Source organism: Schistocerca gregaria, chromosome 11 (assembly GCF_023897955.1).
Source record: "Schistocerca gregaria isolate iqSchGreg1 chromosome 11, iqSchGreg1.2, whole genome shotgun sequence".
In the NCBI taxonomy this organism is placed as follows: domain Eukaryota; kingdom Metazoa; phylum Arthropoda; class Insecta; order Orthoptera; family Acrididae; genus Schistocerca; species Schistocerca gregaria.
The window spans coordinates 61,868,801-62,012,979 of NC_064930.1; the positions used below are offsets into that span (position 1 = coordinate 61,868,801).

Below are 144,179 nucleotides of genomic sequence, written 5' to 3' on the forward strand. Positions count from 1 at the left end.
CATAAACAAAGAGAGTGAGCAAGGAATGGTGCCATTCCCCATCACCAAAACCAAAGAAGTTTCGAAAAGAACCATCAGCAGGGAAGGTTATGCTGACTCTCCTTTGGGACAAAAAAAGGCATCGTTTTGGAGCATTACATGCCTAGAGGGACAACAGATCTCCTAAAATATCATCTGCGGCGTGCAATCAAATCAAAGCGACGTGGATTGCTGTCAGCAGGTGTCCTTTTGCAACAGGACTACGCAAGGCCCCACACTGCAGGTACAACAGTTGCAACAATCACAGACCTGCATTTTGAGTGTCTTCCTCATCTACCATACTCACCAGACCTTGCCCCAAGTGATTTCCTTATGTCTGGACCACTCAAAGGCGCAATAGGAGGAAAGATGTTCCGTTCTAATTAAGAGATATGCCACACGGTGCATGAGTGGTTGCGTGGACTACCAAAAGAATTTTTTTTCTAAAGGAATTTATGCACTTTGTAAGCACTGGAGGACTTGCATTGCGTGTGGGGGAGATTATGTTGAAAAGCGATACAGCTTTGTACCACTTCTGCACAATAAATAATATTTAAAACAATATTTAAGGTTTTCATTTGACTCACCCTCTTATTCACTTGTGCAGTTGTAATACTTTAATCATTTAGTGTAAAGCCTAAAAATGCTGTACCTTGCCTTGAGTAACTGTGTATCTGTCATCTGTGTACCCACCAGAGTCAAATTCTCAATGTTGTTATGAGGAGACACACAGTGGTTATCCATTACGTTACTTTCACCACAACTCTGCCACAGTACAACAGAGCCTAATAGTCTACAGTCACATAAATTGTTTAATTACCTGTCGATTCAGATCCTTCAGCAATTTTGTTTTACTGCCATACTGGATGGGTAAACCTGTACCTGCGCTAAAGGAAAAAATGAAATCTAATGAGTGCATTTAACCAGTCATGATCTCTATATACCACACTGCAGAAAAATATTTAAAAAATGCACTCATTTAGAACTAATTACTGTTTCTCAGTAAGCATTTTTTCTCCAAGAGAAATTCTTGGTGATGCTAAGTCATTGAGATTCATATTACTGAGACTGAACATAAAATTATGTGAACAATTAAATGACAACATATCCCAAGATCTTACAAAGCCTTCTCTTTGAACTGCTATTCTCACTCATAATTTCTGGTTGTCGTTTGTCCGTACAGACCCATTTTATCTGCAACTCCTCCGGCAGTTTTAGGACAGCCATTGCTTTTTTACATCTAATGAAAAACAGATACTGTGGTATGTAATTCTCATTTCTGGGTGTCACTTGAAACAAGAGAGGTAACAGAACACTGATGCATCAACATACATACTCCACTAGCCACCATATGGTGCATGATTGAGGGTACCTTGTACCACTATTAAGTCACTCCTTTTCTTGTTCCACTCGCAAATGGAGCAAAGGAAAAATGACTGTTTATAAGCTTCCATGTAGTAGCAATTGTTGTTGTTATTGTGATGTTCTTCAGCCCAAAGCCTACACTGATGTAGTCCTCCATGCTACTCTATCCCATGCAAGTGTCTTCATCTCTTAAAAACTACTGCAACCTACATTCTTCTGAACCTGCTTACTGTATTCATCTCTTGGTGTCCCTCAACAATTTTAAGCCCCACTTCTCACCCCACACTTCCTTCCAATAATAAATCGGTGATCCCTTGATGTTTCAAAATGTGTCCAATCAACTGATCCTTTCTTTTAGTCAAGCTGTGCCACAAATTTATTTTCTCCCCATTTCTTTTAGTACCTTCTCATTAGTTATATGATCTACCGCCTAATTTTCAGCATTTTTCTGAAGCTCTGCATTTCAAAAGCTTCTATTCTCCTCTTGTCTAAATTGTTTATCAACCACTGTTCACTTCCATACATGGCTACACTCAATACAAATACTCTCAATAAAAGAGCCGTGCAGGCTAGCCTCACGGTCTCAGGCGCCTTGCCACAGTTCTCACGGCTCCCTCTGTCGGAGGTTCGAGTCCTGCCTCGGGCATGGGTGTGTGTCTTGCCCTTAGCATAAGTTAGTTTAAGTAGTGTGTAACCTTAGGGATCAATGACATCAGCAGTTTGGTCCCACAGTATCTTATCACAAATTTTGAGAAAAGACTTCCTAACTCTTAAATCTATATTCAGTGCTGACAAATTTCTCTTCTTCAGAAATGATTTCCTTGCTGTTGCCAGTCTAGATTTTATATCTTTTCTACTTCAGCTGCCATCACTTATTTTGCTGCCCAAAGAATAAAACTCATCTACTGCTTTATATGTCACTTTTTCCAATCTAATTCCCTTAGCATCACTCGATTTAATTCGACTAAATTCCATTGTCCTTGTTTTACTTTTATTGATGTTCATCTTATATTCTCCTTTCAAGACACTGTCCATTCTGTTCAACTGCTCTTCCAAGTCATTTGCTGCCTCTGACTGAATTACAATGGCATTGGTAAACCTCAAACTTTTTATTTATTCTCCTTGACCGTGAATTCCTACTCCAAATTTTTCTTTTGTTTTCTGTACTGCTTCCTCAGCATACAGAGTGAGTAACATTGGGGACAGGCTACAACCCTATCTCATCCCCTTTTCAATCACTACTTCCCTTTCACACCCCTCAACTCTTAAAACTGATGTCTGGTTTCAGTACAAGCTGTAAATAGCCTTTTGATCCCTTCATTTTAACCCCGTTACCTTTACAGTTTCGAAGAGAATATTCCAGTCGACATTTTCAAAAGCTTTCTCTAACTCTACAAATGGTATAATTGTAAGTTTGCCTATTCTTAATCTATCTTCTGAGGTAAGTCATAGGATGAGTACTGCCTCACCTGCGTTCCTACATTTCTCCAGAATCCAAAATGACCTTCTCCAAGGTTGGCTTCTACCAGTTTTTCAATTCTTCTGTAAAAAAAATATGTTAGTATTTTTCAACCATTACATATTAAACCCCACCTTTACACCACCAAAATGCTGTACTTAATTGTCCACAGGAATGTCATCCGCATTGATGTTGCTATTTTGTCCTTCAGTCTAAAGTCTGGTTTGATACAGCAGTCCAAACTAGCCTGTGTAAGCCTCTTTGTATTTGAAGAGCAGATATTTGCAACCTACATCCTTTGGAGTCTACTTACTGTTTTCGTCTCTTGGTCTTCCTTTAGAAATTTTTTTAACCCTGACACTTCTCTCCATTAGCAGATTGACAGTCATTTGAAGTCCCAAAATATGTCCCAACAACAGACCCCCATCTTAGTCTAGTTGTGCCACAAATTTCTTTTTTGACACAATTCGGTTCAGCACCTCCCCAGTTCTGTTCAGTACCTCCTCATTCATTACATGATCTACTCAACTAATGTTCAGCATTCTCCTGTAGCATCACATTTCTGAAGCTTCTATTCTCTTCTGGCCTGAAATATTTATCGTTTCCATTTCTCTGCTGTAAAAGGCTACACTCCAGACAAATACATCCAAAAAAGACTTCCTAACTTTTAAAACATATGACGTTAGCAAATTTGTCTTTTTCAAAAGCGCTGTGCTACTACCCTCTTCATTTTATATCTGCTGTGCATTGGCCTTTGTCAGTTATTTTACACCCAAACAAAAAGACTCATTCACCACTTTCAACATCTCATTTCCTAATTTAATTCCTCAGCATTACCAGATTTTATTCGACTGCATTGCTTCTTCCATTTTTGCTGACATTCGTCTCGTAACATCATTATCCATTCTGTTCAACTGCTCTTGCAAGTCCTTTGCCATCTCCGACAGGATCACAGGCAGACCTTGTTACACAGATGGGTAGGAGGGAGCAATGCACTGGGTGATTAATGTGCAGTGCAGAATCACTTGTTAACATATTACACTACTGGCTATTAAAATTGCTACATCAAGAAGAAATGCAGATGATAAACGGGTATTCATTCGGCAAATACATTATACTAGAACTGACATGTGATTACATTTTCACGCAATTTGGGTGCATAGATCCTGAGAAATCAGTACCCACCTCTGGCCGTAATAACGGCATCGATACCCCTGGGCATTGAGTCAAACAGATGTTGTGTACAGGTACAGCTGCCCGTGCAACTTCAACACGATACCACAGTTCATCAAGAGTAGTGACTGGCGTATTGTGACGAGCCAGTTCCTTGACCACCATTGACCACACTTTTCAATTGGTGAGGGATCAGGAGAATGTGTTGGCCAGGGCAGCAATCGAACATATTCTGTATCCAGAAACGCCCGTACAGAACCTGCAACATGTGGTCGTGCATTATCCTGCTGAAACATAGGATTTTGCAGGGATCGAATGAAGGGTAGAACGATGGGTCGTAACACATCTGAAATGTAATGTCCATTGTTCAAAGTGCCATCAATGCGAACAAGAGATACTGAGATGTGTAACTGATGGCACCCCATACCTCACGCCGGGTAATACGCCAATATGGCGATGACGAATACACACTTCCAAAGTGCGTTCACCGCGATGTCGCCAAACACCAATGCGACAATCACAATGCTGTAAATAGAACCATGATTCATCCAAAAAATGACGTTTTCCCATTCGTGCACTCAGGTTCGTCGTGGAGTACACCATCGCGTGTGCTTCTGTCTGTGATGCAGCGTCAAGGGTAACCGCAGCCACGGTCTCCGAGCTGATAGTCCATGTTGCTGCAAATGTCGTCGAACTGTTCGTGCAGATGGTTGTTGTCTTGCAAACGTCCCCATCTGTTGACTCAGGAATTGAGATGTGGCTGCACGATCCGTTACAGTCATGCGGATAAGATGTCTGTCATCTCAACTGCTAGTGATATGAGGCCGTTGGGAACCCAGCGATTCCATATTCTGCTAACAGTCATTGGATCTCGACCAACGTAAGCAGCAATGTCACGATACAATAAACTGCAATTGCAATAGGCTACAATCCGACCTTTATCAAAGTCGGAAACGTGATGGTACGCATTTCTCCTCCTTACACGAGGCATAACAACGTTTCACCAGACAACGCCGGTCAACTGCTGTTTGTGTATGAGAAATCGGTTGGAAACTTTCCTCACATCAGCACGTTCTAGGTGTCGCCACCGGCGCTAACCTTGTGTGAATGCTCTGAAAAGCTAATCATTTGCATATCACAGCATCTTCTTCCTGTCGGTTAAATTTCGCGTCTGTAGCACGTCATCTTCGTGGTGTAGCAATTTTAATGGCCAGTTCTGTACCTAATATTATGAACACTAAGATCTAAAATACTCATACATAAATTACACATTCTGGATCAACAGCTTCCATTAAAGCAGTTAGCAGCTGCCTTCAGTGTTTGACAACAAATGCTCATCCACAGCTTACAGGCTGTCAGTTAAGGCTGACACTTCTTCAGCACCTGAAGAGCACTGAGCGCAGTCAATTGCTCGATTCCTCGACTTGCGCCACAGGGTGGTTGAGTTTCGGGTTCTACATCTATATATATACTCCGCTAACCACGAAGCGGTGTGTGGAGGAGGGCACAATTCACGCCAAAATCATATCCCCCCACCTCTGTTCAACTCGCGGATCGCACAAGGGAAAAACGACTGTCTGAACGCCTCAGTACGAGCTCTTATTTCCATTATCTCTGAATGGCCAACACGACGCGATTTGAAGGTTGGTGGTAATAATACAGGGTGTTACAAAAAGGTACGGCCAAACTTTCAGTAAACATACCTCACACACAAAGCAAAAAAAAAATGTTATGTGGACATGTGTCCGGAAACGCTTACTTTCCATGTTAGAGCTCATTTTGTTACTTCTCTTCTAATCACATTAATCATGGAATGGAAACACACAGCAACAGAACGTACCAGCGTGACTTCAAACACTTTGTTACAGGAAATGTTCAAAATGTCCTCCGTTAGCGAGGATGCGTGCATCCAACTCCGTCGCATGGAATCCCTGATGCGCTGATGCAGCCCTGGAGAATGGCGTATTGTATCACAGCCATCCACAATACGAGCACGAAGAGTCTCTACATTTGGTACCGGAGTTGCGTAGACGAGAGCTTTCAAATGCCCCCATAAATGAAAGTCAAGAGGGTTGAGGTCAGGAGAGCGTGGAGGCCACGGAATCAGTCCGCCTCTACCAATCCGTCGGTCACCGAATCTGTTGTTGAGAAGCGTACGAACAGTTCGACTGAAATGTGCAGGAGCTGCATCATTCATGAACCACATGTTGTGTCATACTTGTAAAGGCACATGTTCTAGCAGCACAGGTAGAGTATCTCGTATGAAATCATGATAACGAGCTCCATTGAGCGCAGGTGGAAGAACATGGGGCCCAATCGAGACATCACCAACAATGCCTGCCCAAACGTTCACAGAAAATCTGTGTCGATGACGTGATTGCACAATTGCGTGGGGATTCTCGTCAGTCCACACATGTCGATTCTGAAAATTTGCAATTTGATCACGTTGGAATGAAGCCTCATCCGTAAAGAGAACATTTGCACTGAAATGAGGATTGACACATTGTTGGATGAACCATTCACAAAAGTGTAGCCGTGGAGGCCAATCAGCTGCTGATAGTGCCTGCACATGATGTACACGGTACGGAAACAACTGGCTCTCCCGTAGCACTCTCCATACAGTGACGTGGTCAACGTTACCTTGTACAGCAGCAACGTCTTTGACGCTGACATTAGGGTTATCGTTAACTGCACGAAGAATTTCCTCGTTCATTGCAGGTGTCCTCATCGTTCTAGGTCTTCCCCAGTCGCGAGTCATAGGCTGGAATGTTCCGTGCTTCCTAAGACGCCGATCAATTGCTTCGAACGTCTTCCTGTCGGGACACCTTCGCTCTGGAAATCTGTCTCGATACAAACGTACCGCGCCACGGCTATTGCCCCGTGCTAATCCGTACATCAAATGGCATCTGCCAACTCTGCATTTGTAAACATTGCACTGACTGCAAAACCACGTTCGTGATGAACACTAACCTGTTGATGCTACGTACTGATGTGCTCGATGCTAGTACTGTAGAGCAATGAGTCGCATGTCAACACAAGCACCGAAGTCAACATTACCTTCCTTCAATTGGGCCAACTGTCGGTGAATCGAGGAAGTACAGTACATACTGACGAAACTAAAATGAGCTCTAACATGTAAATTAAGCGTTTCCGGACACATGTCCACATAACATCTTTTCTTTATTTGTGTGTGAGGAATGTTACCTGAAAGTTTGGCCGTACCTTTTTGTAACACTCTGTATATGCTCTACATCCTCAGTGAAGATGGGATTTCGGAATTTAGTGAGCAGTCCTTTCTGTTTAGCGCGCCGTCTATCTGCAAGTGCGTCCCACTTCAAACTTTCTATGAGATTTGTAATGCTCTCGCGATGGCTAAATGTACCAGTCACGGATCTTGCCGCTCTTCTTTGGACCTTCTCAATCTCTTGAATCAGACCCAACTGATAAGGGTACCATGCAGACGAACAATACTCCAAGACTGGACGAACTACCTGTTACTTGTGTAATCTGATCATTCCAATTGAGATCATTTCGAATAGTCACACCCAGATACTTGACGGATTTTACTGCTTCTAAAGACTGGGCATTTATTTTGTACTCGTACATTAATGGGGATTTTCGCCTTGTTATACGCAGTTGGTTACACTTACTGTGGGCCGGGGTGACCGAGCGGTTCTAGGCGCTACAATCAGGAGCCGCGCGACCACTACGGTCGCAGGTTCGAATCCTGCCTCGGCATGGATGTGTGTGATGTCCTTAGGTTAGTTAGATTTAAGTATTTCTACGTTCTAGGGGACTGATGACTTCAGAAGTTAAGTCCCATAGTGCTCAGAGCCATTTTGAACCATTTTTGTTACACTTACTAATATTGAGAGATAACTGCCAGTCATTAACACTACGAATTTATTTTCTGCAAATCCTCATTGATTTGTTCACAACTTTCATGTGATACTACTTTCCTGTAGACTACAGCATCATTGGCAAACAGTCTCAGGCCGCTGTCAATACCATAAACCATATCGTTTATGTAAATCGTAAAAAGCAGAGAACCTATTACGCTGCCCTGGGGCACACCTGAAGTTACGCTTGTTTCTGATGAAATCACCTCATTCAGGACGAAATACTGCTCCCTGTCGGTTAGAAAACTTTGTATGCAACCGCGTATGTCATCGGACAGACCGTAAGCGCGCACTTTTTGTAGCAAGCGACAGCGCGGAACTGAGTCGAATGCCTTTCGAAAGCCGAGAAATATGGCACCAACCTGGGAGCCGGTATCTTGAGCCTGTTGTATATCTTCGACAAAGTGGGCCAGCTGTGTCTCGCATGACCGCTGTTTTCTAAAACCGTGCTGGTTTCTGCAGATGAGCTTCTCAGAGTCTAGAAAGGTCATGATGTCTGAACACAAAATATGTTCCATCATTCTACAACAAATCGACGACAGTGAAATTGTCCGGTAATTATGTGCATACGATTTTCTACTCTTATTATTGATTGCTACGACCTGGGCCTTCTTCCAGTCCCGTGGGACTTTCCACTGTTCCAATGATCTCTGTTACCTGATGGATAAGAACGGTGCTATATTTCTAGCGTAGTCAACATAAAATCTTACGGGGATTCTGCCTGGGCCAGATGCCTTCCTGGCATCTAAGGATCTTAACTGTTTTACAATCCCAGATATACTAAACACTATGTTAGCCATACTTTCGTTTGTTCGATAATTGAAAGGGGGAATGGTGCTGCAGTCCTCCACCGTAAACGAGTACACAACGTTCAAAGTCGTCGCCATGCAATTTCTGGTGCATAGAAATATGGTACTTCCAACATGATGGATGTCCGGCACATAGCTCACGTGCGGTTGAAGCAGTATTGAATAGCATATTTCATGACAGGTGGATTGGTTGTTGAAGCACCGCACGGTCACCGGATCTGACGTCCCAGGATTTACTTCTGTGGGGAAAGTTAAGGATATTTGCTATCGTGATACACCGACAATGCCTGACAACATGCTTCTGCGCATTGTCAATGCGTGTGCGAACATTACGGAAGGCGAACTACTCGCTGTTGAGAGGAATATCGTTACACGTTCTGCCAAATGCATTGAGGTTGACGGACATCATTTTGAGCATTTATTGCATTAATGTGGTATTTACAGGTAATTACGCTGTAACAGCATGCGTTCTCAGAAATAATAAGTTCACAAAAGTAGAGGTATCACATTGGAACAACCGAAATAAAATCTGTGTTATACATATGCTCCTAGAGGAATAATTGATATCCTTCCCTCGAGTTATTAAAGAAAATTTTTGTGTGTATAAATGGAAACAGTGATTACAGAATACATCGATGACCCTGCTCGTTGGTACGGGCTCATACTCGATGACAATATAGAAATAATTGAACGACGTTTATCAATGAGCAAATAATAAAGGTGACATAAGCATTACGAAGGATAATTTTATAGGCGTGGCCCCAAAATTTCAAACTTGTGACTGCCAAAAAGTCGTTGTAGAAAAAGCGACCGCAAAACGTGAGTACCAAAAAGTCGCCAGAATTTTGCGAAGAAGTAGCCAGTGACCGCCAAAAAGTGTCCGCTATCTTTCGGCCGGAAAGATGCGGGTTTGTCCCACAGCACCGACCTTTCTTAAAGTCGTCGAAATTTCGCAAAAAGTGCTCACAAAGAAGCGGTCGGATTGTTTTGACCAAAAGATGCGGGTTCAGGATGCACCAATTTTGCCGTAAAGTCACTGAGATTTCGCAAAAACGTTACCGTAAAAAAGTGTCCGGCATCTTTTGGCCAAAAAGATGAAGGTTGAAAGAGGCGACCACTTTTGGGAAAAATGTTTTAAAATTTTAATGTGAATAATTTTGCACTTGGTTTTCACTTATTTTGTCCCATTCCGTCAGTTTCTCAAGGGAAAAGATGAGGGATTTTTTTTTACTTGATTTTTACTTGGGAAGTGTCCTATACCGACGCCAATACTACTACTTTTGGTACTAATAAACTCTCGGTTTTTTTTCCACCACCAATCGAATGCTCTAGTGGCCGACACTGGCGCACAGTTAGATAAATCGTAATAAAATTATTTTTCCCTAACCATATGCGGAGAAAGTCAGATACAAACAACGTCTGCCATTCTCTCACACTCTCCGTCTAACAAAGTTCGTGGAAACACTCGAATGCGATATTTGTTCGACGAAAACGGCAGTTAGCTCTATACACCGTCAAATTTTTGGTTAACGTCGTACAGTTTCACAAATTGTTTTTTCGTAATTGGTTCTTAAAAATTAACACACTACACACAATCAATGTGACTGAAAATACTATGTGACTGGATTACAGGTAGTCACGAATTGCAGACGGCGACAAGAGACGGGGATAAAATGATCGCCATATTTTGCCGACGGCGTTTCGAGCTGCCATCTGTCGGCGACGTCGAGCAACAGAGCAGGACGTAACGGCTGTGTACTGGATCTCGCAATAAGCTGTTCAGCAGGAAAATGCTGAAAATAAGAAAGATGTCCTTACCGATATTAATTACTTATTACCAGTTGCTTCAGAAAATTGGAATAAACGTCCATATCCATGGTCAACTTGTAAGGAATGTACTTCACACCCAGCAACGTTCTTGCGAATGTGTTTATTATATATGGCAAATTGATGTATTGGGTCTGGCGACAACAATGCAAACTCAATTTTTGTAAGGTTCAGACTATGTGTTCTGAACCTGTTGATATAATGCAACAAGCCGAAATTACCACAACGTGATCCATGGCACACTCGTGTGTTTTCCTTTTTCCTCATTTAACGAGTACCGCGAAATCTCGTTGCTAAGTCAACCTCCTAGTTGTACTCTTCACATACCTTCCGTTTCGTACAGGTCGGAAGCTTAGTTTTGGAAGCCCCCTGACTTTACAGGTCAGTAGCCCCAAATCATTTTCAATTTCTTGTTTATTTTCTTATCCTCTTCAGTTGTTATAAATAAAACTCATTTGTAGCTAGTTATGAGCTTCATCAATTCGTTGTTGTACGTTACTTTAGTCATGTTCTAACTGAATTTCGGGTATACTTGGGAACTTACTATAGTACACTCTTAGTGTACTCTAGTTTTTTAAACTAGATGCCGACAGCAAAGTGTAGCCAACTGTTACAGACCTGCGTCTGCTCAATATTTATTGATAATAATAGTTTGTCAAACCTGCAATATACTGAAGTGACCTCACACAATCAATAATGCTGGCAAAAATCCTCAGTTGACAGCCTGGTTTTACAAGCTAAGATGTCGAACACGGGAAAGGAAGAGTGTGTGTTGCAGTTATATTACCTACAGCGTGCAAGCAATGGATGACAGATTAAAAAGACGAAATGGGTGTGTGAATGGTTGAAAAAAGGACTGACTGTCCCCGTGTTAACTTACAGATAATCAGAACCGTGGACCCAGAAGTTTTGTCTCTGGTGAGTCCTGCACCATACCGGTACAACAAGTTACTAATGTTGAGACGAGATAAATCAGAAAAGCAACCGTGTTAACGACAGAGTCAGTCTCAGTTGACGAGAAATTACGAGTAACAAAGAGATTTCCGGCGACATGTAGGTCATTAGAATGCTAGATCTGCAGTACCAGCAAACATAATTACAAAAATTTTAGGGAAGCTTGTGAAGCAATTATATCTGCCCAGCAATGATACGTCCAGAGAACAGACATAAGACATTTTTTTTACGTTTATTAATAATTTGGCGAAACTGATATTCTTTTCGCGGAATTCCTAGGAGTCATTTCAGATATATGACGTATTTTTGTAAGAGAAAGGTCTTTTTCGAACTGCTATGTAATTCATCAACCGATACTATACTAAGGTAAGCATTGACATAGAGAATGAATCATTTGTTGACCATCCTAAAGTGGTATATACAGTGATTACAATTGCATCGGTCTATTCAAAATGTTCTATGTTAATAGATCACTTCAAAAATTGAATGTTATGTGTGATATGAACAAAGGCGAATTGAAAGCAAACAAAGAAAACTAATGTCGAGTGGGCAATACGTGAAGCTCTGTCAACATCTGAATAGAGAATATTGTCAAACCGTCAATACTTAACTTCAGACGTTTATTGTGAATTAACAATACCGAGAATGTTTTGAAGGCCATCATTACAGCTCATAAGTGTACGGGCTCTCAGACGGTCAGTGTATTGCCGGTTTGACAGTATTACTGGACGTGTGACTACCCATGAAGGCGCCTGCTTCACATAAAATTTTGTCAGGTATTTCTTCGTTTCACTCAATGAAATTCGCTGTACCAATGAGTACTTTACATCATAAAGTGCTACATAAATTACTGTTTTCGGATCAGCTGGTCCAGGGTCAGCCATCTCCCGCTAAAGAATTGTTACGATGAAAAACGAAATAAACAAAATATATCTTTTACTTAATGGCGTCAGTCCGATCCCCACATGTAGCTGTGGCGTGTCTGACGCTCAGATAACAGGGGCAGGAATTCTATACCTCGCTGGCTGTACGTAGTGTCGAGCGGCGTCGCTAGAGAGCAGCAGCTGGTGGTGGTGGCGAGCCACCGCGGCCGAGTAGTACGGACTGCCGTCGACAGAGGGCAGGCAGGAACTGCAGAGCGGACTCATTGCGTTCTCACTCGAGTTTCTCCTCGCTTGCCCCTCCGAAAGTCGTGTGAAGTTAGCACACTGTTTTTGAGAAATATACATTTCTTCATAGTTCTTGATAGATGTGCCATAGTTCTAGAGTTGCTTGTACAAAATTTGAATAGTTCCTCATTGTTCAACGAAGAAAACAACAATACCCGAAAAAAATTACGTATCGAAACCATTCTTGTCAATTTGCGCAAAATGTAAATTCATACAACAGTTCTGAGGACAGTTCTAAACTCCAAGAGTTCTATCGCAAATCCAAATAACATTTTTTGGTGCAGGTAATAGTTTACGAGATAACTACAATTTAAGGAGAAAATCTTTTCACTTACTTCGAAGTTGGCACCCTTTTTTCAGAAATGTATTTTTTTTTTCAGAGTTCTTGATAGGGATGCCATAGTTCTAGAGTTCTCTGTACAAAATTTCAGTAGTTCTGCAGAAAACAGCGAAGAAAACAACAATGTATAAGATAGTTGCTTCAGGAATCCTCTTCTAGTGATCCAATTCTTACTGTTGCCACAATAAATCCCGTGTGCATAGATTCCAGCCGTATTGATCATTACAAAAATATGACCATGGACCAATGGCGCACATTTCTAGCAGTGTTGTACAAAGCATTCAGCTTATCCATTGTGAAAATACCACACTTGACACAATTGTAAAATTTACAATGGATGGGTTCCGTTTATCCTCCAGTGTCATCATCTATCGAATAATCTTCATGCAAACGTGATGCCAGGGTCACACACTTTGCCTTTTTAGGTATGGGAGAACTAGAGTTCAGTCTTGTGCAAGCCAAAAAACGGACTGTGGGCAGCTCTCCCTTTACTGATAGCAAACTCTAGAGAAATCACATGCTTCTTTTTCTTCATCGTGCCAACAAAAGAAAAATTCTCCCTTCATAGCTCTATTATCAGTCCATTACTAGTAAACAAGTTGTCCGCTTTCACATTTCGACCCGACTGATATGTAGGTCTACACGGTCACAGAACAACATCGAAATGTTTATTGCTTGGTTGGTACAATCCCTCTGACAGTAACACAGCGTATATTTCCAAATTGTAGAGGTAAAATACTTAAGAATCCACAAAGCTTATATTTTAAATCTATATTTGTTTGTTTTGATAGCTACATATTGGCGAAAACTGCACTTTCCACAGCTATCAGATTTCTGGTAGTTGCATACAAACACAGTAAATATTTCCCGAATTGCTGTTAGCTTCTCTTCTTTCATTGCGAATAGCGCGATTGTAATAACTAAGGCACCCCACAATAAATGTGAAAAGTTTTATGTTCATTACGAGGCGAAGCATTTCAATGCCATCTCCATCAGTTCCACACAGATATTCCAGGCTTTATCTGTTACTTTTGTTAACAACATTTAAAAACAAGAGATTGCTGAAGGCTTTCAACTTAATAACCTCTATTGATTTTACCCTTCTCTCACGCTGAAATGAAGTTTTGACGCTCTCAAAACGCTGAATTTAATACAAAACTACAATAGACAAAGTACCGCAATCTATGAGGCAATTACAGCATCACAGAGGCTGCTTCGGCTGCGCCTATTGGTCCAGGTTCATTTCGAATAATATTATCCTCTTCGAACAATATGCTTTGTATTTCTTCTACACGATCTAGTACATTCCACTTAAAATAATATAATTCCTATAAAATAACGCAATCAGGCGCAGTGTATTAATTTGATATTTGACGTTCAGACAGCGGACACTGACGATTAAACAGTTCAAAAAGAAGGTATGTGCATTTTACATTCTGGATTAGTTTTGTACTACTTACTACGTTGATAAACTAATAAATTAATTGTTGAAATAAAATACGAAAGGGCGCAGTGGGTAAAAGTGAGCAGTCGGTTCATATCTCATCAACAGAGCACCAGCATCGATTCTAGACTTGGCCACTGTTTCTACGTTTCGATACGGTTTATCGATACGTGGAAATGTTTCAGTGTTTCGGAACGGCTGTGATTCTCAGATTCGAAACAGTGGTGTTTCATTCCGCCCCTGTCTCGGATAACCGGACCAGATTCGATCTCGAACCAGACACAGAAACTGTATCGTTGTTTCAAAATAAGGCTGTTTCAGTCCACTGGTGCTTGGAACTGACTAATTGTATCGAAACAGTGATGTTTCATTCCGCTCTGTGTCGCACTAGATTCGGGCTCGAAACAGGTACTGAAACACAACGTACCACTTCGTGAAACACTTTCAAGAGTGTCGAAATCTTTTTGACAAGCAATAGCATGAATCTTAATACATCCGGAAATAAAGCTTCGTTTCTAGCTGACTGTCCTGTTCCGAAGTGGCGTAACATCTGCTTTATAAACACTAACCAAGCAATAAAACAACGTATACTATTCACATTCAAAATAATAAATATGTGAAAATCATTCACTTAAATAACACTTTTTTATAACATACGCTTCTCTGTTAAGGTACAGTAATCATATTAAGAAACGCAAGTAAGCCTACAACATTTTGAATAAAGAAGGCATAGAGTGACAGTTATTGGACATACACATAAATTTGATGTAGGTAGAATTGCAAGGAATCTGTTTGACATATCACTGATAGTGTAATGATGTACAAGAAGTGCTGGGAAGCAGGGTGAATTTATAGTAACGGTTCGAAACACCTTAAAAGACCAAAATTTTTTCTGTTGTATTTTGTTATTTATTCGAATTATTTGGCATTATTTGTGAGTCTATAGTCACTGTGTCTATTATCCACAATGATTCCCTTTGTGTGAATGGAAATTAGCAGGATGGGTCTATTAGCCACACTAACGGAATGTAGGAATCCCAGTAGCATATCCGTTGTTTCTGCAGTTTGCTCCCACCTCCAGGTCCGTACGTGGTGGCTCATCTGTCTTCAGCTATGGCTGTCCTCAGCCAATTGAAAAGTATGAAAGTCACACGACACGAAAGCAGCGCATTTGCTGCAGGAAACACGAAACTGCCAAGAGGCCTAAGTGTTAGTTTCATACTTTCTGCGATATGATCAGCGTACTCGCACCTCATTTGTGTTTATATGGACATACTTATACAGTAGTCATTCAATGCGATAAAATGTGTAGGTTTATTAGATTAAAAAGCACAAAGTGTTTCACTGTTTCGAAACAGCGTATCGAACCATTACAGTGTACTGTTTCATTTGCTTCGAAACAGTTAAGTGTTTCAGTCTGCCCATCTCTAATACAGAGAAAGGAAGCTATTAACAAGAAGGCGGCAATACTGCCAACTGTTGAAAAGTAGTTCACAGAAAATTTCGACATGTATCAATCCGAAAAGCCGTGCCCGGTGGAACGATAATTAAAACTATGATACATCCCTGAGACCTCTCAAGACCAAAAACTAATAAACAAAGCAGAGCAACATTGCAAAAGGTGTGGCACTACAAATAGAAACAATAAACACATGAACTGCCGCTTTTAATCAATCGGCAGGTGATGTCTGCGTAGCAGTTCCAATAGTGGTTGCATCAAAGCTTCTCGCGGTAGCATCAAAGCTAATGACAACAACTGCACTTTTTGGGAGACGCTGCGCTTCGCTCCTTGCTCTGCCCCTAATCAGTATACGCAGCGATACTACTCACACTCACGCCAATAATCATTATGCTCGTTCAGTCAGAGCACTTGTGCTGTCGGTACCTGTTGCGCAGTCCGTGCTGTTGCGTACGTGATATTTATGAACTGTATTACCCAAAAAATTGTACTTTCTACCAGAATTGAAACGTCCTCTCAGCATGGACGAATTTAAAGTGATCGATGATAGAGGCATTCCATTCACTACATGTCATCTGGTCTTCCAAAAACTGTCCGATACCATGGCCGACATTGGCTTGAAAATGTCTTCAAAGCATATTTACACAACAATTAAAGAAGATCGTCATGTTGTTACTTTCGTTAGAAACACCTTCAGGCTGGAATGTTTCGTTGAAGAAAAGATGAGTCGTGGAATGTTTTTGGTTCTTCGTGCAACAAGGACGTGACAAAGCAATGTGGCCTACTACTGTCAGTAGAAAAATGGTCTACCATAAAACCAACAAACAAGAAACTTGGAAAGCCTTCAAGACAAATAGGGAAATGGATCGATTTGATGGGTGATAAAATTTATGAAAATCACAAAATTCCAAGCGCCTTTTCTTTCAAATACACGGAAGTGTGTGAAAGTTCAAGTTCAAACTACTTCTTGAAGATCAAAGGAAGATATACAGAATGCGGAGCCACTTTCGAAGGGATTGCTCTGAAGGAGCCAAAAAAGGACAACGATATTATTCTAAACTGCAGACTTTCAAACTTTTCAGATGATAGTAATCACCTGAAAAGAAGACAACTTTCTGGCTCGAGAAGACAACAGGTAGCTGCTAAATTGGTTGATAACAGGATGCCTGCAGCTCTTTGGCGAAACAATAAAGCGATAAATATGTCTTTTGGAGACATGATTCCTCCAAATTTACCAAATGATGATGTCTTCAGAAAGGCTAAAGAAGAGGAAAGAACCAAAGGATTTGTTATTACAACTAGTAAGCCTGTTGAAAACCTGCCAATCGCGATACATACAACCCACTGGGACGAAATCCACGCAAACGGATTGGATCCATTCTTCTATAAATATCAAAGTCAGTTGCACAAATATTATCATCAAGTCAATAGCAGTGTATACGATTTAGTAGATGCTACAGGTGGCGTTTAATTTCGAGTTATTTCACGATTTGGGAATCTGTCAAACAGGGGAGACTGTATGTAAATTAAGTCAATGTACATATACCTGTATCACTACATGTGCATCGGCGAAGTAAACATCACTAGTAAAGATCCAAATATCCTCAATCGAGCATAAATCAGTTGCCCAACTTATCCGATGATATCCTGTTGGCATGATGCATCATTCTTGTCATTTTTCTTTATGGAAATCATCAGATCTGGACCTCCCAGACCAAAAATCATGGTAACTTATATTGGTAAAGCTTTGTTGGTTGCTTTTTCTAGAGCAATAACCAATTGCTCGGACTTAACAGATTATTTGAATAGGTGTTGTAGTCATATTGTTTTGCATACAAGAGTAATTCTACCCTCACATTATCTGAAGATAGAATTAAACCATTTTATGGTCAAGATAACGAGGTGCAAACGCTTCTCTAGAGGTAAATCACAAACAAAACAACTTTATCTTTGCGTTTTGGCCCATATTTACATGATGACCGATTTTCATGATATCAAAACTACTTTACGCTCACTATTGGTTGTTGCATTGAGGAAACATCTTGGTATTGATGAGTGGAGTCAAGAACATTCATCAAAGGAACATCGGCGCCACCTTGATATCATTATCAGAGGTAGTCCGTGTCATTCATATATTGACTAATAGAAAGATGGTGACAGGAAAACTGATGATGTTGAAAACATTTATGACTGTCTGTTGGAATCAGTTTTGAACTCTGAGGAATCTACTGCAAACGCGTGGACTGAGAGGGCAAAACGTATCTACAATGAAGCTGAAGTCATCGCGAATCAGATTGAGGGTGACAATCTCTTTTATGTGAATCTGTACAACATCCCTAATGCTGCAGAGACGCTGAAAGAATTGATGTACTACACACCACAGTGGACAGCGGTGATGTATTGTTCTTTCCGTATTCCTTTATCTATTCGTTCGTCAACAGCTATTGAAGGACAGTTTTCAAAATTGAAGACAATGGACTTGGATAAGCTACCTTTACGAGTAGATAAATTCATTTTTCAACATTTGAACTGGCTGCGTGAGGAAGCAAAACTGGTAGCGCCAATTATGATGGAAAAATAAGATTCAAAGCAAACTGTGAAGCACAAACCAACTGAATCATCACTCTCTTACCATGAAGAAGAGATCTGGAGAGGAAATCATAAGAAGCTGAAGATAATAAAGCACAAAAGCAATCTTATACTCGATAATTCTGAGACCACACTGAACAATACCTTACGAAGTGAGACCCAATAGGAAGATGGCAATGAGACGAACACAGATTCTAATAGTTTTGAATACAGAATTTCTCCTACTTCGAGCTCACTTGTTATGAATGCAGAAAACAACAGCCTCCCATTCAAGAGTGATAGTGTGTGTTTTCAGCGCTCCTCAGCTGATACTGTACTGCCGAATTTGGACTCTAAAGAGATATTTCATTCCACAAAAGACTATCGCGAACCATACTTCACCAGGGATGTCATTGACATTTCATCCTGTTTTTCGAAAACAGAAGAAAACCGAGAGAACTGTAAGAATAAAATGGGGGAGAGTACAATGCTGAAAAAGCTTCAAAATGAAATCATTGTCACATCGAGTTTGCAAACTAAGAGCTAGAAAAACTACTTAGATGATTGCCGAAACTGGAATTCGACTAAGAAATTCGTATACATTAATTTGGCTCTTTTTCCCAAATGGGTGCTCAGGCAAATTAAAATCTGCTACCTACAACTTAAAGTGAACGTGCGCTTTCGATTCTTTGATGACCTTATTCATGCAAGCAATATCACTCAGCGATTGTTTCAAAAGTACCATTCAAATGGTATGAAATCCATTTTTTTGTCTCTGGCTTTGTATGTTTTGGACAAAATAATCATAAAATCCCAGTATTTTAAGCAGAGATTTGATATTTTATATCTGATACCCTTCCTTAAAAAAAAAAAAAGGAGTAATCTGTCGAAAAATTTGTCTCTGAATGCACAGTCGAATGTTGGGGAATGATACAAGACAATATTAAAAGATATCCCGTTCTGCAACAAAAAGATGTTATGTCTGACGTGCCTAAATTCACGCTATGTGAATCTACATTATATTTCCGTTGATACGTATGTGCTTCTCAGACTGGTTTATAACTTGATGCAAGACGCTGTAGATGCAAGAAATGGAGGTCTAAAGATCACCATAAAATTCAAGAAATGTAAAGGAGAAGTAGTGGAAGAAAAGGAATTCAGATGCTACTTCATGATGGATTTTAGTATAACACCTTGTCCACTAACTGAAGAGGAGTTTCCTCCAAATCGAACGAAGATATTTGTGTTGCAAACGATCTCGAGAGAAATCGTAGTCAACAATCAAGAGCACACTCTCATTGGCGCCATTCATTATAATAGTTCCATCAAACACTATACGGCATGTGTCTTCGATAGAGCGTAATGGAAGCAATATGATGACCTATATAAAGATGTACAGAAAGTTTCAAAAGAAACGATAATTTTTCCACACCTGTTCATGTATGTCAAGAAGGAAAATTTTCAAATAGCAGCTACAAGACTGCCGAGACCAAACAAGTAGTTCCTACATATGAACTTTGCTGTAAAACGTAAGCAGCTGCAAAACCTTTATACCTAAGTATTACAAATACAGCTCTTATGTTAATTCTTAGTATCTTTGATTCTAGAACCACGGCCTTCCTCTTTCAGTCACTAGAATATGAGCATTTTATGCTATAAATTTCACGTATATACACTCCTGGAAATGGAAAAAAGAACACATTGACACCGGTGTGTCAGACCCACCATACTTGCTCCGGACACTGCGAGAGGGCTGTACAAGCAATGATCACACGCACGGCACAGCGGACACACCAGGAACCGCGGTGTTGGCCGTCGAATGGCGCTAGCTGCGCAGCATTTGTGCACCGCCGCCGTCAGTATCAGCCAGTTTGCCGTGGCATACGGAGCTCCATCGCAGTCTTTAACACTGGTAGCATGCCGCGACAGCGTGGACGTGAACCGTATGTGCAGTTGACGGACTTTGAGTGAGGGCGTATAGTGGGCATGCGGGAGGCCGGGTGGACGTACCGCCGAATTGCTCAACACGTGGGGCGTGAGGTCTCCACAGTACATCGATGTTGTCGCCAGTGGTCGGCGGAAGGTGCACGTGCCCGTCGACCTGGGACCGGACCGCAGCGACGCACGGATGCACGCCAAGACCGTAGGATCCTACGCAGTGCCGTAGAGGACCGCACCGCCACTTCCCAGCAAATTAGGGACACTGTTGCTCCTGGGGTATCGGCGACGACCATTCGCAACCGTCTCCATGAAGCTGGGCTACGGTCCCGCACACCGTTAGGCCGTCTTCCGCTCACGCCCCAACATCGTGCAGCCCGCCTCCAGTGGTGTCGCGACAGGCGTGAATGGAGGGACGAATGGAGACGTGTCGTCTTCAGCGTTGAGAGTCGCTTCTGCCTGGGTGCCAATGATGATCGTATGCGTGTTTGGCGCCGTGCAGGTGAGCGCCACAATCAGGACTGCATACGACCGAGGCACACAGGGCCAACACCCGGCATCATGGTGTGGGGAGCGATCTCCTACACTGGCCGTACACCTCTGGTGATCGTCGAGGGGACACTGAATAGTACACGGTACATCCAAACCGTCATCGAACCCATCGTTCCACCATTCCTAGACCGGCAAGGGAACTTGCTGTTCCAACAGGACAATGCACGTCCGCATGAATCCCGTGCTACCCAACGTGCTCTAGAAGGTGTAAGTCAACTACCCTGGCCAGCAAGATCTCCGGATCTGTCCCCCATTGAGCATGTTTGGGTCTGGATGAAGCGTCGTCTCACGCGGTCTGCACGTCCAGCACGAACGCTGGTCCAACTGAGGCGCCAGGTGGAAATGGCATGGCAAGCCGTTCCACAGGACTACATCCAGCATCTCTACGATCGTCTCCATGGGAAAATAGCAGCCTGCATTGCTGCGAAAGGTGGATATACACTGTATTGGTGCCGACATTGTGCATGCTCTGTTGCCTGTGTCTATGTGCCTGTGGTTCTGTATCTGACCCCAGGAATGTGTCAATAAAGTTTCCCCTTCCTGGGACAATGAATTCACGGTGTTCTTATTTCAATTTCCAGGAGTGTAGATATTACGGCTGGTACAAAAGCTTACAAACAATCGCTTCCTCTCGTAAATTTGCTAGTGGAACAGGAAAGGGAATGGTTAGTTGTTTCAGCAAATACTTTTCTCCATGCATTTATCAGTGACTTGTCGATTATGTATATAGATTTGAAAGACAGGAGACATAAATCCAATAGAGTGGGAGTCTGTAATTGTCTTCGTATAATATGTGTGTCCAAAACTTTTTTTTACTATTAAGTTACAGTAGGAGACTATGTTGAGTGCGTCACTTTCCACTTCCCTTAATGGTGTGATATGGGTTGACTGTTATATGACTAACTGTATTTGCGTTACAGTACATTTCTTCTCAGATCGCCTCCCCCCCCCCCCCCCCCCCCCCCCACCGTCTTACTCAGTCTATTATTTATTTAATAAACCGGGAGCAAGTACGTAATATGCGTTAAAAAACACTTCGAAGTGTCGCCAGTAAGAAAAATTGTGCCGTAGGTAGCAAAAATGAGAAAATAAATACACAGAAATAGCAGAAAAAAGGACGAATTAGCAGGGATATAATAGCTAATGTTTGAATAATTCTTTGTTTTTCGGACACTTGCAAAAGTACTAGCGTGCTGTCAAGTCGTTTTGAAACTCTATTATACTATAAAGTGTCGTATCATACCGAAAACTTCCAAAAATCGAGTGCATCTTAACTGTGACACCAATCGCAAAGAAGCAGAATGCTATTTCACTTGCCATTAAAAGATTCGTAGCTGGTTTATTCCCGGTATCAAATGGATCCTGTTAAAATGTCCGCGCAACATATATAAATAATCCACGACACGTACGAAAAGAATCCGCCTGTACTAGGGATGTAGTGACATTCTAAATATACATAGGGCAATACGTACAAACACACGACGTCCCGAGAACACGTGACCAGGTCGGCAATGTATGGTGACAACACAAAATTTGTTCCGCGCATGTGAATGCTCACTCCAGAGATATTCGCTCTATGGAGCAACTTCGGCTGCCGTTGTACGTCAGTCACCTTCATTAAACTGCCTCACAGTGAGAATATGCTCCTCTATTAGACAGGACCTCAGGCAACGTCGATGAAGTCTCAACACCGTAAAAATTGTTTGTGCCAGCATACAGTCGAGTGTTTTTCAGGATGTTTGCCCCAGACTGCGCCACAAATCTTTTCAAAATTTCAGACGGCTTTATTCCTCTGTTGTGAGAAACTTCATTATAATGTGGTGCACGACAGATAATGGTAGCTCCCGCTCTGACATCGAGACTGGCTAAAGGAATGGTACGACAATGTTCTGGCTGTGAGACACAATCACTGGAAATGATTGACTCTTTTAGAAGGGTAGACGTTGAGTTGGACGGAATGTCTATTTGGTGTGATGTATGGCAGCTTGCTCTAAATGTGGGAAAATGCAAATTAATGTAGATCTGCAGGAAAAACAGACTTGGTTTCAAGCACAGTGTTTGTGGTGTGTTGCGTTTCGGTTGAGTATCTAGGCATCACGAGGCAAGAAGTCTTGAAATGGAATGAGTACATAAGGTCGGTTGTGGGAAAGGCCAATGGTTGATTTCAGTTTATTGGGGGAGAATTCTGGAAAGTGCAGTTCATCTATAAAGCAGATTATGCTGCTCGAGTGCTTGGGATCGCAGGAGGTGAGGTTACAGGATTTGTTACCAGTAGCTTTACTCAGATAATCTTCGTGAGCTCAAATAGGAATCCCTGGATGGAAGATGTCCTTTCACAAAACACTACTGACAACTTTTTGAGAATCGACATTTGTAACAGGCAGCAGAGTATTCTATGGCCACCAACTAACATTTCACATAAGGATTGCTGTCTACAGATAATAGAAATCAAGACTTGCATGGAAGCATATAGGGTGCCTCTACCCCTAGGTCCATTTGTGATTTGAACAGGAGAGGAAATGGGGAAAAGGTAAGCTGCAATACAAGGCACCCTGCGCCATGCACCACACGGTGCCTGCTAATTAGGAATGTAGATGCAGAAATTACACCGTGTATCAAAGTCACATCACATATTGATAGGTTCAACTGATTCAACTTTATAAGAAAGGTGACTGCACTGATTTCAAACAACACTCTTTTCTGACGTTAATATACTCAAGGGTTGTTACTCGCCTGTTTAGTAAAGGACTCTTAGCCAGAGTTTGGATTTCAAAAATCTAGCCTCCTGAGGTAATTATTGATATCTCAGCAGAAGAAAAAAATTAAAATTATTAACTATTAAACATTGGCAACATCCTGCGATTTGTTTTGACTTTCGATTGTGCAATCGTAATACCATATTAAGGCTACTTCACATGACAGCATTAGGTTGAGAAACTCATTTCATGACACATTTTGCCAGACTGGTTTCTTACCAGATGTGTAAGTATGAAACCACAATTTGGTTACAATAAGTACATGTCTGTTGTTTGAAACTGATGAACAATATTTTATTCAAAATAATCTCCATTGCTATTTGTACATTTCTCCCACCTCTCTGGCAGGCTGCGAATGCCAAACAAAAAAAGAAACAGTTCTTTTGAAGTGAACCTGTCAGCAAACCATTTTCATCCGAGTTGAAGTATTGTTCCACGAGAGCGAGTCCCCGTGATGCAAATAGGTGATAATCGGATGGGTCATGTCTGGAGGATAAGCCACATGCCCCAATATTTTGCAACTGAATGCCTTGATCGTTTCCTGAACCATTTTGCTGTGTGTGATGGGATGGTACCATGGAGCAATATGACTGTGGTGCCGTTCTCCACATTCCAGTCGTTTTTCACATGATACTCAGGTTAAATCTATAATTTTTTGCTGGTAGTGGTCAGCATTAAGGTTTTCACCAGGTTTTAGCAGCTCATAATGGATGACATCTTTCTGATCTCACCAAACACGCATGATCCCACCAGACCCAGACCACTGTTCAAAGCAATTTAGTCTTGCAGTGGATGTAGATGGTTTGCCTGGATTCAACCATGGCTTACGAGTGTCGTCACCCAACATTGATTGAAATCAAGCTTAAAGAGAAGCTCAGGCAGGCAGGTACTTAAAATAACACAAAATTCTCATGAAAGTACAGTGAAAAATATGTTAGTATGTCACAAGATTCGCATAAAAGCACAGTGAAAAATAATGTTAGTATATTGCATCAGGATATCAGGGGATTAAAAAACAAAGCAGCCTTCCATTTATTTAATTACCTTCAAACTGTCAAAAACGTGCACATCACTGACTTACTTTCAGCAGCAAAATATGAACCCTTATATATAAGAGATGGGATGCAGGGGCATATATTGACACAGTTATATTTCTATCTTTTTCAAGTCATGACAGCACATGGGAACAGACTATAGTGCTCCTTTGCAGCACTGGCAAGAACCAACCAGCGCACTGTCCTAACACTGGATTTCAAGCGCATAACACACAAGGCAACAGCCGTGATATTTAAAGATCATACTGAGTGGTGCACATAAAACCTGCCCCTGCACAGACAGGAATACGAATGAAGAAAATCAACATACATCAATGCTTTCTTACATTTTCATTTTGCAGTTTCGTTACTAACTGTGTAATTAACAGTTTAAGTAACAGATTTACTTTTATTATTTTAATAAGCAAATTTTAGAAAGTAATTTAATGTCAGTGTTCAATACGTTCTTCGCCAACATCAAAGCAAATTTGTGCACGTTGAAGCAGCATGTTACGGAGAACACTTTCCAGTACTCTTTGAGAAATGTTTGAATATGGAACTCTGCTACTGCTGACGTATTTTCTTTTTAGAACGTGGTAATTTTACCAGATTTTATTGCTGAGGTAAGTAACGACCCCTCTTTTATCTTTACATATATTACAGGATATGAAGTTACTTTGAAATTTACAGCATATTATATAAGTATATTTATGAATATGTTACCTATTAGTAAATAATACAGTGCAGGATGGACAGATATCAGATTCCCTTTTCTATAGTTTGTGCTAATTTATTATTCCTTTCACTTTTTTTTATTACATTTTATTTCATTTTATATAGATTATAATGGCCTTCAGACGAGATTGATACCTCACTAACTAAGAAATAGAAAAAATAAAAAACAGTGACGCATCTTATAATGCGACTGGTCTGAAGATGAAGACGTTGGCATACCAATTATAAAGACAGCTGTATCAAGGAATTATATCAGAAGATGAAAACATTGCTTCATTTTCAAGATAATGACATAGCCGATGAAAACAAATGAGATCGCGGATTCAAAATTAGATCTCTTGAAATGATAAATGAATCTTTTGAAAAATTTGGAATATTTGAGGAACATTTGTCAATTGACTAAACTATAGTCAAATACTATGGACGAAGTGGGCTGAAACAGTTTATCCAAGGCAAGCCTATTAGATTTGGCCTCTTTGTGGAGCAAGTGGCTACTATTTCAAATTTGATTTATACTGTGGAAAGGATCCAGAATATACTGCAAGGGATGACCTACTGTTGGGCTGAAGAGTAGTCCCAAACATGCTGGACTGCAATGAAAAACCCGAGAATCATTATGCGTACTTTGACAATTTCTTCACTAGTAGAGATCTTCCGATTCATCTGAGAAATTTGGGTTTTTGAGCAACTGGGACAGTCAGAGAATTGCGTTGGTGACTGTCCCCTACCGAGCAGCAATGACCTTAAAAAGATAGTTCAAGGAAACTATGACTATCAGTTCAACAGGAATGGTGTAGTCTTATTTGTACGATTGCATGAAAACAGATGTGTTACAATTGGTACCAGCTTTGACAAAGTTGAACCTTTGGGAGCAGCTACGTGGTACAGCAGACAAGCAAGTAAAAAGACAAGTGTAACAACCTGCCGATTTGGGAGGTGTTGACCACCGTGACTGGTTAGTTGGAAAATATGAGACGGTAATTAGAGGGGAAAAATGGTAATGCGTCCTACTGACACATATGCTGGAAATTGCCCTTTTAAATGCCTGGCTCTTCTACAGACTAGTACATGGGAAAAATGCACTGGATTTACTGGATTTCAGACGTGCTGTTACAGTTACATACCTGAAATTTGACACTGGGAGACCGAATATTGGACGTCCAATGGAATACCCAAGTCACTTCAGGTTGATACCAGGTATCAGGTTTGATGGAATTGGTCATATGATTGACAAAAGAAGCATGCAAAGAAGATGTGTTAGAGCTAAATACAATGGGAAACCAAAACCATATTGCGTTAAAGGCCGTGTAACACTGTGTGTGAAATGTTTTGTACCGTTTCGCAAGAAATAAATAGTTGAGACTTTAATACAGTTTAGTATGCTATATGATACTGTTAGATACCAGCGTCCTATTTTGAGGACGTGCCATTGTATCAGCATTTGTAAATATTCTTTGGCTATTTTTGTAATTATTGTGGTTCATACACTATGTACATTATAATTAAGGAATAAAAAATGCAATCATAACAAAAATTTGGGACTTAATGTGTTAAAACAAACCAAGTCACTCAATGCTTACAACTTTTGAAAAGGCCCAAAAACGTACGACATAATGGTAAAAACAGGTGATACCACAGAAGCAGGCGTGTGCAGCAGTCAAGACACTTAAAAACAAAGAAGCTTACCTGCATGAAATCTCAGAAGAATTCAAAAATATGGAGATCTGAACTAAATTCAGTACCTTACTAAACTGTGCAACATACACTACGATTATTATTACAAACTTTTAAAAACCTCTGAAGCAGTGTAGATAAAGTTGAAACAAGTAATTTAATATAAGACACATGGGTCGGATACGTCAGGAAATACCCCAATAATGGGTGACAAGTATCGGACACGAGACGCCACCACGTGACGTACCACACTGCACGTGGTCATCGTGACCCAAGTCAAAGTAGTCATGTTGGTATGGCTCAGGGCCTACGTGTACAAACTGGTGCGGGGAGCTCAGGGTTCGAGTCTTGTGTCTGAAAACAGCAATTCTTTTATTGCATGGCATAGTTGTGTGTTCACACTGAGATTTATTTGTCGGACTTGCAGTCTCTGCTGGTTTATTGCAAAATACAGGACAACAACCCTACTATATTGGGTCACAAGGAAACTAGTACAAGTTGCTGAATCACATTGTTAATAGTAAATGACCAGTTTTTCAGTGTCTGTAAACAAAACTAGAATGGACAGAAGGAAAAGAAAACCAAATAAAAACAGCTTTTACTCAGTTACAGCGAGGACAATAATTTTTTTAACTTCTATGTTGACAACAGATTACATTTGCAAAAGATGTTTGAAATTTGCACTGTTTGCTTGACTGTAAGCATTGCATTACTCAACCATCCCATCGCACACAAGTCAACCGTTGCAACTGTGATATACATCAAATGTTCAACATTACTCATCTACTTTTAGATTATTTCCCACCATTTGCGACCCCATGTGTATTAAACTAAATCACTGGCCTCAGTGTCAAAGATGCTTTGGGAGTTTTTTTAAAAACATTAATAAGAACCAAGTTCTATTCCAGCAAACAAAGCAAGTTCTTGAAGTCTGCAGATGTGGTATCATTCTTCAACTACCAAACAAAGGAAATCTAAACACACATACAAATTGGAGGGGTGTCACACTGATCTCAGTGTTAGCAAAATAGAATACTTTGTGAATTCGACTCGTCTCTGCACATAAACATCAGTTTTAAATAAGCGTATCACAGTGCACACCAAGAATAATTGTGGATTACCATAATACTACATGAAGTTCCTGAACATCTTATTAATGGTTTCAGAAACCAGTACCAGTTCTCGCAAGTGTCTGTATTCCACAGGCCTTTAGCGGGTAAATGCTGCTTTATTTGCGGTTTAGTCTTGACCGATGGCACTTGCAGGCTCGACCAAATGTGAGGATAAAGACAGAAAGAGCACGTGTTTCGACAGGAATTTCTCACACGATTTTGTTCAGAGATTAGCGGGATATCCGGTCTGTCAGTCATAGGGCACGAGCAGACACCTGCGCGTGGCACGGCTGCTTCTCAGGCTCTCGCTGGTACATCCCGATTCTGGGCAGCCTGCACAGGTGGTGCACGCTTCGTGACCGAACTGTTTTGACAGTGTAATTACATGTAATGGGTGTTTCATGACTGTATTCCTTGTGCAATCAGAATTTAATTACTTCTTTACAAGACCTGCATTTTCCCAAGCGGTAGAGAATGGTAAGACATCCAAACCCAGTAAACTGAATTTTTTTTTCTATTTTTATAAACAAAAAAAAATATCCTCTACTATGTAAACTAATTTCCTGTCACGAGATCCTGCATCTCCAGCACAGAACCACCAATTTCCAGGCAAGGAAGAGTTGAGGATTTAGCAGAGGGGGTGGGGTTAGTAAGTGATCAATTTAATTTACAGTCAATCCAATTTATAAGAGTAGGAGAGGACTATTCGACTAATTCAGGCCTGAAGGTGTACCTTTATCACTGAGGGGAGGGGTTATTAAGGTTTGGGGGGGGGGGGGGGAGACAATAGGCTAAGGACCTGTCAATCAATCAAAGGGAAGGTTCATCCCCAGGGGGTCATTACCTGTCAATGTAAAGAGAACAACAGGTTTGCCCGAGAGCATACTTGCCCCTGATGTAAGCAACCTGCACTAACGAACTGTCTTCGTGCTTTCTTTGCCCTAGGGGGACGAATTATGTTTCAGTGCTATTTGTTAGTGCAGGTCGCCTATATCAGGGTCAAGTATGGATTCAGGGATAAAGCTTTCCTCTCTTTTGATTGACAGGTTATGACACTCTGAGGATAATCCTCCCTTTTGATTGACAGGTCCTTAACCTATTGTTCCAACCCCCTCAGAAATCCTCCAACACTCCCTCACTGATACAGGTACACTTTCAGGCTTGAGTTATTTGAATGGTCCCCTCTCATTCATCAGTTTGAGTGACTACTTAATTGAATTCTCAACTCTTCAACCCCCCTGCCCCCCTGGTAAATCCCTCCCCTCTCCTACCTGGAAAATGGCGGCTCTGTGGTGGAGGGGAAGGAACAGAAGATAGGAACACCAATTTCTTTCATATTCTGACAGGCACCAAACAAGCATGCATTCTATGCAATTGCAGGCTTTCTCGGCATATTCCGCTGATGAATTCTTCTCGGGTCATCAGTCAAGTGGTCGCGTCATCTTGTCACAATGTTTCAATGAGTTTTGTACCAAATGTATTTTGGCAAAGGTGACGGGTACAGAACTCATTGAAACATTGTGACTAGACGACACCACCACTTGGCTGATAACCCGAGAAGAATTCATCACAAGCATGCATTTTATCACCAGTCCTTTCCATTTAAGTGATAGATTTCTTGATGAACAAAACTATGAAAACATCCGACATGGGCATACGTCTGAATGGGCAAACTAGTCTTAAGCCAGTATTACACGACACACCTAACATATACAAATCTGCACCAGCACCCCAAGCGACAAGTGTGGCACAGCTGACTGGTTCACTTCGATTGATTGCTTGATACACCTACCGTGTTTATGTTGTCGAGTATGAAAATTTATCATTTCGTAGAACTGGTACTACTTATATTAAATCTTCTGAGAGGTCTAGTTTCATATTTATTAAGCAGCACTAGAATGAAATTACGTCATGGTTATACAGAATTTTACACTAAACCATTCTGTTGGTGGTGCAAGAAAATTATTATTATTAACTACATTTACTTTCGATTTTGTTTCACAGTGTTTTCGACATGGACGATCGTATTATTTAAGCTGCATTTGCAGTGACAGTGTCTTCTTTAGTAGTTAAGACAGAATGGTGACGTAACGCCAGGGGCAGGGTTTGGGTTCGGCCTTGGATGCAAAGAAGGGCTGAAGACAGGGAGGTACAGACTCCCTGTTCATGAAAGAGGCGAGGCCCGAAGATCCTCTGTAATTCAGGAATTTAGCCAAGATGGATGTGTCCTGTTTTGACAAACTATTGTCCGTGCTACACGATGGGATTTGTGTGTATGACACTGTGATGAGGGAAGCTATTTCACCTAGTTGGAGGTAAGAATCAGACCATTTAACTTGTGTTTTATGATTTGACCATCACATATCACTGACAACCTCCATTATGCCCTACTGTGTTTCGGGTTGATTGTCACTTCGATTCCTGGCAACTAGGGTATCATTTAAGAGCCTAGCTTTCAGTCACTGAATTTCACAGCCAAGCATTTCAAAAAATTATTGTGCAGGTGTGTGCTGAAATTTGCATCAGACAAAGATAAATACTTGAAGGTAAACTACTGTTATTTTACGAGTGTGGAATACCTTTACATGGCGCTCAGAAGCTAATTTTGTTTAAATTGTTAACAGGCCACAACAACACAAGCATAGGGGAACCAAATTTGGAAAAAAAATTTATAACTTGTGGCAGTTTCCAAGCTGTATTGGTAAGCCACAAAACTGAGCTATGTACCATTGAAAACCTGGCATTCCCGAAGTGAATATAAGTGTATAAAAAAGAAATTGTATCTTAAATATTCTTCACCAGTAGGACTTTTCAGTAGTTTACTGCAATTGGCAATATAACTGTGTCCATTATTAAATATTTGTACAAATTCTCTCTTCAGGTGCAATGGACAGGAAGCATGTTGAGTCCGTCCCTCTACGATCTGCTGGCTTGACACATCACAACTCAAAAAAAAAAAAACAAAAGTTTCACAGCCATGTTTTGCTGGCTGTTGTAGATGCTAGGTATAAATATGTTCATCCTTCTTGGCAATGGTTGCAATGGCAGGGTAAGTGATTTGGGGGGTGGTGAATGCCAACAGCCAGATCAGTTCTGCAATGCGTGAAAACTGACTAAAGATACCCTAGGAAAAAATACTTCCAGACAGCAACATAAAAAGTGCCACATGTTATACTGACAGAGGACGCTCTCTCTCTCTCTCTCTCTCTCTCTCTCTCTCTCTCTGTCTGTCTGTCTGTGTGAACGCACACGCAACATACTATATGGTGAGTGGCAAGTTTCCTTTAATAATATTGTTACATTCCATCCTGGATTTTCCACTGTCTTTTCTGCACAATTATTCAATTGATCATGCAGATAGCACTTACCTGGCAAGTACTGATGATGTTAAAGACACAGATCTGTTAACCATAGGGAATGGGTCTTGGCGGTGTGGCAAATCTCTCGCAAGCTTACCACAACAGGACGGAAAAAGGACATCATCACATGCCACAGAAGTGAGTGAGAATCCTGTGAATATTTCAAACCTGTAGGGTATGTACCCTGGCAGTGGGAAGCTATAAAGAAGCACCATTTTTAATTTTCAATCTTTTATTTAAAAATCAACAACCAGTAACTTTCTGAATGGCACCCATGATGGCATTCATGATAAGGCACTTTGCCTCTGCCTTAAATTTTCTATTTTTAGTTGTAATCAGCTCAGCTACAACATATTGGCCCAACTTGTCGTCTGCACTGCTCCCATTCATTGCTGTCTGTATGTCTCGCAGCACTGACAATGTGCTGCTTACCAGGACATCCTTGGCCTGCTTCTTGGAATTGGCTTAGTGCCCCACTTTGAATAATTCTGGTGAGCACTGAGGGGTAGATGGAGAACTGTTCTCAACTGCACACCCCACTGTAAATGTCTTGTGAGTACTAGAAAAAAAAGGGAAATTTATTAAATATTGCACTGTAAACATGTTATAACATTACAATTAAAATTAATTGTGCCAAATACACTAGACTGTATAAAATTATTGGTGTAAATAACATGTATGAAACCTGAATGTTGGCACCACTTGCTTGCTGCATTACAATAATATGGAAAGGTCAATGTTGAATCTCTTATTTTCTATAAAGAAAAACCACTAAAGAAGTCCGTGATATTATAAATGAACATTATGGTGAGGCAGTGGGCAAACTAACACATTCATTCTAAGTACTCCTCGTGAGAAAATTCTCTTTCTCTCAACAAATAAATCTGAACTAGTAAAAATACAACGATTAAAAAAACGAAAATACTGACAGATGAGGAATTATATCTACTAGACAGCAGTAGGTGGTAAAGCCTACAACTTTTTAAATAAATTTAGCCACGGATGGAAGATTCCTCACACGTTTAAGAAAGATTAAGGTGATCCCCATTTCCGAAGTGCAGCAAGAAAGATCCAGGAAATTACCGAACGACAACTATTACACCTGTCTCATCTAAAATAATAGAACATGCAATTAAAAACAATAGTAAATTGTAAAGAAAAAATGCCGTACTCTGATGCCTAGCACGGATATAGCAAAGGTAGATCCAGCAGTACAGCAACACAGCTGAATTTATACTGTATTCAACTATGGCACTTGATGGACAAAAGAAAGTTTGTAGTACGTTTCTAGACTTTTCAAAAGCTTTTGAATGTGTATGTATTAACATAAAAAATTACCATGCTGCATTGTTAAACAGAAATATCCATAACTATAGCAAAATTTAAAAAACATACTGAAAGAAATCTGGTCAACGTAACTGACGAAGAGCCTGTAAAAGCAAAATGCCTTCTATGCAGCTGTTTGCCAAACTACATAAAAATAACAGAAAACATGTCCACTTTCACATTAAAAAATAAACTAAATAGTCACTTATTTAAAATTTTACGTACAAAGTGCCTTGAAGCAAAAAATTAATGTAATGTTTCATATGTAACTTTTCAAACATGTAAAAAATTTTCAGAAAGCATAAAGTGATTTAAATCTTTGCTAATAATGTACGTATTTCAGAGGCCATTTTCGAAGATGTAAGCACATATTTAAGTATTTTTTTAAATTTCTAATGTCAAATATCACCATGACAGGACTTGAAAAAAAATGGGAATTTTGAGAGAAAATCTAAGCAGAAGATATGATGTGTTGCCATAGCAATCTGGAATAACAAGACAAGAGAGCTGTTTCATGTAACTGGATAAAGTCCAATAATTAAATAAAAATTTGTGTGAATGCAACAAAGCGAAAGACGTACAAAAGTAATAATGTTAAAAGAATGAAAAGAAGACCTCGATATATTTTACTAAGAAGAGATGCAGCGATCCAGCTCCCACACGCATCGCAGGGACGCAGAGACAACATCTGACATCACCGGCACCAGTTGGTGCTAACCGATGCTGATTCTACATCCGCACACCGATGCAGACACGAAAACCAGCAACCGATGCCACCGGCACCAGTTATTGTTTACCAGTGTGCCGATTCCACACCTGCTCATCAATGCAGCGTAAACTCACACCGGGTGAGCGAAAAATAATAATTGTTTGAGTATAAAGACGAAGAAACTGGTCACTAGACTGTATTAGTGTAGTTACAATGCTTAGAGTTAATTCGTTAAATGATCACCTCATCAAAAACTAAGACAAATATGGATAATACACAGAATTGGGGAAACTTCAGAACCAGCCATGGCAATGAAAGCGAGGTGGTGCCAGACTGGTCTGAATTAGTGAATTTGATTAAAATTTTAAACGATAAAATAGATGGCCAAAGTGCAGATTCAGCAGCTTCAAGAAACAAACTGACTGCTCAAAATACTTCTTTAAGAAGGGAACTGAATAAAACTTTAAATGCTCAAACTCTTAATTTAGGTTCAGTAAATACTCAAATGATAAAATAGATGACCAGGGTGCTTCTTTGAGAAATGAAGTAAGTGCAACTTCAAGTGAAAAACTCGGTGCACAGAGTGCTAATTTAAGTAGAGAAATAAACACGGTTATGAACTCATTAAGTTCTAAATTGGATGCATGAGGTGATATTCTGAATAAAAACCTAGACACTCAAAGCAAAGAATGTAGAAATCGATGTGAAGACATGGTTGCTTTGCAAACTGAATATGACGCCAAATGTAATAATGAATACAGTAATGTAACACAAGGTTTAAGTACTTTGAAAGAGAGTGTAGATCAATTTAAGGAATTAATGTCGATTATTGAATTGAAAATTACAGGTGTCAGTGCACGAGTAAACAATGTAGGATGGAATTTCAAAGAGAATATATCCAGCTTTGTTATTACAAGTAGATGTAGCTTGGAGGAACCATTTGAAGAAATGATAGTTCGAGGAGTTGCCACGAGAGTAACCTCCGGAAACATTTCAACTATTGCTTCTTCCGAAATTAATAATACCAGCAAGGTTATAGGAGACTTGTGGAAAGGATTCCAATTTATCCAGGATGGAGTAGAAAATGGAATAACTTTACCTGATGTGTTACCTAGTGAAGTGATGATTTTTTGCCATGGGGAGACTTCCACACAAAATTCAGCGAGAATTACTGGTTTGCACTTGCTCAAGTGAAGTTAATATCAGATCCATTGGATCCGGGCTGTGTCACATTTATCCCGCAGGGACGTGAAGATTCTGTGTTAACAGGCGGAGTGACAACCTTTGGATCCCGAGTTGTTTTCAGTGTTTCTTACAAAATAGTTTTCCTGCACTGAACTCCCTTCAAATCTTACATGATTCTGTAGTTTATTACCGAATTCATAAACTATCCTACAATTTCAGTATTTAGCAAATTTGACATAGCCATAACGTAAAGACTGGCGTAAGAAAACCACAGACAAACAGTGATCTCTAGACATGAAATGAAACGAGTAGAGTATTATATTTATGGGTAATGTAATATAACGTGACGGACAGAACAACTACTTTATCGTAGTGTATAATTTTCTATTTTGTATAGAATATTTTATACCTTTTATGACATATGATATAGACGGGAGGGTTTGTATCAATTTTGAAAGGGGCTGGGTAGTGTAGGTAAAAGCACGATTTACACTAACAGACAGATCATGAATGACACACATCACACTTCACAAACAAGTGTGTGTGATGCTTTGACACGGCTACTTCCACAGCGTTGCTAATATTTTCTTCTGGGACCTTAAATGCTACGGTGGGAATGTCTGTTCCGTAGGAACCTCCTCCAGCATGTCACTCAAGCACTGGGGAGGTAGGGGTCCTGGGGAAGAGGCAGTGGGAAGGGTTTCCCGTCTTTGGGGCGGTCTTCTTTCTCTTATTCGATCTTAGCAACCACTCAAACACACGAAGCTACACAAACAATGAAACTACTGACTAGAAACCTGTCAAAAGGTGAGAACCATCAAGTGATGGAGAGGGAAGGTTTGTGTACAGTAGGAAATATGCACACATTGTTGTTTATTGTGACGGTTCTGCATTGCACGTATATATAGGAAAATATACAGGGTGGTCCATCTGAAGTTTCGGATGAGATTATCTCGAAAACTACCTATCAGGTGAAAATAGTGGGCAAGACAAGTTCATAAGCTCAAAGGGGGACACCAAATGATGCTATACGTGACCTCCAGCTCCCATCCCTTTGGGTGGGGCGGAGGACAACTTTCAAATCTTAAATGGGAACACCCATTTTTTATTGCAGATTCAGTTTCTCCATAAAGAAGTAATCAAGTTTTGTCTGAAACATTTTTTAAACCATAGACAGATGGTGCTGAAATCGAGAAAAAAGTAAAATTGTGGAAGAACTCTGATTTATTTAGAATTATGCGAGAAAGATGCATCAAATTGATAAAAAATGTGCACCAGTTCTTTCATTATGGCAAATTAAGGTATTGTGGTACAAAATGTACTGTATCCTACTTTTAGTATTACCCAGGAACAATGACATGAACATAGTAGAATGATGTTCCCATGGGGTGCTTCATTAGAGCGTCTCACATGTTGGGGTGCTTCATTAATGTGAGTCCCCTTGCCTCTCACAATTTGGGGTGCTTAATTAATGAAATTATCCACGAAGAAATTGTTCAAAATCATCCCCATTTGCTTCAGTGCATAAAGTCAATCGTCTGCATAAGTTGTCTGCAGTTTTGAGCAGCACATCCCGTGGTATGGCCGCACACGCTCTTCAAGTGCATTGCTCCATATTGTTTTTGCGTTGGTGGCTGTCTTTCATTAACAATAGTTTTTAAATAACCCCACAATAAATAAATCGGGGGATGTTAGGTCTGGTGAATGTGGAGATCACTGATTGGTCTGCTGTATCCTATCGACTGACCAGGGTACCTTAACTTTAAAACGTTCCGCAAATTTTTAGCATAATGGTGAGCTGCTCCATCCTGTTGGAACCACATTTGTTGCCTAGTTTCTAAATCAACATCTTCCATTAGCTCCAACAAATTATCACAGAGAAGTCAAACATTGATTCCCAGTAACATTTTGGTCAAAAAAATTCGATCCTATCACGTTACTGTTTAAAATTCCACACCAGACCATTAATGACCATTTGTGTTTATTGTCAATGGGTCTGTGTGGCTTGACAGGGGACCAATAATGACAATCATGATTTAATTCACCATTGTTTTTGAATGTGGCTTCGTCGATGAACATACCGTATCTAAAAAGTCATTGCCACCTCTTATTTCCAAGGCCCATTGGCAGAAATGCACACATATTTGAATATCTTTTTGCAATAAGGCCTGTGTCAGTGTAATACCATACTCATGATATTATGTGCCTTCAAAACCTCAAAGCAGTCGATTTCGATATTTCAGTTTGTCTCTGAATCGCACGACTACTCGTTTCAGGATCCAGTTGAACACAGGCCAGAATGGTAGGGTACGAGTGTAATTTTCATTGTAATCGCGGTGACTAGGTGGACGGTGCATGTATCCATTTCGAGCACGTTGAGTGCAATTTCGAGTAATAATTTCGCTTGGATGTCATCTGTTTGGGAAACTATCTGCATACAATTATGCAGCTGCAGCGTAATTGTTATGGCATCCACCTAAAATTAACAATCTCTGTAAGAGGATAGTGAGCCCTGTTTCGCTAAAGAATAAGTTACTTTCGTCAGTTGACGTTTACGGTTCACAACCTGAAAGTGAAGTGACGTCTGATCGCATTACACTGACCTTTATATTGAGCCATAGTTACACTTTTTCCACGGTAGCACTGCAGTCAGGTGAGTAATGAAATTGTAAAGAGTTCCGTAACGAGGTTTTAATACCATTCCGCCTCCCTCCATCAAATACTTTGGCAGGCAGGATACATTTCGTATTAAAAAATTAAAAAAGCTTAATTTGGCGTAATGAAAGAACGGGTGCACATTTTGTATCGATTTCATGCGTCCTCCTCGGATCATTCTAAATAAATCAGAGTTCTCCTCAATTTCAATTTTTCTCGATTTCAGTGCCATCTGTCATTGGTTTAAAAATGTTTCAGTCAAAACTTGATTACTTTTTTATGGAGAATCCAAATCTGCAACAAAAAATGGGTGTTTCCATTTAAGATTTAAAAGTTGCCCCACTGAAGGGGGAGGGGGCTGGGGATCAGGTGTAGTATCATTTGATGTCCTCCTCTGAGCTTACAAACTTGTCTTATCGACTAGTTTTACCCGATAATTCTGGAGATAATCTCATCCGAAACTTCCGATGGACCACCCTGTATATATTCATATACTTAGAAAGATTCCATGTCAAGTAGGTAGGGAGGCATGAGTAAGTAAAGAGCATACACCTGAGAGGAATCGATTGCGATGATTGTTAAGGAACGTCTAGTCTGAATATAGGGAGAGACAGTACCTGTTAAGAGTAAATAAGTCTAAAGTAAAGGAGGACCCCAGGGACTAAATGAAGTATCAGGAAGTGAGAGTGAAGTGTAAAATAGATTTTTATTTTTTCCAGATTTTTAAGTACTTCATTTGTTGGACTCTTGAGAGGCAAGACAGGTTCATAAATTATGTGGTTAAGTCAACTTTACTGCAGATGTATTTTATCGAGTCTAATGCGAGAGAAATCGGTTGACTTGTATACATTCGAATATTGACGTGGGAAATGGTGAATGTGTTATTTGTGGAAGCTGAAATGTACCAAGACTGAACTGAAAGTATTCTTCGAGGACTGTTATTTCAAAAGGGGAGAGGGAGAGGGAGAGAGAGAGAGAGAGAGAGAGAGAGAGAGAGAGAGAGAGAGAGAGTCAGTCTTACAAATTCCTGTTAGCCAGCAGGTTTCGGAGATCGATGGAGCCGGCAATCCAGTGAGGAAGATCGGCTGTACATATCAAGCAAGTCACGCTATGACAGATAGGTGTGGATTTTTGCAATCCAGCTTCACACTGCTTTTGATCGTCCAAGGCATTAGAGTACATTACAAACAAATAAATTGCTCAGCAGTTCCTATTAAAGGACATTGACATTACCTCTTCTGAAACTGATACAGGAGCACGTCTGCAAACTAGTGCACAAAGTGATGTATCAGATTTTTCAGAAAGTCTAGTGGATACTTCTGCGCAATAGACCACAAAAAATGCTCTCACTCCACCGTTCTGCCTTACATGTATTTGGGGTGTTTTAAGTTAATTTCATTTATTACTACCAGTGTGTTTGCATCGAAGCATCCACTACTGTGCATTTGACATGTGAATGTTTTCACACACAGGAATGACATGAAGAGCGCACACAAAGTGGAAGCATAGTATTTGAAAGCACTAGCAGATCATCACACAAATCAACAATTTCTGCAGTAAGTGGACATGTCTGAACCCTGTGAAATGTATTTTTAGTATCAGGCATTAACTGTTGATATCAATGTAGATTCCTACAACAGGATAAGGCATCTTACAGAATGCAGAAAATGTGTAATGACAGAGTGACAAAAACTAATACTCACGACAGATAGTGGGCTGTCAGCAGTTTTCTGTGCGCTATGTGGTCTTGCGAATAAGCCAACAGGTCAAACCACCACACGCTTGGCTTACGGGTGATCCCGCCTGCGCTACTCTGCATTGTTCCCCACATCTTTTCGATTTCAGCTGAATAATGCAAACATAAGGAGACTAAGTGTGCTTTACATTCCTCGTTCGTCACACCAGACAACTGTTCTCACTTTTCCTCCTATTCTCGCCAAGCTTTCCTTCCTGGCGTGCTGAAATAATACAGCTACGGAATCAAACGTGCGTACTACTTTCATCAATTTATGCGACACACACACACACACACACACACACACACACACCAAGTGTAAAATTATAGGCACATTAACTTGTATAAACTCAGAATGAAAACATCTGTAGATTGCCTTATTGTGGTACAAAATATCTGTTAGGTAACAGATACACCTTTTCTTGCTGTATTCTTGAATTATCACTTGAAAGCTCTTTTTATTCCTTTCCATAGCTACAATAAGAAGCTTTATAGAGCTTTCTTTCAACAGGGATACAAAAATAAGCAATTTCATTTGTTTCATTAATGTATTTATAAGCTACTGCTTACTGAAAAAATACCCACGGAACTTTGCGGAATTGTCGAATCAATCCGTGTGTTTTGATTGCTAAGGAAAGCAGTAACTAGTAGAAAGCCCAGTCGCAAGGCTGCGTTGTGTGCACGCGCGGAGCCACTGCCTCTACTGCACACACACTGATACACGACAATAGAACACATGCCACCTGCATTAACAGAACCTCTCCTACATCAACATGGCAGATGAACAGTTTACTAAAAACATAGCTTCTCCCGTTTTGCTGCTAGATAGCATGTCGGCCACACCTCACTTTTACACCTTCGGTGTGTCGTGTAGTACAGATTTAAGGACCTGAATTTTGCTGCTGATATTGTTCTGTTGACAGAAACACAACCCAGTTTACAACTAATAGTTACCGAGCTGGGTGGAGTGGCAATTTCTTTAGGACTGAAAAGAAATAGTGATGAAACAAAAACAATATGCGCAACAAGTGGAAATGTATCTACTCAACTTATAGTGCAACAGAAGGTACTGGAATATGTTGACAAATTTCCACTTCTCAGCAGTTGTATCTGTAAGTAATGGGAAAGCCATATGCACATAAACAGATGGCTTTATCATTTCATACACCAAGTACAGTACGGCAGTACAACAGGGAGCTGTCATGTGCACACAGGTGATTGATGTAAAAAGATTTCCAACACGACTATGCTCACCCGGCGGGATTTAACGGACTGTGCATGCGGAATGCTAGTTGGAGATGGACACGTGTAACATTCCATTTCACAAATTATCAGACAATTCAATATTCCAAGATGCACAGTGTCAAGAATACCAAATTTCATGCATTACCTCTCGCTGCAGACAACACAGTGGCTGACGGCTTCCATTTAACGACCGAGTGCAGTGGTGCTGCGTGGAGTTGCCAGTGCGACGAGACAAGCAACATTGTGTGAAATAACCGCAGAAATCAGTGGGACTTACAACAAACACACCTGGAAAGTGCAGTGAAATCTGGTATTAACTGCTACAGCAACAGACAAACAATGCGAGTGCCTTTGCTAACAGCACGACATCGCCTGCAGAACCTCTCCTGAGCTTGTGACTAACGGTTGGATCCTAGGTGACTGGAAAATCTGGTACTGGTGAGATGAACCCCAACTTCAGATGATACGAACTGACGACAGGGTTCAAGTGCGGTGCAGATCCCATGAAGCCTCGGTTGTGGCTCCATAATGTTGTGGGTTGTGTCCACATGGAATGGACTGTAGTCCTCTGGTCCAACTCAACCAGTCATTGACTGTAAATAGTTTTACTTCAATACTTGGAGAAGACCTGCAGCCATTCGTAGACTTCATTTTCCCAAACAATGATAGAATGACAATTTAACATGTCAATTGGTCACAATTGTTTGTAATTGGTTTGAAGAACATTCTGAACAATTCGAGTGAATGATTTGGTTACCAAGATTACCCAACACGAATCTCATTGAACATTCATGTGACAGTTCTAAACAAAATCCTGCAATGGCAATAGTTTCGTGAACACAGACAGCTATAGAGGCAGCTTGGCTCATTACTAATGTGGGATGCTTCTAGCGATTTGTCAAGTCCGTGCCATGTGAAATTGCTGCACTATGCCAGGCAAAATGAGGCTCCAGAAGACATTTTGAAGGAGTCCGTGACTTGTCACTTCAGTGTAGTGGAGGTGTAGATGCAGACATCACTAACTGAATTGGGAAGGGCTTCTGCAGTCTTCCACCCAATCTGATCTACACAGGAATTAAGACTCAAGAAGTACTCATACTGAGCTCCAGGTGCACTCCTGTCTATCATCCTAGTGACAGCCAGGCACAGGTGCGGAACCTAGGAAATGTCAACAAAATTGACACACGAATTAAGTGTTTCTCACTGATGACACTCGGGGTAAATTTTTGATATTAGCCATCGTGACCATGTTGCAAATCATCAGTGGTGTGGAAACTAACAGATGGATGCAGAAATAGGGGAAAACCTTTTATCACCTGGAAACTAATTTTTGCAAAGGATCTTCAATGTGTGGGAAGAAGCTGAAAAGCTGGCAGTTGATCTAGTTTGCTGCAGGGAACCTGTTGCCCCAAAATGCTACCGAGCACCTGAAAAGTAAACAAATGTTTTGAAGTTGTTTTATACATGGCAGTCTCATTCATTAAAGCAGGGGTAGTGAACCTTTTTTATCTACCATCCACTTTCGTATCACAGCAACATTTTCCACAACGTGCTGCATACAATGTGTGCGAGACAGCACTACCCACTTCCACAAGTACATAGCAGACCATTTGGCTAGTGTCCTGCAAAACCGTGCCACTGTGGGACACGCTTGCACTCCTCAGGAAGGGTATATCGCACACTGCAGCAATTTGTTTGAGGGTGCTTGTAGTGGGGAAGTCAACTGAGCAGCAGGAAAACACCAGATGAACACTGCAGTATTTTTTTCACATGCACGGGCAGTAAGAGTATGTAATTCTTCTGATCTATTTATCCACCAGAAATGTCAGCTGACTGTTCTCTGTTTTAGGCAGTGAGCAACACATCAAATTCGTGTCCAAACGGCGTATTTTGTGTAACGCAGCTGACACCGGGACGAGAAACTAGATGCAAAATGAGTTAATTTGGGGAGAAATCTGAAGAAAACTGAATGAAACATGTAAGAAGAAATGTCTTTGATTATGTCCAATATAAAACATCAGTAAATTCACGTGAACTGAGCTTTAACCACAATTATAATGAGTTGGATCTTGGTACTGCGATTAAGACTGAATGACTTGAAATTCGGCCCACCAAAGTAATAAGTGAATCTATTCCTCACCGTGAATCCCTTAGCTTTGACATAACCGTCAACACCAATCCAGGGCATCATATCATCCATGAGCAGTGCATTAATTTCCGATACGTTTGAGTGATAAGGTAGTGGCAACCGGTTCTCTCCTCCATCGCCTCGCCACTGTTTTGTTACTAAAATGTTATTCGATCCTTCACAACACAAGGAGATTTGTGTGACTGCTTTGCACTTTATGAATACTCTTCCCAATAATACACCGTCTCCTTCCCTTCAGACTGCACACTCCACTGCACGTTTTGCCTTTGCTGCACCACTACTAATGTTGCGCTGCAGTCCTCTGTGTCCGTAATACCAAAATGTTCCTTGCAGCACGCTCTAACTCATGTGGCATCAATAAGCCACAAAATACTACTCTCATCTAAAGAAAACTAGAGCACCAACAAACTGTTAAAATGTAAAGTGAAAAAGTTTGTCAAATAATACATTTCAAATGCTGGTTTGCTACAAATTCCAAGTCGCACATTTTAATTTATTACTTCACTGTTACCCATTCTATTGGCCAGAAAGTTTCCACCCACTATCAACATATGATACTGAAGCCAGTTATAAAATTGAGTTGTACAACACCTAGTTTGGGAGATATGGCATGATCAATATTAATTACTCAAAAAGAGTCGTAATCGCATTTATTATTATTATACTGCCAACCGGTTTCAATCCGACATAGGTGTCATCTTCTGGGCATTTACACTGTAAAATTATTGATAGTCACGAGAAAAACTATTATACAACAGCTAAAATTACGTATATTTAAAATATGTTACCCATTGCTTGATTGCTGGTGGTGCCACTCCTGTCTACATAACGGCAGGAAACTATGCGAGACTAACCCTTCATACGGGCTTAAATAGCTTGCTGGTATCATGTGACTAGATGGCGATCAATGGTATTTAATACAGTTTATTATATGAAAGCATTCTACAGGTGATAAATTTTCCCACATCTAGGAAAATGTAGCTTTATTATTAAAATTTTCTAACCATCCACCATTCGACAGTAATGATGATTTCTGAAGTGGGGAAGTAACTTCGCGTCATAAAATTTATAATGCAGAGTTGCATCAAGTTAAAGTTTAAATTAATAATTACTAACCTAATTATTTTTTCAAAGTTTTGTGAAACCCTAAACTAAATATTTTGACCTCCAACTGTCTACTGCCTGCTATGAAGGCTCAGATGCCCACTAGTGGGTGCTACGGACAAAGTTGACCATCAGTGCTGATTAATAATGTTTTCTCACAGGCAGTGTCAAGTGCCATATATGCAACAGAAACTCTTCAACGCAGAAAAAACATGTGCTAGCTGAATGAAGGCATACCTAGTTAAAAGCTGTTCATTGATTACCATTTACTGTCCTCCCACTGGCTGCATTTAACTCAACACAGAGAAAGGATGTAAACATATTAGTTTCACAAAACAAGTGAAGTGCATGGATAATACTTCGCAAGTTTCAGCTGAGGATATGAGCACTATGCAAACAGGCTGGTCCACAAGTAGCCTGAAAATGGCTCAGCAGTGTGTATTTAATCAGCAATATCTAAATTCTTTGATATTACCTGCATGACATAATGAAAACCCTACTGTCACTCAAATAAAAATTAATGGTTTTCTTTTTTTACAATTTATGGATGAGAAAATTAACTATGCTACAAAGTGTCACACTAGTTGTGGGGGATGTGGGAAAGACCACAAATTCTGGCACAGGAGGCAAGTAATTATACATCAAAATCACAAGCTTTCTATGATCAATGGAGGCCACTACAAATACAAGCTCGATCAGCAGAAGCTCATAAAACAACACAGTTCCTTTTCCTTCACAATAACTTCTTGGACATAGCACACACTGATGCTTTTTACATTGCTACTGAGAAAGACAGCCCACTGTTGATAAACTGACAACTGAAAGGAGAGCTGAAGTTCACCCATGGAACTGAGCAACAGTTATTTGAGAATAGCAGGATCTAGAGTGAACTGAATAATGAAATTCAACATTTAAGTAAGTTACGTATTTTCATACAAAATAAAATTTACGCAGTCAGATATGTAAATTTTGTTTCCTCATTCATACAAATCAACATGTGCACCCTTAATAGTACGGCTAATGCCTAGTCTGAATTCCATTTCTCTACACGTACGATTCAAGATCTCCATGGCGACATGTTCAAGTGGATTGCAAAAGTGTGCCTTCAATTCCTGTAGGTCTCTAGCCCTGGTTCAATATACCACATCCTTCACAACACCCCACAAAAGAATTTGTGGTTTAAGGTCAGGGTATCGTGGCGAACATCAAGTTGGACGATCTCGTCCAATCCACCTATCCGGAAACTTTTTATATGGAAATTGAAGTACATTTAGGGGCCAGTGGAGTGGTGCCCTGTCTTACTGGAATATGACACCAGGCTGCAGGTGTTCCAATTGTGGCACAGTAAACTCTTGTAACATGTCCACGTTAACACCACTGTTGATGGCAGTGATGAAAAGAATGAATCAGTGATGCAACTGGGGATCAGTCTGCATCAAACATTGACGTAACGACTGTCTCTTTCCATTTCATGTGTAACACGAAGATGCTGCAAATCCTACATACAAACATTATGATGATTCAGTTTGCTGGATACATGAAGTGTTGCCATATCGGAGAAACAAATCTTTTCCAGAAGTTCACTGCTTGCATCAATCTTGCATAGAATACCCACTGCAAATTGTTCGCACCTAGGTTTGCCCATAGGCTTTAATGCCTGAAGCAGCTGCATGTAGGAATAGAGCCATTAACTCTTATGCAAGACACTGTGCAATGTCGATCATCTTATTTCCAACTCTCTGGCTCCCATACACATCGATTTTATAGAATTCCTTGCAAACACCTGCTGTACCCTGTCCACATTGGCATCTGAAACTGATGGGTGACCAGTCACTTTTTTTGGAGAACACTACCTGTTTCCATAATTGATGTATTCCAAGTCCGAAAGAATCACTGCACTTCGGTATTTGTTATCTGTATCTAGCAGGTCACACACATTGTTCTTTATCCAGTGGCGTCCACATTTCGTCAGGTTTTCAGGTTCCATTTCGCATCAAAATTGCATGACCTGGAAGGTGAAAGAAATTTTATGAGTGATCTTATTTGCTCGAAACCATTTGATAATACCTCGTATAGTTTCAAAGTTACTAAAGTCTTAAGTTGTGAAGATATACATGTATAGTACAAAATATATACTTAAAAAAAAATTGCTGGTGATGTAAAGCTATTACTTTTAGGCATTAGGATACAACACACTATTTGATGAAAGTAATAATCACACTTAACAACTTTCATTATGATACTGTAATTCAACAAAGGTACAGAAGTAAGTAAACAGCTCACAGCCCACTATCTACCCTCGGTTCCATCTGCAAAATTCTGGAGGTTAAAGATCAAAAGTTACTCAGCTGAGTATTTTTTACAATGTAAACGGAGCACACACTTAATTCCAGAAAAATTGGAATCTTAGTAGGTCTTCAATTGACAATATCGATAATTAAAGAAAGAAAAGACAAGGATGAATCGGAACCTTTGCCAGTTTGTACAATATCAAAAGCTACAGCAACACTGGAAAAAGTTAAGCACCGAGTGTTGAGATATGAACATGTTAAAGTAGTGATAAATTTATTAAATAAAATTGACAGTACAATATAAAAATTAGTACAAAATAAGCACTAACCACTGGTATGTTTCTCAAACTTTTGAAAACGTTACTACACACTGGATCTTATTGTCCTTTGTGTGTCAAAATGAATATCGAGCTTTTTCGGTTTTGTAGTATTTATTAGACTCGACTTAGAATTACGAAAGAGCAAATCAAACAATTTTGTTTTGTAAACATGTGCTCATGCGTATAATGTGAAGAAATCAGTGTGGAAGGCAAGTAGCAAATTAATTATTATAGTGACATCTATGTATCTATGTGGAGACTAAAGGAAACAACTATGTCCTTATTGTTTGTGGTTTACAAGTTCTGAAGCATACAGCTATGGTTTACATAGCAACTTTGCAAACAAAATGTTGGAGCATGTCAAAGATTTTCTGGACCGTGTGATCTTCAGCGATGAGTTGACATTTCATCTAATTGGAAATCTGAACACACACAATGTTCACATCTGGGGGTCAACAAATCGTGGCATCTGCTGTGCGAGTGGACAAATGCTGTTGCTCGCGCAGCTGTATGAAGTCTGACGCCTTCTTCCCAGATTCATAGATTCATAACTTATATAGGCAAAGCTGTTGCCTCCTTTAGCCCCCAGTTCTCGATTTATGCTTAGCTGTTCTCGGCTGAAACTGTGAATCAGAAATTTTCTATGTCTGGAAAGTGGATATCCAGGACATGTGCTGTAGTAACACTAGCAGCACGCGTTCGTTGGTGCGACTCATTTGGCTTCTCACGTTTGTTAACAAAGAGCGATAAGCGATTGCGTAACGACCGAGGTCATCGGTCACAGGGAGTGTCGATTGCGTAACGACCGAGGTCATCGGTAACAGGGAGTGTCTCGCATGTGGCTGATGCAGTATTGTAATTATAATTTTTTTTTGGTAAGGTATAGGGAAGGTGACGATTTTATTTCATTTCTGTAATAATGGGTGAGATCACCAACAACTTTAATTTTTTTTACAATGGATTCCGATTCATTTATTTTACCACAATTCCAGGTCCTCGGAATGAACGCCACTGACGGCAGGTAATATGATTTATCCATGTCTTTACTGTAGACCTCTGCGATGTGAAGTGTCCGATGTGCATTGAGTCGCGACTGTTAAAATTTTCTAGCCCTGGAATCTTGTCGACTTTTGGTCCATGGACGAGGGCCACTGTTAATCACCTGTTACCTTGCTTAATTGGTCTGCAAGGTGATTAATGCTTGACTGTCAGAAGTGTGGGAATAAAATAAAATCTGCAACTATGAGGGTAATCCCAAGAAAAAAGGTCTCCTATTTTTTAAGTACATGGAGTTGTTATTTCCCTCAGTTTACAGTTTTAACATTTAGCTATTTTTCAACATAATTACCATTTCTGACGATGCATTTTTTTAGACAATGCGCTAGTTTTTGTGTGCCCATGTTATACCAGCTTGCCACCATGCTGTTCAGGAGGTGAATCGCTTTCTGGCCAACTGTTCTTTTAACCCAGGGAACAGGTGATAGTCACTGGGCGCCAAGTCAGGATCACAGGGTGGGTGGGTGATTATGTTCCACTGACACTGTTGCAGGAGAGCAACATTTTGTCGAGTGATGTGTGGGAGAGCATTGTCATCGAGAACGTGTACACCCTTGGTTCAACATTTCTCTTCTCCGGTTCTGAATTAACCACTTGAGTTTTTTCAGTTCCACAGTACCTGTCAGCGTTAACTGTTGTCCCAGTGGGTGTAAAGTTGACCCACAATACCCCTTACGGATCCCAAAAAACGGTTGTCATGACTTTACCGCCAGACTGTGTGTGTGAATTTCCGCAGCTTTGGTGAAGAAGGATGCCGCCACTGGCATGATTGTTGCTTGGTCTCATGTGTAAAGTTATATGCTCAGATTTCTTCACCCATGACAATTGAGTCCTGAAAGTTGTCCTGTTCGGCTGCAAGGCGGTGAAGAAATGAGCGGGAATCATCAACTCTTGCCACATGTGGTCCTCTGTCAGCTTGTGTGGCACCCATCTTGCACACACCTTCCGGTAGTTCAATGTTTCTGTTAAAATTCTGTGAGCGGCGCTTCGAGAAACCTGAGGAACCAACGTGCAGTGATTATCCAGGGCGATCTGCCGATCTTAACGCAAGCTTTGCTTAACCTTCAACACTGTCTCCTCAGAAATTAACTGTCTCCCGCTCCTTTGTTCGTCGTGAATTTCGGTCAGACCAGCTGCGAACACTACACCACTTGCGAACATTTTTGACATCCGTGCACGACTCACCATACACTTCCGTCAATTGGCGATGGATATCAATTTGCGCATTTGCCTTTGCATTCAAAAAACCGAATAACTGCACGCAATTCGCACTTGGCGGTAACATCCGACAGGAGCTACATTCTCAACGGCTGCCAAGCCAAGGCTGAGCGCTTCAGTGCGACGTGCGCATGTTTACTCGCATCGCGTGAAGCACTCTCAGTAACAGTGTGACCAACTGCCACACAAACAGACTTCTGTACTTGTAAAAAAAAAGTAAGATCTTACTTTTGGGATTACCCTCATAACAACATATTTTAGGCTTACGTAATTATGTGAATGTATTTTAATTCACTTGATAACTCCCGGCCACAGAAATCCATTTTGTTTTCAAACATAAACACGGCTCACAGGAGACTACCCACCTCCCCAATACAACTCGTTCATCAGTGTCAGATCTACAATATTTCTGAACGGGGCAATAATAGATTGTGGCACTCCCCCTCCCTCAAGTGTTTGAGGTAGCACGCCAAAAATTTTAAAAATCGACTTATCAAAAATATGAAATTTGTTCATTTGTATCGCACATCTTTCTGAAGAGTCCAATACATAAAACATATTTGTTCAAGGAAATCTGAGGTTATTTGGTCTTAAGTGTGCGGAAGTGCAGCGTCACGCCTCTTCACATGGTATTCTTCAACCGCATGTCACTGTATTTCACTCTGTGGAATTCAAACGTGTAATACTTTGTGATGGGTGCAATCACACTATTAAAATGTCGTATCGTCGGCCAGTTTGACATCCTGCCACCCCCCTCCTCCCTCAAAAATAACTCACAGTTAATACAGGATGGAATTATTTGTAACCTGGAGAAAAATAACTCCTCAGAAAATTTGCACTCTTTATTGCCTATTAATAAAATTAAATATAGGATCCATAAAACCAGTAAAGACAAGAAACAAGCAAGACAGTACACATTTCTTAAATCCTGAAGTCCTAGCATTTTTTCCTCTAATCTTGCTACGGCTTTACATGGTATGCTTTCCTTTCTGCAAAAGGATCTTATACCTCATCAAAGTCTGACAAATATTTTGTACAGAAAAACTCAGTGTTGTCCTTTAATACTGGAAAAGCTGTTAATACAAGCAGTACCTAAGACTGGTGTGGTTTCTCAGTCTGTTTACATGTATTTTGTCACTGTCTGCTAGATAAAACTACATAGGCCTGCCTAATATTCCAGCAATTTTAACACACACCAAATAAATGAGACTGTTACGGTACAAATGGTCATTTTTATAACTTGACAAAATATAATTCATGAAGTACCAATATTAAATGACAAGCAAAAAGTTGTACGTTACGAAATAATTTCGCATTTCCTTCATACTCTCTAGCTTCTGAAGTACGATATCGAAAAGTAGTAGCCAAGGTGGCATGTGGTTCTCGCCCACTCTAAAGGTTGCAGGGAGTGAAAAATCAAGGTGTTGAAGGAGGCGACAAAAGCGAACTCCATGGGGTAGCAGGGCAGAGACATACAACCCGTATTGACGGTCGAGAGAGTCGTCAAAAAAGGAACGATACGATGGGTGGCCGGGCATTGACAGTAGGCGACAGGCGTAACGATAAAGCAGTATATCGCGCCCGTAGGTGAGTGGCAATTCACCGGCTTTAGCATGAAGCCTCTCGACGGGACTAGTATAAAACGCTCCGATCGCAAGCCGTAAACTCCGATGTTGTATGGAGTTGAGGCAGCGTAAGATGGACGGCCGTGCAGAGGAGTATACAAAGCACCCATAACCCAGCTTGGAGCGGACGATCAACCGATATAGGCGAAGTAGAACGGTTCGATCTGCTCCCCACGACGTGCCACTAAGAACACGGAGGACATTTAGGGAACGGGTACAACGGGCAGCCAAATATGACATGTGGAGACCAGCTAAGTTTCCTGTCAAATGTAAGACCTAAAAATTTTGTTGTCTCCACGAATGGGAGAGCAACGGGACCGAGTCGTAAGGACGGTGGGAGAAACTCTTTGTAGCGCCAGAAGTTATACAGACCGTCTTCTCGGCAGAAAAACGGAAGCCATTGGCGACACTCCAGGAGCAAAGACGGTCAAGATAACACTGAAGACAGCGCTCCAGGAAACATGTACACTGCGCGCTGCAATAGATGGTAAAATCGTCCACGAAAAGGGAGCCTGATATATCAGCTGGGAGGCAATCCATTATTGGATTGATCGCTATGGCAAAGAGAGCGACACTCAAAACGGAGCCCTGTGGCACCCCATTCTCCTGGCGAAAGGTGTTGGACAGGACAGAACCCACATGTACCCTGAACTGTCGATCCTTTAAAAAGGAACGAGTAAAAAAAGGGAGGCGACCGCGAAAGCCCCATGTATGCATGGTGCAGAGAATGCCCGCCCTCCAACAGGTGTCGTAAGCTTTCTCCAAATCAAAGAACACAGCCGCGGTCGGGGGCTTCCACAAGAAGTTATCCATAATGAAGGTCGACAAGGTAACGAGATGGTCAACAGCAGAGCAGCGCCTACGAAATCCACATTGTACATTGGTAAGTAGGTGTCGAGATTCGAGCAGCCAAACCAAACAAGAGTTAACCATTCGCTCCATCACCTTACAGACACAGCTGTTAAGCAAGATGGGTCGATAACTGGATAGCAAGTGCTTGTCCTTCCCCAGCTTAGTAATCTGTACGACAATAGACTCGCACCAGCATGCGGGAACATGTACCTCAATCCAGATGCGATTGAAAGTACGAAGAAGGAAACCTTTACCCGCAGGAGAAAGGTTCTTCAGCATCTGAATATGAATAGAATCAGGCCCTGGAGCGGGAGACCGTGATCGGGCAAGTGCATTTTCGAGTTCCCGCATGGTGAATGGGGCATTATAACTTTAACGATTCGAGGAGTGTAAGTTAGGTGGTCGAGCCTCCTCTGCCTGTTTTCTGGGGAGGAAGGCATGGGGGTAATGAGTGGAGCTCGAAACCTCTGTGAGAAAGCGGCCGAAGGCATTGGAGACATCCTCAGGCGCCACAAGGACGTTATTCGTGACCGTCAAGCCAGAAACTGGTGGGTGGACCTTAGTGCCAGATAGCCGGCGCAGGCTACCCCAGACAACAGAAGGAGGAGTAAAACTGTTGAAGGTGCTTGTGAAAGCAGCCCAGCTGGTTTTCTTGCTTTCTATAAAAATACGACGACACTGTGCATGTAATCGTTTATAATCGATACAATTCGCCACTGTAGGGTGGCGTTTAAAGGTGCGTAAAGCACGTCGACGAGCACGTAAAGCGTCTCTACATGCTGTGGTCCACCAGGGGACCGGTACGCGGCGTGGAGAAGAAGTAGTGTGAGGGATGGAATATTCAGCAGCAGTGAGAATGACTTCCGTGAGGTGTGTGGCCTGACTATTGCAGCTTGTGAAGGTTTGATCCTGAGAGGTCGCCCTGGAAGAGAAGAGTCCCCAGTCTGCTTTGGAGATGTTCCAACTAGTTGAGCACGGAGAGGGGGTATGATGCAGGAGATGGATAACACACGGGAAGTGGTCGCTCGAATATGTATCAGAAAGCACATACTACTAAAACCGGCGTGCAAGTTGGGTAGTACATAAAGAGAGGTCTAAATGGGAATAAGTGTGAGAGGTGTCTGAAAGGAAAGTAGGGGCGCCAGTATTGAGTCAGACAAGATTGAGCTGGTTGAAAACGTCTGCTAACAGGGAGCCCCTTGGAGAGGATGCTGGAGAGCCCCAAAGAGGATGGTGAGCATTGAAGTCTCCAGTTAACAAAAATGGTGCAGGTAGCTGAGCAATAATTTGCAACATGTCTGCCCTGGTAACGGCAGACGACGATGCAGTGTAAACAGTACAAATGGAAAATGTAAAAGTGGGGAGAGTAATGCGGACAGAAACTGCCTGCAGGCCGGTGTGCAATGTGATGGGATCATAGTAGATATCATCCCGGACCAGCAACATAACCCCTCCATGAGCCGGAATACCTGCCACTGGGGGTAGGGCAAAACACACAGAGGTGTAGTGTGCCAAGGCAATTTGATCACATGGGCATAGCTTCGTTTCCTGGAGGGCTATGACGAGCAGACGGTGCAAGTGGAGCAGCAATTTCAAGTCCTCTCGGTTGGAGCAAATGCTGCGAATATTCCAGTGAATAAGCGCCATCGTGAGAAGAAGATGCAAGAAGGGGTCATCTCGAACGCCACTGAGGGCCCGGCTTCGAGCGAGCACCGCCGCCGCTAGCAGTAGGCCGACAGTCATCGTCCATTTGTTCTATAGGTTCATCGGCCATCGTGTTAAGATGGCCGCTGGTGAACGGCCAGATGTTCGGCTACCAGCGGTGCGGCCAGGCGAAATAGATGACGGCCTGGGGCGGCAACCGCTGGGTGGTGCAGGAGAAGAAATACGCAGTAGCGGGGAAGGAGAACTGTGCTTCCTATGAGCCTTCTTGGAAGGTCGTTTTGTGGAAGTATTGGTCGATGGCTGGGAGTTCAAGGTACGTAGGAGGTCTGCAATATTTTTTTCAAAATTCTGTGAAACCCTAATGTAAATATTTTAACCTCCAACTGTCTACTGCCTCCTATGAAAGTGAGGACACCCACTAGTGGATGCTAGGGACCAAGTTGACCATCAATGCTGATTAATAATGATGTTTTCTCACAAGCAGTGTAAAGTGCTTTATATGTAACAGTAACTCCCGCATGCAGAAAAACATGCATGAAGGCATACCCAATTAAAAGCTGTTCATTGGTTACCATTTACTGTCCACCCATTGGCCACCTATAAGTCAACAAAGAGAAAGGATGTCAACATATTAGTTTCACAAAACAAGTGAAGTGCATGGATGTTACTTTGCAAGTTTAAGCTGAGGATATAAGCACTATCGAAACAGGCTGGCCCACAAGTAGCCTGAAAACGGCTCATCAGTGTGTATTTAATCAGCAGTATCTAAATTCTTTGATATTACCTGCATGACATAATGAAAACCCTACTGTCACTCAAATAATTAATGGTTTTCTTTTTTTACAACTTACAGATGAGAAAATTAACTATGCTACAAAGTGTCACACTAGATGTGGGGAATGTGACTATTTACTACGGGAAAGACCACACATTCTGGCACAGGAGCCGAGAAATTATATATCAAAATTACAAGCTTTCTATGAACTATGGAGGCCACTACAAATACAATCTCGATCAGCAGAAGTTCATAAGAAAACAATTCCTTTTCCTTCACAATAACTTCTTGGACATAGCACACACTGATGCTTTTTACATTGCTACTGAGAAAGATAGCCCACTGTTGATTTACCAACAACTGAAAGGAGAGCTGAAGTTCACCCATAGAACTGAGCAACAGTTATTTGAGAATAGCAGGATCTAGAGTGAGCTGAATGATGAAATTCAACAATTAAGTAAGTTATCTATTTTCATACAAATAAAATTTACACGATCAAATAACTTCATTTTGTTTCCTCATTCACACAAATCAACGTGTGAACCCTCAATAGCACCTATAATACCTAGTCTGAATTTCATTTCTCTCCACATACGATTCAAGATCTCCATGGCGACATGTTCAAGTGGATTGCAAAAGTGTGCCTTCAATTCCTGTAGGTCTCTAGCCCTGGTTCAATATACAGCATCCTTCACAACACCCCACGAAAAAATTTGTGGTGTAAGATCAGGGTATCGTGGCGGACATCAAGTTGGACGATCTCGTCCAATCCACCTATCCGGAAACTTTTTATATGGAAATTGAAGTACATTTAGGGGGCAGTGGAGTGGTGCCCTGTCTTACTGGAATATGACACCAGGCTGCAGGTGTTCCAATTGTGGCACAGTAAACTCTTGTAACATGTCCACGTTAACACCACTGTTGATGGCAGTGATGAAAAAAAAAAATGAATCAGTGATGCAACTGGGGATCAGTCTGCACCAAACATTGACGTAACGACTGTCTCTTTCCATTTCATGTGTGACACGAAGATGCTGCAAATCCTACATATGAACGTTATGACAATTCAGTTTGCTGGATACATGACATGTTGCCATATCGGAGAAAGGAATCTTTTCCAAAAAGTCAATTCTTGCATCAACCTTGCATAGAATATCCACTGCAAATTGTCTGCACCTAGGATTGTCCATAGGGTTAAATGCCTGAAGCAGCTGCATGTAGGGATAGAGCCATTACCTCTTATGCAAGACATTGTGCAATGTCGATCTTCTCATTTCCAACTCCCTGGCTGCCGTACATACAGATTTTATAGAACTACTTGCAAACGCCTGCCGTACCCTGTCCACAATGGCATCTGAAACTCATGGTGACCAGCCCTTTTTTTATGGAGAACACTACCTGTTTCCACAAATGAAGTACTCCAAGTCTGAATTGTTCATTGCATTTGGGTTTCAGGTATCGTCTGTATCTACCGGGCCACACACACGGAGCTTTCTTCAGAGGCGTCCACATTTTATCATGTTTTCAGGTTCACTTTTGCATCAAAATTGTATGACCTGGAAGGTAAAAGAAATTTTATGAGTTATTTTATCATACACTAGAAACCATCTGTTAATATCTCATATAGGTTCACAGTTACTAAAGTCATAAGTTGTGAAGATGTACATGTATAGTGCAAAATAAAAATAGAAAAACTAAAAATTGCTATTCATCCAGAGCTGTTAGTTTTAAGCATTAGGATAAAACACACTATTTCATGAAAGTAATAATCACACTTAACAACTTTCACTATGATACTGTAATTCAACAAAGGTACAGAAGTAAGTAGAGAAACAACTCACAGGCCACTATCTACCCTTGGTTCCATCTGCAAAATTCTGGAGGTTAAAGATCAAAAGTTATTCAGCTGAGTATTTTTTACAATGTAAACAGAGCACAGACAGACTTTGAGAAAAATTGGAATCGTAGGAGGTCTTCAATTGACGATATCAATAAATGAAGAAAGTAAAGACAAGGATGAATCTGAATCTTTGCCAGTTTGTACAATATCAAAAGCTACAGCAATACTGGAACTGGATGATGTTAAGCATTAAGTGTTGAGATATGATCATCTTGAAGTTATGATGAATGTATTAAATAGACAGTACAACATAAAAATTAGTACAAAATAAGCACTAACCACTGGTATGTTTCTCAAACCTTTGGTAACATTACTACACACTGTAGTACTTATTGTGGTGGGTGTGTCAAAATGAATATCGGGCTTTTTGGTTTTGCAGTATTTATTACATTTGACTTAGAATTATAAAAGATCAATTCAAACAATTTTGTTTGTATACATGTGCACATCCGTATGCAACTGAAGAATGTGTTAAATGAGTGAGACAGCCTTTTACACATAATGTGAGGAAATCAGTCTGTAATGCAAGCTGCAAATTAATAATTATATTGACATCTATGTATCTATGTGGAGACTGAAGGAGACAACTATGTCCTTATTGCTTGCAGTTTACAGGCTCTAAAGCATACAGCTACGGTTTACATAGCAACTTCGTAAACAAAATGTTGCAGCATGCCAAAGATTTTCTGGACCGCATCTTCTTCAGCAATGAGTTGACATTTCATCTAAGTGGAAATGTGAACATTCACAATGTGCACATTTGGGGTCAACAAATCCCCACAAAACGGAACAGCTGCTTTGAGACTTCCCTAAATTGAATGTTTATTTTTTTTATTTTGCTACATATCCCAGCAGAAAGTTGATGGGCCTTACTTTTTTGGTGAAGCAACTGTAACTACTATTTCATATTTCTATGTATTAGTACTATGGCCCCTTCAGTTGGAAGAATCTGAACCTCAGAACTTTATTTAGCAGCAAGAGGGTGTACCATCTCACTGGCCAATCTCAGAATGCAACTGGTTAAATGACGTTCGTCTCAAGGGACTAGATGACAGAGCTCGCTTCACACGGCCTCCACATTTACCCCATCTGATGGCACGCAATTTTTTCATCCTAGTGTTCATCAAGGATCATGACTGTGCTACCAGCTGATCTACCAACATAAGAAACAGGATTGAAGCAGTTGTTGCAACGATTTCTCTTGCGATGATTACTCCAGACACAGTGATCGAGGTTTGGGATAAACTCACCTATTGACTATATTTTTCACACGTAAAATTGTTACCAGATTAGGTATTTTTTGGTAGTACACTTTCCCACTTATGAAGTTAAAAATCTGCTAATGATATTCCACTGTAATTAGAATTTTGTGTGGATGAAACATCATCTCTGCCTCTCTCTAGGCAATTAGGCATGTCCACTACTGCCTCATATTACATTTATTTGCTGATGAAATCTAGAGGGCTACTGAACAATGCCAGCTATCAGTGTACTCTCTGAAGTGCTATGTCAAATGTTATGTAGATGCCATCTGTGGTGTTTTTGTTTCAAAATTATGGTTCATGTTCTTCAGCAATATTTTATTTATTTACTGTGGGCTGTAGCTTATACCATGTCATACAATAGACCAGTACAGTACTAAGCACGATAATACGTGTACTGAAGGTCACATAGCTGCTGTTCTGCTTTGCTCTTATTTTTCAGTGGTAGTAGTTGTCCTGGAGACTTCCAGCACGTCCGTTAAGGACTATATTAAAATGGAATCGAGTTGGTGAAGTCAACAAATGTGTCATTACTTTTTTTCATACATTCCACAGTTACTATTATGTCCTGGAGGGGGGGGGGGGGGGGGGGCAGGAAAGCTTTTTTACTGTGGTCCAACCAGTACAAATTTTTAATATGTTTCAAGGCATTAATAATAATAAAAATGCCTATCCAGAAGCCTCTATTCCCATGACAGGCACATTAGTTTGTCAGTTTTTGTTTCATTTAAGTGATCATGTTATCAGTAATCTCATCCACCGGTTGTTTCTCAAAACTTATTTCCACCACATCAATGATGTTATGGGTCTCTTAGCATGATACACATTTTTTTCTAGTTTTTGTCTGTAGTTCACTGCAGTAGAAAAGAAATATTTGCAAATACAATGCTATGAGGAAAATGGTTTGCCTTTTGCTCTAGTGAATCGCAGAAAGGATTGAAATGTACAGCTATAAAACTCTTCTTAATCTGCTTCTACAGATATACTCTGCAAATCACCATGAGATCACGGTGCAGGGTGCAACCTATTGTACCAGTTATTTGGGCTTCTTTACACTCCATTCACATATGTAGTGAGGGAAGAATGAATGAATGATTCTGTGAGTGCTATAATTCTTCTAATCTCGCACTCATGATCCCTACACGAGCAATACATGGGGGATTGTAGTATATGCCTACAGTAATCATTTGGAGCCAGTTCATGAAACTTTGTTAATAGACTTTCTCAGGATAGTTTACACCTGTCTTCAAGCGTCTTGGCATTTTAGTTCCTTCAGTATCTCTCCGCCACTATCCTCTGGATTAAACAAACCTGTGACCATTCGTGCTCCCCTTCTCTGTAATGTTCAATATCCCCCAATTAGTCCTATTTGGTACGGGTCCCACAAGCGTGAGCAATAATCTAGAACAGATACAACGAGTGATTTCTAAGCAGTCTCCTTTGTGGACTGATTACGCTTCCCCAGTATTCTGTCAAGAAACAAAAGTCTACCACCTGCTTTACCCAAAACAGAGTATGTGATCATTCCATTTCATAACCCTGCAAAGTGTTACATCCAAGTATTTGTACAAGTTGCCCAATTATAACAGTGACTCACAGATATTAAATATATTTTTGTTTTGTGAAAAGCACAATTTTACATTTATGAACATTTAGAGCAAGCTGCCAATCTTTCCTACACTTTGAAATCTTATCAAGAGCTGACTGAATATTTATGCAGCTTCTTCCAGACAGTACTTCATCACAGATAACTGCACCACCTGCGAAAGTCCGAGGCAAGTATTAATAGTGTCTGCAAGCTCATTAATATACAATATGAACAGTAAGAGACTCAACATCCTTCCCTGGCACAACCCTGAAGTTACTTCTACATCTGACTATGACTCTCCATAAAAGGTACCATGCTTAGTCCTCAATCCAGTGGCAAATTTCTCATAAATATATAGTGTTACAACCATGAGCATTAGTTACCTGTGAGATTCGATGCTGTGAGTTCATGTTAGTCAAGAATGCCTCAGGTGACAAAGATGCGATAACTGACACCTCACCGATTTTGAACGAGGTCAAATTATGTGTCTACTAGAAGCTGGATGTTCCTTCTGCAATGCTGCAGAAAAGACTCGGCAGTAATGCAGCTACTGTACACGACTGCTGTCAGTGGTGGTCACCAGAATGTACATTCACAAGACGACTGGGCTGTGGGCGGCCACGTGGCACTACTGAGAGGGAAGACAACTGAGTTTGGCGCACCGCTGTGGCACGTCGTATTACATCTGCAGCAGCAAGGGGCAGCAGTTGGCATCCCAGTTACACAACGAACCGTTACAAACCAGTTACTTCAAGGAAAGATCCAAGACTGGTGCCCTGTAAAATTCATTTCACTGACTCCAAACCACAGCCATTTGTGAATTCAGTGAAGTCCAGCAAGAGCTCACTGGAGGTCAGGTGGGGGTCTGTCGGTTAGGAGGGGGCCAAATGAGGGCCTGCAACCAACCTGTCTGCATGCTGGAACCACACCTGGAGTTATCATCTAGGGTGCGATTATGTACGACAACAGGAGCACTTTCGTGCTTATCCCACACACCGTGACTGCAAATTCTGTTTTATAGTCTTGTTGTGCCTATCTGTGACAGCATCTCTGCTATATGGTGAGTAGCAGTCTACCCTTTCCATAATATTAATATCATTCCGCCCTGGATTTTCCATTGTTGTACTATTGTTCAACTATTACAGCAACTGACAATGTTGAACACATAGTACATTAACCATTGGAAAAGAGTAGTGGGTTAACAACGAAAATTCAGAAAATTACATAACTATCTTTCACTTCCTTCATGTCACAGAATTGGTGGGCAACTGACAAACTCCGCATTGAGGAGCCCATTACTGAATCGCAAAACAATGCAAAAACAGGGCAGCTGATCATAAAAAGAGAAAACGAAGTCAAAACATAAAAACAAGAACGCCAAATAAATCAGATGGAACAGTTTTCTAGAAAACAGCCTAGAATCAGTAGGAAATGCATCTACAAACTACTTCAATAAATTTTGTAAAAATCTAACAAGTATCATTACCACTTCAGGAAATAATGTCATACATCGTTTCCGTTTACCTGTTTCTAAGTATCAAGTAACAAGAGTCAAACAGGTTGAAAAACAGTCAACAAACCCCCATAAATGTATTGTGTTTCAAATACTTAATGAAAGTCTCGTCTGCCTTTACTGCTAAGCCACTAATGAACATGATTAACACATCCACAGCAGGCAGTTTTTGCTGGGAGTTTAAAAACTGCAAGGATATTTTGAAACTCCACAAGGGTCTTTCCATGCTCTAACCTCCAAGTGTACTTTGGTAACGCCTCTCACAAGTAGTATGAGAAAGTAGGGACGGCAGATCATATGATTAATATGGCCCAAAACAATGATGTTTTCATTTAACTGAAAGAAATATTAAGTGAACTGAAGTCACCAAAACTGTATGTCAGCCTAATCTGAGGACTTAACTATGTTGTAAACCTATCAGACTCCTTAGAGAGAATTTAAAAAAACGCACGCACACACACGTATGCAAAACTTAAGAACAAATGTAACTTTCAAGTGATGTGTCACTGGCAAGTAATATAGCACAATGAAACTTTGAATGTACATAGAAGGAACTGCTCCGTGCCAGTACAAAAGGTAACTCAAAGCAACATGCTATGAGATATAAAGAAATGACACTTTTATTCAAAGACAAAAATTACATTCAAGCCACAACAATTTACGACAGTCGCCTGGCCATGGATCTTAACCATTCAGCCTCTTGAATATATGCATGCAATTATTTTAAGAAAATTTTGTGGGACCTGCTGTTTTATCACATCAGATATAATTTCTGTATTTTTGCATGTCAGAAGTCGCAACTGTCCCCTCTGCTGCTCTGGGACAATGTTGAAGTTAACACATTCCTCGAGTGCTCTGTCGCAGCTGGTGCTGCCACTGGAAACCAGAGTCGAAAACATTTAAAATGGAATGGTGTCATCCACTGTCCCCTCATCCCAATAAATTCAAGAGCCAGCCACTGCTGAAGAAGAGATACTCATCCTGTCCTGACGTCTCCCCGTGCAATCATCACACCTTCTGCCCTTAGCAAACAACTGTCAAGCATTGACAATTCCTGTCAGATGAGGATGTCCAGCAGGCAGTTACAGACTTCTTCATGCAGCCGGAAATGGTGTTTTACTGAATAGGTTTCTCCAGCCCGGTACGTCGGTGGGATGATTGCCTCAGTACTCACGGCAATTTCACCCAACCGGCACACAATTCTGGACTGTACAGCTTTCAAACAGAAACTTTTCGATCCTCTCTCTACACCGCACGTATAATAACTGCAGTACTGTAGGTAATCAATACGGCCTGAGCTGGCGGCTCTAAGATTCCTGCGAGCGCCACACGCAGTGCTTTCATCACCCTGCCAATGAAGAACCTCCACATCGCCAACCAATGGAGACCACCCAGACAGTGTTACATGCGGCCGCCATCCGAGCACCATACTTCTACCTTTCGAAAAGTTCTGTGTTGCTAGTTGGTGACAAACATTACTTCAAGTTGTTGACAGTTAACTTCAGTGGCAAATATTCAGTGTACTTGGGTGCCGCCTGTGTCACACCTCAGCTTATAGCTAACCACGATCACTCAAGTTGCCAACAGTGCAGCAGTTGTTCTGCACTAAGTTGACTACAACATATTTATTTAAAATGCATTTATGTCCACTAATCTTTTGCTCGCCCGTCCAGATTCCTATGGCAACATATCTTCAGGCCACCTTCCACCCATTTGTCACAGGCCTAACGGCTACCGACGCTCGACACGGCAGGCGGTGAACTTTGTCAAACCTACGACGCCTTGTCGTTTTCCTCCCTTTGTCGCCTAATTTTTACCACTTTCTGCACATTTTTGTTTGTGTTTGTACCATTTGTGCTTCTGGAAATTTCTGTCTCAGATCTACACTTGTCACTTTTGTTCAGTTTGCTTGTTTGCGCTGCCACATATTTGGCTTTAGTATTTTTTCCTTTGCTACGGCTAACCTACCACCCCAAGCCTCATGCTCGCCCGTCTCTCAATTAGCAGCACCACAATTACGGGTGCCTTTGCTTCCAACACTCCATCTAAGGTGTCTTCTTCAGTTACAGACACAACAAATGACACAGCTTATCAAGATGATGAGGGCTTCGTTCAAATGCAGATGGCAGCCAATGAGACTCTCAGTAAGACACCACAAACTACATCAGCACCACAATTTATGGAGCCATGAATGGTGCCCCCATTTCACCCATTTGAAGGGGAAAAAAAAGAAAGAGGACTGGAATGAGTACTTCGCTCAGGCTGAAGCTCACCTATCTGAAAAAGTACCAGTTACTGATAAACAACCTTTTTTCTTGATACTTCCTGGCAGATTAAATCAGTGTGCCGGACCGAGACTCGAACCCGGGACCTTTGCCTTTCGCGGGCAAGTGCTCTACCAGCTGAGCTACCAAGCACGACTTGTGCCCCATCCTCACAGCTTTACTTCTGCCAGTACCTCGTCTCCTACCTCCCAGACGTTACAGAAGCTCTGGAGAAGAGACAGAAGCAAAGCTGTGAGGATGGGGTGTCAGTCGTGCTTGGATAGCTCAGATGGTAGAGCACTTGCCCGCGAAAGGCAAAGGTCCCGAGTTCGAGTCTCGGTCCGGCACACAGTTTTCATCTGCCAAGAAACTTCATATCAGCGCGCACACTCCGCTGCAGAGTGAAAATCTCATTCTGGAATCTGTTTTCTTATCAACAGCCAGTGTGTCAGTCGATTGATTGCGCTCCAAAGTATTCCCCACTTCACGGCCAGAACTTTTTAACTATGAAGGTTTAATCCAGTTTCTGAATGGCAATTGTGATGATGAAGTTCAGGAGGTGGTTGCCAGGTCCAGGTTTTCAGACTAAATAAGCAGTCTGGACAAACAGATAGTGGGCGAGAGACCTACAAGGACTCAGATATCTAGTCACATAATCAGCCACACCAGCATGGTACCGGCATGAAGGCTTGCCCACACTGCTTCTTAGCTCATAAGCATAGCTTCTTTTTCAGGTGTCAAGAATGGTCATGTTCAAGGGGTGTGCTTACAGAAAGAGAAGCCTCCCTCTCCTAACATACACCCACACAAATCAAATTTTGCTGTACATGATGTGCATTCCGAACCGAACAGAGCTTCTAGTGTACAAGAGAAGAATGGTAGTTCAATTTCATGAAGTCAGTAGCATTTTCTTTAGCACAACGCAGCTCTTTGTGGACCTTGTAATAGGTGGCTACACTATTCAGTCGCAATTAGCTACGACTGTCTCAGTTTCTTTCCTCAGTCGCAATACTTATGATCATCTTGGCAAGTCCAAGCTGCACAAATCGTACATTACACTTACACCATATAACGGACAAGACATTCCAGTGCTAGGTTCTTGCCGCCTTCTTTCCACGTAAAAGAATATGTAAAAGACTGAAATTTCAGGTTTTGCGTTCATGGAATAGTGCAAATATGTCTGACCACGATTTGTTTGGATTGTGTGTGTTACAAATGTGTTGTCAGTTGCTAATTTTAATTTGAAGGACTGTGTGCTGAATTCAAAGACTTGTTCAGTGATGGCTTAGGCATAGCTTCTAATTCTGCTGTGCATGTGACCACTAAAAACAATGCACAGCCTCACTTCTTCAGGTCTCCCACTATACTACACATGCTCAGGGAACACGTTGACTGGAACTTCCACTGTGGCATCCATCACAGCAAGTCAGTGGGCATCTCCGTTAGTACTTGTCAAAAAGCCTTCAGGCAAATTGTGTATTTGTCCAGACTAAGGCAACATTGTACTCCCAAACAGTTGATGAAGAAACTGAAGAATAACAAGACCCCAGCATTCCTGCAGAACAGCTAAAATGTGGAGAGCAACATTAGAGCAGTCTCTAAGCTTATCAATCACATGTTGGAACAGGAAAGGATACCAGATGAATGGAATGAAGGAATATTACATCCTATACATAAAAAGGGAGACTGAATGGAGTGTAGAAACCACGGTGGAATCACCCTCCTGAACCTGGGGTACAAGGTGTTATCTAATATTTTTGATCGGCTACTGCCACAGGTGGATAAAGAAATTGAAATACACCAAAGCGGGTTTCGACGAGGAAGGTCAACAATAGACCAGATTTTCAATCTGCACCAAATTTTGGAGAAAACCGTCGAATATAGAATTGAAACACATCACCTGTTTATTAACTTTACGGCTGCACATGAAAGTGTCAATAAGAATCAGTTCTTTACAGGAGACGCGGATACATGGAAAGCTCCTAAGGAGGTTAAAATGATGTCCGACATATCAAGCTGCATTTGAGTTTGAGGAAGTTACTCAGACATCCCAGAAATAAAAAATGGAGTATATCAAGAATATGCATTAGCATGATTATTATTTAATGTAGCACTCGAGAAGGTAATTAAGAAAGCAGGCCTACAGGTCAGGGGCTCCACCTTCTACAAGTCAGTGCAGATTTTAGCATATATAGTTGACATAGACATCCTAGCACGGACAGTACCAGCATTGAAAGAAGGTTTTACAGCCGTAGTCAAGCAAGTAAGAAGATGGGTCTTATGATAAATGAAGATAAGACTAAATATATGGCCTGTGGGAAAGCATGTCAACCCAATATTCCATCAACTTTCAGTGTGAATGCATCCACATTTTAAAGAGTTGATAGCTCCAAGTGTCTTGGTTCCACAGTCATTTGATTTAATGAGATCTCAACTGAAACTATGATTAGACTGATATCAGCACGTAAGTCATATTTTGCCTTCAAGTAATTTATTCCAGTCAAGACTCCTAATCTGCCCAACAAAATTCACTATTTTTAAAACCGTTCTCTCTCACACTTCAGAAACATGGGCCTTGATGGAAACCGATGCAAGGCTGCTCGATGGATTTGAGAGGAAAGTTTTGAGGAGAATAACTTGCCCTGTGTGTGATGTAGAACAATGGAGAAAAACGTACAATGCAAAATTGTACACTCTATATGCCGATGCTCCTGTAACAAAAACCATACGATCAAGAAGGATAACATGGTCATGTCGTGTGTCAAGAGTGGATCAGTCTGAGGTGATGATTCTCTTTGGTAACCCAGGAGGACAAAGAGGACGACATCAACCTTGAGCAAGATGGCTGGATGCAGTGAAAGAAGACCTGTGGAAGCCCGAATCCAATAACTGGAAGAGGGTAGCATGTGAACTTGATGGATGGTGGAAGCTCATTGAGAAAACCAAGGTTCATCCTTGAGTAGTGCCATAGACGAAGAAGAAGAAGAAGAAGAAGAAGAAGAAGGCCACATTGTATCCCCGAATAGTGACTGATTAATTTTCTCTAACTCAACCTGATGAACTTGTTGACAGTTTGGGAGCTGGTCGTTACTTGAAGACTGATTTACACTATGCCTACCTCCAGATCGCTTTAGATGAACAATCACAACAGGTGTCTGTCATTAATACACACAAGGGACTCCTCAAACTTTTCAGTTGCTGTTCAGTAGTGCATCCACGCCTCCAATTTTTCAGTGCTATTTGGAACAAAGTGCTGCACCTGTGCCTTTGTGTATCAGGTCCCAAAGCAGACTGCGCACCATGTGCCAAGTGGTATCAGAAGAGGTCTAAAATGCAATAGACCTGAGTGGGTGTTCTTTCAAACTGAGATCGAGTACTTGGGGCATGTAATTAATTCTCAGGGTGTTCATCTGGTGTATTCACACTCGCAGGTCCTTCGTAGCCTCAAACCTCCAAATAATGTTTCTGAACTGCAGTCCGTGCCATGGAAGCTGATGTAATACATCTTCTTCACTCCAAATCCAGCTCTGACTGCGGCACCACTGCACTGTCTTTGCTGAAGAATGTACTTTCTGTGTGGTCCCAAGAAAATGACACTGCTTTTCGACGACTCAAAGACTCTTTTCTGAGTGATCATTGCCTCGTTCATTTTGATGCCTCAAAACCTATGGTCTTGACCACGGATGCCTCTTAGTAAGGCATTGTTGCTGTACCCTCCTGCAGGATTGGTTCTACTGACAAATCAATAGCTTTCAAGTCCAAATTGCTTAACAAAGCTCAAAGCAACTATCTGCAAATAGAGAAGGAGCCTCCTACCATTAACTATGGAATTACTAAATTTCATCAGTATTTGTACAGAAGAAAGTTGTATTTGGTTGCTGTCCACAACATTTTGCAGTAACTTTTTAACCCAGCCAAGCTCATCCAGAACTGCATTCCACATAAATTGCAATGTTCGGGTCTCATCTTATCACACTACAATGCGAGATAATGCATAGGCCCGCAACAAAGCGTGCCAATGCAGACACATTTTCCCATCTTCCTTTGGCACTGGGTGCAGACTTTGAAGCATAAGGAGCAACTTGTTGCTACACTGAGTCACAGGACTGTCAGCTTCCATTAGACAACCAGAAGATTGCCCAGGCAATGACAGCAGATCCCTACTTGTGGATTCTGCTGCACTACATCCACACCGATTGTCACTCACTATGGAACAAACTGGTAGCCTGGGATTTGTCAAGACTTTGCATATCGGCGTGACTTGCCTGAGCTACAAAGTGTCATACTGCAGTGTACTGAATCTGAACAGTTGTGTGTGACGATTCCAGGAGATATCTGGAGACATTTTCTTATTCTGCTTCACCAGGGTCACTAAGACATAGCCATACCAAGCAATTAGCTCACCGACATGGTACGCGGTTTGCCACGGACTCCCAAATAGAGCAGGTAACGATTCAGTGCCTTACTTGTGCAAAACACAAGGCAGGTTCTCCACAACAGTTCTTCGATTGGCCAAAGCCAGCACTAGGATTTGGATTTTGCCAGACACTACCAGAAAACTCATTGGCCAACTGTCTTTGAAATATACAGCAAGTTTTCATTTGTGGTTCCCACGCACTCTATGATGATGTTTTGCAATCTTCAAGCCTCACATTCTGTATTTTGCCTCAAAGGTCTACCAGCATTGCTTGTTAATGACTTCGGATCACAATTTGTGTCCGCAGAATTCGATTACTTCTGTCATCACACCACAAGGGCAGCAGTCCAACAGAGAAACAGAATGCTTTGTTTGCACATGTGGGACCAACATTTGCTCTTCTTCTTGTCCTACCACTCCCGGCCTCGCAACAGCACACCACCAGCAGACTTGCTTCACAGACTGTGCTACCACTCCTTGCTCTAGTTGCTGCACGCACCGCAGCGGCCTGCACCTGCTCCACTCACTAAGACAATGTAGAAGTGAAACAAATCCTTTTCTCTAATTTTTTTTAAGGTCACACAGTGGTCAGAAGTGCTGGGAACAAGATATTGTCATAATGTTGCTTGCCAATTGCGTATTTTGACAGAAGGTCCAGGCAGATTGCGGAGGGGGCACCTGAATCAACTTCACACCTGTAAATTGGGTTATTCTGTAACTGATACTCTGTTCTCAGGTTTGTGGTCTGCCCAAGTAATGCAGTTTGCATCCACTTCAGCTTTATGGGGCTCTGGGATGAGATGGGAAAGTATTAGATATCTTGGCGACAAACAGACCTGAACTTTTTGAGGAAGTTAATCTACAAGGAGGTATTAGGGACCATAATGTTGTGGCTTCTACGTCAGTTCAAATGGTTCAATTGGCTTTGAGCACTATGGGATTTAACATCTGAGGTCATCAGTCCCCTAGAACTAACCTAAGGACATCACATAAATCCATGCCCGAGGCAGGATTCGAACCTGCGACCACAGTAGTCGCTCGGTTCCAGACTGAAGCACCCAGAACCGCTCAGCCACAACGGTCTGCTTCAATGTCAGTGGAAGTTGCAAACAACCAAAGAAACAGCGTAGAGTTTTCTTGTTTGGAAAATCAAATAAAAGTGTCATTAATGTAGATATTCATAGTCAGCTCCAAGCATTCACCACAGGACACTAAGATATTGAGCACCTTTGGATGGAATTTAGAGGTATTGTCCACCATGTCCTAGAGAAATATGTGCCTAGCTAAAATATAGGCGAGGGAAAGGATCAACCTCAGTTCAACAAACATATTAGCAAGTTGCTGAAAAAGCAGAGAATTTTGCACAGTTGTTTCAAATGTAGTCATTACCCTGCTGACAAACAGAAATTATGTGAAATGAAAGCACCAGTCAAAAGGTCAATAAGAGTTTCTTTTAACAAATTTGAAAGCAATATTTCATCTGCAGGTTCTAAAAATAACCCCTAAAAATTTTGGTCTTGCATAAATTCTATGAACGCTACAATAATTCAATACCTTCTCTTGCTGACAGTACAGGTAATGTAATGGATGATCACCATTCCCACTTTCAATTACTGAACAAATCCAAGGATGGCTGACAGTGTTTAGTGTATCTGGGACTGTGAAACAGTTAAGATCCTTAGTTGCCAGAAAGGCATCTGGCCCAGACAGTATCCCCGTAATATTTTATCTTGACTATGCTACAAATAGAGCACCATTCTTGTTCATCACCTACCAGATATCAATGAAACAGAGCAAAGTTCCTCAGCTGGAAGAAGGCCCAGGTCACAGCAATTTATAAAAAGGGTAGAAAATTGGAAGCACACAATTACCAGCCAATTTCACTGATATCGATTTGTTGTACAATCTTTGAACGTATTTTGCGTTCAGATATAAAGACCTTTCTAGACTGAGAAGCTGATCTGCAGAAACCAGCACTGTTTTAGGAAACAGCAGTCATGTGACACACAGGTGGCCCTCTCTGTGCACGGTATACCTCAACTTTCGAAAGGCGTTCGACTCAGTTTCCCACTGTCACTTACTCCTGAAAGTGCATGCTTATGATCTATCTGATGACATATGCGGTTGTACAGAAAGTTTTCTAATAGACAGAAAGCAGTATGTCGTCCTGAATGTGGAGACTTCAACAGAAACAAGCCCAACATCAGGTGTGGCCCAGGGCAGGATAATAGGTCCGCTCCTTTTTACAATTTACATAAATGATCTGGTTTATGGTACTGACAGTGCCATTAGACTGTTTGCCAATGATGCTGTTGTCTACAGGAAAGTAGTATCACACAAAAACTGCGAACAAATCAATGAGGATTTGCAGAAAATAAACACATGGTGTAATGAATGGCACTTATCTCTCAATATTAGGATGTGTTACCTACTGCGCATAACAAAGCAAAAATCCCCTTTAATGTACGAGAACAAAATGAATGCCCAGTCTTTGGAAGTGGTAACATAAGTCAAGTACCTGGGTGTGACTATAGGAAATGATCTCCAATTGAACGATCAGATTACACAAGTAATGGGTAAGGCAAACTCTAGATTGCAGTTTATTGGTAGAATCCTGAAATGATGGAGTCCTTCAACAAAGGAAATTGCTTAGAATACTTTTGTTCGTACAGTCGTAGAGTATTGTTCATCTGTGTCGGACCCTTACCAGTTGGGTCTGATACAAGAGATTGAGAAAGTCCAAAGAAAAACAACAAAAACACACTGGTGCATTTAGCCATCGCAAGAGTGTTGCAAATCTCATAGAAAGTTTGAAGTGGGACGCACTTGCAGACAGACGATGCGCTAAACAGAAGGGGCTGCTCACTAAATTCCGAAATCCAATGTTCACCGGGATGTAGATCATATATTATTACCAACTACTTTCGTATCAGACAATGATCACCACTCAAAGATAAGGGAAATTAGAGCTCGTACTGAGGCGTTCAGGCAGTCATTTTTCCCTCACGTGATCTGCGAGTGAATACAGTGGTAGAAAGACGACTTTGGCACCATAAGTGCCCTCTGCCACGCACCGCTTGGCAGCTAAGAGTATATATGTAGACATAGTTGTATCGCAAACACACAGTAGTGAACTGATCGGCCTGGAGTCTGCTGCACCTTAACCATTGCCAAGTGGACAGCCGATCTCCACAGGTGTCTGTTTTCTCCATTATGCGGCTAGCCACCGGGGCTGCCACACCACTTCAAGATGTCGCTGTGGTCTCCACCAGAAGACCTTCCACTGTCGCTGAGTGCAGAGTGGTGCCCTCTGCCTCATTTCTTAGCTGACATTCTGGGGTAGTCATGAGACAAACACCAGGAAGTGGACGTGGGCTCTGGCACCAGCCACCGCTTCCTGCTCCCTCCACCACCACCACCACCACCACCACCACCACCCCCACCACCCCCACCACCCCCACCACCATCACCACCACCACCACAACAACAACCACAACAACCACAACAACCACAACAACAGCTGCAATCAGAGTTAAGGGGGGGGGGGGGGGGGGTGGAAATGTAGTATCTTAGGTTCCAAATACTGCCAGAGGCAGCACCTCAAAGATTCCTGCACTCCTACGAGCAGAACTTTCAACACCGCTGCCAATGAAGAACCTCCTCCAGGTTCTTGACTTCTGAAGACCACCAGGGTGGTATTACAAGTGCCAGCAATATGGGCAGCAACCTCTACTTCTGCTTCTACTTGCAGCTTCGTGCTTCTGGCGACAGTTTCACGTTGCTAGTTAATGCTGAACATTACTCCAAGTTGTTGATTGTTAGTGTACTGTCTGCCACGGGTTCCCCTAAATGGCAGACAGCACTGCATAACAGCCACACTATGACGGAAACAAACCAACAGCCAAACACGTGAAGACATCAGGTAAACACGCCGAAGATGCCAGTCGATTAATAGGAATCTTTCCTTGCAGAGGCCGCCGCGACATATCCGGCCACGGATTCCTACGCCAGGTTTCTATTGGCTCCAGCTCACTATATAGGCCCGACAAGTCGAAGGCAGACCAGTCTTCCTCCGCTGATAATGGCAACCGCTATAGCAGAGTCTCCGAGAAGACATCACCGAAGCCACTGTACTGCAACGCCGATCGAAGTACCAGCCTACCCAGAGGAACCACATCTCCGGCTAGATCGACGGATGTCTACATCTATTGTACAGCCAGCTATTGTATTGTATTGCAGAAGAAGTTAGGTTCAATAAACTGTTAGAGAACACAACAGTTAGCTCTACTGGCAAACATTCAATTTATAGAGACGCATACACGTGTCAGGCCTCTGCTTGTACCTACCCACTATCACCCTCAAGATGCCAATAGTGCAGCAGTTCCCCTGCGATAAGATGAGTACAATATATTTATTTCATGTGCACTTGTTCCACTAATCATTTGCTTGCCTGTCCGGATTCCTACGGCAATAAATCCTTCTGACGCCTTCCTCCTATTTGTCATCAGCGATGTGGGCGTAACAGTTGCCAACTTGTGCAACAGTAATAACCAGGAAATATCAGTAAGAATGGAATACCAAGACTGAAGCACTCCTGTTAAAGAAGGGATGTAGTCTTTTGTCCCTACTGTATAGAACAGGGATGGTAATGAAAGTAGGGTTCCGGGATGGGTTGAAATCCAGGGTCAAGAATATCAATCCTCAGAGAAAGTGAAGTTAAGTAATGCACGATCAGTTGAGTGGAATGATTAGCATAATGAGCAAAGGACTGATAAGAAATAAGGTTATCCACAGAATTGCCTACAGACATTCCTCCAGAATCTCAACACCTTCTCCCCATTTACTTCACTGCCCCTTCTCCATCCAATAAGCCACCATTCTTTATCTCTACCACCACCTCAAGGATGGCCACATTGGTACCTCCATCCACATCAAAAGTACCATGAATACATTCCTTTTCCAGGAACAGATCTCCCTGGCCTCATCTCACTAGTCACCTCCCACACCTCACATATCCACAGTCGGGCCACAAAGGGGCTCTCCCCTCATGACTCTGTACCACCCTCAACTGGAGAAACTGAATCACATTCTCCACCAGAGTTTCTATTTCCTCTCGTTGTGTCGTGAAATGAGGAATGTCCTATCCACTATCCTTACAGTGGTATTCCGCCAACCACTGAATCTTCCTGTAATGCCCCTGTAATAGACCCATATGCAAGTCCTGTCCCATACATTCTCCCACTACCACCTGCTCCTGTCTCGTCACTGGAATCTCCTACCCCGTAAAAGGCAGGGACGCCTGTCAAAGCAGCTGAGTGATCTACAAACTAAGCTGCAACCACTGTGCTACATTCTACAAGGGCATGACAAGCTGTCTGTCCACACGAATGGCCACCACCATACTGTGGCCAGGATACAGCTGAACTACACATTTGTTGATTGTGCTATCTAACAAAATGTGCTTCACTTTAAGGAATGCATCATACCAAGAACAGCTTTTCTGAACTGGACGGGTGGAAAATCTTCACGACACACTCTTCGCTCCCACGACCCCCCAGTCCTCAACCTTTGCTAGTCCATGTCCTCCACACATCCATCCCATCCCCCGACCCCACTCCAGCACAGAAACACCTTCTACCCTGCCATCGCAACAATGGGCTTGAGCCGTGGTAAAAAATTGCTGTTTTGAAGAGCGCACCGCAGCGCGTAGTGTGAAGCAGTTTCCGTCCGTTTCTGGCGGTGGCGCCACTGCGGCAGTCACAGCTTTGGTGTCTCCCTCTGGTGGGAAAGGGGAAAGGTCGCCTGTTCACGTGCATTTAAGGGGAGCGATGAGTGGGCTCAGTCTCTCATCCCCAGCTTGCTAGTCTGTCTCTCGTCTGAATTTGTGGCGCAGTGAGAACTCAACGAGTGGTCGCCCGGTTGGGGGCTTAGTTCCTGCATCTGAGTCTGCATGTTAGGACGCCAGTCTGCTCGAGTTGCTCAGGCAACCGTTATTGGCGGTTGGATCGATCAGTTGGTCGGTCACACACTGAGACAAGATGATTTGTCCGCATTGAGCGTCGGCGCACATGAGGTCACCACGTGAGTACAGTGGGTTAGCCTTATAGCGAGGGGTAGTGGCTTCACGGCCGACACGTAAGCAACAGGAGTCAACCCACGATGTCTGTCTGGCCGGTGCGAGCTGCGACACCGTGAGACGGCAGATCGGCGTGCCTTCGTGCGTCCGTCGAAGCAGCAGGCAGCGTACGGTTCGGGAGAACGTTTCCGGGTTGCTGCGCTAGGTCTTCGCCAGAAATCGCAGTTTATTATAAGTTAAGTGATTGGTGATATGTTGTTTAATTTAATTGTTAAATTCTACTTGTTTTCTTGGTGAGGTCCCAGCCGCTTTGTTTTGGGGTCGTCCCACCATTCTTCTCCGTTGGCTCACTCACATGAAGGTGGTTATTTACGAATTGGGTGGTCTGTTTTTCCCTTGTGGAGTAGGGGTGGGTTAGAGCAGCCTGCGGCTCGGGTTGTTCGATAATCTGCCTATCAATCTACCATACGTTAATAGCTGCCTGTGTCATGTTTGTCGGATTCGGTGTGTTAAATTTATTGCTTGAAGTGTAATGGTATAATTCCTGAAATATGTTTTTATCTTGCCTGTCATCTTGAGAGGCGGTATATGTGTACTGTAGACCATGTTTGGCCAACATTGTATAATTTTATGTAAGACTGCATGTCATGGGCTTTTATTTAAATGGTCATTTTAGTATATGAAGTTGCCACCCTTCCACCGTAAGACTTTTCTTAGAAGTTAAAATCAAGTTGCACCTTCGGTGGGAAGTTAATCTTTTAATTTTAGTGTTTTGTACCATTTCCATCCCTCCTACGGGGCGCATAGTTTGTGTACTTGTGTAAATTGTTGAAACTTTCACTTTAAGTTACTTTGGTGCATTGCAGATTTGCCCCTGTGTAGCCTTTCAGAGGTTGTTGTGAGTGGCCACGACTACAGCCGTGTCAAAAGGGAGTGGCAAGGCTCTCAGCCCAAAGCTCGTACACTCAAAAATTTGTTTCCTTCTGCCTCTGAATAAATTATAACTTGATATTTGGAGGGTGATTTCTGCTTATAAATTTAAATCTGATTCAAAGGAAAAAAAAAGCTTTTAGGAATAAAATTCCCATTTGTTAAAAGCAATTTCATTTTGATTTCATCGGTTACTCCCTGCCAACTACTTCCATGCTCACATACTGTGATTAAATGTGTTAATGTTCTTGACGAATCGCTGGTAAATGAAGTACATTCTTAATAAAAAATTTGAAAGTAAATTCACGGTTCAGGGCTCTTCCCTCTTCTCTACTGTTCTCCACTCAGCCAAGCACTACCTACGCTGCTAAGGAGTCGCCGATACCCCCACACGTGGTGAGGATAGCCAACAATTTAACTGTATGTGGTGATGGCCCTGGACGCATCACCGACAGGTTAGGTGATTTGTGTTGCTGCCTCAATGCCACCTCCAGATGGCTCCCTCAAATTTTCTGCAAGGAAAAACAATGATATGAATCCTGTATATATATAACATTTTTGGGAACAAGTGCTTTACACTACTATGAAATCTTATCAATATATGACAATATTTATGTAGCTTCTTTCAGATGGTACCTCATTATACACTGCTGGAAATTGGAATAAGAACACCGTGAATTCATTGTCCCAGGAAGGGGAAACTTTATTGACACATTCCTGTGGTCAGATACATCACATGATCACACTGACAGAAGCACAGGCACATAGACACAGGCAACAGAGCATGCACAATGTCGGCACTAGTACAGTGTATATCCACCTTTCGCAGCAATGCAGGCTGCTATTCTCCCATGGAGACGATCGTAGAGATGCTGGATGTAGTCCTGTGGAACGGCTTGCCATGCCACTTCCACCTGGCGCCTCAGTTGGACCAGCGTTCGTGCTGGACGTGCAGACCGCGTGAGACGACACTTCATCCAGTCCCAAACATGCTCAATGGGGGACAGATCCGGAGATCTTGCTGGCCAGGGTAGTTGACTTACACCTTCTAGAGCATGTTGGGTGGCACGGTATACATGCGGACGTGCATTGTTCTGTTGGAACAGCAAGTTCCCTTGCCGGTCTAGGAATGGTAGAACGATGGGTTCGATGACAGTTTGGATGTACCGTGCACTATTCAGTGTCCCCTCGACAATCACCAGAGGTGTACGGCCAGTGTAGGAGATCGCTCCCCACACCATGATGCCGGGTGTTGGCCCTGTGTGCCTCGGTCGTATGCAGTCCTAATTGTGGCGCTCACCTGCACGGCGCCAAACACGCATACGACCATCATTGGCACCAAGGCAGAAGCGACTCTCATCGCTGAAGACGACACGTCTCCATTCGTCCCTCCATTCACGCCTGTCGCAACACCACTGGAGGCGGGCTGCACGATGTTGGGGCGTGAGCGGAAGACGGCCTAATAGTGTGCGGGACCGTAGCCCAGCTTCATGGAGACGGTTGCGAATGGTCCTCGCCGATACCCCAGGAGCAACAGTGTCCCTAATTTGCTGGGAAGTGGCGGTGCGGTCCCCTACGGCACTGAGTAGGATCCTACGGTCTTGGCGTGCATCCGTGCGTCGCTGCGGTCCGGTCCCAGGTCGACGGGCACGTGCACCTTCCGCCGACCATTGGCGACAACATCGATGTACTGTGGAGACCTCACGCCCCACGTGTTGAGCAATTCGGCGGTACGTCCACCCGGCCTCCCGCATGCCCACTATACACCCTCGCTCAAAGTCCGTCAACTGCACATACGGTTCACGTCCACGCTGTCACGGCATGCTACCAGTGTTAAAGACTGCGATGGAGCTTCGTATACCACGGCAAACTGGCTGACACTGACGGCGGCGGTGCACAAATGCTGCGCAGCTAGCGCCCTTCGATGGCCAACACCGCGGTGCCTGGTGTGTCCGCTGTGCGGTGCATGTGATCATTGCTTGTACAGCCCTCTCGCAGTGTCTGGAACAAGTATGGTGGGTCTGACACACCGGTGTCAATGAGTTCTTTTTTCCATTTCCAGGAGTGTAGATAACTGCACTATCCGCAAAATGTCTCAGGTTACTGTTAATATTGTGCACAAGGTCATAATAAACAACATGAACAGCAAGGGTCCCGACACTACCCTGGGGCACATCCCGACACTACCCTGGGGCACACCCAAAGTCACTCCTACATCTAAAGATGACTCTCCATCCACGGTAACATGTGTTCTCCCAACCACAAAGTCCTCAATCCAATCACAAATTTCACTTGATGCCCCATACGACCATACTTCTAACAATAAGCATAGGTTTGGTACTGGTTGTGAGCCAAATGCTTTTCAAAAACCAAGAAATGCTGCCTCTACATCGCAGCCTCGATCAAAGCTTCCAGTATGTCATGTGAGAAAAGTGTGAGTTGGGATTCACCTGATCGATGTTTTTGGAATCCCTGCTGGTTGGCACTGAGGAGGTCGTTCTGTTTGAGATACCTCATTATGTTTGAGCTGAGAATATGTTCTGAGATTATACAACAAACCTACGTCAAGGGTATTGGACAGTAATTTTGTTGATCACTTCTACTAACCCTTTTCGACCAATAGATTATAGTTAGAAGAGGGACTAACTCAGTATAGAATATGACAGCAATTCACATTGCCCTGGAGCTCTGTTCAGTTTTAACAATTTCAGGTTTTAACTGAACACCACTGACACCAACATTTATTTCACTCGTCTTTCCAGAGATACGAGGGTTAAATTGGGGCAATCCTCCTGTGTTTTCCTTTGTAAAGGAACATTTGAACCGAGTTAAGCATTTCACCTCCTGCTCACTCATTCGCTAGGGAGTGGACATTAACTTTGGTGCCACTAACGGCCGTTCCATATGACCATAATTTCTTTGGGTTTAATTAAACAGCATTCCATCACAGTAATCATTGAAAGCTTCACGTATTGCTCTCTTGACAGTCAAACATGTTTCATGTAGCATCTCTCTATTTATAACCCTACACGTTGTTTTACACCTATTATGCAGCAATCACTGTTTCTTTACAGTGACTGTATACCAGGGAGCTTCCCTCCCATTATGAACTGTTCTACTGGTTGCATACCTAACCAGTGTCTGGTTAACTATTCTTTTAAACTTTGGACACAGTTCCTGTATGTGTTCCTGTCCTGTGCTGAAAGTTTCACGTTTCTCACTGAGCTCTGACACTACTGATTTTATCTAGTTAACTGAACATACATCTCAGTTACATCAGGAGATAAGTGGGCGACAGAAGGATCCAATTATTTTTTGCCAACCTCTGATACTGAGTCTTGCCCAAACAACCTCACATGCAGCTTAAAATTTCTATCTCAGTTGATTTGAGTTTTGCATTAGCCTATCCTTTTGATGTACACTTAAATTTACCGAAATATCTCACTGATACCAATTTCAGGTTTCAGCCACCTTTCTGTACTGTACTATGTGAGCTTCGCTATTTTTCAAGGGCACTTCTAACCAGCACTCTTGCGAATGCTTTGCCAGTTAACTACAAGGATTTTTATATTCTCACCTCTGGGGGTGGGAGGGGTTCTTTTGGATCTTACACTTATATTTCTGGCCTCCTAAAGCGTCATTTACTGGGCTGGATGGAGAGTTGCCTCCTCTAAAAAACACACAGTCAGATACTGAGGTAGCAGCCTCTGTAGTGTAGCACACACCTGACCAATTTAGCAGGACCCTAAAGTTTTCAACATCTGTGTTTCATGTCCCAAAAGTTTCAGAGCAATTTACTGGAGGAATTTCAAATGAGTATTTTGATGTGTATTCATTATGTACGTGTATCACACTAGCTGCTACACAGCTGCACTCACATATACATAGTTTTGTTATGATGAGAGATGGTAAGTGAAGTGTTGAGTGTGAAGCTACCCTATGTATCTGCCTGTTTGGTTAAGCATAGTTCATGATGTGCATATGATACAGTTCGAAAGTCGAAGAATAAATAGCTCTGCAAAAGAGTAATTTTTGTTCCATATTTCATGATATATTTTTCAAGTCAGTAAGCCTCTTATACTACACGCTTCCTAAAGTTGCCTGTGTTCTTCCTCAGCTCTCTAGCTGCCTCCACTCCGAACTTCATCAAAATTGGTTCAGCAGTTAAGCTGTGAAAGCTTAACACTTCTGCATCCATGAGTATGGACAGAAACTAAAAAGAAATGCACATCTGGGAGGTATCCACAACTTTTATCAGAAATCTGTCTGTATAGCAATTTTGCTTTCATTGTTGTGGTTGCAAACTGAACAGTTCATCCTAAATTCATTCTGACTATTAACCACAAACACCATTAGGAAGTAAACATATTGGCACTTCAGTGAGAGCACGGAAGTCCATGAAGATGCTTCTGAGATATGGTCATTTATCAGCAGTACACACTATTGTTACCACACATTTCTGTAGTACAAGATTTTTTTTCCTCTAGCTTATTTGCGTTGCTTCTAAACTATGAAATTGTGAGATCACAAAACACTATTTCCAACACAGTGCTCTTGTTCACTGCTGACTGTCAACCTCAAAACTACAGAAAATTTTGAGAAACCCAATCCGGAATTACCGAAGCATTTATTGACATGTAATTTGCATTTGGTGATTGCTGAAAATTATAAAACAAATTATGTCCATCATTAACAACTGTTTATGAAGCGATATAACATTTTGTGGTACATCACATGAAATTAACAATGGCAGAATTTTTAGAACAAATGTGTGTCTGTGTATTTTTAGATAACTGAAGACTTACAGATCAAAACGGAACACTGTTAAATGATAGAAGAAAAGCATGTACATAAGATGACCCATAAAAACATTTGGAGAAGTATATTAGACATTTCATATTGAGCAGGCAATTTTAATTACTCTCTGAAAGTGTTGAGAAAATTTAAAATAAATATTTGATTCTGCATAGTAGTGTGCACTGTTATGAAATTTAATGGCAGATTAAATCTGTGTACGGGACTGGGACGCAAACCCAGAACCTCACAATTTGAGGGTACTGCTCTTTTTGACTTAACTACCCGGGTTTGACTCACAACCTACCCTCGTAGCTTTACTTCCTACCTTCCAAACTTCACCCAAGTACTGCATGTCTAGAGGAAACAACAGTCTGCAGTATACTTCCTTCCACAAGTGCTGTGTATGCAGGAGAACTACTGTGAAGTTTGTAAGGTAGGAAGCATACCTGCGAAGGTACGTTTTGAGTCACGCCTGTATACACAGCTCATTCGTACGAGAATTTCCCACAGAAGGCAAGGTTCTGGGTTCCTGTCCAGGTCTGGCTTGCAGTTTCAATCTGCCAAGGAGTTTCAGAAAGAAAATCAGTGCAGTAAGTTCACTAGGAAAAGAAAAGCTGTACACAAAAGAAGTGATACAATGAAAATTTCACCATATCCCCACCAAAATACTTTGAATATAATCCTGATCCTTGAAAGCAAAAGATGGTGTGGAATAATTGATACCTCCTACAAGATGGTAAAATGTTGTGGCCTTACTTCATGTTTATGTTTTTGGGAACATATGTGGTACATGACTCATACAGAAAATTTTCCACAAGGGGTTAAATATGCCTTTGTTGGACATCTGTTACTTTGAAGCTTTCAATACTGCTTTATCTACTCGTATCCAAACACTGCCTTCCAACCTGAGCAACAGCACAGATCCCTTAGCAGATCACTCGCTGCAGCCTCCAGTCTGTAACTGTAGACACAAAACAAATACTGTCAGTGTTTTGTTCTCTTGTTTCCAAAAGCATAAAGTTACATACTGCAATGTCATCTGAGTCACTGTAGGAGGGCACTCGCATATCAATTGGTGGATTGTATGATTGTCCATATGTTTAAGGCTACAGTTTGAAGACAGACATGATGATCCAAAACAAGTCGCAAAAAAGAAATGACTGTTCTTACTACTGTGATGGATAATGGGGGAGGGGGGGACACACACTTTTGTTCTAATACACTATCAGGACTGTGCTGCTACAGTCATAGTGATTAAATGCCTAGGTGAAACACTGCAAAGGAACATGAAATTGAATGACCACATTTGGTCAGCCGAGTGGAATGGGAACGACAGATTTAGGTTTATTGGGTGACCTCTACAAATGTTTGTATCATTTATAAAAAAGACAATGTACAGGACATTTGTACTACCCATTCTCAGCTACTGCTTGAGTATTTGGAATTCCAACCAGGGACGATTAAAGGAGGACATTGAAGCAATTCAGGTGTGCTTATTCTGTTACAGGTAGACATACATTCAATCAAAGGCAAATATTACAAAAGTTCTGTGGTAACTCAATTGGCAATTCCCAAAGGGAAGAAGTACTGTTTTCATGAAACACTTCTAAGATGTAGGTATAGGTTATCACATTGTGGGCTGAACCCAATCTCAGGTACTAGTAGGTTCAACTGAATATGTGTCACAATACGAAAGGTAACAATAGATTTCAGTAAGTACTCCTTATCGATCCATAATTTTTCAAAATTTGCAAAGGTAAAGTACTCCAGGGTTTCCACCAACATGTGTATATTGTGGGCAGAGTAATGTGGCCAGTAGATTTGCAGTCAGTTGGACAAGCGTGGGGAGAGCAGCAGTGGTTGGGGGTCGCGGACTGGGAAATGTCGGGCACTACGAGACATCATTGGCTGGCACTGACAGGCGCACACACCTTGCATTTTTCTCAAAGAACTTCACTGAAACTGTCTAGCTAAAAAATCATTTCACAGTACTTGTAGCCTTACGTGACAGCATAACGAAGTGCCCATCATTTCATTAATAGAGATAATGTGACATTGTGCATTTAAGTCACACACTGCACCAAATTGCTACGTTTTTAATGAAAAATTGGGGTCTCTACAATTTTGAGTTTGATGCATATTACATTGTATGTTGCTATTATTAAACTCAGCGAAAACATTTATTTCTTCTTTAGATTTGGGAGGACACGTGTGACCAAACTCTAGAAAGTTTATTTTATGCAAGGCACTCATTTGCGAACTGGAATGTAATGAGATGACGTCCTTTTGAAACTGGCACTCCGACTTCCTCATTCTTTGGTTGTAGTATGCGAACTACAAATTTATGTTTCATCAATATATATAGGTCAACAATCTTCATAGCACTTTAATTTATTCAAATAGACACCATGTTTACTATGTATTTCTAAATGTTCTACAAACACTTTCCTGTTACCTGCTGTTTAGCACCATATGGTAAATATTACACATGTTAATTACATGATAATGTCAAACTAATACATTGACATTAAAGAATCTGGCACACCTGAAGTCACACTTGTGGGAGCAGGTACTGTAATGAAGAAATACATATTTATCCTTGTCACAAGAAAAAGTGGTTATTGGGGGTGCATGAAAATTGTGTCTCAGCTTGCACACAACTTATCTGTTGAAATCACCTAAATCTATAATTTTTTTCCCTCTTTATTCTGTCCCCCCCCCCCCCCCCCTCCTGGAGTAGAGAAATCCCAGAGCTATTGGCAACTACTTCTTTGCCCTCTCTTCACTCTTCTTATTGTCCAAAGTGAAACAGGCATAGCAGCTTAAATTACTTCTATGGTACTTTTTAATGGGATTTTTATCCTGTTTTGCCTCTTCCAACAGGAACTTAATTATGTTGTAAACAATCTCTCATTCCTGGCTATACAGAACTCTTTCTGCACCTACATCTACATCCATACTCCGCAAGCCACCTGACGGTGTGTGGCCGAGGGTGCTTGGAGATTGGGATACCATGCCGAGTGTCGCAGTGTCACCACCAGATGAGCACAAGATGCAGACAGTAGTGGACTGAGGTGGCCTCACCTCCTGAACAAACGAATGAACTTGCCCAGCATTTCAGACAAAAATTCATCAGTGCAAATGGCACAATATCCTGCCCCGAGTCCAGTAATGGAGTATTCAGTCAATCACAATTTTAAAATCTGTGAGCTATCACCAGTCGGGGATCTCTTGTGAACTATCAAAGGCATCTTATGGCGCCAATGGCAGCACTGTTATAGAGAAGTTCAACTTGCATGAAACACATGGTTCAGCACATGCCTGGCTACATTCCTATGTAAGGGAACCTCGACAGAATGGCCTGTAGTTTTTCATAGTACTTTGAAATTTAATAACTCAAAAGCCTTATTACATATTGGAATGTAACTTTATAATGACAAACCGAGTATACTGTAAAGTGTCAGAAAACACACATAAAAGACAGCAGTAATTGGCAAGCTTTTGGAGCTAGTGGCTCCTCTTTCAGGAAGAAGGTTTGAGGAAAAAGGATGATGGGTGAAGGGAAAGGACTGGAGAGGTCTAGGAAAAAGGGTTGATTTCAGGAACGTCAGCCAGATCCACAGGTTAGGAGAGACTTAGCGTACAAGATGAGAAGCATAAACTACTCCTCATCCTAAAGACTCCCCTGCCGACGGTTCTGGGTGACTTTCTTGAAATCTACTCCTTTTCCAAGACATCTCCAGTCCTTTCTCTTCACCCTTCTTCCTTCCCCTTCAACCATTCTGCCTGAAGGAGCCAATGGCTCCAAAAGCTTACCAATTGCAACCGTCTCACGTGTGTGTGCTGCCGCCACTTGGTTAGTAGATTTATTATCTAACCAATTAAATAATTTTGTCAAGCTTTGATTGTTTGCATGGTTATATTTAGTATATTTAAGAAAATTTAAAAACTTTGGATTACTTAGTGATGTGAACATTGATTTTTATCTTATGTACTGAACTGTGTGTAATTATTATTATTTTAGATACACTGTACTTCCACACTACTCAAAATAAAAGATAAAAACATATTTTATTCTTTTAATTGGTAAATTGTTAAATCAGTAAACCAGGGATATATACCAATTTGTTGTTTTGTGTATTTCAGAAACATTTTTTTCAGAAGTCTATTTGTTCTCCTAATAATTTAAGAACATATGACATGCTCCAGCGTAAAATACTTAATACATGGGTGACTAATGTGGTTCCCTTTGTAGAAAAGCAGTAACATTATTATTCATGGAAAATTTTGTTTTTGTACTTTAATTTTGGATGAGATAATGATACCTAATTATGCAAAAACATTGATTATGGGAAACTGAAACTAAAGATTTGCATGCCTTTATTTACCTCCCTGGTTTGTCTGACAAATAGATTCCACATGCTGCCTGTGGCTGACACTGTCTCTGAGCCAGATGCTGTCACTTGTCCTGTTTCAGATGAAACCTCTCAGCCTGCAAGATCCGGACATTCACAGAAGGTGGGATTATTGATAGTCGGGAGCTGCAACGTCAGGTGCATTATGGTGCCCCTGAGACACACGACTGCCAAGAAGGGAAAAAAACTCAACATGTACTCTGTGTGTGTACTGGGTGGAGTCATTCCAGATGTGGAACGGGTCCTCTCATATGCAATGAAGGGTACAGGGTGAAGACAACTGCAGGTGGCTGCTCATGTTGTTACCAATAATGTGTGTCACTTTGGATCAGAAGAGAATATCTCTGGTTTTGAGCAGCTAACAAAAGTGGTAAAGGCTGCCAGTCTTGCTTGCAAGATGAAAGCAGAGCTAACCATTTGCAGCATAGTCAACAGGACCAATTGTGGACCTCTGATACAGAGGCGTGTAGAGGGTCTGAATCAAGAGGCTCAGACAGTTCTGCAACCGTGTAGGCTGCAATTCCTCGACTTGGGTCAAAGGGTGGTTGGGTTTCGTGTTCCATTTAATAGGTCAGCTGTCCATTATGCGCAGGAGGCAGCTACGTGGGTAGCAGGGGCTGTGGACTGGGTAGTTTTTTTAGGTCAGAGGGTCTCTGGAAAACACAAAAAGGGCTTCGGTCACAAAGGGTGCAGGCCGAACATAGGAAGAACGTAGATACAGGAACCATCAGTGTAACAGTTGTGAACTGTCATAGCCAGAGCTCCAAGCGTTAATAGAAAGCACTGATGGTCAAATCAATATATGCACGGAAAGCTGGCTAAAGCCAGATATAAGCTCAGCTGAAATTTTTGCGAAGAATCTAATGATGTTCTGAATGGATAGGCTAAACACAGTTGGCAGTGGCGTGTCATTGTTGTTGGAAGTAGTTTATCTTGTTGCGAAATCTAAGTAGATAGTTCCTGTGAGTTACTATGGGCACAGGTCATTGTTGGCAACCGGAAATAAATAATAATTGGTTTCTTTTACAGACCTCTCAATTCAGATGATACAACTGCTGAAATGTTGAAAGAAAACTTGTGCTTTATTTCAAACACATACCCGACCCATATGATAATAGTTGGTGGTGACTAATTTACCCCTCAATATGTTCGCAAAAATACATGTTTAATTCCAGCAGTACACAAAACATCATTTGAAATTGTGCTAAACATATTCTCTGAAAATTATTTCAGAGCAGTTAGTTCATGAGCCCACACGAATAGTAAAGGGTTGTGAAAACACAATTGACCTCTTAGCAGCAAATAATCCTGAGTTATAACGAGCATCAAAACGGACACAGGGATTAGTGAATACAGGATTGTCATAACAAGACTGAATATTGTAACCCTCAAATGAGCTGTAGATTAAAACTGAAGAAACTGCAAAAACGTGGGAATTTAAGGAGATGGGATCTGGACAAACTGATTAAACCAGAGGTTGTACAGAGTTTCAGAGAGAGCATAAGGGAACAATTGACAGGAATGGGGGAAACAAATACAGTAGAAGAAGAATGGGTAGCTCTGAAGGATGACGTAGTGAAAGCAGCAGAGGATCAAGTAGGTAAAAAGACGAGGGCTAGTAGAAATCCTTGGGTAACAGAAGAAATATTGAATTTAATTGATGAAAGGAGGAAATATAAAAATGCAATAAATGAAGTAGGCAAAAAGGAATAGAAATGTCTCAAAAATGAGATCGACAGGAAGTGCAAAATGGCTAAGCAGGGATGGCTAGAGGACACATTTAAGGATGTAGAGGCTTATCTCACTAGGGGTAAGATAGATACTGCCTACAGGAAAATTAAAGAGACCTTTGGAGAAAAGAGAACCGCTTGTATGAATATCAAGGGCTCAGATGGAAACCCAGTTCTAAGCAAAGAAGGGAAAAGCAGAAAGGTGGAAGGAGTATATAGAGGATCTCTACAAGGGTTATGTACTTGAGGACAATATTCTGGAAATGGAAGAGAATGTAGATGAAGACGAAATGGGAGATACAATACTGTGTGAAGAGTTTGACAGAGCACTGATAGACCTGAGTCGAAACAAGGCCCCGGGAGTAGACAACATTCCATTAGAACTACTGACAGCCTTGGGAGAGCCAGTCCTGACAAAACTCTACCATCTGGTGAGCTAGATGTATGAGACAGGCGAATTACCCTCAGACTTCAAGAAGAATATAACAATTCCAATACCAAAGAAAGTAGGTGTTGACAGATGTGAAAATCACCAAACAATCAGTTTAATAAGCAAGAGTTGCAAAATACTAACGCAAATTCTTTACAGATGAATGGAAAAATCAGTAGTAGTCAACCTTGGGGAAGATGAGTTTGGATTCCGTAGAAATATTGGAACACATGAGGCAATACTGACCTTACGACTTATCTTACAAGAAAGATTTAGGAAAGGCAAACCTACGTTTCTAGCATTTGTAGACTTGGAGAAAGCTTTTGACAATATGACTGAAAAACTCTCTTTCAAATTCTAAAGGTGGCAGTGGTAAAATGCAGGGAGCGAAAGGCTATTTACAATTTGTACAGAAACCAGATGGCAGTTATTAGAGTCTAGGGGCATGAATAGGAAGCAGTGGTTGGGAAAGGAGTGAGACAGGGTTGTAGCCTCTCCCTGATGTTACTCAATCTGTATATTGAACAAGCATTGAAGGAAACAAAAGAAAAATTCAAAGTAGGTATTAAAGTCCACAGAGAAGAAATAAAAACATTTAGGTTCGCCGATGACATTGTAATTCTGTCAGAGACAGCAAAGGACTTGGAAGAGCAGTTGAACGGAATGGACAGTCTTTTGAAAGGAGGGTATAAGATGAACATCAACAAAAGCAAAACGAGGATAATGGAATGTAGTCGAATTAAGTTGGGTGATGCTGAGGGAATTAGATTATGAAATGAGACAAAGTAGTCAAGGAGTTTTGCTACTTGGAGAGCAAAATAACTGATGATCGTCAAAGTAGAGAGGATATAAAATGTAGACTGGCAATGGCAAGGAAAGCGTTTCTGAAGAAGAGAAATTTGTTAACATCGAGTGTCGATTTAAGTGTCAGGAAGTCTTTTCTGAATGTATTTGTATGGAGTGTAGCCATGTATGGAAGTGAAACATGGACGATAAATAGCGTAGGCAAGAAGAGAATAGAAGCTTTCTAAATGTGGTGCTACAGAAGAATGCTGAAGATTAGATGGGTAGATCACATAACTAATGAGGAACTATTGAATAGGATTGGGGAGAAGAGAAGTTTGTGGCTCAACTTGACTAGAAGAAGAGATCGGTTGCTAAGGCATATTCTGAGGCATCAAGCAGATTCAGCAGGACGTAGGTTGCAGTGTAGGTACTGGGAGATGAAGAAGCTTTCACAGGATAGAGTGGCATGTAGAGCTGCATCAAACCAATCTCAGGACTGAAGACAACGACAACAACAACAACAACAACAACAACAACAACCCTCAAATCCTCCAAAAATAAATGAAAAAGATACCTATTGAAAAAAGCAGATATAAATTCACTTGACGCCTTCCTGAGAGATCATCTGCACTCCTTCAAAATTAACAATGTTAGTACAGACCAGATGTAGCTTGAATTCAGAGAATTAGTATTGGCAGCAATTGAGAGATTTATACCAAGTAAATTAACAAACAGCAGAGCTGATCCCTCTCCTCCTTGGTACACAAAACAGGTTTGAACATTGCTGCAGGAACAACAAAAGAAACATGCCAAATTTGAACAGACACAAAATCCCCAAGATTTGCGATCCTTTATAGAAGCTTGAAATTTAGCGCGGACTTCAATCGAGATGGTTATAAAAGTTTCCACAATGAAACTGTCTCAAAACCTGGCAGAAAATCCAAAGAGATTCTGGTCGTATATGAAGTATGTTAGCAGCAAGACACAATCAATGCTTTGACTGTGCAATAACAATGGAGGTACTATCGAAGACAGTGTTGCCAAAGCAGACCTACTAAACAAAGCCTTCCGAAATGTCTTCACAAAAGAAGACTAAGTAAATATTCCAGAATTCAAATCGAGAACAGCTGCCAACATGAGTAACGTACAAGTAAATATCATCGGAGTAGTGAAGCAACTTAAATCACTTAATAAAAGGATGTCTTCTGGTCCACACTGTATTCAATTAGGTTCCTTTCAGAGTATGCTGATGATTAGCTCCATAATTAACAATCATACAACTGTTCGCTCTATGAAAGATCCGTATCCAAAGACTGAAAAGTTGTACAGGTCAAACCAATATTCAAGAAAGGTAGTAGGAGTAATCCACTTAATTACAGGCCCATATCATTAATGTCGATAAGCAGCAGGTTTCTAGAACATACACTGTGTTCAAACATATGAATTATCTCAGAGAAAACAGTCTATTGACACACAGTCAACATGGGTTTAGAAAACATCGTTCCTGTGATAACAACTAGTCTTTGGTCACACGAAGTGTTCAGTGCTATTGACAAGGGATTTCAGATTGATTCCCCAATTCTGGATTTCCAGAATGCTTTTGACACCGTACAATGCAAGCAGCTTATAGTGAAATTGGGTGCTTACAGAATATCGTCTGTTGTGTGACTAGATTTGTGACTTACTGAAAGAGAGGTCACAGTTCATAGTAATTGATGGAAAGTCTTTAAGTAGAACAGAAGTGATTTCTGGCACTCCCAAAGGTGGTATTATAGGGCCTTTGCTGTTCCTTATCTATATAAACTATTTGGGAGACCATCGGAGCAGCCATCTTAGGTTGTTTGCAGACGACACTGTCATTTATCGACTAATAAAGTCATCAGAAGATCAAAACAAATTGCGAAACGATCTAGAAAAGATATCTGAATGACGCAAAAATTGGCAGTTGACCATTAATAACAAAGTGTGAAGTCATGCACATAACTGCTAAAAGGAATTCATTGAACTTTGGTTACACGATAAATCAGTCATATCTCAAGGCCTTAAATTCAACTAAATACCTAGGAATTACAATTACGAACAAATTGAATTGGAAGGAAAACACAGAAAATGTTGTGGAGAAGGCTAACCAAAGGCTGCATTTTATTGGCAGGACACTTGAAAAATGTCACAGATCTAATGAGACGAACCATACTAGATAGGACTGACAGAGCATATTGAGAAAGTTCAAAGAAGGGCAGCATGTTTTGTATTATCGTGAAATTGGCAGAGAGAGTAACTGAAATGATATAGTATTTGTGATGGACATCATTAAGAGAAAGGCGTTTTTTATTGCGTTGGGATCTCCTCAGGAAATTCAAATTGCCAACTTTCTCCTACAAATTTGAAAGTATTTTGTTGATACCGAGCTACATAGGGAGAAACGACCATCACAATAAAATAAGGGAAATCAGAGCTTGTATGGAAAGATACAGGTGTTCGCTTTTTCCGCATGCTGTAAGAGATTGTAATAACAGAATTGTGAAGGTGGTGCGATGAACCCTCTGCCAGGCACTTAAATGTGATTTACAGAGTATCCATATAGATGTAGATATATTCAATGATAACATGTCCAAAACATTCCAGCTCTACAATCTGTTGATTCTGGGTGTCCTTTTCCATCCTTTTTAGTGTTTTTCTTTCTTTTCTGTTATTCTGACCCACTTTGTCACACTTCATCAACTTTTTCAGCTCCAGCAACATGCTGCCTGCACTTTTCAATCTGCTCATTACTCCATCATCAAGACATACGGCATGCAGCACAGACATCTAAAAAGCTGACTTGCCAACACCAATGCACAAGAAAAACACAAGTAAATTCAAGTGATCTATTTGTATGAACAGAAACTGATTCCAATAAATCCCAGCTCATAGTCGATATGTTCTTCAAATTACACAAATGAGTTGCTATGGAAACACTGTGCCAAAATTAAATAATGAGACACTGTAAGCAATGTTCTGTGTTTCACAGTAGTGTGACAGCTGGTCACTGAAGTGCTTCACAAAGGCATTTAAATGTGAAAACAATGAGGTCCTATGGGTAAATCTTATATTTTTAGACTCAGGAAGGTTCAAAGAAATTTATTGAATAAAGAATTCCATCTTTTTGGGCCCTCATGATGTCCAGGTCCTCTAAAAACAGGACGCAGAAAAGTTACACAAGGCGTTTGAATCTGTAAACCATGCATTGCTCGTTTACTATTTTTCTCATTCTTGTGGCTGTTTCATTAGTGTTTAGTTTGTCCTGCCAAAAACCTCTTTTTCCACTGTAGCCGCATTAGATTCAATATATCCTATGAAAAATTACTGTGATCCTATAATGTCACGAGTTTATGATTTGGAGTATTGCAGTAGACGTTAAAGGTTCTCCCTCACCGTTTTAGTTCCTCGCATAAACTGTGATTCTAACTTATTTCCTTTTCTTTCTGTGTCATCATCATAATCATAATAATATTGTTTGTGACATAATTTGTGGGTTAACAGTTAGTAGTGTCAATATGCTTGTAGTTTATGGTCTGCATGTGTATTATCATTTATTTTTGTCACTGTTTCAAAAACCTGCCCATATGTAAGCACTTTGGGTCCAGTATGTGATCACTTGTGAAAGCTGATCTGAAAACAAAATTATTTCCTTCTGCATACAGATGATGTCCTGTCAAGCTAAGCAAAAAGCATCAACAGGAAAAACAATATTTTTCTTCAAGTTATTAACTGGTTTTGGATAAATGTACCTACTGCAAAGTTTGGGAAACATAAATCATCCAGTTTGGCATTGCAAACGAAGTTCATCACCTATTAATATAAGCATACCAACAGAATATAATAAATCTGGTAGAAACTACAAAGTTCTTAGGTGCAAATATTGATATAAATGTCGAAACTGGCCAACTCTGGGGTACAGAGTCATTCATTCGCTAAGGTTCTGGGGGAGAATATTCTGTGTTGTGGAGATCTCTAAGCAATTAGGGACACAACCAAAGCCTCAAATTGAATTCATTCATTGATTAAGTCTGCAAAAATTCACTTCATTATGAAAGTGACAGCGATGTTCACAACTACAACAGAAGAAGGAAAGTATAACTTGAACTACTTCATACATGTTTTAAATTATCTATGCAAGAGGCTAAACGTAGTTACAATGTCCTGGCTCTTCTGTTGTGCGATGCAGTCGGCAACTGCGAAATGAGTGATTGTAACTGAACAACTGCGTTTGTTTTCAGTGTGAACAGCGAGAAGAAAACTATGTGTGGTGACAAAGTGACCTGTGGCAAAGCCCGAGCCTGAGGTTTGGTCGGAATGTGACAGTCCCACTCGCTATTTGCTATGTTCGCTGTCCATCATTCATTGCATGAACTGCAGCACACAAAGTAAGGGACAGGTACAGTGTCACTGGACTTCTGCCATGCAATCTGCTGTTCAGCTTACACATAATCCATATCACATTGTGAATACATCATATATAACATGGAAGTAACTAGCAAGCTACCAATGCAAATGGTAAATGTGCAACCAATGTAGTAGGTATTGACTAAAGATTTTATTTTTATAATGCAAGTTAACAAATTAGATACAGCATGCAACAAAAACATGAGTTACTTAGCAGTCACAAAGCAAAAATCGGACAATTTTTACTTACTGCTGTATGACTAGTTCTGACAGACTGTTTAACTCCTCCCCCAAATACATCCCCAAGTCCACCTCTGGGAGAATGGTGCAAGCAACTGTAGCTTCAAAACAGTTACAGTGGGTGGTCCTGTAAGGTGGTGGAATGGTGGACAGTTCAATAGCTTGCTTCAAACTCTAGCCGAGAACGAAGTTTGTTTAGTTAAGTGCTCCATGTGACATACCTGAAGGATAATTTAACAATAATAATTTTATTACTATGTCATTAGGGCAAATGGTGTCATTACACCAACAGATAATGTCAATAAATGTTATATTATTCTATGTAAAGGAAGAGTAGGTTAAGTACTGCAATTACATTTAATCATTTTCCCTTCACATTGCAGAATGGGCAGGCAATGAGCCAAGCACATTATGTTTATAAATATGCTCAGTAAATACTTAGACAAATAGTGGTATATTATTGAATAATTTGTTACCTACATACTAACAACTATAAGCTAAACCCTTACTATCATGTATTTAAATACATATTGTTTCTTGTAGAGCGTAACATATTTCCTCAACATTTTACTTCTGCCAACTACTGCTTGGTACAATGTACAGTAGAACAAAAGTTTACTGCCTTCATTATCTTTAGCTCGCAGAATGTTGGCTTCTAATGTGCTCTATATATGAACATTTCACATTTGCTCTAATGACCACATGCTGCAACAACAAGATGTAATGCACATACCTAGAATTGCCCCCTCATGATGATACCACATGACAGTACTTCATGACAATACTTTGATAAAATCCAAAATGAGACATTTCATAAAACTTCACAGAGAATTAGTGATAGTTCTTGACAAGTAAATTACTCTTACAGCAACACACTTTACATTTTGTGCCCTCAATAATTTTTGCCATGACATCCTCTTCGGCTTCATTATCAGATGACAAATATTGGAATGAAACCTTTCCCTTGACCTATGTAGGCCAACCACAGCCAATGATACCAAAAACCAAACACCTGCAACTGCGAGAAATAAAACCAAATCCACACCAACCCAAAACCCAAACATCAAACTTCCCCACAGAAATTAAAAACAATCGATACACGATAAATACACAAAACATACACACCCATTACCCACAATCACCCCCCCCCCCTCCACTGCACCCCCACATACCAAACGCCAACAACTAACCACTAACCCGTACATCTTCACTACTGCCCAAAGAAGAAAACGAAAAATACAATAATGCCCAGGTACAAACTTCCAACATCAATACTCATCTAAATGAGATGTGGCAGGTTAGAAGAGCCACTCTTCTCTTCCTTATAACTGATTTAACCACCACCACCCCAAAAACACCTCAATTGCATTAGCACATGCAGCAGTTTCACAATTATTTAAACTCTAAACTATGCTTTACAACTAAATGATCAAAACCCCTCTTCTCCAAGCCCCTGTATGATGAAAAAGCAACTGAAACTACAGTACTCCCCTCCTCAATCTACTCCTCAATTAACCCTTCAAGTCCCTCTTAGTGCACCCCTCCAAAACCGTGAAAACATGATCGGCATACCCACACCACAAAGTAACTAACAAAGCAGAGACGTACCCCTCCCATACTTCTCTCTTCCCAAACTGTGACTCATCTATATCAAACACTAACTCCAGCTCACCCAACTTACTCTTATACTAACATACTCAGAACACACTGCCCTACAAAAAGAAAACCAATCTTACAAAAAGAAAACTAATCTAACACCACCCTCTCACTCACAACAGGCGCACACACACAAAAACTAATAGAGAACCTAAAACAAAAATAGTAAGTGATGAAAACAATCTCTCACAGCCAACCTAGATTTCTCGAACCAGGTACCGCGTCTAAGGGAGATCCAAACGTTGTCCTTCTGACACCGACACATGTGCATGTCCGTGGTCAGAGATGCCGGAACTTTCGCCAACCGCATGTTCTCTTGGCAAAACGCCACACTTCACAAATTCTGCTATTAATCTAAACAGCTGCAGGAATTTAATCGAGGACAACATATCCTCTCCCATCTCCACCCGCAACATGGCGCTATTTCACTTTTATCGTCATATTCATGCATAAAAAGAGAATCCACACAACAAATTAAACGTCTTACAGCACCACAAACAGCAAACCAATTGAAAACGCGAATACGTAAATAGAACACAAAAAACTGATAACTCACTGAAAACATTTTCAATCCTTAGGTCATGAACATTGCCAACAACTCCCCTCTTCCAACACCAAAGCTCAAATGAACCCAATACACCACATGACACACCGCGCGTGCGTGCACACACCACCAAAGCGCACAATCAAACACTAAATGACATCTAAAAATACAACCAACTCATAAAGTAAACTTTGTGCCGTAATGTCACACACCACACGAAGAAGAGCAAAAGGAAGAGGCTGACAGTCTTAAATTCCTTGGATTACAACTTGATAATAAATTCAGTTGGGAGGAGCACAACACAGAACTGCAGAAAAGTCTTAACAAATCTGTGTTTGTAATTCGGGTGTTAGCAGAGACAGGCGACATAAAAATGAAAAAGTTTGCATACTTTCATTCCATAATGTCATATGGCATAATATTTTGGGGTAACTCTTCAAGTCAAACAAAAGTTTTCAGAGTCCAAAAGCGTGTAATACATATTATTTATGGAGTAAATTCACGGACGTCCTGTAGAAACCTCTTCAAAGAACTGGATATGCTTACTACTGCCTCTCAGTTTATTTACTCCTTAATGGAATTGTCCTAAATAATGTATCTCCTTTTCCAACAGACAGCTCAGCTCATACATACAATACCAGGAACAAAAATGGGAAATACGGAAGCGTCCGATCCCACCCGTCTGCTTTGACCCATGACGCCACAAATATGGCGGAAACTACCATAAACGACAATTCCAATCTGGCACTTATAAAGTAGTTACATGCATATTTTAAAGACGAAAATACACCGAAAAAACAAACAAACACAAAAAGTACTAAACCAAAAGCATCGGCCACCTCAACCTGTCCCCAACCAACCCAACCTTCCCCCTGACCACAAAATAAAAAACCCACAAACAAAAACCAAATGCAACATAAAAAATCTCAGTCACACACTACAACTCAACAAAAACTTATACAAAATAGATCCTACACAACTAAAACAAATAACAAACACACTCCCACCCCTTAACAAATACTCTACAACAAAATAAACCACCCACCCACCTACCTACCTACCTACCTACCTACCTACCTACCCAGACCAGCCTAACCAACCACCTTCGGCCTATACATTTTACCCACAGCCCTTAAGAAGGCCCAAACAACAAAATAGCCCTCTGTGACGCTCTTCCGCCAACAGTACTTATATAAATGAGACTGAAATTTGGAAGAGCTCCTCTTCCCCCTCCAAAGAACTGACTTAACTGTCCCCCACATCTACTCTATTGTATTACTACAAGCCCCCGTCTCATAATTCTTAAGCTCTATACAATGGTTCACTACTAAATGATTAAATCCCCTCTCACCCAAACCCCTATACGAAGAAAAAGCATGATGAACTATTGTGGACCCCGGCTCTAAATATTCCTCAATTAACCCCACTAATTCGGCCTTGGACCTCCCTTCCACAACCCTAAAAACACATTCGGAACCCCCACCCTCGGAACAACAAACCACCACACACGAAGACCAGCCACAGACCTCCCCCTCCCATACTTCCTTTTCCCAAACTGAGACTCGTCCACCTCCACAATAACCCCATGCTCCCCAAACTACCCCTGTATTTAATAAATTCTGAACACACTTCACAACAAAACAAATACCAACCCAGAACGCTCTTCTCACTCACCCCAGTCTCATGCGCGCAAAAATTCTGTGGGGTCTATAACAAAAATAATAAGTAACAAGTACAATCTCACGCATATGTCGTCTTTCCGAGAGCGCCACATATTATCGTCATTGCTTCACGGCACACACCGCACTTCACCACCTCGGCAATTAAGCCAAAAAGCTGCAGGAACTTTATCAGCTCTAAGGCTGTGTCCCCCATAACAGCCCTCAAACGAGAACTGTTTATCTTGTCTTTCATATCCATTCCTGAACAAAAAACCACAACCGATTAAAGTTAATAACAATACCACCCGACGTACGGCGATCACTAAATTAACCTTCACACAAAACCACAAAACCTAACTCACTGAAATGAATTCCACTTCAAAAATACGCAAACAGCAGTCGACACTGAGAAACAGCAAACTGAGCCCGATACACCAAACAAAAGAAAACCCAGAACATACCAGCAGAAGGCACCACAAACCACAACACGACGACATCTACAAACACGCCACACTCTCAAACCAAGCTCCGCACCGTCATGACGTCACACACGACAACACCCTTATCTCACTGAAAGACTTACTAGTGGCCAACTCCTACTTCACTGGCATTTTTTAATAAAAACAAATGAATTGTATATACTCATACCATTAGTATCGTTATTTCAGCTTAAAAAAATTGACATGTTCCACATCCATGAGGATCGCCTCAGCACGGATCTATAGAATGAAAAACTAATCTAATCTAAGCACAACATCCATATGTCATGGGTCAAAGCAGACGGGTGGAATCGCACACTTCTGTTGACTCCAGAACTTGGGCTACGCTAGAATTAAGAGTCAACTGAATTTAGATTAAACAAAAAACATTACAAGTGAAGTTATGGTAAAGGCAGATGCGCATCATCTCTACTAAACCTACATAGTTCTGTGCAAGAACACGATTTAAGCCTCCACAAACACAACTTTGAGCAATATTATAAAGAAGACACGCGAACTACCTAAACAAAATCAGCATCACAGATGCGAACTACACAACATGTGATGACAGGGGGCACACTCATTATTCACGTTGTGCACTATATAGACCCATACTGTCCTGAGCCCCCCATGAACCATGAACCTTGCCGTTGGTAAGGAGGCTTGCGTGCCTCAGCGATACAGATAGCCGTACCGTAGGTGCAACCACTACGGACGGGTATCTGTTGAGAGGCCCGACAAACCTATGGTTGAAACTTCCTGCCAGGTTAAAACTGTGTGCACAACCGAGACTCGAATTCAGGACCTTTGCCCGCGAAAGGCAAAGGTCCCGAGTTCGAGTCTCAGTCGGGCACACAGTTTTAATATGCCAGGAAGTTTCGTATCAGGGCACACTGGAAACGTATGGTTCATGAACAGGGGCAGCAGCCTTTTCAGTAGTTGTAGGGTCAACAGTCTGGATGACTGACTGACCTGGCCTTGTAACAGTAACCAAAACGGCCTTGCTGTGCTGCTACTGCGAACGGCTGAAACCGAGGGGAAACTACGGCCGTAATTTTTCCCAAGGGCATGCAGCTTTACTGTATGGTTAAATGATGGTGTCCTCTTGGGTAAAATATTCCAGAGGTAAAATACTCCCCCATTCGGATCTCCGGGCGGGGACTACTCAAGAGGACGTTGTTATCAGGAGAAAGAAAACTGGCATCCTACGAATCGTAGCATGGAATGTCAGATCCCTTAATCGGGCAGGTAGGTTAGAAAATTTAAAGAGGAAATAGATAGGTTAAAGTTAGATATAGTGGGAATTAGAGAAGTTTGGTGGCAGTAGGAATAAGACTTTTGGTCAGATGAATACAGGGTTATAAATACAAAATCAAATAGGGGTAATGCAGGAGTAGGTTTAATAATGAATAAGAAAATAGGAGTAGGTTTAATAATGAATAAGAAAATAGGAGTACGGGTAAACTACTACAAACAGCATAGTGAACGCATTATTGTGGCCAAGATAGACACGAAGCCCACACCTACTACAGTAGTACAAGTTTATATGCAAACTAGCTCTGCAGATGACATAGAAATTGAAAAAAATGTATGATGAGATAAAAGAAATTATTCAGGTAGTGAAGGGAGATGAAAATTTAATAGTCATGGGTGACTAGAATTCGAGCATAGGAAAAGGAAGAGAAGGAAACATAGTAGGTGAATATGGATTGGGGGTAAGAAATGAAAGAGAAAGCCGCCTGGTAGAATTTTGCGCACAGCATAACTTAATCATAGATAACACTTGGTTCAAGAATCATAAAAGAAGGTTGTATACATGGAAGAATACTGGAGATACTAAAAGGTATCACATATATTATATAATGGTAAGACAGAGATTTAGGAGTCAGGTTTTAAATTGCAAGACATTTCCAGGGGCAGATGTGGACTCTGACCACAATCTATTGGTTATGAACTGTAGATTAAAACTGAAGAAACTGCAAAAATGTGGGAATATATGGAGATGGGACCCGAATAACCTGACTAAACCAGAGGTTGTACAGAGTTTCAGGGACAGCACAAAGGAACAATTGACAAAAATGGGGGAAAGAAATACAGTAGAAGAAGAATGGGTAGTCTGACGGATGAAGTAGTGAAGGCGACAGAGGATCAAGTAGGGCTAGGTAAAAACACAAGGGCTAGTAGAAATCCTTAGGTAACAGAAGAAATATTGAATTTAAATAATGAAAGAAGAAAATATAAAAACGCAATAAATGAAGCAGGCAAAAAGGAATAGAAACGTCTCAAAAATGATACCGACAGGAAGTGCAAAATGGCCAAGCTGACATGGCTAGAGGACAAATTCAAGGATGTAGAGGCTTTTCTCACGAGGGGTAAGAGAGATACTGCCTATAGGAAAATTAAAGAGACCTTTGGAGAAAAGAGAGCCACTTGTATGAATGTCAAGAGCTCAGATGGAAACCCAGTTCTAAGCAAAGAAGGGAAATCAGAAAGGTGGAAGGAGTGAATAGAGGGTATATACAAGGGCGATGTACTTGAGGACAATGTTATGGAAATGGAAGAGGATGTAGATGAAGATGAAATGGGAGATATGATACTGCGTGAAGAGTTTGACAGAGCACTGAAAGACCCGAGTCGAAACAAGGCCCCGGGAGTAGACAACATTCCATTAGAACTACTGATGGCCATGGGAGAGCCAGTCCTGACAAAACTCTACCATCTGGTGAGCAAAATGAATGAGACAGGTGAAATACCCTCAGACTTCAAGAAGAATATTATAATTCCAATCCCAAAGAAAAAAGGTGTTGACAGATGTGAAAATTACCGAACTATCAGCTTAATAAGTCACAGCTGCAAAATACTAACGCGAATTCTCTACAGACAAATGGAAAAACTGGTAGAAGCCAACCTTGGGGAAGATCAGTTTGGAATCCGTAGAAATATTGAAACACGTGAGGCAATACTGACCTTACGACTTATCTTAAAAGGAAGATTAAGGAAAGGCAAACCTACATTTCTAGCATTTGTAGACTTAGAGAAAGCTTTTGACAATGTTGGCTGGAATACTCTCTTTCAAATTTTAAAGGTGGCAGGGGTAAAATACAGGGAGCGAAAGGCTATTTACAATTAGTACAGAAACCAGATGGGATTGATAAGAGTTGAGGGGCATGAAAGGGAAGCATTGGTTGGGAAGGGAGTGAGACAGGGTTGTACCCTCTCCCCGATGTTATTCAATCTCTATATTGAGCAAGCAGTAAAGGAAAAAAAAGAAAAATTCGGAGTAAAATCCAGGGAGAAGAAATAAAAACTTTGAGGTTCGCCGATGACATTGTAATTCTGTCAGAGACGGCAAAGGACTTGGAAGAGCAGTTGGAATGGACAGGATATAAGATTAACATCAACAGAAGGAAAACGAGGATAATGGCATGTAGTCAAATTAAGTTGGGTGATGCTGAGGGAATTAGATCAGGAAACGAGACACTTAAAGCAGTAAAGGAGTTTCGCTATTTGCAGAGCAAAATAACTGATGATTGTCGAAATAGAGAGGATATAAAATGTGGACTGGAAATGTCAAGGAAAGCGTTTCTGAAGAAGAGAACTTTGTTAACATCAAGTATAGAGTTAAGTGTCAGAAAGGAGTTTCTGAAAGTACTTGTATGGAGTGTAGGCATGTATGGAAGTGAAACATGGACGATAAATAGTTTGGACAAGAAGAGAATAGAAGCTTTCCAAATGTGGTGCTACAGAAGAATGCTGAAGATTAGGTGGGTAGATCACATAAGTAATGAGGAGGTATTGAATAGGATTGGGGAGAAGAGAAGTTTGTGGCACAACTTGACTAGAAGAAGGGATCGGTTGGTAGGACATGTTCTGAGGCATCAAGGGATCACAAATTTAGTATTAAAGGGGAGTGTGGAGGGAAAAAATCGTGGAGGGAGTCCAAGAGATGGATACACTAAGCTGATTCAGAAGGATGTAGGTTGCAGTAGGTACTGAGAGATGGAGCTTGCACAGGATAGAGTAGCATGGAGAGCTGCATCAAACTAGTCTCAGACTGAAGACAACAACAACAAATCATTTTAATAATACCGGTAAATCCCAAACAACGTTATTCACAACTGCGATACTCAACTAGCTGTTCCAGCCCTGGTTCGTCATAAATCTTTAACGTCGAACTGTATTACGGCATCGTCCGCTGCATATCGCAACCACGAATACATACGATTTTTCTTTCGCCTAGAACTCGACTTGTTAACCGCAGAGTAGTATTTTCATGCCACTCTTTTACATTTTGCTCAATCATATTATCACGCAAACATTAAACCTAACTACGTGTAATAAGAAAAAAAAAATAAGAGCTAAGCGGAGTCAACGGTCAAGAGACACTTGTTAGATCACTCACATCTTGATTTTAAAAATGTACTCCACACAACAAACTTTTTAAAAAAGTGACGACCACGGAACATCGATTAAAAGTGACGATTGTCGTCTGTCCTGCTTTTTTAACTACCAGTGATGCCAACCTCTGAAGCTCTAAGTCCCAACTTGTTACTCAAATTTCCCTTTTCTGTATAAAGTGTCCCATGGTAAGGTAAAACACATGATGCCTAGGAAAAGTGAGTGTGTGTGAGAGAGAGACAGAGATACAGAGTGGAAGAGAGAGAGAGACAATAGGTATAACAAAAGAAATAATGGCTTACGATTCCACATGCAGCACGATAAACTAGTAGTAGAGTTTAAAATGCAACTACAACATATAACAGCATCCTCGCAATACTACATCATATAATGTAAATGCAGGACTTACATTATTGAAGTGCTTGCTTATCCTTTCAGAAAATACAACCTTCCTTTCGAAGAGATATACACGTACTCCTCCCTCTTTCAGTCTCCATCACACAGTTAAACTTTCACTTAATACAAGTTTTTCTTATTGTGAAGAATGAGTTGTTTTTGTTCCACTTAATAAGTTGTGAAGTGTATTCCGTTTCCTTGAAATAAACATCTCACAAAACATATGAATTTGATTTCTCACCTCGAATTCTGTTGCATTTTCTATTTTTTATATCACTTCCAATAGAAAATATCCTTTCGGATTCAGCATTAAAATGTGGAGGTGAAAGAAACTGATCAGCAAGTTTACTGATATTCTGAACCACTGATACCGGAAATCTTTCAAGTTTGAGATTTCACTCTACATACGATCCAAGTCCATTTCTGAAAGTTCCTTCTTCCTATTTCAGCCACAAATGGAAGACTTCTCCATTCAGCTGCAAAGGGAATTACATCAGGTCCTCCAAACTTCGGTGCAATTCGTGATACATTCCTTATCTGGTACCTTCTTTCAGCTGTTAATGCAATATATGACTCTACGAATTTTAAGTCTCCAAAAAATTCATCGTGTATAGGTGTATAGGTAGATCCTTCATTTATTCCATTGCTGCGATATAGAAATCAGTGCATTTAAGTCTTACTTTATGAGCTATGAATAGATTTTCTCCCGAGCAGTTTTTGGCATCCAGAGGTTTCGACATCAGAAGTTGAGTTTTTATGTACCCGTCAACTGGCGACACATATTTCACTAAAACGTATGTATGTTTGCTATCTGATATGTTGGTACTCTCGTTCACTAAAATAGAAAATTTCCTTTAGATACTGAAACGTTTTATCAGTTTCCACTTTTGCAATAGCATTTTTCACTGTATTGGCACACTTCATACGACCTCAAGTCATCTCTGAAGCAATTTTGAAGTCAGAGAAAACATCTTTTAACACAGGAACAAGTTGGCCCACTGTCGAAAATGCAACGATATGCTCAGAGAAAGTTGCTAATCTTAGTTCAGCTTTTTCCGCACGTTTGCTTTCATCAAACATTTTCGAAAACAATCATCAACAGTTTTGTTCCTTTGCATAGTTTCAGCATGTTTAATGTGTTTAACTCGATAAGCATGTTTTTCGAGTTCGCTTCTACTGCAGGCAACAATAAAGTAACACTGTTTACATCGCGCCTTTCTGTTGTCACCTTCAACGGCATCCACCCAACCTCTAAATCTGTCAGTTTGAAACCAAGAGTCTTGGGAAGTTTCAGTATGTTTTACCGGATCTCATTCAGTGCACCCTAATATCGATTTCTCTGCACTCGAAGGGTTGCAGTCTGACATTCCTAAATGTGTGCAAAACAAACCACTCAGAAACAATTCTCTCTCTTTCCAAGCAATAATCCCGACTTTCGGGGTCTGCTGTTTCGCTACATCTTCTCCACTTATCCCTGTCGTTGAAATCTTCTGGTCTTAAGCCAATAACGTGCATGTGTCCCCTGACGTGTCAGTCCATCTCTTTGCTGGTCTTCCTGGCGGTCTTGTTCCTCCTGGGTTGATGTGGAACGCTGTTTTTGCAACTGAGTTGTCTTCTTCCTCATGACATGGCCGTAATAGCAGAGATGGCTTCCCTCACTGGAGGGTTTATTGAGCTACCTGTCAGACAAAAAGAAGCAGTTACTGGTTTGTGGTGATTTAAATGTAGATTTCTTAAAAGATACGGATAGGAAAATTAAGCTAGAACCTTTGTTTGCTTGTTTCAATTTAGTATTTGTTGTAAATTTTCCAACTCGTGTGCAGCAGGATAGCTGGTCACTTATCGGTAACGTTTTCATAGACAGTGCTCAGGCAGAAACAATTAATGTGTACTCAGTTGTTAATGGGCTATCTGATCATGCACAGTTCATGGAAATAACACATATAGCACCTTACAGGCTTCAGGCAGGTTCATACAAGGCAGGGATGTGAACAGGGTACAGAGTTTTAAGAGCAGCCTAGAAAAGGTAGAATGGGACGAAGTATACACAGAAAATGATGCTGATGCCAAATTCAACTTATTCCACCGTAAATTTGTCTCAATAGTTGAGAGTTGCTTTCCTGAAATGTTATCCAAAAAAGCCATTACAAAGTCAAGTAAGCCATGGATTACTAAGGGAATTAAGATATCATATAAGAGGAAGAGTGAAATATATGGAGAGGTCAGAATAAGTCAGGATCCGACGTTACTTGCTTTCCACAAAAGATACTGTGTAGCCATAAGCCTTTCTGACACCCTGTTGACTTTTGGGTCAAATTGTTCAAATGGCTCTGAGCGCTATGTGACTTAACTTCTGAGGTCATCAGTCCCCTAGAACGTAGAACTACTTAAATCTAACTAACCTAAGGACATCACACACATCCATGCCCGAGGCAGGTTTCGAAGCTGCGATCTTAGCGGTCGCGGTTCCTGACTGTAGCGCCTAGAAACTTCGGCCACTCCGGCCAGCGTTCGCGTTAAAGTGGATGACAAATTTATCATACTTGAACAACAAAATCGAGCCAGAGCAAATTGTTATGGGTTTGGAAGGTAAACTGACTATGCACTGGCGGAACAAACTTATTTCAGCGCCGAGGGATGATGTGACTAATTTCATTAGTCATTTGGAGTGGGTTGAGAAGTTATTGCATGAGGAAGAATATGCAAATCGTAATGACAGACCACCAAATGATGCAGGACCGCGACATAATGTAAACATTAACAGAATTGGCGTGTTGCGTGGAAATGACAGGGGCAGAGGTGCCGGGAGGTGGCGCTATCCTGCAAATGATAGGCGAAGGAATGGGGAACAGGTGCTCGATTATTGATCGTATTCTCCAGTGCGAGAGAATGATGTGGTGCAAAGGCAGCAGCAGAGAGGGGTAAACGTTAAGAAAGGATATCGAACTACAGAATCCGTCAAACTAAATGTCGTCTGTGAAAGGGCTATCATTTACCAGACGGGAAGTAGTAGTTTGAGCCCACTAGCAAAAGCTTTTGTATGTGTTAATAGTAACCAGACAGGGGCTGTAAGGGAGGTACAGGAGAAAGTAGTAGCAACAGACGAAACGAGCTACGTAAAAATTTGTACGTTTAATGGAGGTTTAGAGGATTTTTTGGATAGACATAAACAAGATAAGCACTGTATTGCAGACGAGGGGGATGGTGTATTAGTGGAAGATGTGACAGAATTCGGTTGTAAGAAAGTGGTTAGCAACCAGGTTGAAGTCGAGTCATGTTCTGAGGAAGGAGAAAGTACAGAGGCTGCAGAACTACAGGAGATTGGTGATGCCAGTGTGCATGAAATATTAGCGTCTATATATGACGACATTTGTGGGGCTATTAGGGAGAAGCAGGAGGATGGTGACCATAATGGGGATCGACTAATCAATAGTGGAGAAAGGGAAGAGAGAGAGGCTATAACGGAGAATAGCGAAGCGCCAGAAGGGAGTTTTGAGTTGTCGCTAGTGGATAGAATACTTAGTATGGGGGAGAAAAGTGGTGACGGTGATTCTGCAAAAATCTGTGTAATTTCCGGAAATAAGCAACGTTTCGATAGAAGAGAGGTTGTGAACGACTTGTTGGAGGAGGGTGCTGATACTAGCAAGGAAAGGAAAGTATTGAGTCAACCAACAATTAGTCTGCAGGTGTGTGACAAAGAGGTATAGTGTAAGGTTGGTTAGAATAACTGCAGAAAGGGAATGATCTTGAAATTATGCCAGTAATGGGGTACAGATTATTGTAGCTACTGGAAAAGTGAAAAAACCTGTTAGACATGAAGTTCCATTGCCAGTGAAAATAAATGGGGTGGAAGTATTCCATAACTACCTTATAATTCCTGATCTGTGTATAAAAATGTTGATTGGCGTAGATTCCTTTAACCATTAAAATTTAAAGGAAGTGTGATAATTTTTTAAATAAATCGGAAAGATGTGGTTGTGCCATTTTTTCGATAAGACTATGTGTTCGATGAAGAAGTAGCCAATATACCTGTTAGGTATTGTAGAAGGACAGAGGATTTCGGGGGACTACAATGAGTATGGAGATGATGTGGACCCTGAAGAAATGTGGATGGTACAAGAAAAAATAGAGCAAAAAGTGAAAGAGCTGTCAGATTTTCGGAGGATCAAAGGGACTGGTTAAGAGTAGTGTTACTAGATCATAAAAATGTTTTTTCTGATAAACCTGGCTTAGTCAAGGAGTATGAATCTATCTTCTGTAATATTCTTCTCTATCAGGGAAGGTGTTGTTGTAGGTGTAAGATCGAGTCATGGAACTAAGATGAAGTAAGTTTTGTGGTGAGAGAGATGGGGGTCAGTTTGTGATTGAAAGCTGAGTGACATGTATAAATATGAGAATAACCAGACATAACAAGGGCAGTTAGTAAAGGAGATCTAGGTGAAGAACATATTTATGAGTGGAGCATGAATGAATGTGGAGAGTATATATTTTGTAAATACAATTCTTGATTTCTGTTACATAGTGGTCAAACTATGAGGAAGAAGTGATGAAAAGAGACACTACATAAAAAGTGGTAACTATGTACTATAAAAATGTTTGTAAATAATTGCTTTATAGAAAATGTGGTTTTTACCATTAATTATTTTCAAGTTCAGTGGAAGTTAAACAGAAACAATTTATATAACCTTTGCTTGCAATGGCAACTAGGTCTTTTAAATTCATTAAGTTTTTGGAAAAAAAGTAAATTTTAGAAAAGATTTTCGAATAGATTTGATCTTGCTGGTTTGAGTAAGCAATACTCTGTTAATTTACTTTCATTTGAATTCAAGTTAACCTAAATAATAAAAAAATGTAAATTCTCTCCTATACTATTGTATATTAGGATGTATATAAAGGAAGTAGGCTTAGACGCAAGTATGGTTTCAGGGACAGCAATGCATGTAATCCATGGAGGGACCAATAAGTGGAGAACAGAGGTGTGTTATGGACACTACAATGCAAGGTGCCATACTCAAGATTAATGGAAAAATGTGTGATAAAGAAGCAATTGTTATGTGCAGTTTTTTTAAGGTAGGACAAAATACTATTATTATATAGAAGGACACCAACTGCAGTGCCTGAAAAAAGACATTCAAAAAGTAAATGTAAAAACTTATTAAAAAGTTAGAAATGTTTTCAAGTAAGAGGCTTATTATCAAAGAAATTAAAGATTTTAGACTAGGTTAGTTATATACTGTCAAGTCTGAAGTAAGAGATTTGTGATTTTAGTTTATAAGAATGAGAATATTTTTGTGAAATATTTTGTAATTTTAAGTCAGGATCGATATTAGTATAATATATAACGATATTGCCTTGGAGGTGGTTAAGTGGGAGATGTGTCTCAGAGCTGGACAGTGACAGACGGTGACGCGAGACTGGACGCGCACGTATTTTATGTATCAGCCGATAGAGGACAGTATTGGACAGGGGGGGGCTGTGATTTTAGTTTCGATTGTGCCCACTAGAGTGCACTAAAACAATAGAACGTTTTTCATAAACTGTTCTGGTATTTTCATAAAGTTTTATTATGTATTTTAGTGTGTGTAAAATGTTATAAATGTGTTTTAGCACTATGAATGATGCGTGAGTGTGGATTAATGATTATATGAAGATAATTGTTTAACGAGTTATGTAGTAGGATTTAGTGTGGGAATATTTCGAAGAAGTATGGATATGAATAAAGGAGATTTTTGTAGAATAGACTTGTAAAGTAAGTTTATGGTAAAGGGAAAGTTAATTCAGGTATAAATAACAATAGGAAATAACTTTATGCATAAACAAAACTTCATGACATTAGATAATTCCGTCAATAAAAAGTGCAGTCATTAGGTTTACTATTGGTTATGGATGAAAAGCGCGGACTGACATGGGAGAATGTTGTTTTGTATTGGCTATTGAGTAAACTGACCAATGGTGAAGCAATATTATTCACGGGCCTTTCTCTGCAGGTAGTGAAGACAGAGTGTTCGAGAGAGGAGTCGAAGCCTATCCATGAAAGAGATCGGACGTGTGCAGTAGTAGTTCCGATGGAAATGATAAGTTGCCGGATCTAGCAGTGTTTTATACATCAAAAGTGATGGAAAGTGAAGACATAATTATTCCGATGTGTGTGTAGAAATTTCGGAATTTTTAAGTGAATTTTGTGACGAGAAAAGACATATCTTCCGCGTGGCATATTCAGCAGGTCGGTGGCTAAAAACTGTGACTGCATTAGGTACTGACAGACTTAATATTTGGCGAGCATTCTCAATCAAAAACAATCAGTATTTTTGCCGCTAGTACGTTTTCGAGAAATGCAACACCATAAACTTACTAACGCGAGTGAAAGGGATTGTGAGTGACTGTGTTAAGACTAGCACAGGCTTGGCAGTGATGCTTGTTCACCTAAGTTTAACAATATATTAATTGAGGACAAAATTTCCAACCTTCCATTCCGTGTTTCTCCCGAAACGTAGATTAGTGACTTTAATTGCAGCCTGGTTCACGTCGAAGTACAGTAGGTTTCGCTCGGCTTCCCTACTGATGATCTGCTTAGACAATGTTCACAGGCAGGTGCAGGTCCGTCGTAAAGGGACGGAAAGAACCGCGCCGCCGCAAATAGAGAGGCAAGGAATTCTGAAGCAGGCTTTCAAAGCACTTTCCTGATTTCCGCTGGTAGGTCATCTGGGCCACTTGCTTTTCTATTTTTCATCATTAGTTTCTCAGGTGTAATTGAGGGGATGGGTCCTAATTTAGGATCAGGATTAGTAATTGGTGGATGGGTAAACTCTTTATTGCTGTTACGAAAGTGGTCTGTCCAACGCTGGAGAATAGATCGTTTATTTCTTAGCAGTCGGCTCCCTTGATGTGCATGACTTGTCCAATGACCTGAGTTCAACAGTGATGTGACTAAGACAATCGATGTTTTCTCCCAATGGTGTGTCAAGCTGGTCATACAGAGTCTGGTAACACAGGTCTTTTGCTGCAGCTACTGCTCTTTTTGCTGCTGATTTCAGGTTTTGATATTTCTGGAGGTGTCAAATCGTGAGTTCCACCAAGTATTGTACGCCGTCTTTTTCTCCTTGATTGCTTGCTTGACTTCATCTGTCCACCACCAAGTTAATTTATCAATGCATTTTCTTCTACGTATCGTTTTTCCCAGCGTTTTTGTCGCTGCTTGATGTATTTGTTCCACATCATCTTTCCACATATCTTCAACCGACTGATCCGTCTTGACGGATAAGTTTACCGAGGATGTCATCAACTCGTTTCACTGGGTGTTCGTTCGCCACCACTTAATTCGCTCAAGCCCAGTCTTAGGTTTAGGAGGAGAAGGAGATTAGTGATTAACGTCCCGCCGACAACGAGGTCATTAGAGATGGAGCGCAAGCTCGGGTGAGAGAAGGATGGGGAAGGAAATCGGCCGTGCCCTTTCAAAGGAACCATCCCGGCATTTGCCTGAAGCGATTTAGGGAAATCACGGAAAACCTAAATCAGGATGGCCGGAGACGGGATTGAACCGTCGTCCTCCCGAATGCGAGTCCAGTGTGCTAACTTAGGTTTAGGTTTGGCTTGTATAACGAATATCAAGCAATTGGTATTGAGGGGCGGTGCAGTGATACGGAATTACTTTGGTATCCATTACCAGCTTCATGTCTTGTTGACAAACTAGGCAATAATCATCTGTGTAGGATAACCTCCACTTGTATAAGTAGCCAGATGTGTTGGCCTCTTTTCGAAGTACGTGTTGGTCACAATAAGATCATGAGCTTCTGCAAAATCAAGTATCTGACAACCACCATCATTCCGCACACTGAACCCATATCCTCCATGGCATCACATGTATCCTTCTTTGTGAGACCTGACATATCAGTTTAAATCTCCTCCAACAATAATGAATTAACCCTGAGGAATTGCTCGGAGGGCGTGCAGACTGTTCCAAAACGTTTCCTGCTCATTCTTAGTGCATCCAGTTTGACGTGCATAGCAAGATACAACGTGGGCAGTGATAGCTGTTGAATCAATCTTGATAGCCATAAGCCTTTCTGACACCCTGTTGACGTTTGGGTCAAATGGTTCAAATGGCTCTGAGCACTATGGGACTCAACTTCTGAGGTCATCAGTCCCCTAGAGCTTAGAACTAATTAAACCTAACTAACCTAAGGACATCACACACATCCATGCCCGAGGCAGGATTCGAACCTGCGACTGTAGCGGTCACGCGGTTCCAGACTGTAGCGGCTAGAGCTGCTCGGCCACACCGGCCGGCTGTTGACTAGTGAAAGGCCCACTGAACCCTCTGGGCAGAACAGGTGATGACGATTGTGGAAAAAAAATGGTTCACATGGCTCTGAGCACTATGGGACTGCATATCTGAAGTCATCAGTCCTCTAGAACTTAGAACTACTTAAACCTAACTAACCTAAGGACATCACACACATACAAGCCCGAGGCAGGATTCGAACTTGCGACCGTAGCGAGTCATGTGGTTCCAGACTGAAGCGCATAGAACCGCTCGGCCACAACGGCCGGCGATTGTGGAAAGGGCCAAATAAGGGGTCGGTCAGGTTCACTCAAAATGGTAATTTATTGTAATTTAATAACATCTTTAAACCAAAACGGCACATAACCGAACCTTTAGAACCATGAGTTTCAAAAGGCAATTATTTCACAGCTGAAGGCCTCCAAACAAGAAATCTTAAAGCAACACGATAAATTTCAAGTGGTAAAAAACATGCAGTTAAAATTGCAAATAAAACAATTAACACATGTATATACACACCAAGGCTTTCAAAATCAGAAGGCCGCAATGTTTTTTTTTTTTATTATTTTTTTTAGAATAAGGATTTCTGTGGCTGAAGGCCCACTATTGATTTTACAAAATTCAAAATACATAAAATCCAGTAAAATCAAGTATTTTTTAAATCGTTGGTTGTGATAGGTTATAAGTAGACAATTAAACACCGGTGAGAAGGACAATAAAGAAAACGATCGGTCTGCCCTCGTTCACTTAGGTGAGACAGGTGGTGAGCCCAGCTACACTTGATCTGCTGGAACCCAACCAGGGGACAGCCACGGACCGACCGACAAAACGACTTGCTTGCCACCAATCGGTACGTGAGAACTCAAACACCAAAAGTTACGAATGTGATTATCCACAATGAAATATGTATTAAGCTGACAAAACTACACTCCGTGTTTGACAGCAACAACAAGTGAGGAAAGGACGCTGCCTGAAATTACGTTAGTGGCCAGGGTAGGTAACCGGAATGCTAACGGCCACAAGGCAGAAAATTCAGCCGGTACACTTGAATCTGAAATATGGTAATACAATTAACTTCACCCGAAAGGAACACCGCCTGTATTTATGTCAGTGGCCAGGGAAGGTAACCAAAACACTAACGGCCACAAGGCAGAAAATTCAGCCGGTACACTTGAATCTGAAATATGGTAATATAATTAACTTCACCCGAAAGGAACACCGCCTGTATTTATGTCAGTGGCCAGGGAAGGTAACCAAAACACTAACGGCCACAAGGCAGAAAATTCGGCTGGTGCACTTGAATTATAGTCAACCAATATAGTTTATTGCACCACATGGCGGCTAAATTTCAGCAGGTGGAACACTCACAGGGAAACCTCCCCAACAGCGAATCACCGAAAAAAAAACACATAACATGGATGGACGTGGCTTGGGTAGTTGAAACCACTAATCAACTTTGACGTCCTGGGTCGGTGAACCAAGTAGCTCGTAGCGATCGGACAGCTCCACACACGCTCCGACACTGCACAGGGACCGCCAGCGGATCCAGCCGACTGCACCGCGCCGAGATAACTTCCCTGGTCCGCAGCAACCGACCCACCCCTCTCTGAATGCTGACAACATCTAAAATAGTCGTCAGTGGAAATAACGCCAACCACACACACAACCTGGCAAACACTTGGACGACGAACTGAACGATACTCTACAGTAACTAAGCACACACGAAGACAAATCAGGAGTCGATGTACACACACACAGCCGACTCACAGACGATTGCTGAGCTAAGAGAGCGTCGTCCGGTAGGACGACCGACCGCCGATCCACCAAGAGCGCGGCCCGGCTCAAGTGATGTGTGGCGGCAGTGGCCGGGCGAGCCACGTCGATGCAGACCTCACTGCTGCTCCAACCCGACTGCACTGTAGTTCAATTCTTTTATCTTGGCGGTTCGCGCATGCCCGCCCAGACGCGGGAGATTGCGGCGTTGCCAGTTGCACGCGCCAAGAGAAACAGCGCCATAGAATAGTATAGTTCGCAAACTTACGTTTAGGGGGGAGCGCGTAGTTTATGAAGTAAAGCCACCACGGCCGCATTAACCCTTTCGCTGCTACGGAGACGTGCTCACCACATTTTGTCATAACTGCACTGATCGCCTGTGCACACACATGGTGTTCCAGCTGCTTTGACACACTTTATCATTCGATTTCACAAAAACTATTTGGCCCAAAAATTTTATTTTTACACATCTTCTTGACTGATACCTTCCCCCCATAAATGACTTAATTTTGTTTCGATGTTCAACGCAGTTATTGTGCAGCATTAAATGTAGTAAACCATTGCACGAGATTTTGGAACAGTTTGCAGAGGTAAACGTCCACAGCGTATACTTTCCGTATGGTCGATTTTAGTTGCCACATTGTTCAGAATGAAATATGGACAAGATAGCTAAATTTCATATAAAATTTATTGTATAACAATATCTCATTTAAGTACCAGATAGGTGTCGTATGTAATACTCAGAAATATTCCGTCTTCCACAACTGTAATAAAAGTTTTATTTATACCAGAGTCATTTCGCTTTTTTCTAAAAAGTTCACATTAAAACAAAGTTGGCAAAGTACACAAAACTGAATTGTGGACGTAATAAAAAAAAAGAAACTAAAATATATTGTCAGTGAGGCGCAGTGGCAAACAATTTGTGTTTGTCACAACGGACAGCTAATACTTACCAAAACATAGGTCAGTCGACGAAAACATTGAATATGATGATGTTGCCAAAGCAGCGAAGCAAAGAACTGCGTCTGAAAATCAAGTAACTCGGCAACGTATGAGCCGAAATTCTGCTCTAAATAATAGTTTTAATACGGTCGCAAAAGAATGTACCTCAACACGAATAGTAAAACAGCGACTGCGGACGAGAAGATATACAAACAACACAGATGACATGAATATCGTATGTGTGCCATTTCATTGTTTTTAATTGCTGTGAAAAGAAATATTGGAGGACAAAATTAGAGAAACCGAAAACTTATTTTGATCATAATGACGAGACAAAGTAACAGAAATTTCAAAAAATTACATTCAAACGAATAAAATTCATGAAGTGAGACGCTTTGATATTGTTCTTAAATAAAGGAAATATTAAGTGCCAAATAAGATTTCAATTCTGAACCTTTCCCTTAGTAGTTAAACACCTTAACCATTACGCTAACGCAGGTGGTCTTTTATTGGTCCTCCTGGAGGACTGTAACATAGCGTGTAAAATACCAACAACCACTGTTAGTATGATTATGAATTACTCACGTTTTGTCGGAGAACAATAAGAAATAAACAATTACGGCTGTTCTTTATTGCGAAAAAGCAGTTCGCGAGAATGCTGCTATCAAGACTTTGCTTTTGTTCAGTTACTTTATTTATGACTGAACGCTTCTAAAACTGAAGACACTCGTCCGTGCTCTGCTCTGCAGTCGGGCTCTGACAACGTCGTTCTCTGTTCATTGGCCGACTGTGTTTTGTGACGTCAGGTGCACAGAACTAACCTAAACTCGGCCTCCGTCGTAAATGACGCGCACTATATCTCACTAGGAAAGCTATCTTAATAAATTAAAAAGTTAAAGAAGATTATGTGAATGTGCACGTGTTTGCCTTACTTCTGTATCGTTTCTTCTGATTCTATAGTCTTCTCACAAATGTAAGCTGTTGCATACCAAAAATTCCATTCATAGAGAAGAAATATGTGCGTAAGCTAACATCACATTTACAGTTATGAACTATATCCGTCTACGAGAATGAGAAGCAAATCTGACTGTGACAATGTATATGAAATATGCCCTGTCAGGTCCAACACTGTCTTTTTTTTAAAAAAAAAAAAAAAAACCACGTCACGTCCCGATTTCTCGCTGCCACTTAATACAGAGAATCGCAGTAGTGCAATTCAATCTCTTAAATACATGCAACGCAAACCTGGTTCTCATAAAATTTATCTCTCATCAGGTAATAGCAGCTGGCTAGCAAGGTGGGTTAATCTATACAGAAATTCTTCTCAAGAAACTATATTTAAAAAATTCATTTCAAAAATAGTTCTGAGCACTTTAGGACTTCACCATCTGAGGTCATCAGTCGGCTAGAACTTAGAACTACTTAAAACTACCTAACCTAATGACATTACACACATCCCTGCCCGAGGCAGCATTCGAACCTGCGACCGTAGCTGTCGCGCGGTTCCAGACTGAAGCACCTAGAACCGCTCGGATACATCGGCCGTCAAATTCATCTCAAAAAAGTTTCTTGACACTATTTCGTATATAAAATTTCACCATCGAATGCTTAGCAAGCAATAAGAAATTATTTCGTTGCGAAGTACAGTTACATAAGATTAACTATGGAGAAACACAAAAATGTACTTTAACATAAAAATTTATTGTGGATCGAAATTCTCATACTAATGATTAAATTCGTCTCGTCTTTTTCAAATTCATTAACAGTGACTGTGACAAAACTTTATGAAAATAGCAAGAAATTCCTGATTTCTATGTCCGTGTTAAACCAAGAAGACCTAACTAAATGCTGCCGCAAGAAAGTAAAATACGCTCAGTCGTTACTTCAAATTTTAATCTTCTCAAAATAGTTTCTACCTTAGTAAAGCCATCTCATTCAATGCATAATGATAATATTCAATTTGTAATAATAATAAATACAGTATTAGTTGAAAACAGTCTTGGTTGCAATTTTAGTTTTTCATTTATCAACTACGCCCTTCACCTTATTTAGGCATCTTCAGGCTGATCTTAAGTTGGTATTCCTTAGGACGATCCTTTAGACGGTGTAGCTAAAGGGTATCGTCGAGTACATCAGGCTAACATCGCCTTCGTTAACCCCAGTAAATACTTTCTAGATGGACGTGAGTGACGTCATCTAAAAAGTATTTAGGCATCTTCAGGCTGATCTTAAGTTGGTATTCCTTAGGACGATCCTTTAGACGGTGTAGCTAAAGGGTATCGTCGAGTACATCAGGCTAACATCGCCTTCGTTAACCCCAGTAAATACTTTCTAGATGGACGTGAGTGATGTCATCTAAAAAGTATTTAGGCATCTTCAGGCTGATCTTAAGTTGGTATTCCTTAGGACGATCCTTTAGACGGTGTAGCTAAAGAGTATCGTCGAGTACATCAGGCTAACATCGCCTTCGTTAACCCCCAGTAAATACTTTCTAGATGGACGTGAGTGATGTCATCTAAAAAGTATTTACTGAGGTTAATGAAGGCGATGTTAGCCTGATGTACTCGACGATGCCCTTTAGCTACACTGTCTAAAGGATCGTCCAAAGGAATACCAACTTAAGATCAGCCTGGAGATGCCTAAATAAGGTCAAACGCGTACTTGATAAATAAAAAAACTGTTTTTAACTGATACTATTAAACACTGGTTTGCTGATTCATGCCACGGATGTATTGGAAGAATTTCTATAATAACTACAGTTGGCAAAAATATTGTCTCTATTGAGGTCGACAATGAGTGTGATAGTCAAGTTACCTATTGAGTATAACAGGTCTACGTCAAACAAAGCTAGTTGTTAGATGTTTTTACCGGCCACCCGATTCTACTGTGACAGTTCTAAAGTCATTCCAAGAATATCTGTGGCCAGTAGCGTGTAAATACCCAGATCATGTTGGAGAGGACTTTCAGCTACCGGGTACAGACTGGGATGTACACTCCTGGAAACTGAAATAAGAACACCGTGAATTCATTGTCCCAGGAAGGGGAAACTTTATTGACACATTCCTGGGGTCAGATACATCACATGATCACACTGACAGAACCACAGGCACATAGACACAGGCAACAGAGCATGCACAATGTCGGCACTAGTACAGTGTATATCCACCTTTCGCAGCAATGCAGGCTGCTATTCTCCCATGGAGACGATCGTAGAGATGCTGGACGTAGTCCTGTGGAACGGCTTGCCATGCCATTTCCACCTGGCGCCTCAGTTGGACCAGCGTTCGTGCTGGACGTGCAGACCGCGTGAGAAGACGCTTCATCCAGTCCCAAACATGCTCAATGGGGGACAGATCCGGAGATCTTGCTGGCCAGGGTAGTTGACTTACACCTTCTAGAGCACGTTGTGTGGCACGGTATACATGCGGACGTGCATTGTCCTGTTGGAACAGCAAGTTCCCTTGCCGGTCTAGGAATGGTAGAACGATGGGTTCGATGACGGTTTGGATGTACCGTGCACTATTCAGTGTCCCCTCGACGATCACCAGAGCTGTACGCCCAGTGTAGGAGATCGCTCCCCACACCATGATGCCGGGTGTTGGCCCTGTGTGCCTCGGTCATATGCAGTCCTGATTGTGGCGCTCACCTGCACGGCGCCAAACACGCATACGACCATCATTGGCACCAAGGTAGAAGCGACTCTCATTGCTGAAGACAACACGTCTCCATTCGTCCCTCCATTCACGCCTGTCGCGACACCACTGGAGGTGGGCTGCACGATGTTGGGGCGTGAGCGCAAGACGGCCTAACTGTGTACGGGACCGTAGCCCAGCTTCATGGAGACGATTGCGAATGGTCCTAGCCGATACCCCAGGACCAACAGTGTCCCTAATTTGCTGGGAAGTGGCGGTGCGGTCCCCTACGGCACTGCGTAGGATCCTACGGTCTTGGCGTGCATCCGTGCGTCGCTGCGGTCCCGTCCCAGGTCGACGGGCACGTGCACCTTCCGCCGACCACTGGCGACAACATCGATGTACTGTGGAGACCTCACGCCCCACGTTTTGAGCAATTTGGCGGTACGTCCACCCGGCCTCCAGCATGCCCACTATACGCCCTCGCTCAAAGTCCGTCAACTGCACATACGGTTCACGTCCACGCTGTCGCGGCATGCTACCAGTGTTAAAGACTGTGATGGAGCTCCGTATGCCACGGCAAACTGGCTGACATTGACGGCGGCGGTGCACAAATGCTGCGCAGCTAGCGCCATTCGACGGCCATCACCGCGGTTCTTGGTGTGTCCGCTGTGCCGTGCGTGTGATCATTGCTTGTACAGCCCTCTCGCAGTGTCCGGAGCAAGTATGGTGCGTCTGACACACCGGTGTCAATGTGTTCTTTTTTCCATTTCCAGGAGTGTATATGGGCTCATTGCAAGTGGTACAGACAGACAGACTTTAAAGTTCTTCTGAACACATTTTCTGAAAACAGTCTTGAGTAGTTACTCCAGTATCTCACAAGCAATACAAATAACTTAGACTTTGTAGCTAAAAATAGGCCGAACCCTACCGAGAACGTAGGTATAGAAACGGTGATTAGCGATCACATTATAGCAAAGTTAATAAATCAGCCAAGAAGACTAGGAGAGTGTTTCTACTAGACAGAGGAGATAAGCAGTTGTTTGTATTTCACTTAGACAGTGGACCGACATCACTTAGTTTCAGTAAGATGGATGTAGAGGAATTGTGGGCAGGTTGTAATTCGTGGTTTGGAGAGTTTTGTGCCTAGTAATTGGATCAAGGACACAAGAAACCTACCACAGTTTGATAACGAGATTCGGAAAATGCTGAGGAAGAAAGGCTATTGCACTATTGGTTCAAAAGAGAAAGAATTAATAACGACAATCGAAGGTTAGAAGAGATACGTGCGTCTGTAAAATATCTGTGCGCGAAGCATACGACCACTACCACCGTCATATCTTAGAAACAGTTCTGGCAGAGAAACCGAGAAAATTCAGGTTCTATGTGAAATCGCTAAGTAGTTCTAGGCTTACATCCAATCATTTGTCGACCAGTCTGATATGGCAGTTGAAGGCAACAAAACGAAAGCCGAAGTTTGAAATTTCAAGAAATTGTTAAAGCAAGAGAATCATACAAACATTCCATCATTTCACCATCGAACAGCCTCATGTGTGGATGACATAGTAATAAGCATTTATGGCTTAGGAAACTAATGAAAGAGTTGAAAACAAGTACGGTAAGTCATGAGGTCCGGATAGAATCCCATTTCGGTTTTCCAAAGAGTACTCTGCGGATATAAGTCTACCGCAAAGTCGGAAGAGACTAGAAAAAAAGCGCAGGTGACTTCTACGTACCATGTATAAGAAAGGCAGAAGAACTGACCCGCAAAATTACAGACCAACATCGCTAACATGGTTTTCTGCCGAATCCTTGAACACATTCTCAGGTCGAATATGATACACCACTAGCCATTAAAATTGCTACACCAAGAAGAAATGCAGATGATAAACGAGTATTCATTGGACAAATATGTTATACTAGAACTGAGATGTGATTACATTTTCACGCAGTTTCGGTGCATAGATCCTGAGAAATCAGTACCCAGAACAACCACCTCTGGCCGTAATAACGGCCTTGCTACGTCTGGGCATTGAGTCAAACAGAGCTTGGATGGCGTGCACAGGTACAGCTGCCCATGCAGCTTCAACACGATACCACAGTTCACCAAGAGTAGTGACTGAAGTATTGTGACGAGCCATTCACCAGACGTTTTCAATTGATGAGAGATCTGGAGAATGTGCTGGCCAGGGCAGCAGTCGAACATTTTCTGTATCCAGAAAGGCCCGTACAGGACCTGCAACAGGCGGTCGTGCATTATCCTGCTGAAATGTAGTGTTTCGCAGGGATCAGATGAAGGGTAGAGCCACGAGTCGTGACACATCTGAAATGTAACGTCCACTGTTCAAAGTGCCGTCAATGCGAACAAGAGGTGACCGAGACGTGTAACCAATGGCACCCCATACCATCACGCCGGGTGATACGCCAGTATGGCGATGACGAATACACGCTTCAAATGTGCGTTCACCGCGATGTCGCCAAACACGGATGCCACCATCATGATGTAAACAGAACCTGGATTCATCCGAAAAAATGACGTTTTGCCATTCGTGCACCTAGGTTCGTCGTCGAGTACACCATCGCAGGCGCTCCTGTCTGTGATGCAGCGTCAAGGGTAACCACAGCCACGGTCTCCGAGCTGATAGTCCGTGCTGCTGCAAACGTCGTCGAACTGTTCGTGCAGATAGTTGTCGTCTTGCAAACGTCCCCATCTGTTGACTCAAGGACCGAGACGTGGCTGCACGATCCGTTTCAGCTGTGCGGATAAGATGACACTTGTCTCGACTGCTAGTGATATGAGGCCGTTGGCATCCAGCACGGCGTTCCGTATTACCCTCCTGAACCCACCGATTCCATATTCTGCTAACAGTCATTGGATCTCGACCAACGCTAGGAGCAATCTCGCGATACGATAAACCACAACAGCGATAGGCTACATACAATCTGACCTTTAGCGAAGTCGGAAACGTGATGGTACGCATTTCTCCTCCTTACACGAGGCATCACAACAACGTTTCACCAGCAACGCCGGTCAACTGCTGCTTGTGTATGAGAAATCAGTTGGAAACTTTCCTCATGTCAGGACGGTGTATGTGTCACCACCGGCCCCAACCTTGTGTGAATTCTCTGAAAAGCTAATCATTTTGCATATCACAGCATCTTCTTCCTGTCGGTGAAATTTCGCGTCTCTAGCACGTCTTCTTCGTGGTGTAGCAATTTTAATGGCCAGTAGTGTATATGACAAGTATTACAGAGAATATGTGCACATTCATATTCCATGTGCTGCCCAGAATTCCGCTGCACAGACTGCCTTATCATTGGCGATAATCAAATCGTCCATGGACACAGGTTCCGACAGTTTCCTGCAGTTGAGTAGGTGCTGATGGTCTTGAGGTTCACCACATTCACATAGTTCGTCCCCTGAGATGTGTCCCCATTTCTTCATGTTCTCCTTACACCGAGATACTCCAGTTCTCGGTCTATTGAGTACCTTCCCTGTCGCGTATGGGAGATGCAAGTTCTCCCTTGGGGTTGTCCCAATAGTTCTCTGGTGACCAGCTACGCCAGAGTTGTATCCTACGGTCTGCAGGTGATGTGTGGATTGGCTGCATTGTCCGCACAAAATTTCCTCCACTTGAGACACGGTGTTTGATGTTGGCATCCAAACAGGGGGTGTCTCTGGTCCGTCTCCTGCTTCTTTCTTTCCACTTCAGCTGCTGTTCTCCTTCGGATGTCTGGAGGTGCTACGACCATGAGGTGGTATCCTCAGGATAGGGCTCCCAAAGCAGTTTCCAGTTTATTACGCGGAACGTGAAAGACCTGAGTCGAAACAAGGCCTCGGGAGTAGACAACATTCCATTAGAACTACTGACGGCCTTGGGAGAGCCAGTCCTGACAAAACTCTACCATCTGGTGAGCAAGATGTATGAGATAGGCGACTCCAGGAAGAATATAATAATTCCAATCCCAAAGAAAGCAGGTGTTGACAGATGGGAAAATTACCGAACTATCAGTTTAATAAGACATAGTTGCAAAATACTAACGCGAATTCTTTACAGACGAATGGAAAAACTGGTAGATGCCGACCTCGGGGAAGATGAGTTTGGATTCCGTAGAAATATTGGAACACGTGTGGCAATACTGACCTTACGACTTATCTTAGAAGAAAGATTATAGAAAGGCAAACCTACGTTTCTAGAATTTGTGGCCTTAGAGAAAGCTTTTGACAATGTTCACTGGAATACTCTCTTTCAAATTCTGAAGGTGGCAGGGGTAAAATACATGGAGCCAAAGGTTATTTACAATTTGTACAGAAACCAGATGTCAGTTATAAGAGTCAAGGGGTACGAAAGGGAAGCAGCGGTTGGGAAGGTAGTGAGACAGGTTTGTAGCCTCTCCCTGATGTTATTCAATCTGTATATTGAGCAAGCAGTAAAGGAAACAAAAGAAAAATATAGTGTAGGTATTAAAACCCATGGAGAAGAAATAAAAACTTTGAGGTTTGCCGTTGACATTGTAATCTGTTAGAGACAGCAAAGGACTTGCAAGAGCAGTTGAACGGAATGGACAATGTCGTGAAAGGAGGATACAAGATGAATATCAACAAAATCAAAACGAGGATAATGGAATGTAGTCTAATTATGTCGGGTGATGCTGAGGGAATTAGATTAGGAAATACTTTCAGAAACGACTTCCTGACACTTAAATCTATACTCGATGTTAACAAACTGCTTCAGAAACGCTTTTCTTGCCATTGCCAGTCTACACTTTATATCCTCTCTACTTCGACCATCATCAGTTATTTTGCTCCCCAAATAGCAAAACTCCTTTACTACTTTAGGTGTCTCGTTTCCTAATCTAATTCCCTCAGCATCAGCCGACTTAATCGGACTACATTTCATTATCCTCGTTTTGCTTTTGTTGATGTTCATCTTATACTCTCCTTTCAAGACACTATCCATTCCGTTCAACTGCTCTTGCAAGTCCTTTGCTGTCTCTGACAGAATTACAAAGCCGTCGGCGAACCTCAAAGTTTTTATTTCTTCTCCATGGATTTTAATACCTAGTCCAATTTTTTTTTTTTTTGTTTCCGTCACTGCTTGCTCAATATACAGATTGAATAACATGGGGCTGTCCCTTTTTAACAGCATCTTGACAGGTATTTCGTCCATGCTTTTAGTTAGTTATTTTGTTGTGTCTCGCTGAGATTTTACTACGGGCTTTTCTGAAGCTCACCTTCTCGGGGTTGCTTTACGATTCCTGTGGTGGGATCAGACGTAGTTTTGCAGTTTATTGATCTTTTTCCAGCTGTTTAGAGTCCTCCGCCACAAATTATCATCACCTAGTCATTTCAGGAATGGAATGTCCCATGCGTCTAGCTCCAACTACCACTCCGCGTTCAGAGTCTGTTAATCCCCGCCGTGTAGGCATAATCACGTCGGAAAACTTTTCACGTGAATCACCAGAGTACAAGAGACAGCTCCACCAATGCACTGCCCTTTTATGGCTTGTGTACGCGATGCTACCGCCATCTGTACGTGTGGATTCCGCTGTCCCATGACTTGGGTTGGGTTGGGTTGTTTGGGGGGATGAGACCAGACAGCGAGGTCATCGGTCTCATTGGATTAGGGAAGGACGGGGAAGGAAGTCGGCCGTGCCCTATCAAAGGTACCATCCCTGCATTTGCATGAAGCGATTTATGGAAATCACGGAAAACCTAAATTAGGGCCATGACTTGGAACTTCAATGTATGTATAGTTGTACTGTTCCACAGCCGGCCGGAGTGGCTGAGCGGTTCTAGACGCTACAGTCTGGAACCGCGCGACCATTGCAGTTGCAGGTTCGAATCCTGCCTTGGGCATGGATGTGTGTGATGTCCTTAGATTAGTTCGTTTAAGTACTTCTATGTCCTAGGGGACTGATGACCTCAGAAGTTCCATAGTGCTCAGAGCCATTACTGTTCCACATGAACTGTAACCATTCTTCTTTCCTCGTTAAGGCCACACAAAGAACGCGTTTGAACTTCTTCGCCTAGTCTGACAGCTTCTGTTTCTCCTTCTATTGCCAAAGTCTCTACACGAATTCCCTGTGTTGCTTCTTGAGTTCCTCAGTCCACTGTTTTCCACAGGTTTTCTTTTAGCTTTCTCTGCGACTGTGTGATTGCTGAGGTCATCAGTTCCCAACCTGACACACTACTTAATCTAACTCAGGCTAAGGACAACACACACACGCCCATGCCCGAGAGAGGAATCGAACCTCCGACGGGGGGAGCCACACGGACCGTGACAAGGCGCTTAAGACCGCGCGGCTGCAGCTAGAATTGCAAAGACTTTGAGAGGTGGCACGAGCCCCCTCCCACATTTCTATCTTACTCTCAGTAATTCGACTGCATGCGGTGAAAAGTTGCTGTTCCTTCACACGCAGCGTACTTGTCACCCGGGTGGTCCGGTGACAGGCGGGTTCTGCTGAGCCTGAAAGGGTTAAGCCGACGGATGTGAGGGAGCCGAGTGGATGCTTTCCAGACGCCGACACTGTCATAAGAGCGGCAGCGACACGCCCAGAGGGTCCAGAAGGGGCAGCTGGGCTGGAGATCCCGTTACTTGGCAGCAACTTGGTGGAAAACACTTTGTGGCGGGCTACCAGCGAGGCGTGGGAAAGACTTGTGTTCCCAGGCAGTCTTGGCGGGCAAATTCCAGCGTTTTCTGCAAAATCGTAACTGTGATTGGCTTGCTCAGGGTGTAGCTCCATGACGTAGCAAAAATTGGCGCCAAGAATCTCCATTGGTGGAATGGTAGTGCTTCGGCAATAGAGTGGAATTTTCGAGTTGCTCAATGAAACGTTTAACCACGGCCTTTGTCGTGGGGCCGGAATGTTCAGTGTTCGGCTTGTACGGGTGCTCTTCAGAGAGTCGGCTCTCGGCTTTCAGTCGGAGTAGCTTGCAAGACTGAGCTCCCGCTGCTCTGGACAGCCTGCCTTCCGTTGGCTGTCTAATATACACTCCTGGAAATTGAAATAAGAACACCGTGAATTCATTGTCCCAGGAAGGGGAAACTTTATTGACACATTCCTGGGGTCAGATACATCACATGATCACACTGACAGAACCACAGGCAACAGAGCAGGCACAATGTCGGCACTAGTACAGTGTATATCCACCTTTCGCAGCAATGCAGGCTGCTATTCTCCCATGGCGATGTAGAGATGCTGGATGTAGTCCTGTGGTACTGCTTGCCATGCCATTTCCACCTGACGCCTCAGCTGGACCAGCGTTCGTGCTGGACGTGCAGACCGCGTGAGACGACGCTTCATCCAGTCCCAAACATGCTCAATGGGGGACAGATCCGGAGATCTTGCTGGCCAGGGTAGTTGACTTACACCTTCTAGAGCACGTTGGGTGGCACAGGATACATGCGGACGTGCATTGTCCTGTTGGAACAGCAAGTTCCCTTGCCGGTCTAGGAGTGGTAGAACGATGGGTTCGATGACGGTTTGGATGTACCGTGCACTATTCAGTGTCCCCTCGACGATCACCAGAGGTGTACGGCCAGTGTAGGAGATCGCTCCCCACACCATGATGCCGGGTGTTGGCCCTGTGTGCCTCGGTCGTATGCAGTCCTGACTGTGGCGCTCACCTGCACGGCGCCAAACACGCATACGACCATCATTGGCACCGAGGTAGAAGCGACTCTCATCGCTGAAGACGACACGTCTCCATTCGTCCCTCCATTCACGCCTGTCGCGACACCACTGGAGGCGGGCTGCCCGATGTTGGGGCGTGAGCGGAAGACGGCCTAACGGTGTGCGGGACCGTAGCCCAGCTTCATGGAGACGGTTGCGAATGGTCCTCGCCGGTACCCCAGGAGCAACAGTGTCCCTAATTTGCTGGGAAGTGGCGGTGCAGTCCCCTACGGCACTGAGTAGGATCCTACGGTCTTGGCGTGCATCCGTGCGTCGCTGCGGTCCGGTCCCAGGTCGACGGGCACGTGCACCTTCCGCCGACCACTGGCGACAACATCGATGTACTGTGGAGACCTCACGCCCCACGTGTTGAGCAATTCGGCGGTACGTCCACCCGGCCTCCCGCATGCCCACTATACGCCCTCGCTCAAAGTCCGTCAACTGCACATAAGGTTCACGTCCACGCTGCCGCGGCATGCTACCAGTGTTAAAGACTGCGATGGAGCTCCGTATGCCACGGCAAACTGGCTGACACTGACGGCGGCGGTGCACAAATGCTGCGCAGCTAGCGCCATTCGACGGCCAACACCGCGGTTCCTGGTGTGTCCGCTGTACCGTGCGTGTGATCATTGCTTGTACAGCCCTCTCGCAGTGTCCGGAGCAAGTATGGTGGGTCTGACACACCGGTGTCAATGTGTTCTTTTTTCCATTTCCAGGAGTGTACTTTCATTTAATTGTAAGTGTTTGACGAAGTTTCGACTTCAACGTAACTTTCCGAGTACAGTCGGCAATTGAGCGTTCTGCGTACAAGCGGCCTATGTTGTCTGTCTTGAGCATTTTTGGCTACAATTGACTGTATCGGAGTTCCCGTGTGACTTCGCTTGTTAAAATCAATCACTGTACCACAGAGATTGTGTGGCGAGCCTTCTTCGTCTCCCTCAGACGCGCATTTGTATTGATAGGAAGTCCTTAGTCTGGACCAGGAGAATTTGTTTCGGGCTATACTCGAGACATTATAATCACTACGACGGGACGTAGAAGCAACCAGCCATCGCCTACGGTACGCCAGACCGTGTCCTTGCATTTAAGAAGACAGCTTGGTAACGTATGTCCGCAGCTCCGGCAGATTAGGGAATTTGCACTGTGATAATCAGAGCTCAGCAGAGCGCGCCTGTTCGTCTTTTTTTTAACTTTGTTCTGTCTTGGGTGTTCATTGTCTGAGTTATCACTACTGTAGCAGCAATTAATGCTCATTTCGCTGCGTGTCTCTCTTAAGATTTGAGTTGCAAGGAATTGGCTCCACATACCACTTCGTCATAAATGTCACAATCTAGTTTATGGACAACTTCACCTTCACAGCATTTATTTGAGTATCCAATCTGATGTATTGTAAATGTTTCGTGTGTTTTGTCTATTATTTTGAGTTTAGTCATAATAAATTAAATTGGTATTGGGACAGAACTTTCATTCTGTGAATCGGTAGAGCAACCCTTTCATTTCTCACTACGTTAATGAAACTTTCCTTAATGTCTATCCCATTAAATTATTACAGGTGGTAAACTCTTTTCTACTCCACTTAAAGGGTCGATTACAGTCAGTTCACGTTTCTTTTTAATCCATGTCCAACCAAAAAAGTAGGAATTAGAAAAAGGGGGGCTTAGAGCATCATTTATGTATGAAGATTCTAGAAGAATTTAGTGTTAAATCCACTACTAGCCCGGCACCTCGCAACCTTGCGTTCTCTGGTCGTATCTTCTCTGGCATACATTTCTCGAAAATCCTGCTTTTCATCTAACAAGTAAATTTTACCTTTCCCCAAATTATTATAAAGCGTGGCGCACACCAAAAAACTGTCCCTACTCCTTATTGCTCACCAGTTACCTACGAATTGTTGCCTGATACGAGCAGATACAACAATAAATAGATAAACATGTAGTAATTAGATAATAAAGAAATAAAAAGAAGCAAATGCAAAGGTCTGCATTTGTTACATTGGTCTCGTCTTTTATATTACGCTACACTCTGATTACCTGTTAGAGAGGTCGCAGTTCGTAGTAATTGACGGAAAGTCATCGAGTAAAACAGAAGTGATTTCTGGCTTTCCCCAAGGAAGTGTTATAGGCCCTTTGCAGTTTGTTATCTATATAAACGATTTGGGAGACAATCTGTGCAGCCGTCTTCGGTTGTTTGCAGATGACGCTGTCGTTTATCGACTAATAAAGTCATCAGAAGATCAAAACAAACTGCAAAACGATTTAGAAAAGACATCTGAATGGTGCGAAAAGTGGAAGTAGACCCTAAATAACGAAAAGTGTGACGTCATCCCCATGAGTGCTAAAAGGAATCCGTTAAACTTCGGTTACACGATAAACCAGTCAAACGTAAAAGCCATAAATTCAGCTAAATACCGAGGGATAACAATTACGAACAACCTGCATAGGAAGAAACACATACAAAATGTTGGGGCGAAGGCTAACCAAAGACTGCGTTTTATTGGCTGGACACTTAGAAAATGTAACAGGTCTACAAAGCAGACTGCCTACACTACGCTTGTCATTAAAAGAGAGGCGTTTTTCGTTGCGACGGAATCTTCTCACGAAATTCCAATCACCAACTTTCTCCTCGGAATGTGAAAATATTTTGTTGACACTGAGATACATAGGGAGGTTCAAAAATGGTTCAAATGGCTCTAAGCACTATGGGACTTAACAATGAGGTCATCAGACCTAGAACTACGTAAACCTAACTAAGCGAAGGACATCACATACATCCATGCCCGAGGCAGGATTCGAACCTGCGACTGTAGCAGCAGCGCGGTTCCGGACTGAAGCGCGTAGGACCGCCCGACCACAGCGTCCGGTGACATAGGGTGGAACGATCACCAAGAAAAAATAAGTGAAATCAGAGCTCGTACGGAAAGATATAGGTTTTCATTCTTTCGGCGCGTTGTACGAGATTGGAATAACAGAGAATTGTGGAGGTGGTTCGATGAACCCTGTGCCAGGCACTTCAATGTGATTTGCAGAGTATCGTTGTAGATGTACCGGGTGATGAAAAAGTCAGTATAAAATTGAAAACTGAATAAATCACGGAATAATGTAGATCGAGAGGTACAAATTGACACACATGCTTGGAAACACATGGGGTTTTATTAGAACCACAAAAATACAAAAGTTAAAAAAATGTCCGACAGATGGCGTTTCATCTGATCAGAATAGCAGTAATTAACATAACAAAGTAAGACAAAGCAAAGATGATGTTCTTCACAGGAAATGCTCAATACATCCACCATCATTCCTCAACAATAGCTGTAGTCGAGGAATAATGTTGAGAACAGCACTGTAAAGCATGTCCGGAGTTACGGTGGGGCATTGGCGTCGGATGTTGTCTTTCAGCATCCATAGAGATGTCGGTCGATCACGATTCACTTGCCAGTTCAGGTAACCCCAAAGCCAATAATCACACGGACTGAGGCTTGGGGACCTGGGAGGCCAAGCGTGACGAAAGTGGCAGCTGTGTACACGATCATCACCAAACGACGCGCGCGAGAGATCTTTCACGCGTCTACCAATATGGGGTGGAGAGCCGTTCTGCATAAACATCGTACGTTCCAGCAGGCGTTTATCAGCCAGGCTGGGGATGATGCGATTCTATAACATATCGGCGTACCTCTCACCCGTCACGGTAGCAGTTACAAAACCAGAATCACGCATTTTCTCGAAGAAAAAAGGCCCGATAACGGTAGATGTGGTATGTCCAACCCATACGTGACTTTCTCGTCGTGCAATGGAGTTTCCACGACAGTTCTAGGATTTTCGGTAGCCCAAATTCTGCAGTTGTGGGCGTTGACAGACTCTCGGAGCGTGAAATGAGCTTTGTCGGTCCACAACACGTCAACCAATCGTCATCTTCCGCCATCTTCTGAAACGCCCACACCGCAAATGCCCTGCGCTTCACCAAATCGCCAGGAAACAGTTCACGATGGCGATGGATTTTGTACGGATGGCATCGGAGGGTACGCCTCAGTGCCAACCAAACAGTAGTGTACGGAATGCCGGTGCGACGTGCGACTGCACGAGCGCTGACTTCCCCGTGCACAGACGAACCCGCTACAGCCTCCGTTTCTTCCTGAACTGTCTCAGCAGCATTACGCCTTGTGATCGGTCAGCCAGTACGGGGTCTATCGTCTAAACAACCCGTGGCTTCCAACTTTGAAATGATTCTCGCCACAGCTGCATTTGTCAACGGACCTCTACCCGTTCGAATCCCTATGGCGATAGGATCGTAACGCTGAACTAGCACATTCCCCATTCTGATAGTACAGCTTCACTAAAAGCGCCTTTTCAGATAAAGTCAACATGCTGCGACTGCTGGCGCATCTGATTCTCTCTCTCATTACAGCTCCTTTTATTCACGATTGTCATGCGCAGTAACTGACGTTTTGCTATCCAGCGCCATCTGTCGGACATTTTGTGAACTTTTTTTGGTTCTAATAAAACGCCATGTCATTCCAAACATGTGTGTCAATTTTTATCTCTCTATCTACATTATTCCGTGGTTTATTAAGTTTTCACATATATACTGACTATTTGATCACCCGGTAGATTAGGAGCTGAAAATCACCTCCTTGTGCTGCAATGCTCTTCTTCGCCCGCCCCTAACATGCTTACACTGAGATGACGAAAGTCATGGGTCAGCGATATGCACAGATGGCGATAGCATCGCGCACACAAGGCATAAAGCGGCAGCGCTTTGCCGGAGGTGTCATTTGTACTGAGGTGATTCACACGGACTGAAGACTTTGAAGGTGAATGGTAGCTGCAGCAAGACGTATCCCACTCCATTTCGGAAATCGTTAGGGAATTCAGCATTCCGAGATCCGCAGTGTCAAGAGTGTGTCGAGGATACCAGATTTCGGGCACCGCCTCTCACCACGGACAACGCCGTGGCCGACGGACTTCGCTTAACGACCGAGAACAGCACCGTCTGTGCACGGCTGTCAGTGCTAACAGACAAGCAACACTGTGTGAAATAACTGCATAAATCAATATGGAACGCACGACAAATGTATCGGTTACGACAGCGCGGACAAACGTGACGTTAAGGGCGGTCGTTGATGAAAATCACACACTATTTCAAAAATGCACAAAATCCACAGTTTTGCTTATATGGCAATGAAATTTTGTACCACGCTTTACATCAAAGTAACACATTTACATATAAAATCCTTTGATTATACAGGGTGGTCCAGTGATAGTGAGGGGCGAAATATCTCACGAAATAAGCGTCAAACGAAAAAACTACAAAGAACGAAACTCGTGTACCTTGAAGGGGGAAACCAGATGGCGCTATGGTTGCCCCGCTAGATGCCGCCCCCATAGGTCAAACGGATATCGACTGCGTTTTATATTTTAAAATAGGAACCCCCATTTTTATCACATATTCGTGTAGTACGTAAAGAAATATGAATGTTTTAGTTGGACCACTTTTTTCGCTTTGTGATAGATGGCGCTGTAATAGTCACAAACGTATAAGTACGTGGTATCAGGTAACATTCCGCCAGTGCGGACGGTATTTGCCTCGTGATACATTACCCGTGTGAAAATGGACCGTTTACCAATTGCGGAAAAGGTCGACATCGTGTGGATTTATGGTTACTGTGATCAAAATGCCCAACGGGCGTGTGCTGTGTATGCTGTTCGGTATCCTGGACGACATCATCCCACTGTCCGGACCGTTCGCCGGATAGTTACGTTATTTAAGTAAACAGGAAGTGTTCAGCGAGATGCGAAACGTCAACACGACCTGCAACAAACGATGATGCCCAAGTAGGTGTTTTAGGAGCCGTCGCGGCTAATTCGTACATCAGTAGCAGACAAATTGCGCGAGAATCGGCAATCTAAAAAACATCGATTGCACCCGTACCATATTTCTATGCACCAGGAATTGCATGGCGACGACTTTGAACGTCGTGTACAGTTCTGGCACTGCCCACAAGAGAAATTACGGAACGATGACAGATTCTTTGCACACGTTCTATTTAGCGACGAAACGTCATTCACCAACAGCCGTAAAATGTTCAAACGTACCTACGTTCTGTATTTTAATTTTAAAAAAGCTACCTGCTACCAACTGTTCGTCTAAAATTGTGAGCCATATGTTTGTGACTATTACAGTGCCATCTATCACAAAGCGAAAGAAGTGGTCCAACTAAAACATTCCTACTTCTTTACGTACTATACGTATATGTAATAAAAATGGGGATTCCTATTTTTAAAAAACGTAGCTGATATTCATTTGACCTATGGCAGCCCCATCTAGCGGGCCAACCATAGCGCCATCTCGTTTCCCCCTTCAAGGTAGACGAGTTTCGTTCTTTGTAGTCTTTTTTTCGTTTGATGCTTATTTCATGAGATATTTGACTCGATCACGATCAATGGACCACCCTGTATACATTCAACTTTACGTGTATGAAATTTGAAGTTTGATTTTCAAAAAATAATGCATGTTCCTTTTTCTCAGAAAGTATTCAAGAGATTTCTACATAAATTTCTCTTTTCCATCGCTTTATATGTTGTAAGCTTCTCTCATGAGGTTTTTGGAATAGATCAAATAGGAGAATTTTCACCATTTTCTGATTTTTATTCCGCAAGTACAATTTTAAATTCATGCAAAATTCCAAGCACCTTGCCCCATATCTCAGCTTGCAATCAGGATTTCAAAATTTGCTCTTGAGACAACGTTTATTAGATTTACAGAAATATCTGTACAAAATTTCATGGTTCTAGCATGCATAGAATCTGAGGGAAAGGTACATAAACTTAAAAAAAAAAACTTCTCAGGAAACACAATTTGAGGTTCAACCTAACTTCTGCAGAAGGCACAATATTTGTACTCTGGGTCGTCTTTCCCTTCGAGGCTTCCCTTCTGGTTTCTTGTTGTCTCTCTTCCTTCCTTAACCACGTCTTCAACTGACTTTTCAGCTGCAGACGCCCGCTGTAAATCTATTTTTCTCAGAATGCCTTGAGTAAAATTTCCTAAGTTGTAGCCCATTCTTTCTGATATTTTCATCCTCCCAAAGTTCCCATTATTAAATACAGTAACTGCGTCATGAGCTGCAATTCTGACAATTGTAGCAGATGCAAACGTGTTTTTAGGGCATCTTTTCCATATGAGTGAATTTAGAAACACATTTGGATTTTGGGTTTTGCCATGAATACACTTTTTGAAAAGTGCAGGGTCGGCCATAGGTGATCTATAAAACCAAAGAGTATGTATCACGGCCTTCTAGGTGTATCCCGCACACGTTTGGTTGAAAGTAATACACTGAATCGTTGTTCACTGAGCTGGTACTGGAGAGCTGATCCAAAACGTGGGCGTGGCAGGGTGGCCGAGTCACACTTTTAATTAATTTTCAGGTACCTCGGATGCGACTTCAACAGTGAAACTTTAGGGAACTTATTGTCCGTGTGTTGTACTAACAAATAAAAAATAAATCGAAAATTGACATTTCTTGTCAATTTCATCAACGTCGTCCCCCCCCTCCTCCCCCCCCCCCCCCCTTCCATGAACCATGGACCTTGCCGTTGGTGGGGAGGCTTGCGTGCCTCAGCGATACAGATGGCCGTACCGTAGGTGCAACCACAACGGAGGGGTATCTGTTGAGAGGCCAGACAAACGTGTGGTTCCTGAAGAGGGGCAGCAGCCTTTTCAGTAGTTGCAGGGGCAACTGTCTGGATGATTGACTGGTCTGGCCTTGTAACACTAACCAAAACGGCCTTGCTGTGCTGGTACTGCGAACGGCTGAAAGCGAGGGGAAACTACGGCCGTAATTTTTAACGAGGGCATGGAGCTTTACTCTATGATTAAATGATGATGGCGTCCTCTTGGGTAAAATATTCCGGAGGTAAAATAGTCCCCCATTCGGATCTCCGGGCAGGGACTACTTAGGAAGATGTCGTTATCAGGAGAAAGAAAACTGGCGTTCTACGGATCGGAGCATGGAATGTCAGATCCCTTAATCGGGCAGGTAGGTTAGAAAATTTAAAAATGGAAATGGATAGGTTAAAGTTAGATATAGTGGGAATTAGTGAAGTTCGGTGGCAGGCGTAACTAGACTTTTGGTCAGGTGAATACAGGGTTATAAACACAAAATCAACTAGGGGTAATGCAAGAGTAGGTTTCATAATAAATAAAAAAAATAGGAGTGTGGGTAAGCTATTACAAACAGCTTAATGAACGCATCATTGTGGCCAAGATAGACACGAAGCCCACACCTACTACAATAGTAAAAGTTTATATGCCTACTAGCTCTGCAGATGACGAAGGAATTGAAGAAATGTATGATGAGATAAAAGAAATTATCCAGCTACTGAAGGGAGACGAAAATTTAATAGTCATGGGTGACTGTAATTCGGTAGTAGGAAAAGGGAGAGAAAGAAACGTAGTAGGTGAATATGGATTGGGGCTAAGAAAAGAAAGAGAAAGCCGCCTGGTAGAATTTTGCACAGAGCACAACTTAATCATACCTAACACTTGGTTTAAGAATCATGAAAGAAGGTTGTATACATGGAAGAACCCTGGAGATACTAAAAGGTGTCAGATAGATTATATAACGGTAAAACAGAGATTTAGGAACCAGGTTTTAAAAGTGTAAGACATTTCCAGGAGCAGATGTGGACTCTGACCACAATCTATTGGTTATGAACTGTAGATTAAAGCTGAAGTAACTGCAAAAAGGTGGGAATTTAAGAATATGAGACCTGGGTAAACTGAAAGAACGAGAGGTTCTTCAGAATTTCAGGGAGAGCATAAGGGAACAATTGACAGGAATGGGGGAAAGAAATACAGTAGAAGAAGAATGGGTAGCTCTGATGGATGAAGTAGTGAAGGCAGCAGAGGATCAAGTAGGTAAAAAGACAAGGGCTAGTAGAAATCCTTAGGTAACAGAAGAAATACTGAATTTAATTTATGCAAGGAGAAAACATAAAAGTGCAGTAAATGGAGCAGGCAAGAAGGAATACAAACGTCTCAAAAATGAGATCGACAGGAAGTGCAAAATGGCTAAGCAGGGATGGCTAGAGAACACATATAAGGATGTGGAGGCTTATCTCACAAGGGGTAAGATAGATACTGCGTACCGGAAAATTAAAGAGACCTCTGGAGAAAAGAGAACAACTTGTATGAATATCAAGAGCTCCGATGGAAACCCAGTTGAAAGCAAAGGAGGAAAAGCAGAAAGGTGGAAAGAGTTTATAGAGGATCTCTACAAGGGCGATGTACTTGAGGACAATATTATGGAAAAGGAAGAGGATGTATGGAGATGAAATGGGAGATAAGATACTGCGTGTTCAGTTTGACAGAGCACTGAAAGACATGAGTCAAAACAAGGCCCCGGGAGTAAACAACATCCTATTAGAACTACTGACGGCTTTGGGAGAGCCAGTCATGACAAAACTCTACCATCTGGTGAGCTAGATGTATGAGACAGGCGAAATACCCTCAGACTTCAAGAAGAATATGTTGTTGTTGTTGTTGTCTTCAGTCCTGAGACTGGTTTGATGCAGCTCTCCATGCTACTCTATCCTGTGCAAGCTGCTTCATCTCCCAGTACCTACTGCAACCTACATCCTTCTGAATCTGCTTAGTGTACTCATCTCTCGGTCTCCCTCTACGATTTTTACCCTCCACGCTGCCCTCCAATGCTAAATTTGTGATCCCTTGATGCCTCAAAACAGTCCTACCAACCGATCCCTTCTTCTAGTCAAGTTGTGCCACAAACTTCTCTTCTCCCCAATCCTATTCAATACCTCTTCATTAGTTACGTGATCTATCCACCTTATCTTCAGTATTCTTCTGTAGCACCACATTTCGAAAGCTTCTATTCTCTTCTTGTCCAAACTAGTTATCGTCCATGTTTCACTTCCATACATGGCTACACTCCAAACAAATACTTTCAGAAACGACTTCCTGATACATAAATCTATATTCGATGTTAACAAATTTCTCTTCTTCAGAAACGCTTTCCTTGCCATTACCAGTCTACATTTTATATCCTCTCTACTTCGACCATCATCAGTTATTTTACTTCCTAAATAGCAAAACTCCTTTACTACTTTAAGTGTCTCATTTCCTAATCTAATTCCCTCAGCATCACCCGATTTAATTTGACTACATTCCATTATCCTCGTTTTGCTTTTGTTAATGTTCATCTTATATCCTCCTTTCAAGACACTGTCCATTCCGTTCAACTGCTCTTCCAAGTCCTTTGCCGTCTCTGACAGAATTACAATGTCATCGGCGAACCTCAAAGTTTTTACTTCGTCTCCATGAATTTTAATACCTACTCCAAATTTTTCTTTTGTTTCCTTTACTGCTTGCTCAATATACAGATTGAATAACATCGGGGAGAGGCTACAACCCTGTCTCACTCCTTTCCCAACCACTGCTTCCCTTTCATGCCCCTCGACTCTTATGACTGCCATCTGGTTTCTGTACAAATTATAAATAGCCTTTCGCTCCCTGTATTTTACCCCTGCCACCTTTAGAATTTGAAAAAGAGTATTCCAGTCAACATTGTCAAAAGCTTTCTCTAAGTCTACAAATGCTAGAAACGTAGGTTTGCCTTTTCTTAATCTTTCTTCTAAGATAAGTCGTAAGGTCAGTATTGCCTCACGTGTTCCAACATTTCGACGGAATCCAAACTGATCCTCCCCGAGGTCTGCATCTACCAGTTTTTCCATTCGTCTGTAGAGAATTCGCGTTAGTATTTTGCAGCCGTGGCTTATTAAACTGATAGTTCGGTAATTTTCACATCTGTCAGCACCTGCTTTCTTTGGGATTGGAATTATTATATTCTTCTTGAAGTCTGAGGGTATTTCGCCTTCTCATACATCTTGCTCACCAGCTGGTAGAGTTTTGTCATGACTGGCTCTCCCAAGGCCGTCAGTAGTTCTAATGGAATGTTGTCTACTCCGGGGGCCTTGTTTCGACTCAGGTCTTTCAGTGCTCTGTCAAACTCTTCACGCAGTATCGTATCTCCCATTTCGTCTTCATCTACATCCTCTTCCATTTCCATAATATTGTCCTCAAGTACATCGCCCTTGTATAAACCTTCTATATACTCCTTCCACCTTTCTGCCTTCCCTTCTTTGCTTAGAACTGGGCTGCCATCTGAGCTCTTGATATTCATACACGTGGTTCTCTTCTCTCCAAAGGTCTCTTTAATTTTCCTGTAGGCAGTATCTATCTTACCCCTAGTGAGATAAGCTTCTACATCCTTACATTTGTCCTCTAGCCATCCCTGTTTAGCCATTTTGCACTTCCTGTCGATCTCATTTTTGAGACGTTTGTATTCCTTTTTGCCTGCTTCATTTACTGCATTTTTATATTTTCTCCTTTCATCAATTAAATTCAATATTTCTTCTGTTACCCAAGGATTTCTAGCAGCCCTCGTCTTTGTACCTACTTTATCCTCTGCTGCCTTCACTACTACATCCCTCAGAGCTACCCATTCTTCTTCTACTGTATTTCTTTCCCCTATTCCTGTCAATTGTTCCCTTATGCTCTCTCTGAAACTCTGTACAACCTCTGGTTCTTTCAGTTTATCCAGGTCCCATCTCCTTAATTTCCCACATTTTTGCAGTTTCTTCAGTTTTAATCTACAGGTCATAACCAATAGATTGTGGTCAGAGTCCACATCTGCCCCTGGAAATGTCTTACAACTTAAAACCTGGTTCCTAAATCTCTGTCTTACCATTATATAATGTATCTGATACCTTTTAGTATCTCCAGGGTTCTTCCACGTATACAACCTTCTTTCATGATTCTTAAACCAAGTGTTAGCTATGATTAAGTTGTGCTCTGTGCAAAATTCTACTAGGCGGCTTCCTCTTTCATTTCTTAGCCCCAATCCATATTCACCTACTATGTTTCCTTCTCTCCCTTTTCCTACACTCGAATTCCAGTCACCCATTACTATTAAATTTTCGTCTCCCTTCACTATCTGAATAATTTCTTTTATTTCATCGTACATTTCTTCAATTTATTCATCATCTGCAGAGCTAGTTGGCATAAGAAGAATATAACAATTCCAGTCCTAAAAAAGGAGGTGTTGACTATAAGTTTAATAAGTCACAGCTGCAAAATACTAACGCGAATTCTTATAGACGAATAGAAAAACTGGTAGAAGCCGACCTCGCAGAAGATGAGTTTGGATTCCGTACAAATGTTGGAACACGTGAGGCAATACTGACCCTACAACTTATCTTAGAAGCTGGATTAAGGAAGGGCAAACCTACGTTTGTAGCATTTGTAGACTTAGAGAAAGCTTTTGACAATGTTGACTGTAATACTCTCAAATTCTAAAGATGGCAGGGGTAAATACAGGAAGGGAAAGGCTATTTACAATTTGTACAAAAACCAGATGGCAGATATAAGAGAAGATGGGTATGAAAGGGAAGCAGTGTTTGGGAAGCGAGTGAGACAGGGTTGTAGCCTCTCCCCGATGTTATTCAGTCTGTATACTGAGCAAGCAGTAAAGGATACAAAAGAAAAAAATTGGGGTAGGTATTAAAATCCATGGAGAAGAAATAAAAACATTTGAGGTTCGTCGATAACACTGTAATTCTGTCAGAGATAGCAAAGAACTTGGAAGAGCAGCTGAACGGAATGGGCAGTGTCTTGAAAGGAGGAAATAAGATGACCATCAACAAAAGCAAACCGAGGGTAATGGAATGTATTCGAATTAAGCCGGGTGAAGCTGAGGCGATTAGATTAGGAAATGAGACACTTAATGTAGTAAAGGAGTTTTGCTATTTGGGAAGTATAATAACTGATGATGGTCGAAGTAGAGAGGATATGAAATGTAGACTGGCAATGGCAAGGAAAGCGTTTCTGAAGAAGAGAAATTTGTTAACATCTAATATAGATTTATGTATCAGGAAGTCATTTCTGAAAGTATTTGTGTGGACTGTAGCCATGTATGGAAGTGAAACATGGACGATAAATCGCTTGGACATGAAGAGAATAGAAGCTTTTGATATATGGTGCTACAGAATAATGCTGAAGATTAGATGAGTAGATCACATAACTAATGAGGAGGTATTGAATAGGACTGGGGAGAGGAGAAGTTTGTGGCACAACTTGACCAGAAGAAGGGATCGGTTGGTAGGACATGTTCTGAGGCATCAAGGAATCAGTAATTTAGTATTGGAGGGCAGCGTGTAGGGTAAAAATCGTAGAGGGAGACCAAGAGATGAATACTCTAAGCAGATTCAGAAGGATGTAGGTTGCAGTAGGTACTGGGAGATGAAGAAGCTTGCACAGGATAGAGTAGCATGGAGAGCTGCATCAAACCCGTCTCAGGACTGAAGACCACAACAACAACACAATAATATCTTGCTAATGGACGGGAAGCTGAGCGTGCCAGAAATCTGGCGTTGTTTCTGTAATTTAGGACTTTTTTTTTTTTTTTTTTTTTTTTTTTTTTTTTTTTTTACGTTTGTCTGTGGTTAGGAAAGCTAAACCTTCTATGCAACGTCTTCTATGCGAGACGGATATGGGTATTCAAGAATGCCTCGACGAATTCCAGCCCCGGATCTACGATATTTCCGAAACGGGGAAAAGACAACAGTGGCGCCCCCTCCCGCTCTCCAACACCCCCCCCTCCCCCTCCCCCCGCCGCCATCTCGCCCTCGAGCGCTTGAGACAGGACGTAAAAAATTTATATAAAATCGATTTTTCATAACTGTGCTCATTTTGTAGCGCTCACCTTCCTGAAGACATATGTTAGAGTAAATGAAGACATTTTATCTGGTCTTACGTGTACCAAATTGCAGTGCCACGTCTCTTCACACAGCATTCTTCTATCGCTCTATGGAATTCAAACGAGTATACTTTGTAATGGAAGTCATCAAACCTATATTCAGGGAAATTAAAATTTCCGATGGTGCCTCTCCTGCTCCCAGTAGGCCGGTGTGACAGCCTACCTCCCTTAAAAAAAAAAAAAGAAAAAAAAAAAAACCTGACAATTAATACTGGATGCGATTATTTGTGACCGGGAGAAGAACAACCTTACAGAAAATTTCCACTCTTTATTGCCTATTAGCTCATAATTTTCTCTTTCGTGCGATATAATATTAAATATAGGAAATATAAAAGCAACAAAGACAAGACACAGGCAGTACAGTACACATTTATTCAATACAACGGTCACAGCATGTCCTCTATAATCTTGCTACAGCTTTACATGGGGCGCTTTCCTGTTACCTCATCAAAGTTCGTCAAACGTTATGATACGTGACAAATCATAATATCGTTGTCTAATGATGAAAAAGCGGTTAATACGAATAGTACCCTAGACTGGGGTACTTTCTCTATTTGATTACGTCTATTTTTGTCATTGTCTGCTACATAAAACGAAAGAGGCCTTTATAAGACTGCAGCAATTGTAACACACACCAAATAAGAGAATCCTGTTTTGGCACAAATAACTATTTTCATCTACCTCATTTACATAAATAACTGGAGAGAATACAATTCACGATGTACCAATATCAAATACTAGTGATTTCTCAAACTGGGTGACAATCAAGAACGGGGTGCCGCAAGGTTCGGTCTTGGGTCCTCTGCTGTTCTTAATATATATTAATGACTTGCCGTTCTATATTCACAATGATATAAAACTGGTACTTTTTGGCGATGATCAAGTATGGCTATCACACCCAACAGACAAGAATTAACTGATGAAATTGTAGACGATGGTTTTCAGAAAACCATTAAGTGGTTTTCTGCAAGTGGGCTCTAAATAGGTTGGTTGGTTGGTTGGGGGAGGAGACCAAACAGCGAGGTTATCGGTCTCATAGGATTAGGTAAGGATTGGGAAGGAAGTCGGCCGTGCCCTTTCAAAGGAACCATCCCGGCATTTTCCTGGAAATCACGGAAAACCTAAATCAGGATGGCCGGACGCGGGATTGAACCGTCGTCCTCCCGAATGCGAGTCCAGTGTGGCTCTCATTAAAATTTGACAAAACACAGTATATACAGTTCCACACATTAAATAGAATGACACCATTAATAAAAATAGGCATCGATCAGAAATCGGTAGCTAAGGTAGAATATTCAAAATTTCAAGGTGTATGCATTGATGAGAGATTGAACTGGAAAAAACACACTGAGGATCTGCTGAAACGTTTGAGTTCAGCTGCTTATGCTATTAGGGTCACTGCAAATTTTGGCGATATACATCTCAGTAAATTAGCTTACCACTCCTGTTTTCATTCTCTGCTTTGGTGTGGCACCATATTCTGGGGTAACTCATCATTGAGTAAAAGAGTGTTCATTGCACAAAAGCGTGTAATCAGAATAATTGCTGGAGCTCATCCAAGATCATATATATATTCACTTACGAAATTTGTTATTAAAATCAGAATGAATTCAAAAGTAATAGCAGTGTACATGGCTACAACACTAGGAGACAGGATGATCTTCACTACTCAAGGTTAAATCTGACTTTGGCTCAGAAGGGGGGAATTTATGCTGCCACAAAAGTCTTTGGTCACTTATCTAATAGCATTAAAAGTCTGACTGATAGCCATATAGCATTTAAAAGGAAATTAAAAGAATTTCTTAATGGCAACTCCTTCTACTCATTAGATGAATTTTTGGATATAGTAAGTGGGTTATTTCCCCTCCCCCCCCTCCACCCACACACCAAAAATAAATAAATAAAACTATTAAGTGTCATTTATATTTTGTGTAATGTAGTATCTTGGATAGACAGCTTTTATTAACGCGATACGCTCCACATCATTACGAAGTGTCGTATTCATGATCTACGGAACAAGTACTAATCTAATCTAAATGCCTATGAGGGCTGTTACAAGCAAAAAGTTTTTTGTTAGGAATTAGTTTCACGTTTCCTTCGTATGCTCCAGTTTCTCAAGCGAGAGACCGAAAAGTGGCACTACGAAATGTTTATATAAATTTGAAATCGTCATACTCTTCCACATGATCTGTGTGATGTCCTCGTTGCTTCTCCTCGCTCATTCTAAAAAACAATCTTGTCGTCACTACTTCTGTAACTAATCCAGCCATTTTCAAAACTTATCCTCCTGCGAACTCCACTAACCCTGCCGGAATCACCGGACTGGTTACCCCGCGCTTACTCTCCTGTTAGGCGTTATGGCGTGTTCGTAGAACGCGTTTCCGCTCTATACGGCTGCAAACCGGAGACAGTGCGACAGGCCCTTTAGCAGTGTAGCGATATGGCAAAAATTCTCTGTCAAAATGTCATTTTCTTGGAAACACCGAGAAGATAATAAGTATTGTTTCTTACCTGTTATTCCTGTTACTGGTTTATGTCCACTCTGGTAGTTTGAATCTATGGATTTCGCTAATAATAATAATAACAACACTTCATTCGCACACCCAACCAGCCACATATAAAGAGCGATTGGCATTCGCTCCTCCGGGTTTATTCGACTCAGCTCGTACAACCGCTCCCCTTTTGTCTCCGGGGAAGTTTTTTATTTCTAGAGGCGACCGGGATTCATCTAGCAGAGACATGACGTACACTACGCACGAATACAAAGATCAACTTTTGATTCTTTCACAAATCAACTTAGAATGTGTTCAAAATGGTTCAAATGGCTCTGAGCACTATGGGACTCAACAGCTGAGGTCATCAGTGCCCTAGAACTTAGAACTACTTAAACCTAACTAACCTAAGGACATCACACACATCCATGCCCGAGGCAGGATTCGAAGCGCCTAGAACCGCTCGGCCACCGTGGCCGGCAGAATGTGTTCGGAAACCAACAGGGATACATTTCAAAATCATATGACCAATTGATAGACCAACGTGCAGTGGTTGCTGGGGACGTTGTGAAACAAGGTTTTCTTTTCTTCATGAATATGAATGTAGCGCACCCTGAAATTGACGTCCGGGGCAAATACCCAGGTTTGTCCCCCACCCCCACCCTTCCACCCCTTCCGCCTATTAAATCCACGCATGGTGAATTCTCAGATGAGAGCTTTCATGACACTGATAATGACCCTGATTTCGGTTATTTAGTGATCACGAAATTAACTCGGAGAAGGAATCTGAAAGTGATGAAGTTGTGAGACGTGGTGATGATGGAGGTGCGTTCTAATGCACTAGGAACAGAAAGATGTTTTCGATGGTGTAAACATAAGCCGCTAACTAAACATAATAACAAGGCAACTCAACGATGCCTTGCAGCTCCCTGGACTGGAACAGATTCCGAAAAGTCTGGGGGGGGGGGGGGTTTGCTGTTCTGGAGATATGAGCCTCAAGTACAGAAATAATGTTTTGTAAAATGAAAAAGATCAGCCTTTTGTTTGTCCTTCTTTGAAGTTGAATACAAGACTTCGGTGTCAACAGTGTGGTGTTCGATTTGGCTGGAGAATTGTAAGAAGGTCTGCACGAAATGCGTGCACGCTGAGTGCAGTTAAAATGTGATTCAGGTTCTCAGAAGAATACATAAGGTAAGTAATTACCTTATTCTTGATTTTCAAAATAAAAATTTGGAGACGTTTCTCCCTTGATAGAATTATGGGGAAGAATAATCGCTCTAAGGCTGAAATGATGAGTAGTAAACTCAAAGCTGATTCCAAACACAATTTGCTATAACTGAAATGTGGAATTGTGTTTTTCCATAGAGTAATGTTTCGAATCTGTAATACTATCTATGTGCTGTTATTTTAGTAATATATAAAATGAAAATGTACTGCAATTTTACTGTATTTTAGTTTTCAAAGCGTTCTGCATTGTTTAAAAAATACAAATTCTCATGAAGTCTAGTCCCAAGAAGTCATGAAACGGCGGTTTTATACATATAAAATAAAAGGCGGTCTGAGAGACCCCTTCACAGTAACTGCCTGCCTGTCAACATCCACAGTATCTAAGGGTTAAGTAGTCTTTTTCTCCTTTTTTGTTAAACTAAGCCGGCCGGTGTGGCCGTGCGGTTCTAGGCGCTACAGTCTGGAGCCGCGTGACCGCTACGGTCGCAGGTTCGAATCCTGCCTCGGGCATGGATGTGTGTGATGTCCTTAGGCTAGTTAGGTTTAAGTAGTTCTCAGTTCTAGGGGACTGATGACCACAGATGTTAAGTCCCATAGTGCTCAGAGCCATTTGAACCATTTTCTGTTACCCTAATATCGTCCATTCCGTGGATGTGACGCCGCCTACGTCTTGCATCAGTGTCTATCGCTGTGTTCCAGCTCGTAATTTTTCTTTTAATCGGTAGTGGGACCACAGAATGGTCTCTCAATTTTTCGCTCTTCCTTTGCAGTCTCATCAGCTTTTAAATAGTCTTTTACGGATGTAGTTTCTGAGGCATATACTGCTTCTGGTAAGACACCTGACTTGTAATGCCGAAGTTTCGCATTACGGGGTGTCACACGGTTACTGTACCCGTTCCGTCTTACTGTGCACCCTTTCTAGAGTTTGGTGGCTCTTTGTAATTTGACTTCACTGTCTAGTCCCAACGGTAGTCTGATTTCTCCGAGACAGATGTGAAATCGTCACATATTGCGTTTGTGGTGGGGCGAAAGGGAACACAAACGATCCGCGAGGTTATCCGAGAGCGCTAACGCGCTGCTTCCTGGGCTCGGGTAGGTGCGCCCCGCCCACGTCGAACCCGCCCGGCGGATTAACGGCGGAGGCCAGTGCGCCGGCCAGCCTGGATGTGGTGTTTAGGTGGTTTTCCACATCCCACTAGGTGAATACCGGGCTGGTCCCCATGTTCCGCCTCAGTTACACGGCATTCGCACTACTCCATGGATTACACTAGGCGCAGACTATTGGGGTATATTAAGTCCGTCCCATCCGTCCCAGGAGGTGGCGGCAGGGAGGGGATCCGGCCACCCCTTAAATTAACCTTGCCAATTCCGATTACCCATGCCGACGCTGCGTCATTGCCGGAAATAGGCACAAGTGAAAGAAAAAAAAGAGAGGTAGGTGCGCCCCGCCCAGGTCGAACCCGCCCGGCGGATTAACGGCGGAGGCCAGTGCGCCGGCCAGCCTGGATGTGGTGTTTAGGTGGTTTTCCACATCCCACTAGGTGAATACCGGGCTGATCCCCATGTTCCGCCTCAGTTACACGGCATTCGCACTACTCCATGGATTACACTAGGCGCAGACTATTGGGGTATATTAAGTCCGTCCCATCCGTCCCAGGAGGTGGCGGCAGGAAGAGGATCCGGCCACCCCTTAAATTAACCTTGCCAATTCCGATTACCCATGCCGACGCTGCGTCATTGCCGGAAATAGGCACAAGTGAAAGAAAAAAAAGAGAGGTAGGTGCGCCCCGCCCAGGTCGAACCCGCCCGGCGGATTAACGGCGGAGGCCAGTGCGCCGGCCAGCCTGGATGTGGTGTTTAGGTGGTTTTCCACATCCCACTAGGTGAATACCGGGCTGATCCCCATGTTCCGCCTCAGTTACACGGCATTCGCACTACTCCATGGATTACACTAGGCGCAGACTATTGGGGTATATTAAGTCCGTCCCATCCGTCCCAGGAGGTGGCGGCAGGGAGGGGATCCGGCCACCCCTTAAATTAACCTTGCCAATTCCGATTACCCATGCCGACGCTGCGTCATTGCCGGAAATAGGCACAAGTGAAAGAAAAAAAAGAGAGGTAGGTGCGCCCCGCCCAGGTCGAACCCGCCCGGCGGATTAACGGCGGAGGCCAGTGCGCCGGCCAGCCTGGATGTGGTGTTTAGGTGGTTTTCCACATCCCACTAGGTGAATACCGGGCTGATCCCCATGTTCCGCCTCAGTTACACGGCATTCGCACTACTCCATGGATTACACTAGGCGCAGACTATTGGGGTATATTAAGTCCGTCCCATCCGTCCCAGGAGGTGGCGGCAGGGAGGGGATCCGGCCACCCCTTAAATTAACCTTGCCAATTCCGATTACCCATGCCGACGCTGCGTCATTGCCGGAAATAGGCACAAGTGAAAGAAAAAAAAGAGAGGTAGGTGCGCCCCGCCCAGGTCGAACCCGCCCGGCGGATTAACGGCGGAGGCCAGTGCGCCGGCCAGCCTGGATGTGGTGTTTAGGTGGTTTTCCACATCCCACTAGGTGAATACCGGGCTGATCCCCATGTTCCGCCTCAGTTACACGGCATTCGCACTACTCCATGGATTACACTAGGCGCAGACTATTGGGGTATATTAAGTCCGTCCCATCCGTCCCAGGAGGTGGCGGCAGGGAGGGGATACGGCCACCCCTTAAATTAACCTTGCCAATTCCGATTACCCATGCCGACGCTGCGTCATTGCCGGAAATAGGCACAAGTGAAAGAAAAAAAAGAGAGGTAGGTGCGCCCCGCCCAGGTCGAACCCGCCCGGAGGATTAACGGCGGAGGCCAGTGCGCCGGCCAGCCTGGATGTGGTGTTTAGGTGGTTTTCCACATCCCACTAGGTGAATACCGGGCTGGTCCCCATGTTCCGCCTCAGTTACACGGCATTCGCACTACTCCATGGATTACACTAGGCGCAGACTATTGGGGTATATTAAGTCCGTCCCATCCGTCCCAGGAGGTGGCGGCAGGGAGGGGATCCGGCCACCCCTTAAATTAACCTTGCCAATTCCGATTACCCTTGCCGACGCTGCGTCATTGCCGGAAATAGGCACAAGTGAAAGAAAAAAAAGAGAGGTAGGTGCGCCCCGCCCACATCGAACCCGCCCGGCGGATTAACGGCGGAGGCCAGTGCGCCGGCCAGCCTGGATGTGGTGTTTAGGTGGTTTTCCACATCCCACTAGGTGAATACCGGGCTGGTCCCCATGTTCCGCCTCAGTTACACGGCATTCGCACTACTCCATGGATTACACTAGGCGCAGACTATTGGGGTATATTAAGTCCGTCCCATCCGTCCCAGGAGGTGGCGGCAGGGAGGGGATCCGGCCACCCCTCAAATTAACCTTGCCAATTCCGATTACCCTTGCCGACGCTGCGTCATTGCCGGAAATAGGCACAAGTGAAAGAAAAAAAAGAGAGGTAGGTGCGCCCCGCCCACATCGAACCCGCCCGGCGGATTAACGGCGGAGGCCAGTGCGCCGGCCAGCCTGGATGTGGTGTTTAGGTGGTTTTCCACATCCCACTAGGTGAATACCGGGCTGGTCCCCATGTTCCGCCTCAGTTACACGGCATTCGCACTACTCCATGGATTACACTAGGCGCAGACTATTGGGGTATATTAAGTCCGTCCCATCCGTCCCAGGAGGTGGCGGCAGGGAGGGGATCCGGCCACCCCTTAAATTAACCTTGCCAATTCCGATTACCCTTGCCGACGCTGCGTCATTGCCGGAAATAGGCACAAGTGAAAGAAAAAAAAGAGAGGTAGGTGCGCCCCGCCCACATCGAACCCGCCCGGCGGATTAACGGCGGAGGCCAGTGCGCCGGCCAGCCTGGATGTGGTGTTTAGGTGGTTTTCCACATCCCACTAGGTGAATACCGGGCTGGTCCCCATGTTCCGCCTCAGTTACACGGCATTCGCACTACTCCATGGATTACACTAGGCGCAGACTATTGGGGTATATTAAGTCCGTCCCATCCGTCCCAGGAGGTGGCGGCAGGGAGGGGATCCGGCCACCCCTCAAATTAACCTTGCCAATTCCGATTACCCTTGCCGACGCTGCGTCATTGCCGGAAATAGGCACAAGTGAAAGAAAAAAAAGAGAGGTAGGTGCGCCCCGCCCACATCGAACCCGCCCGGCGGATTAACGGCGGAGGCCAGTGCGCCGGCCAGCCTGGATGTGGTGTTTAGGTGGTTTTCCACATCCCACTAGGTGAATACCGGGCTGGTCCCCATGTTCCGCCTCAGTTACACGGCATTCGCACTACTCCATGGATTACACTAGGCGCAGACTATTGGGGTATATCAAGTCCGTCCCATCCGTCCCAGGAGGTGGCGGCAGGGAGGGGATCCGGCCACCCCTTAAATTAACCTTGCCAATTCCGATTACCCTTGCCGACGCTGCGTCATTGCCGGAAATAGGCACAAGTGAAAGAAAAAAAAGAGAGGTAGGTGCGCCCCGCCCACATCGAACCCGCCCGGCGGATTAACGGCGGAGGCCAGTGCGCCGGCCAGCCTGGATGTGGTGTTTAGGTGGTTTTCCACATCCCACTAGGTGAATACCGGGCTGGTCCCCATGTTCCGCCTCAGTTACACGGCATTCGCACTACTCCATGGATTACACTAGGCGCAGACTATTGGGGTATATCAAGTCCGTCCCATCCGTCCCAGGAGGTGGCGGCAGGGAGGGGATCCGGCCACCCCTTAAATTAACCTTGCCAATTCCGATTACCCTTGCCGACGCTGCGTCATTGCCGGAAATAGGCACAAGTGAAAGAAAAAAAAGAGAGGTAGGTGCGCCCCGC

General features: G+C 42.1%; 2 long non-coding RNA genes across 2 annotated transcripts; both read right to left on the bottom strand.

Annotated features, from left to right (window-relative positions):
• Positions 1–31,874: 31,874 nt before the first annotated feature.
• On the bottom strand, positions 31,875–55,105 carry LOC126295346 (uncharacterized). The gene is made up of 3 exons (XR_007552461.1): positions 54,953–55,105; positions 45,606–45,760; positions 31,875–32,203 (listed from the first exon to the last, which is right to left on the bottom strand). It is a non-coding gene; the product is annotated as an uncharacterized LOC126295346 (long non-coding RNA).
• An 18,780-nt stretch (positions 55,106–73,885) lies between these two features.
• On the bottom strand, positions 73,886–99,155 carry LOC126295347 (uncharacterized). Its single transcript, XR_007552462.1, has 3 exons — positions 99,070–99,155; positions 90,338–90,548; positions 73,886–74,016 (listed from the first exon to the last, which is right to left on the bottom strand). It is a non-coding gene; the product is annotated as an uncharacterized LOC126295347 (long non-coding RNA).
• Between the last annotated feature and the right edge of the window lie 45,024 nt (positions 99,156–144,179).